This window comes from Protopterus annectens, chromosome 8.part0 (assembly GCF_019279795.1).
Source record: "Protopterus annectens isolate FY-2018-M chromosome 8.part0, PAN1.0, whole genome shotgun sequence".
Taxonomy (NCBI): Eukaryota; Metazoa; Chordata; order Ceratodontiformes; family Protopteridae; genus Protopterus; species Protopterus annectens.
In genome coordinates this window covers 788,058,531-788,202,709 of record NC_056741.1, presented here as the reverse complement: position 1 = coordinate 788,202,709, position 144,179 = coordinate 788,058,531, and positions in this window count along the sequence as shown.

The window sequence follows — 144,179 nt, the reverse complement described above, 5'->3', positions numbered from 1 at the left end:
CTCCCAGTAATGCGAATAGCGCGCTCTGCTAATGCATCCGTCTCAAGTGTCATAACATAGTTAGATAGTGGTTTGAATCCTGCAAATGCCAATTGTGTGTGTTTGGATGAGGGGGGTTATTGCGTGTGTGTGAATATGTATAAGGGATGTCCCCCTTTTGGCAACTGGGAGAACACACTACAGGATGCACACTCCCCTTTCTCAACACAGATGATGTCAGCACCCTATAAGTACAGCAGGAGAAGGGAAACCTCCCAGTAATGTGAATAGTGTGCTCCGCTAATGCGTTTCCCCTGCGTATCGTAATGTAGTTAGGTAGGAGTTTGAAACCTGTAAATGACATGTGTGTGTGTTTGCATGTGAGGAGTTTGTGTGTGTGCATTTCCGTATGAAAAACATGTTAGTTTTGGCAATCAGGTGATCACACTACCTGATGCACATTACCCTTTCAAAGTACTGATGTTGTCAGCACCCTATAAGTATAGCCAGAGACGAAGAACTATCTAGTAAACCGAACAGTGCGCTTTGCTAATGCGTCCCTCTCACGTGTCATGACTTAGGTAGGTAGGGGAATTAATCCTGCAAATGGCAAGTGTGCATGTGTCTGGGGGTAGTAGGGTGTGTGTAAATGCAAGTGTGAGGGAACAGATCCTTTTGGCAAATACTACAATACACCAGATGCTGCATACTCCCCCAGTAAACACAGGTGATGTCACCACAATATCAGCACAGCCAAACAGGGCTAGTTGGCTAGTAATGCCAATAGTGTGCTCTGCTACTGTGTCTATTACCATTGTCAGAGTACAGATAGGCATGTTTTGGTAACCCACAACTGTCACGTGTGGTTGTGTCACACAGTATGACCTTGTGCAGGTGTTTGTACATAACAATGCATGCCATTGCCTAACCCAGCAATGGCATTGCACACATGATGTCTGTGTGTGACACATACACATAAATACCTGTGACCTGCAGTAGTTACCATGTCTGACACATGCTTCGTGTGGATAAATGGTATTAGCAATGTATACCAATATGACTGTCTTACTGTGCAGGGTCTGCACGTGGTATGTCCCTATACAGTGTGGGTGTCTATGGTGAAAGACCTACAGCAGGGGATACACATCTGGTCTGGGCCATATAGTGTACATGTAGTCAATGTACAGGTGCTGCATGTTCCCACCTGTTGTGGTAGTGGTAACATGTCATTCCACTGCAATTCAGTGACCACATGCTGTGAACTCTTCAACTAGAGTGTTGTAGCTACAGTAATGCTCACACACAATGTTCGGCTGGATGCAGTACGGCCTTATAAACACAGTTCATGAGACTGTCATATTGTCGGTGTTGTTATGGAGGATAGGTGGTCTTCCTGTGTATGTGAGGGTTGTGTGTGCCAGGCTATGAACCAGATGGCAGTCCGATACACTGTCAGCTGCACATGAGTAGGCCCTGATGGTTTGTGCTGTGCCAACAACCTGGAGGTGTGTGTATCTGTGTTACCTTGGGATACCACCCCCCTATCCATGTGTGTTACATGTGTAGGGGACGACAGGCATGGTATGGGGCATAACCTGTCAGTGATGGGTAACACCTGTGAGCCATGAATCATGCATCCGGTACTGCACAGACATTGCAGTTCACCGTGCTGAGGGCAGTGTCTGGTGCATGCATCCTCCGGTGTACACTGCTGTTGTTGTGTAGCAGCACTGTTAGTGTCATAACCTGTGTGATACCCACGGAGGTCGCTATGTAAACCATGTCCTGCAGCATAAGGCAGTATGTGTGTACCAAGGAGCCTTGCCATTATACATCGGGCCATGGGTGTCACGTGCAAGATGACCCGTGCACATCAATGTGGCTTCCCTAGCATCTAAGCACACGTTGACAGCCAGTGGATACCCTATGAATGACAGTGGAGACTGAGCATAATGTAGACATACAACAGCCTTCCCACATATAGTGGTAGAATACCTACTGGTGAGGGTATGTTGGCAACCAACATCAGGCTCATACTGGCCTGTGCCACATGCTGAGAGATCCATTCTATGTTCCCTATCATGTAGTCCAGGGAGGTATGTCCCAGGCAGCCACACTGGCATGGTCAATGAGTGAGTCATATCTGTCCATGCCTCTGCCTGACCTGTATGCATGTGTGCTGTGGTGGACCATAGTGCCCCTGAGTCATATCACTGTGACCTTCACCAGATACAGCCTGTTGAGCGGGACCCCAGTGCAGCACACATGACAGGTACCTGACACGTCTGTAGCAGGTGTGTTGTGTAGCCCTACAGGCTGTGGGTGTGTGGCACAGGGGATGTGCGTGCCATGTGTGGCATGTGCTCTGTTCCGGAACATATGCCTGTGTGCCAGCTGCGGAGGTGTGTGATGCCCAGGCAGGCTGCTAGTCTGAGTCCCCATGTATGCCCCAGTGTGTTCAGCATGCTGTCAGTGTGTGTCAATGTCTGACTGGTATTGTCGTCACTGTAATATATTGTATTGATTTATTTATTTATCCTACATTTGTTGACTGGGATAGCCCAACTGGATGCATGTCCATTTCAGGGAGGCCCGTGGAGACAAGCTACGAGGGTAGCAGATACAGCATTACAGAATACTAGCATTACATAGTACAAACAGATTATTTACAGAGATTACATAAGTAAGCAAGTCAAACATGTTCCACAGGTTAATGTTAGACCTGAGCACAAGCCAGGATTAAATTGAAATTACACAGTAAAGTGGTTCACAGAAGTTACACATTCGAGTTAGCCAGGCTTGATACATTGACATAGCCAGTTACGTGACAAATGTTGTTTGAGTCTACTGTTAAATGACCTAAGGTGGACATTAGGGTAATATCAGCTGGAAGTGAGTTCCAGGATCTACTTACAGGGTTTGCAAAGAGAGAATCACCAGCTGTGTTATTAAACTTGCTAGTTTGAAGTAGTACATTGTTAGAGGATCGAAGCAGTCTAGGATTGTTATAGGGGGTGATAATAATTTAAGTGCAGGAGTATTGTCTGGATTATAGAGGATTTTATAGGCCATAATCAGTTGGTTATACTGTATTAGGCTGGGTATTGCAAGCCAACCAAGCTGATTTAGATTGATGCAATGATGTGTCCTAAAAGGCGGGCCAGTGGCAAACCTGGCAATGTGGTTGTAGCAAATCGAGTGCTTGTTAAGGACAGTCTTGTTCATATGTGAGTAGAGGGGATGCATACAGAAGGGCTGAAACAAGGTGTGAGCGAGCTATGGCACCTTTAGCTGGAGGGGCTAGGAAGGCTTTAATTCTGTAAAGTGACCCTAGCTTTCTATTGATGGCTTTGCTAATCTGGTTAACATGTATGTCACATATGAGATTATTGTCTATGATGACACCTAATAGTTTCGGAGATGGGTCAGGGGAGATTATTGTGCCATCAGTTGATGTTATGGTAACGGTGAAAGTGGTAGACCTACGTGTTGGTGGAATAACAGCAGTTTAGTTTGATTGAGATTTAGGATCAGACGATGCTCAGAAAGCCAGTTTGCTATTGTATTAAAGGTGGTCTGGGTAGCTGACCATAACTCTACTGGAGATGTGGCTGAGCAGATCAGAGTAGAGTATACAGCATATTGGATACAGCTGACTTTTGGGATGACAGTATAACGGTCGTTAATGACGATGGAGGACAGCAAGGGCCCTAGGATAGAGCCTTGTGGTACTCTGAGGGTGTTAGGTAGAAGGTTAGAGGGTTTGTTCTGCCAGAGGCCGGCCTGCTGTCGACCATGCAGGTAGGATTGACACCATTGGAAGGCTCCAGTATCTAGACAGTCTGTGCAGGGTGTGGAGTACAAGTTGGTGATCAACCATATCGTATGTCTTTGAGTTATCCAAAAAGAGGGCTGTGGATATATAATTAATGTTGCAAGTATGGCTTATGGTGTTAGTAAAGGCTAGGAGGCCTGACGTAGTGCTGTGATGAGGATGTAAGCCATGCTGAGTGTCTGCCATAATGCGAGTTTGGATTAGGTGGTGCATGACTTGTCTATGACGAAAGTTTCCATAATCTCTGCAAGTGGAGAGAGTATAGCTATTGGCCTATAATTGGAGACTTCAGTAGAGCTGCCTCCTGTGTGAAGTGGGTTTACATATGACATTTTCCAGATGGTGGGAAAGTTAGATTCTAACATGGTTCCTTTGATTACCTTTGAGACGGGGTAAGCAATAGCATCATCTGGTTTTGATAGGTACTCGGCAGGGAGTTGATCAGCAGAGAGTGTAGTGGTTGTCACTGTTACAATCAAGGTACAGAAAAGTGAAGTGGCGACTGGTTGGCAGCTGGACGCAAGTAGTTTTCTAGGGGTGCTGCTTTCAGGACCAGGGGAGCTAGGAGGTAGATGGCTAGCTAGGGCCTGCAATGTCTCAGTAAAGGACTGGTCAAAGCTATCAGGAACATCTTCAGGGGTATTATCAATAGTAGCAGCAGGGATTGGGGTTGACGTTTGTCCTGGACGTAGTATATATGACATGCCACCTGACAGAGTATGGCATTACTGGGTTCAGAGACCAGTCCCCAGATTGGCTGTGTGGTGGCATCCCACACATGTGTTGTACGTTCCTGGCCAAAGGTGATGGCTGACTGCATACATGTGGCAGCTGTGACAATGACACATGACTCACATAAACCACGACTGGACCATAGAGGCGATTCACAGGTTACCTTTGCACATGCCACCCTAGTAGTGTGATTGCCATGGTGAGTACCAACACATAGGGCCAATGGGGAACAACATACTGAAGGTGTGTATGTGTGGGTGGACTGCCACTGTTTCACAGCACTGACATATATGACTGCACACATGGGTAAATGCCAGGTAAGATGTGTGCAATGTGTCACAGGCAATGTACATGCGTACAGGACAGACAGTGACGTTCTGTCATGTGTAAGGTTGACATACATATGGTACGCTATGCAGATGTCACTAGCAGTCTACAGAAGCACTGTAACTCTGCATTGCAGGTGTAAGCAGTGTTCCAGGGGACCCCAAGCGAACATGCATGCAAACAAAGCTACAGTACACAGGGCTGGAAGTACTGCATTATACAACAAAGAAGGGGTAACAATAACAGTAAGTAACAATGCAAATATGTAAGCACTATCAACATGTACCCAGGAATACGCAGCACAGATGCCCATGGTAGAACCGATATTATGTCATACTTATTTGTGATCTGGACTACATTGGTACTGCACACATATCTAGATCTTGTGAACATCCACATGGCATAGTCGTTGTGGGCATCTTGACACCATTACTGTACATGTCCACCATTGCATATCACTACTTGCGTTAGCTTTCCCCCTGTGCTACCCATGTATGCGGATATCTGTTGACAACCTTACCACCGGCATGCAATTATGTGCAGCTGTTATACTTTGGTATGTACTATGGGTGCAGATAACAATTCAGGACATTCATACAGTTACTACAGCAGGCATTCTGGGGTACACACACAGTCATAGCAGCACACTGTACTGTTACCAACATGATACTACTAATGCACATCTATGTAGTCACCCTGTGCATCAGCAACGTGTTTACCTGTTCCCGCAATGATGTTGGAGATTGCAGGAGGTGGCACAGTGTCATCATATGCACAGGGTGTGGATTAGGTATGCCTGAGTCAACCACTGATACCACCAATTGACATGTGTGTGTATGTGTGTTGGTGAGGGGCAGCAGTACAGGGTGGGGCAGTGTTGGTGCAGTGTGTGCGTGTATGTGGTTGCCCTAAGTGTTAACATTTCACATGTGTGTATGCACGCACACAGTTCCACCTCATGGCTGCCATATACAGGGGTTTGTGGACAGCCACAGACTGCACCTGGCAGGCCATACAGATCAGTGTCTGTGTGCACGGACACGGTACCTGTGCCTAGCAGGGGTGCTATGGACTGTATCCAGTACAAAGCTGGACTGAGTACTGTCATCAGAAGTGGGGGGGGTGTTGACTGGACACATGTCCCTGTTGGGACTGTCCAGAGCCACGTGTACGTGGTCTCCTGGGGCGTTCCGATGACAGCACAGACCCAGCATTGCTGGGGCTGCTGCTGGCACTATGAGGGCATGCGCGAGCCTGTTGTCGTCCGCGCCGACTGCCAGCTGCTGCCGCTGCCGGCATACAGCCACGTCGACACCGCAGACGCCCACCATTGCCCTGGCTCATGGACATCTGGTTGTGGAACTGCTGTAATATGTCCCCACAACGTCTGTCTATGACATCGGTGAAGTTACGATAGCATCCGCAATGTCACGCATACTGTCTGTCATGGCTATGCGACATGCTCTGAGCTCCCTCAGATCCTGTGTGGTGTACCTTTCCATACGTGACTGAGCCTGCATGACAGTCCGAAACATAGCTGAGGTTGACAGACCTCTTTGGGCACGTCGGCCAGAGGCAGTACGCCCACGGATGCTCCCACGAGAACCCATGGGCAACTCTCTGTGTGGTACCATCGGAGGACCCTGCCCATGGCTGCTGTGTGGGGATGCATGTGCCACAGGTACCACATTACCCTGGTCTATGCCCACTGTATCCTGTCCATCACCTAGGGACAATGGTGACAAAGGATGTACAGGCAGGATGACTGTGCGCAATGATGGGGTTGACAGCTGTGTACTGTCAATTGGCTGACCAATGGCAGACCCTGACACACCTTCCTGTACCATTACACATATATCATCATTACCAGTAGCCGTGGCACAGGATTCAGGTTCCCTGCTGCAGGTCACCAGAGCAGCCTCAGAACCTGTAGGATGAAGACAGGAAACACAGTTTACAGTCTCCAGACATTGTTACCAGTGATGCACTTATACACACATGCACACATGCACACATGCACACAGGCACACAGGCACACATGCACACATGCACACATGCACACATGCACACATGCACACGTGGACACATGCACACATGGACACATGCACACATGCACACATGGTCACGTGTACACATGCACTCATGCACACATGCACACATGCACACGTGGACACAGGCACACATGCACACATGCACACATGCACACGTGGACACAGGCACACATGCACACATGCACACATGCACACGTGGACACAGGCACACATGCACAGATGCACACGTGGACACAGGCACACCTGCACACATGCACACGTGGACACAGGCACACATGCACAGATGCACACGTGGACACAGGCACACCTGCACACATGCACACATGGGCACAGACACACCTGCACACATGCACACCCTGCAGTATACACACAGAGCACTACTGAGTTACACTACTGTTACTAGCATTATCAGGACTATTATAGGTTATGTTAAACACACTCACCAGCATGGATGGCCTGTCTCGCTGTAACCCTGGAGGGACCTGCAGAAATGATGAGATTAATGTCAGTGGGCACATCTGTGCCATTGATATTGCATATGATACAGTGTACAGAACAGTCAGGTGTACATATGGCATATTACCTGCACGCTCCATGTCATGCTGCTGTGTGGAACCAGCCTCCATCATGATGCAGGTGTACTGCTGTTGGTGTTCCGGGGCTGGAGCCACAACACTTAGGAGTAGCCCCTCCAGTCTGGTGAGGGGGATGTGTGGCCACCCACCTCCTGTGGCGACCTGTTGCCTGTGGATATCTGATGCACGCTGCGGACGCCGGATTAAATCACTGCAGTGATGTCGTACCTGCTCATATGTCCTGTTATGCGTGCCAATATCATTTACCCTACGGACAAGTTCTTGCCACAGTGCGGCCCTCTCCTGCTGATTCTGACTGGTGCGGGAAAACAGGATGTCATACTCCCGCACCAGGCTCTGGTGGATCTCCTCATCTTCCGCCACAGAGTAGGCGAGGTTACGCTGTCACGCCATCTCCCTGGAAGAGAACACAGACAGGATATCAGCAGACCATGTCAGCAATATATGGCACACATACTATACATGATACTCATGTGTAGTGATATACTACTACTCCCATATGTTGCATGTGTGTGTGTCATGGTGGATACACAGGTACATGGCCAGATATCAGTGCTCAGCCAACACCTGTGCAACAATACCTGCCACATTCCACACAACGTAGTAGCATGCCCCATCGGTCAGCACACACTGACAGGTGCAATGCACAACCTCACTCTGGGGGTTTATCCCAAGGTACTGTATGTGGGACACCATTCACTACTGTGATGTGGACAGACGTTACTCGGCCTGGATATACATATCCCACCACCACCACCAGCACAGTAGACTACTTTGATATGTATGTGATTAGACAGTTATTCACTTGCTGGGACTGAGATGGTATCTATGCAGCACACTGGGCCAGTGGAAGCCACAAGCCACACTGCTGACCCCTTTGCAAATGCTTACCACGGACATGCCACGGATTGCATGACACTTGCACACACATGTCTAACCCAGACCCTATGCATAAAGGTTAGGCATCCTGTCCGGTGGACCCCAGACAGAGGCAGATTGTATAACAACAGCAGGAGGCTACTGCAGGACAGAGCACATTCACATTAAGGGTAGGCATCTGTGGTCAGCACTGGTACTACACTACAGTCCATCATAACAACAGCCACGGCCTACTCTGGGAGGGAAATGGACACAAACACTATGGATGACCACAAGGCCTTCTTCAGTTATGTTACACATATGGACCACATGCCTCAGATATGCTCTGTGTTAATCCACACCTACTTAACATTCACCAAACACACGCATATTGGCAACAATCCTGCAGACATGTTCGGTGCACATATCCCCCCTCCTTCTCCCCCACCTTTGAAATATTTATCCCAGCTGGATGTAACCTCCCTATCATCGCACATGTCCAGGTGAGGGCCGCCCTCAGCAGAGGAGAACACACAGCATCACTGTGACCTCGTGGTCCCCCTGGATGTGTGCTACCGGCACTCTGAGAGGACATACTACCGCATGTAACACTGATAGTTTATCTTGGCCGTGCTACAGGATATGTACCTGGACAGTGGCATACAGCAACAGTGGTCCCACAACACTAAGGGGGCACTTCGACTGACCCTGGGAATTACCACATCATATGCATAATGGGCCTGGTCTGCTACACTATGGAATTATGCAGTATGGGATGCATATGCAGTGACATCAGGTACCTGCAGACACTTGTTCCCAGCCAGTGTGCCTTTGGGATGGGCTGATCCTGACTTTTGGGCCTGGCTGACATTTCAAAGCAGTCACTACAGCCATTGCACAGACACATGCTGCCAGGATCCTGGCCTATGACTGCTTGACATGTGATGTATGGTCATCCCCTTTTGGTGGAACTACGTACACACAACATATCACATGGACATACCTATGGATACAGACCTATGACACATTTGGAGGGTTCACAGTATGCACACTATTAACCTGCTACTTTGCATTACCTCTGTTTGTCGCAGCTAGTTGCGTTACCACAGCTTCTGCTTGCTGCTGCTACTGTCAGTGCTGACAGCTTCAGGTTACAGAGAGTCACAGTGTCTGGTTTTTTTTTTTTTTTGCTCTCTCTCTCTCTCTCTCTCTCTCACTTCTCGCTCTCCCTCTGTCTGCTTACAGACAATGCAATGAATGTATTGCATGTGGGGAGTGTTAGCACTGGATGCTTTTGTAGGTATCTGCATAGGTCCATGTGATGCCCTCTGCACCAATTGTAAGCCAGCATTTGCTAATTGCATACAGCCAGTTGTGTACTGATTGCAGTTCTCACTGTGATTTCAGGTCAGTGCTATAAAAGGGTATGTGGGATAGGCGTTGCCCTTTCAGATTGTGAGGGCGGGGACCATGCTGGTATGCTGTGGACAGTGTTCTGTGAGTGTAAAGGTTAGTATCTCTCTCATGCTTCAGGCTGTGTTGTATATTCACAATTCTCCATTCCTCTCTCATGTTCCCTGTAGCAAGTGTGTATGCACATTGACTCCTACAACTATATATAGATATATTTATATATATATATATATGTAGATATGCATAGATATATCTATGTACTTTAACTGACCTTATTATCTACAGGCTGCCAACTAGCATGGCTGTTTATTTTAAATGACATGCTTTGTGTACTACACATCCTATATTCCCTTTACATTCATCCCTACTTTTACATGTTATATTTATTTTAGCACAATGTTTTTGTATAAGAGTCATGGCTTAGTGGTAGGTTGTACAGACTAGTGTTTCCAAGGTCCTGGGTTCGGGACTGACAGTGGGAGTTTATTTTTCTTTTGAACTGAGTACAGGACCTGTCAATCACAGTGACTAAGGCACTTTTAAGCAGTTGTAACCGGGCTAGCGCTGGTTTGCGTGGAGTTCACGCATGCGCACTGGCGGTTAGCTCCACGCATACCCGGTTACAACCGCTTAACAGTGCTTACTCTGGCGCACACCCGCGCTATTTTCTTTGAAAGAAAAGAAAATGGGGAGACAGGAAAGTGGTGAAAAAGGGGTCACAAAGAGGGTAAGACAGTAGGGAAACAAGCTTGGGATGTGCAGGAGGGATGTAGGTAAGGCCCATAGCTGCCCATTTCTTCATCAGCAACAGCTGTGCATATGTATGTAATTTGGTGTGACATTTGAAACCTTCCACCCCTGAAAGAGGTGTCAGGACAACAATAATACTTGTACAGCCAATTGTAATTGATAGGTTCCATGTCCAGCGGACATGTGTGCGAAATGGGCAGCTATGTATGGGGTGTAATTTTTTTGTGGGTACAGAGTGCCCTTTTTTTTCAGGTAAGAGTGGTATGTCAGGTGAAGGAAGTTGGTTCAGCTGGGGAGGTAGGTTGGGTAGGTAAACAGACAAGACAAACAAGATGCATACAGGGGCAGTGTATGACACGTGTGGGGGGGGTTACACAATTGAGGGGGACGGAGGTTTGGATATCCAGAGCCCATGAGCCCACAGATGGCAACAGTGGAACTGATATCCCCACCCATAGGCAGTTGCCACTGTTCCTTCACTGCCCAGGACGGGGCTGTGCTGGGGGCTGTGTAGGCGGGGCAACAGGCATGCCCGTTAGTTGCGCCACCTGTGCCTCGAGCTGGCGTAGGGGCTCAAGGACAGAGTCCCGAATCTCCCTACGCACCACAGTCCGGACACTACGGAGGGTGAGTGGTGGATCTCCTCCGGCCACACTTGCAGAGGGGGGGCGAGCCCCATCCCCTGTAGCACTTCCACCCACAGGTGGCACAGGGCCACCGTAGGAGGGTCCGGACTTGGCACTAGTGCCAGGTGCACTCGCCAGCTGAGGTGGGAGAGGTGGGTCCGCTGGAACCCGCCTTCCCTGTCATCCTATGTTTTGCATTATGTCATGACAGTTTGGGTTAGTGACATATAATACCATTCACAATTAGTTGTAACAGCATGCATTAGTATTCCCATTAACCAAACACCCAGATATTCACACCATTGAACAACGTGCATAACACATGCATAATTTGAACAGAAATACACAGTCCAACAACATGCAAGGTTAATTGATGGCAACGGGCCATCAGGTGTGGATGTATGAACAGGGCAGATGCATCAACGGACATGCAAATATATATGACCCAACAGGACAAACGTCCAGGGGTGTTAATTGTGATTGCACATACCATTTTCACGTGGAATGGGTTATATGTGGTTATAGGGTGGGGTAAAGAAAGTAATATTAACACCTTCGAATAACAATACATATGCTGTACATTTCTAATAGCTACAGTTATATACACACTACTGTTCTAACTACAGTTTCCTATATGATAACTATTTCACCTTGCTGATAGGACTGTTACTGCAACATCAATATACATTTTAGTGTTCTTCATACACATTCATATCTAGCTTTGTTCAGCTACATCATCTTGCTACTTTTGCTTTATATAGCTGTAGACAAGTGTGGATGTTTGGTATATCAGACAATCATCCTATCTGCGTATTTCAGACTGAGAGCAACATATCCAGATTTTGGGATACACATTCCACATGCAGCAACATTTTGAACATATTTCGCTGTTTGGTTTTGAATCTCACATGCATTTCATTCTGTCTTGACTGCAGTATACTTTATTCAGGGGTTATTACTACTGTATTGCTGGATTCATGACACTTTCTCACACTCTCTCACTTGCTTTCATTTTACTATTCAGGATGGTACTTCTAGGCTTTATTGACATGTTTTAACAGTAGTTATTACAATCCTTTCCAGCAGTCTCACTTCTGTCATGTTTCAGTATTTCCACAGGGATATATTTCACACATGTGATTTCATCATCTTCTGCAGCTATACTTTTCAGCCTGCTGCAGGTTGTGTACTATTTTCTTACAGGCAGGGCATTTTTATTTCAGAATATATGTCGGACAGTTTCATGTTTAGGTTACACTTACAGGCTGAAAACTCTTGTAATCAAGCAATACTTGCATACACTTTCACACTGTTACTTGCAGATTTTATTCCTTACTGACTACACTGCACTCTTTTGCTGACTGTCATACTTTTATATTTCTTTACAGTTACTGGTAGTGGATTACTGACCTGCCTGGTGGCGCAACCGCACCAGCCTATTGCCATAGGCTCTGCGGTTCACAGAACAGACACCTGCAGCTGTAATATAAATGAAGTAATATTGGAATACACATCTCCATAATATCAGCTAGTTTAATTTTTTACATACATAATTAAATGTTACTTACTCACTAGTGGGGCGTTGGGCGTTTGCCGGGCCTCCTGGATCCAAAGGTTCAGTTGGTCCTGCTTGCGTCTCTTCAGGTCCGCATGGTGGTGACGGACCTGCTCACCAATCCTTGGAATCCCTGTGGCACTGGTGAGATCATGAGCCAACCGGTCCCACGCCTCAGTCCTGTATGCTCCCCAGAGGACCTGGCCCTGCATGAGTTGGGCCTCATGATTGTGGACTAGGAGCCAGGCCATGTACCTGGACTCCTCAACACCCCACCTCTGTGCTCGGCGACTACCCTCTCCTACTCCTGACATTCTGCCTGCAGGTCTGTTCTACAATCGTTTATGCTGTGTATTCCGCCTATGGGGCTTATATAGTCCGTTTTCCCACATATCTGTGATTGGCCATTTTGGAATTGTATCAACTTCAGTAAACCTGCATTGTCATGCTGTAGTTTGTATTCATTCCTATATATTAGCTATTATTGCATTTCTAGGTACTGCTGTCATGGCTTAGTGGTTCTGTACCTTGACTATGGTGTATAGTATCCTGAGTTCGAACCTGGCCACTGCTTTTATTTTTCATGACTGTCTACACATGCTGAGGGGTGTGTCTGTGTAAAGGCAGTTTTGATACGGCTTGCTCAGCGTTGCCCGTCGGTTAGCTTGTTTGCGGTGCGCAGCTCCGCAAGCGGGTACACTGCTTTAAGCCTCATTTGGCTATCGGCACGCATATTACTCTCAGCTCAGTTAGGGGCACATAGATATAGCGTGTTAAACCACTGCTCAGCTACGGGCACTCATTTTGCACCAGTTAAACCACTGCTCATCTACGGGCAGATGTACTCACCCTGTTAAACTGTAGCTCATCTATGGGCACATCTGGCATGTTTTATTCTTTTGTTACCTCACATTTCTTCAATATGAATGGGCTATTTCATTACATTTTACATAAGTTGTGGTTTTATGTCTACATATTTGTCAGGGACTTGTTTCCTGCTTATTTTGCTAAAAAAAAATTGGTGTTGTGGGGGCTCGAACCATGAATGCCTGCTCTGCAGCCAGCATCTCTACCGCTACGCTATTGCTTCCTGGTTTATTTTGCATATTTAGTTTTTATATGCTTTCCCACTGACTGCTAACTGTAGCTGCGTTACGGGCATGCCATAAGCAGCGCACTCACGGTTAAACATCTTTACAATTTAAAAAAAAAATTATAACTTGTTCATTTATATTTATTTTCTGTTCATAGTCTGTGGGGGCATGTGTTGTGTTCTGTTTATTCACATTTCCGTGGACTCTGTCGTGGGTGTTTCCTTTGGGTACTTTTCCTCTTCTGGGGGCGTGTCTGCTTACAGGGCTCGGCCTACGGACACGCCCCCTACTGTCTTACACGAACCGTGTTGGCCTTCAGTGTGATTCAGCATGCTCTCATTAATATGCAGAGCATGCTGACATCACTCCGTTTAACTGCAGCCTCCGTGTATGAGTTATAACTCTTACACGGAGGCTTCGTGAATCCTGCCCATAAACTATTAATAGATGTCCACTCAACAAGAATAGACAGACAAGACAATACATGTCCACTTAACAAGCTTAGGCAGACAAGGCAATAATTTTAGTAAATGTATACATAATTATACCCACAGTGGTGTTGCTGCAGCAGCATTGTCGCCTCACAGTAAGACGCTGTCCGGTTCGATTCTCAGTTAGAGCGTCTTCTGCGTGGTGACATGCGTGAATGGGCGTACCTTCGTTGAAGGTTTTGCATCAGGGCTGGTAACTCGGCACATAAAAATCAACTACCAATCATTAGCGGACCGGAGTTCCGCTGTGGCGACCATTAACCGGGAAAAGCCGAAAGACACAACAAGTAAATGTATACATAATTGTTAAATACAAATCTTGAGATCTTCTCAAGTTGCAAAAATTCTCACCAGGTTAAAACATTTCAATTTCCATACCTGATCAAAATATATGAAAATATGACTCTATAAGATTGTTCCATATAAAATAATTTATATAAATTTAAGCACAAACCAACAGTTCTGTAACTTTATTATTGTACCCTATATTTGAATTGGACCTAACAACTATCTTCTACGGTAAACTAATGGTAGCCCACTCTCCAGAAGAATTTAGACCACAATAGCCTAGCTTTACTGTACTATGATAAACCTGGTGAAAATAACATATGTTGAAGTAAAAAGAAAAAAGAACCAATAGGGATACACTTTAATCTTACAGAAATGTATTCTTCCTGCTAAGGAAATATGCAGCTTGAACCAAGATTTTAACAGACTCTGTATTTTAGATTAGGCATGTTTATAACTGTTCAGTTTTCTGTATCTGCACAGAGCCCAGTACTGCCATATTTCTTTGGCAGCAGTACTACTGGTAAAGCCCAGGAAATGTTGGACTCCTGGATTACCCACAATTCCAGCATGCTTCACTGTTCCCCTTTAAGAGTTTGCCTAATTTTTTCCAGTAACCATGTAAGGAGCTGGTTTGATGTGGCTCAGGGATCCTGTGTCTACATGGTGCTCTACCAGGAGGGTACAACTTGGCTTACCAGTAAAAATATCCCCGAATTCCTCTAATACTGCTCATATCTACTAAATCAGACTAGGAGTTAATTGTTGGGACAAGGCTACCCCAGCCACATCCAAGTTCTGTCTACCATGATAGGGCTTTGTCAAATTAAAATGGTAAGACTCGTGCTTCTGCCTCCTGACTGATAACTCAGTTGTGTAACTGACACAATTTACCTTTTCTACAGTAGTGGGGGGGTCCTCCTAGGTCAGCTGCAGCTACCTATGTTTAAAAGGAATAAATACAATTACCTGCTGCCATACAGAATATTCCCTATTTCTGGCTGTCCTGACACTTCAGACTATTTGCTGCTATTGTGCCTGCTCTAGATGCTCCTGGGTCATCTCCAAAAGCTCACTGAGTCTGGTCTTGAAGTTTAGGACATACTCCACAGCAGATTTCTTGTGCGAATCACACTCACCCTCTCACTCGTGACAAATTAAATCCAGAGACCTCATAACCCTGTACCCATCCAACAGCTCAACTGGCAAAAATGTGGATTTCTGGGGCACCACCCTGTACAAAAATAGAAGGTGAGGCAGGTATTTGTCTCACTCCCTCTTAAACTATTCTGTAAATGCTTTCTGCATGGTCTTTTGTTTAGAGTTAAACCTATCCACCAGACAATTGTTTGAGGAAAGCAGAGGGTAGTCTTTACACGTTTACTCCATAGTGCTTCCATAAACATGCCATCAAGTCTGACATAAAATTGCAATATATCCTATTATACTTTCATCTATCTTCTTTACATAGTCTCTAATTTATTTCTGTATTCCTAAAGGCTCAGTTTGAAACATGCAAGAAAACATTGTTTAACATGATATAAACCATCAGCATCATTAAAGTTTGAACCTGCATGCATTGCTTTACCCATGAGCAAGGGAGTTAAAAACCTCACCCACTGCCCTTGGTCAACTTGATGCTGATTACACACTCTGTCCTTATAAAGCTATCTAAATTATCCCTCTCTTTATACTGAGGAAACGTTTTGTACTGACCTGGCCTTCTAGGATTTGGCTTCCTCCCCATAATTCATGTGTCCCTGGTGAAGGATGATCATCTTTCACTAATGCTGACTCTGCTTCTCTGTTTCATCTCATTCCAGCTGTTGCATTGTCTGCTGCTGCAACTTCTGTACATTTCATTATTTTAGTACCAGTCTTAGCAATTCCATTTGGATTTTGTGGTCCTCCTGTGAAGAAACAGAATGTCCTTTGTCTGCTTGCACATCAACAACTCCTGATAGGCTGTCTCGGGGCTTCCTTCCAGATGCAAACAAAGCTGACACCATCCTGTCTTTAGACAAGTGAGTATGCTGGATTTCTTTTGCTGTGCTCCCTTCTGTCACCTATACCAGTGCCTTTTCAACATAGTTGTTAACAGAGCTCTTTTTTCCTGTTTCCCCTAAACTTAACTGATTAAAAATAAAATAACTGCTGTGCACAACTAAACTTCTGTATATTTTCACTTGTGGTTATTTTTTATATAAATACACAAACGCACAGACACACACACACAAACGTGATAACAAAGCTTTTTAGATTGAATACATTCAAGTTCAGTATCAGACCACTGCTACCAATATGTGATGACCCGGGGTACAGATGAGGTTTGAATCCCACCAATGTCAACCAAATGTGTGAAGAATGGTGGCATGCCTTGCCACCAAATATGAAGCAAAGGTCTTAGTAGACACTAGGGGATTGCCTATTGAATCACACCAGCAGTACGCAACATTTTTAACTGAAACAAAGAAAGTACACACAAGTCTAGCTCAGTACTCAGTTCACAAAATGCAACCCCATTCCCAAGAGTATAAAGGCAATATGCATTGCTGTCTTGGGTATGAACTTTCAACATCTACACACAGATTAGGCTGCATATAAGCTACTTTCAGAGTTCAGTCTTTGACTTGGCACTCCAGGCCCCCTTGTCATCACTCTGTCTGTGAACCACAGTGTCTTTCACTTTCTCTTATCCATATTTACTCCCTTTCACACAAATCTTCACACACACACACACACACACACACACACACACACACACACACACACACACGCACGCACGCACACGCACGCACACGCACACGCACACACACACACACACACTTTCCAAGGAAGGCTGGCAGTATTCTCCAATTCCTCACAGCTGCTTTCTTCCTGGCACAGTAGTATTGTCATTTCTCTGGATTTGGCCAGAGGCCTCCAGTTACTTGCTGCTCTTAATTAAGCTAAATATGAAATCATATACCTTAATATTTCCCTGATAGTAGGCCCAAACAATCTTGCTAAATAGAGATAAGAGCCATTACAGTCAAACTACAGTGGTAAATGATAAACCTTTCATAGGATCGTAGGATCATAGGAATTTACTAGGCTATTGGCCCTGAGGCCCTTATAAGCCTAGCCAAGAGTTTAGACAAGTTAGCACCCAAAGTCCCTGTCCAGCAGGGACACAGGTGGAATCCCAGGAGTATATTTTCTGTTTCCCATCCAGTTATCCAGGTTACACTTAAAAAGGGATAAGGAGGTACTCTGCTTGACATGGAGAGGGAGTCTATTCCACAGATTGGGGAGTCTCTGGGACACAAATCTGTTCCGCCAACAAGTCCTATTGATGTCACAGACAAGGTTGAGTTTGCGCATGTGGGTTACTTGAGTGGAGCTTGACTTGTGGATATCCAGCAGTCCCATCAAGGAGGGGTCTGAGATTGCTTTGTATGTCAGACAGTGGTCACCTCTGAGGAGTCTGTATGAAACTGAGTAGAGGGACAGGGTTTTTAGCCTATCTGTGTATGGTAGATGTTTGCGGCCCTGGAGTCTCCTGGTGAGGAACCTCTGTGGTCTCTCCAGCTGCAACATGTCCTTTGCAAGGTACATGCCAAAGGGAGCATTGTACTCAATAATTGGCCATATAAAGGAAGAATACAGGGATGTTATGACCTCCTTGTCCCTGGATGAGATACCCTTACTTATGAGGTGGGCCATGTAGAAAGCTTTCCTTACAATGGAAGAAACATGGTGGTCAAAAGACAGGTTGCTATCAATATGGGTGCCCAAATCCCTCATGATGATTGCATGCTTTGGACATTGTTATTAATGTGATAACATGTGGGGATGTCACTCTCCCCAAAGGGGATGATGATGCATTTTATGGCATTCAGCTTGAGGCCATGTTTCTGGCACCAGTCATTTGTTTGGGTGAGACCTTCTTGGAGGACGTCCACATCACTTGGGGAATTGATGACAGCACCCAACTTGCAGTAATCTCCAAACTTGGTCAGCCATAGCCCATTGGTTTTGGCCTGCACCTCAGAGAAGTATATCCCGAATAACAGAGGCCCCCAGACCGATCCCTGGGTTACACCACTCGTTACCGGTCTACTACTTGAGGTGGCTTCCCCTATTTTGATTAGGTGGGTTCTGTCAGTGAGCCAGTTTGCTACCCATCTGGTAACATATGGATTGATGCCTAGTTGAGAGAGTTTATCTATTATGCACGAGTGGGGAATAGTGTCGAAGGCTTTGGCCAGGTCAAGGTAGGAGGTGTGCACCTTCTTCCCCTCATCTATGGCTTTGATGACTGTCTCAAAGAAGTCTACCAAATTTAACAGATTTGACCTCCCTTTGACAAAGCCAAACTGTATGGGGTTGAGTGTTTGGAGATTGCCAATGTCCCTTTTAATGAGGTCCATGATAATCTGTTCCATGGCCTTGCAAATCAGGCTAGTTAGGCTGATGGGTCTCTAATTTCTCAGATCAGTAGATACTCCACCTTTGTGTAAAGGGATGACAGTGTCTGCCCTCCACTTGGTTGGGACAAAGCCAGTACTCAGGCTTTGGTTAAATAGAGTGCCTAATGGTGCTGCAAGTTCATCTCTGAGTTCATGTAGGATGCAGCCTGGGATGTTATCAGGTCCCATGGAAGTGGTATTTTTTGCCTTTGAGAGGGCAGTGATGACCTGTTCCCTAGATATAAGGGGAGGGGGCAAGTACTGGGGATGTCCTAATTTACTAATGGGGGGACAGAGGAGTAAAGTTTTTGCTGAATCTATCAGCCATTCCTGATTACATGCATCTATATAAGTGCTTGTATAGTACTTTGGTGTAGATTTGGACATTGGTGCCAGTTCCTACAGAGAAGGAGGGGGCTGTGAAGCTGTTTATACCACCCTTCAGGAGGTTGTAATCAGATTTGGAGAAGTTTTTTTGTTTGACCCTAGTTGGGGGGGGGGGGTCAGGGGAGATGCTGGCTTCAAAAGTGACCGCTTTATGGTCGGATCTTACCAGGGAGGATGATACTGTAGGGGTGCTGCAGTGGTTACTCATGTTGGTTAATACCAAGTCCAAGATATTATCACTTCTTGTGGGGGTACTGACTAGCTGTTCCAAGGCATTTGCAATGATAAAATTGAGGAATTTCTGGGCATTTCTATTCTGGCATAAGTCGTTTTTCCAGTCTATGATTGGGTAGTTAAAGTCGCCCAGGATCAGGGTAAAGGGCTGAATCTTGATAGATTTGAAGAGGTGCAGATAGGTGGAGTGGGCATCTTGAGTCAAATATGGGGGCCTGTAGCTAGCTATTATTTGAACAGGGGTCTTCTCAATGGTTAACTACACCTGTCATGTCTCCTGTGCATCATACTGTTTGACCAGCCTGGAGGTGTGTGTGTCTTTAATATTTATTGAAACTCCACCTCCTTTGGCTTTACTGCCCACAGTTTGGGGTCTGAATGTATGATAGGATGAGTAACCTGGTAAGGCTGGGGTGCTCTTCACAGCTTTGAACCTGGTTACTGTGACTACACAAATGTCAGCATCTTCCAGGGTTAAGAATGCTTGCGATGAGTGCAGTTGCATGTTTAAATGCCTAGCATTTAGCAGCATGACCTTTAATTTGCATTTTGTTGAAATTTTTATGTTGGTTGTATCGACCTCATGACTTTTCCTAAAAGAGGCACTATGGGGGAGGCAAGGGCCTGTGCCAGAAGCCTGAAGCCCAAGTGAGACAGATGCAGGCCATCTCTAGCAAAGCATCGTAGTCTGTCGATCATATCTTCCCTGGCTGTCAGTACTGGATCCCACTGGAATGACGCCAGAAACTAAGCCAATTGTTAAAGTCAATCATTTTCTATTTGTATTGAGTCATCATTCTGGGTGATGGTAGAATGCTGCTCAAGGCTAGGGACATACCAGCCTGGGACACATATTCAACTCAATCATGTCTCTCTTCATAACTTTCTCATGTAAGGCAGCAATCACCTCTTTGTCTATACACCTATGCACCTTAACCTCAGAAAGCATATCTTTCAAAGAGGTAAAATAATATTTTCTGTCCATAACTACAATTAATCCACCTTTGTCAGCTGGGTGGATCACCACAGATTCATCAGTCTCTAAATCTTTCAGAGCTGGTTTCTCATCACATGATAAATTATCAAATCTATTTCTCACTTGTTTCTTATTATTATGAAAAAAATTCATACACATGTTGTTCACATAATTTATAAAATACTTCTAGAACTGGATGGCATTGAGGGTTAAATGTGCTCGGCTTACTAAATTTAAAATTATTGTTACATACTGTTGTGTCTTTAAACAACTTAAGTTGCACGTTGCGCATAAACATTTTAAGGTCCACCAACACATCAGTTAAAGCAGCAGATTGAACAGGTATAAACGAGAGACCTCTGCTCAAAACAGAATGCTCAGTCATAGATAAATACCTGGTAGATATATTCCATACTAATTGTAAACCACAGAAAAACAACTAGCGATCCAAACCTCAGCCAAAGAAGTCACTATTATTTACCAAGAACTACAAAGTTCTATGCCAAAAGATGAAAAATTCTTTATTGTAGGTAAACGCTTTCGTGGTGCTACTCACACCACTTCATCAGACCTTTTACAACCATGCAACACATTACCCTTTATTTTATACTAAAATTTGAATCAGCCCATTAACTTAATTAATTCAATTAACCTATTAATGACCCATAAGAAACTTCTATAAAGGCTGTTCATAAATTCATTGTACTATAAAAGCATATGGAAAAGGAATACATATATAACAAATAAACATAGATATATATATATATATATATATATATATATATATATATATATATATATATATATATATATATATATATATATATATATATATATATATAAACAACATATATGAAAAACAGATATAAAAAACACTTATAAAAAACACTTTTAGAAACCAATACATTCTTATAAAAAATACTAATATAAAATAAACGCATTTGTTCCTCTCTTTCTATACCTGGCCAAAGGGGTACTTAGTTTTTATTTAATATATAAAAAATACTAAATGACTTTTGTATAATCAAATCAAAGGCTTATTCCGCAAAACAGGTTTAAGGGGGATCCTATCATTTAGCCCCTTACCCCTCCTATCTGCTCTCAGTCTAATGATCCAACGTGTCTCTGAAGTCTCAGTTCTATTTATAATGCCCCCCCCTGTTATTTTCTCTAATTAATTCTATCACTTGGAAGCTAGATGTATGCTCTGGCCCCTTGCATTTGTCACATTCTGGTTCTTATTGTGTAGTAAATGTTCACATACTCTGAACCTCAATTCCCTGTTGGTTTACTAAGCAGAAATGTTATCACTAATAAAGGTACATTACCATGCACTAGGTGTAATCAGTGCAGATAAATAGAAGTTAGTAATAATTTTAAGCAACCTGATACAGGTAGAGAATACGTGGTTAATGTTCAGGCTACCTGTAATAGTAAGAACCTAGTGTATATAGCAGTGTGCAATATTTGTTCGAGTTTCTATGTAGGAAAAACCAACAGGGAATTGAGGTTCAGAATAATGAACATTTACTACACATTAACAACCAGAATGTGACAAATGCATTGGCTAAGCATGTGGAAAGCAAGGGGCCAGACCATACATTAAACTTCCAAATGATAGAATTAATAAGAGAAAATGATAAAGCGGGGGGGACATTATAAATAGAACTGAGACTTCAGAGACACGTTGGATCATTAGACTGAGAGCAGATAGGGATAAGGGGCTAAATGATAGGATCCCCCTTAAACCTGTTTTGTGGAATAGGCCTTTGATTTGATTATACAAAAGTCATTCAGTATTTTTTATATATTAAATAAAAACTAAGTATCCCTTTGGCCAGGTATAGAAAGAGAGGAACGTATGCATTTATTTTTTATTAGTATTTTTATAAGAATGTATTGGTTTCTAAAAGTGTTTTTTATAATATATATATATATATATATATATATATATATATATATATATATATATATATATATATATATATATATATATATATATATATATATATATGTGTTATATATATATATATATGTTATATATATATATATATATATATATATATATATATATTTATTTGTTATATATGTATTCCTTTTCTATATGCTTTTATAGGAGAATGAATTTATGAACAGCCTTTTTAGAAGTTTCTTATGGGTCATTAATAGGTTAATTGAATTAATTAGGTTAAAGGGCTGATTCAAATTTTAGTATAAAATAAAGGGTAATGTGATGCATGGTTGTAAAAGGTCTGATGAAGTGGTGTGAGTAACACCTCAAAAGTGCTTACCTACAATAAAGAATTTTTCTTCTTTTCATCTTTTAGCATAGAACTTTGTACTTCTTGGTAAATAATAGTGACTTCTTTGGCTGAGGTTTGGATCGCTAGTTGTTTTTCTGTGGTTTACAAATAATTTTGGATGTCACTGTCGATTCATTTACGCTAACTGTGACCTAGAGGAACTGTTCATATTCCATACTAAGTCTTGTCTGTAGTTCTCCACATCCTCTCTATCGTATTCACTCCCTGATTGTCCATTTTTCTTCTGTGCTTGCCCCTAAATTCTCCATTGTCTAATGATTGTTTCCTCTTCCTTATGGGCAATAGTAGAGAAAAAAATGGTTCTTCACAAGGATTGAAGTCTTCAGCCTAACAACAGGACCAGAATCATTTTTTTTGTTCGCCGTTGACATACTCATGCTCGTGCCATCACCAGCCAATGGTGTCATATAAACAGATACTTCCTCATTGTTAGGTGATTGGACAGTCTCAACCACCTGAGTGGTTGTTATAGTAACCGGACTATTATTGCTATTACCGGCCATACTTGCCCGTACTTTTTGTGATGGTTTTGATGCAGATTTATTTACATCAGTATGTGTATGAACCCGATGCCATGTAAAAACATGTCCTGCCTCATAATCACGAGTATCCCTTTGTATCTTATTTCTCTTTTGCTGTACAAGCCTGGTTTCATAGAACTGGATCTGTTCCATAAGAGATCTCACTCGAGCGTCATTCTCAGCATCACCAAGCAGGCTACAAATAATATCATAGCGCCCTTGTATCCTGTTGGATAACTGCTCTTCAACAGGATGAAAATAGTCTATTAATAGACACATATAGGCACGACTAGTGTCTAAATTTAGTTTTTGCCATTTAGCCAACAACTTGGGGTGAGAGTCTCCATAGGTAGGCATAGTGAAGACCTTCAACCCCCGGGAACAATATTCAGGGCATTGCATGCCGGGAAATGTAAACAGTGCAACTTCTGTCAGTACATTTTTGAAGATTTAGAGTTTGAGCATCCAGATACAGGAAGGAAGTTTTCCTTTACTGTTGTTGCGGACTGTAACAGCAAAAATTTGGTGTATTTATTCCGATGCATTCTCTGTAAAACATTCTATGTGGGTAAAACCAATGGGCAGCTAAGAGAGTGCATCAGGGATCATATGTACTGTTTAAAAAGAGGACAGAATTATAGTGCTGCTGCTAAACATATTTTAACATGTGGAATGGAATGCCAGTTCAGATTTAATGTGCTGGAACTGGTTAAGGAAGATGTTAGGATGGGGAACATTAGCTCTAGAACAGAAGAGAAAGAACTTGATTGGATTATAAAAGTAGGTGCGCACATAGGGCAAGCTTTGAATGACCATCTATCTATGACTTCTAAGCTTAGAAATAGGAGGTTATTAAAATGATCCCCCTTTTTTGCTTTTGTCTTTTTGTTGTTCTTATGACTATTATGAAATTCATTTGTTTTAGGTATATATCATATTTCTTATGATTTTGTTTAGATGTATTATTTTATTTTATTTTATCTTGTGGAGTGACTATCTTTAGATACTCATGGCTTTGTTATAGGATCTGGATGGTTGGGAGGTGCTTTGAATGTATGGTTAGCTGTGATTTGTCAATTTGAAAACTCATTATTTGTATGTATGTAAAAGGAGATGTTGAATGTGCTTGTTTATGGTCTGATGAAGCAAACGAATGTTTGTGAAAGTGCTTACCTGTTGTTACCTTGTTTGTAATAAAGCGAGTTTGTATTGAAGAAGCACAAGTAGATTTATGCCTGGAAATATCCAGTATTTTGGTTTGGAACTGTGAATATTCTGCCATAGCTGCTCCGATATTTGGTTTTATTCATTAGATTAATTGGTTAGCTTTAGCTAATGTAATCTTTCCCTACAACAATATACAACTTCTTTTCAGGTAACCACTTTGTGAGTTTCACTGAGTGGTCCAAAATAAATCTTACAAATTTGTGTTATACTATCAATGGCACTCTCACTGACAAAAACTCATCATTTAAAAAAAAGTGGTCAAAACTTTTGACAGTCTAAGGAAACTTGTATTTGCTTGGAAGTAGCCATCTTCCCCTCCACCCAAATACACACACTTGATATATAGCAACTCTGAGGTTGTGCACCCTTTGGAATAAAGAAATTACTTCTGAGGCCATATACCTTGGACTTCATGTATTTAATTTGTAGGGGATTCATACAGTAATGTTTTATTATTGTGGTGAGCACCCTCCAGCCCATTCTTTCCAAGGTGGAGGCAGGGAGCAAGCTGGTCTGCAGATTGTGTGGAATATCTTATCCTCATACACTTATCAGCCTGCACGTTTCACTATAGCTGCCTCATGAGGAGCGCATGAGCAACTATCTGATCAAGTGCCACACCACTTGTATTGGAAGCACACAAGGATCTTCATGCTGCCAGAGATGCACCTACATTCAAGCAGCGGTTGCCAGTGCAGTGAACCAAGTTGCTTTAATCAACCAAGATGGCCAAGCTGGTGTCATCCACTCACTGCCACCCGCACCCCACCCAATCCCTTTTGTGAAGAGATATATGATGTGCCTATTCTACAGGAGTGTAATGGTATCTTAACTTCATGGTATACCTCTCAACCTCTTAAAGCAAGAAATCTGGACAAAGCCTTCATGCTGTAGAGCTTGAATATTATCTGATGCTGACATTTCAAGAATAGCTGCTTGCTTGGATGGGTCTGGTCTCAAGCCACTGTTGGTAAATAAATAACCTACATATGTGACTTCTGGTAGTCTGAATTTACACTTTAGAGGATTGAGCTTTAAGTTTACTTCACGTGCTCTGTCTAGAACTCTCTTTAGGTTTCTGTCATGCTCTGCCTCCCCATTACCTCCAACCAATAAATCATCTACTATTATGGCACAAGGGTAACCTGAAAAAATTTGCTCCATTGCATGTTGGAAGACTTCACATGCAGAATTTATTCCAAATGGCATCCTTAGGAATCTGTACCTGCCAAACGGGGTACTAAAAGTAGTCAGCAATGAAGATTTGCAATCAAGCATCGGTTGCCAAAATGAACTTTCTGCATCCAAGACATAAATAACAGTGGCATTTGGTATCAGAGCTGCAACCTCTTTGACTGTACGCATTGGGTGATGCGGTCTCTTCAATGCTTTGTTCAAATCTCTGGGGTCAATACATATTCTGATTTCATCTGAGCCTTTTTTGTGAGCTGCTACCATGGACAACACACATTCAGTTGGTTCTGTGACTGGACAAATTACACCTTGCTGTACCATCTTATCCAACTGGGCTTTGACTTTGTCCTGCATAGCTATCGGAACTTTTCTTGCTGGTCTGACTATGGGAGAGACCTCTGGGTCATGGAATACACAACTGGAAGTCTGCCCAACTTGTCATCGAAAATATCAGCATACTCTGAGAAAATGGCTTCAGAAAAATTGTAACTAGGATATGCACTTATATGATGAACTTCTTTGGTAAAAGAAAGCAGATTCATTCTCAGACTGTCTCTGAGACCCAGTAATGACTGCACAGGTCTTCGAACTACATAGAACAACAAGCTGTAACTCTTCCTGGCCAAATAACATAAAAGCATCACTGAGCCTTCGGTTTGAATTTCTTCACCTCCATAAGCAAGTTTTGCACTACTGCCCACATTGAGTTGCTCATTAGTTCTCACTTTAGCAAACGTGTCTGCTGATATAGCATTACACTTTGAACCAGTGTCTACCTTAAGTTCGGTGGATTTACCATTTATCTGGACAGTACAAAATGCTTTGCTCTTTGCCAACAAATTCACTGCATCAACTCTTTCACCAATTACTGATAAACCATCCACATAGAAAGTAGACTGCTGCAATTCTACTTGATCAGTTTGCTTTTCTGAGAGACCTTTCTTTATAACCATGTGAGGTTTACTTAATTTACAAAACTTTTGAAAATGGTTCCATTTTTTACACTTGTGACACTGCTGACCTAATGCTAAGCATTTCTCTCTTTTAGACTGATGATTGGCACCACACTTCCGACAGTTAACAATAAAGTTGGACTTGGGTTTTGCTGATTCACTTTTGCATTGCATTGAGCATGCTGCTTTCTTAGAATGTGCTGGAAAACTCCATAGTTTCCTTGATGAGCCAACAGGAGCTGTGGCTGTCATGTGCTTAGGCCTACTTCTGTTTGCCATGTGTTGCATGCTGTCTACATTTGCTCTGGAGCCTGCTGAAACCATGCTCTTAACATTTGCAAGCATACTGGTGTGTTTTTCTGTAACTTCATGAATCTGACAAATCTCTGTGGCTTTACTCAACATTAAATCAATGTCATGAAGCAAAATCTTTCTCTCAGCAGCACTATTAATACCACACATGAGCCTGTCTTTTATTAACTCATCTTTTAAGTCACCAAATCGACAATTAGCTTTGTTTCTCAGGTCAGTAATATAAGCTGCAAATGTTTCCCCTGCTTTCTGATTTCTTGTGTAAAACAAAAGCCTCTCTAATGTAATATTTGTCTGGGGTTACACACTTCCCTGAATTTATACTTCAAGCACTTGGGGTCTTCCCTTGATTCAGCCTTTACAACAATATAACGATTTTCACTTTCTCCCTCATATACTGCTGGTGCATACCCAAATGAACGCTCTCTTTCAATAGCCTCTGACCCAGCTAGGTTTAACAAAATGAATGCCCGGTTGTGTTCATCTTTATCTGAATAAGCTGCTTGTATAAAAATATCATACTCTTGTTCAAATATTCGCCAGTTCTCTGCGATATTCTGATCAAATACAAGTGGTAAGGGCTTTCAAAATCTGTTTGCCATATTAACACATACCAGTGAAGGGTTTTGCAAATATGCATGAACACACACACACACACACACACACACACACACACACACACACACACACACACACACATGCCAGAAATTTATGCCAGTATTCATTACTTTGCCCAACAGCACAACAAGCCACTGAATAACTGAACTTTGTGAAATAGGTCTCTCGGGCGCTATAATAGTCTTGAAATTGCTGTACTGCAAGAAGTCACCTCCTATCAGTATAAGAAACATTTCAAATGACTGCACAATGCGAATGAACTAGGCAGAAGAAGCTCAGAGTAAGAAACATTTTAAAGTAATTGCATTCTGAGAATAAACAGTACACAACACACTGAAATCTCCCCAAAATGGCTGTACCTTGTAGATAATACTTTACAGGGCAAGAAACACTCTGTAATGGTGACACTTGGTGAACAGACACACCCAGCACAAGAAACTTTTCAAAATGGCTATACTTTGACTGTACTTCATGAAATATTTGCACTTTGCACACGTATAAACTCTTCAAAATACATACACAGTAATAAGCACACACTTTAAGCCTTTTATACACTTTGAGATACTTCTAATAACTCTAGTTAAGCCCTTGATACAATATGAAGTTGTAGTTATGCCAAAACACAGCACTTTGCCAAAATACATGCAGTCATCTTGCTTTAATTACACTTAATGTGGCCTTTTTTGCCCTTATTATATCTGTTTTGCTCATTTAATTTCTTTTCATGCCCATTGTACTTTTCTTGTACTCGTTTTACTCTAAACATGCCCATTTTGCCTCAGACATACTCGTTGTACTTTAAACATGTTTGTATTACTTTTCTGATAATCATTTTATCAAATATCTTAATCTTAAACATTTCACTTAATTAATAAACCTTTTGTGCCTCCCGCTTGTTTAATAATGTAGTTTGTGCCCTTGTAATGCTCCATTTTATTATTCCTAAAAAATAAGCTGTCCGTGCAAGTTTTCATTACCTTGGGTTCTTTTCTGGCTCTTTTTTGTGCTCGTTTCTCTTAGTTTACCTTCTCTGCTATCTCTGCACCTCATGGCTCTGAATATCAGTCTCTGGAATCCCAGTCCTGACACCATGTCACACTCCATGCCCATAGGCAATGACTTGAGTCTTTGTGAGTTCTGTTCAAGCAGCTTTATTATGTACAAACACATTATGATAGAAACATTAACTTTAACTTAGGTAACTTATATACAAACTAGCTATTGCATTCATTCATGCCCACTCTCTGGCTGCACTCTCAAAATGGCATTGGGTATAGCAGGTGCCCACTATTTATATGTGCACGTTCAGTCCTTGATATGATTCTTAAAGATACAGCACATACACTCTGCTCTACAAATACTTTATTTCCCTACCTTTAATATATCACTGTCTTCCACTAAGCACTAAAATATGCCTGCTTCCCATCTTCCTTAGACTTTTGCAGTGGTGGAACTACCAGACTATGCCGCAATATTTAAATATATATATATATATATATATATATATATATATATATATATATATATATATATATATATATATATATATATAATGGAACACCCAAGCGATAACCCCAAAAAGAAATGAAGAGCAAATCCCAGCGGAGCACCAAACCAATCAAATCCAGTTGAGGCCACTATTCCACTGTAATGTAGACTGTGAAAGTACGCTCTGTAGGCAGACGATATACAAAGCTGATTACGCCAAAGAACCAAAATGAAATCAGTGTTCCAAAGTAAAGTACGTCGGCACTGTAGTTTATCTCAAGCCAAAAGCGCACTGAACGCCAAGTTGTAAAAACCAAGGATACACTGGTAATCAAGTTGTAAAGGCCAAAGATGCACTAATCACCAAGTTATAAAATCAAAGAACAAACACTTTTATTTGTAAGCGCTTTCGCGGTGCGATCCACCGCTTCATCAGACAAACATTAAATAAATACTACTCACTTAAATATTAATTAAAAAACAGATAAACCTATCATAAAAGACTAAAATCACATCACATTTAAAACAAGCAAATAGATCAAACTTCCTGTAACGCATCGGATGTTGCGTCACCTTCTAGACAATGAATGCGGAACTCTCGATTGCTATGGCAACCAAATAAAAACATTGTATACCCATTGTGGATGGTGACATTTGCGATCGCAGAGCATTGGTCTTGATTGCATCAAAATCTATGAATGAATGTGTATAAACGCAATGTACTGACAGATTCTAATACTAGGCAATCAACTATATGGCATGTAATCACTGTCTAAGGATGTCCACACTCATAATAACTGTTTGTACGCAAATGACCATTTATGTGCATCTGAAAGCAAGATGTGAAGCAAATATGTCTAAACAGCTGAAAAAATGCAGTACGGCTCTGTAAATCAAGTGGTGTTATGTACAAGGATGGTAACTGCATGGAATCAGAAATGCTGGACATATGGGTGATGTGTGTAAGTAGGGGAGGGGTACTACTGAATGAGGAGAAAATATGTGAGCTGAACACGGGTAGCAATGAAGACTACCGCAAACTTCTACTCTTTAGATGAGGTTTTAACGAAACAGTATCATTAAGGCCCAACCACCTGTGGGCCCCCAATCTCAGTATCCAGCGGAGTTCGACCTCCTCTGTCCTATTACTGATGTCACCTATACGTATAGATGGTATTTCTACATGAAGGACTTGAAAGAGGAATCGGTGATCTGACCCACAATTAAGCATATGTCGAGCCAAGGCACTGCTGGAATCCTGCCTGTGGAGGCAATAATAATGATCTCTGATTCGCTCCCTCAGTGAGCGGTTGGATTTACCAACATAGAAGCAGAAGCAGGTATTGCAATGGGCCACATAAACTATATTGCGGCTCATGCAAGTAGCATCTGTGCGTATCTCCCAAAGTCTCCCACTTACAGGATGTTTGAAATAATGTGACTCATCAACATATGAGCATTGTGGACAATTACCACATTTTGAAGTTCTTTCAAAACCTGTTATAGGTATTCTGGAAGAATTGCCGTGACACAAAATTTGTTTCAGGTTTGACATGTTACTGTACGAATAACATGGAGATGGCCCAACTATTGCCTTGACACTATCGTCACAGCACAGGATGTTCCAACTGTTGGAAATAACCTGCTTAAATTTGCTGACATTGTTACTGTATGGTATAACAATGCGCTCAAGTTCCACTTTCCTTGAAGTTTTAACATCACTACCCAGGCTTTCAGAAAAATAGGGTCTTGCCCTTTCCATTCTGAGTTGATCCATGTCTGAATATACGCCCTGTATTTCCATGGTGGAGTACCCACGCCCTTCCAATCCTGTTTGCAGAGTTCTCAATTCATTCCTAAATTGTACATCCGTACTTGATAGTCTAGACAGACGCATAGCCTGTCCCTTGATCACATTTTTGAAAATTTGAGGGTTGTGCATACTTTGTCTGTGTAAAAACGAGGCTTTGTAACACGCCTTTCTATGGACACATGTATCAAGGTTCCCTCGTGCCTTGGTTATTTGCACATCCAAGAAATCTATCTTATCCTTAGAATAGTTGATAGTGAATCTTATAAAATCTGTGGCTCTGTTAAGTCGAGAGTGAAATTCCATCAAGTTCTGTATTGAGCCTTTCCATAAAAAGAAAAGATCATCTACAAATCTTTGGTAAAAAATGATATTCTGATTGTTGGTGATATGCCTAGTTTCATACTCTGCCATGACCAAGTTGGCGTAGCTGTTGGCACAACTAGTACCCATCGCTACGCCACTGGTTTGTTGGTAGCAGGTGTTATGAAAGAGAAAAACATTGTTTTCTAGCACCATTTCTATGAGAAGACAAAGAAAATCCACCTTGTTACTTGTAAAGCTTGTTGTACTCAGCAAAAATGATCTCACATATTCTAACCCCTGCTCATTGGGGATGCAAGTAAACAATGAGGTGACATCCATTGTTACTAATAACACCTGATCTAGGTTGACTAATTCTTGTGTTTTAGAATAGAGATTTCTTAAAAAATGTTCTGTATCACGTAGCACCGGTGCATAGCTTGTTAAACATTTCTTAAGTTGGCTGTCTAAGTATATGGATATCGGCTCCGTTAGCCAGCCAGCTCCAGATACAATAGGTCTAAGCTCTGGTGTACGGGGGTTCTTGTGGATCTTGGGCAAACCACTTATAGTGGGAATCAATGGAAATTCAACTTTAAAGTAGGATAAAAGATCATCACTCAATAGCCCCAATCTATTACATTCGTCTAGTGCATTGAACAGTCTATTCTGAATTTCACAGATGCTATCCAATGAAATCTCTGTGTATGATCCACCCACTAGGAGTTCCATCATCTTGCTGGAATAGTAATCACTGTCGAGTACAACCACAGGGCCGCCTTTGTCCGCCGCCCTCAGAGTAATGTCCTTGTTTTGCTTCAATTTATTGAGAGCTAATTTTTCATGTGATGTTAAATTATTCACCTTAATACTGTTGTGTTCCAATTCATCATACAGTTGTGTTTCCACCACTTTCACAAAGGTGTCTAAATTGGGTTGGAGATGAGGTGTAAATACACTTTTCTTCTTGAAGCTTCTATGCACTTCAATATCATCACTAATTTGATCAGATCCATACATGATTCTTAATGAAATTCTTCTAGCAAATAATCTGACAGACAGAAGTGCTTGGCTGAGATCCATCGAAGTAGTGGGTATGAAGGAAAGTCCTTTGTTCAACACACAAATTTCATGTTCAGACAAATCATATCTAGATATGATACGAGCTAGTAATGAATATATTAAACTTTTAATTGATTTTTTCAAACCTGTTGAGAAGGCTGCGAAAGATAATATATTTGAAATACAAAATAAGTTAATGGAACAGTGTGGGGTTGAAGAAATGGAGGGTTATTTGCAAGAAACCATGGAGAAATTAAGCAGATATGAAAAGAATATTCTCAGTAATAAAAGAAAGAAGTTGGCCAGAGATTCTTTTGACTTTGCCCATAACAACGTCTTCGTTTGGCCTAAAACCTTTGTCAATGGCCAACGAGTAGTATCTGAGACAGTGAGGAATGCAGAGGCTACCAAGGGTGCTGTTAGTTCCCTACATAATAATAGAATGCCTAGCATACAAGACAATGAGAGGGCACACACTACAAACGTAGGGGCTATGTCACAACCTACGAAGAGAGCAATGAATATACATGCGAAACATAGAACGACAGAATGTCAAGACACTATACTTTCAACGGACCATGGTCCTGATTTGGAGAATGTTCGACCGAATACAGACAATAACATTACTGAGGTATTAGCTTCTAATATCATTACCTCACCAGAGGGCAATGGATCAGTATATGCTACCCCCAGTGATGATACAACAATTCTAGCTGTGGGTTCCACAGAAAGAACAAAGTCGACAGAGACCACTAACCACACCCTGGCAGGGGTGGTCAGGAGGAAAGTTCAGTTGGAAGGACAGAACTGCACGGATTTTCCGCTACCCATCAGAGCGAATTGGAAACGCTCGTTAGACTTCGACAGCGGACATGGAGCGAAGAGGAAGGAACCTCCGCAACAACAACGGACTCTACAGAAGTACTGGAACCCTGCAACGTAAGACCTACCGGTGATACACCTAATTACGTTGCTATAGTACCATCCTTGGTACACAACATATCTAGATATGATTTGTCTGAACATGAAATTTGTGTGTTGAACAAAGGACTTTCCTTCATACCCACTACTTCGATGGATCTCAGCCAAGCACTTCTGTCTGTCAGATTATTTGCTAGAAGAATTTCATTAAGAATCATGTATGGATCTGATCAAATTAGTGATGATATTGAAGTGCATAGAAGCTTCAAGAAGAAAAGTGTATTTACACCTCATCTCCAACCCAATTTAGACACCTTTGTGAAAGTGGTGGAAACACAACTGTATGATGAATTGGAACACAACAGTATTAAGGTGAATAATTTAACATCACATGAAAAATTAGCTCTCAATAAATTGAAGCAAAACAAGGACATTACTCTGAGGGCGGCGGACAAAGGCGGCCCTGTGGTTGTACTTGACAGTGACTACTATTCTAGCAAAATGATGGAACTCCTAATGGGTGGATCATATACAGAGATTTCATTGGATAGTATCTGTGTAATTCAGAATAGACTGTTCAATGCACTAGACGAATGTAATAGATTGGAGCTATTGAGCGATTATCTTCTATCTTACTTTAAAGTTGAATTTCCATTGATTCCCACTATAAGTGGTTTGCCCAAGATCCACAAGAATCCCCGTACACCAGAGCTTAGACCCATTGTATCTGGAGCTGGCTGGCTAACGGAGCCGATATCCATATACTTAGACAGCCAACTTAAGAAATGTTTAACCAGCTATGCACCGGTGCTACGTGATACAGAACATTTTTTAAGAAATCTCTATTCTAAAACACAAGAATTAGTCAACCTAGATCAGGTGTTATTAGTAACAATGGATGTCACCTCATTGTTTACTTGCATCCCCAATGAGCAGGGGTTAGAATATGTGAGATCATTTTTGCTGAGTACAACAAGCTTTACAAGTAACAAGGTGGATTTTCTTTGTCTACTCATAGAAATGGTGCTAGAAAACAATGTTTTTCTCTTTCATAACACCTGCTACCAACAAACCAGTGGCGCGATGGGCACCAGCTGTGCCAACAGCTACGCCAACTTGGTCATGGCAGAGTATGAAACCAGGCATATTACCAACAATCAGGATATTATCTTTTACCAAAGATTTGTAGATGATCTTTTCTTTTTGTGGAAAGGCTCAACACAGAACTTGATGGAATTTCACTCTCGACTTAACAGAGCCACAGATTTTATAAGACTCACTATCAATTATTCTATGGACAAGATAGATTTCTTGGATGTGCAAATAACCAAGGCACGAGGGAACCTTGATACATGTGTCCATAGAAAGGCATGCTACAAAGCCTCGTTTTTACACAGACAAAGTATGCACAACCCTCAAATTTTCAAAAATGTGATCAAGGGACAGGCTATGCGTCTGTCTAGACTATCAAGTACGGACGTACAATTTAGGAATGAATTGAGAACCCTGCAAACAGGATTGGAAGTGCGTGGGTACTCCACCATGAAATACAGGGCGTATATTCGGAAATGGATCAACTCAGAATGGAAAGGGCAAGACCCTATTTTTCTGAAAGCCTGGATAGTGATGTCAAAACTTCAAGGAAAGTGGAATTTGAGCGCATTGTTATACCATACAGTAACAATGTCAGCAAATTCAAGCAGGTTATTTCCAACAGTTGGAACATCCTGTGCTGTGACGATAGTGTCAAGGCAATAGTTGGGCCATCTCCATGTTATTCGTACAGTAACATGTCAAACTTGAAACAAATTTTGTGTCACGGCAATTCTTCCAGAATACCTTTAACAGGTTTTGAAAGAACTTCAAAATGTGGTAATTGTCCACAATGCTCATATGTTGATGAGTCACATTATTTCAAACATCCTGTAAGTGGGAGACTTTGGGAGATACGCACAGATGCTACTTGCATGAGCCGCAATATAGTTTATGTGGCCCATTGCAATACCTGCTTCTGCTTCTATGTTGGTAAATCCAACCGCTCACTGAGGGAGCGAATCAGAGATCATTATTATTGCCTCCACAGGCAGGATTCCAGCAGTGCCTTGGCTCGACATATGCTTAATTGTGGGTCAGATCACCGATTCCTCTTTCAAGTCCTTCATGTAGAAATACCATCTATACGTATAGGTGACATCAGTAATAGGACAGAGGAGGTCGAACTCCGCTGGATACTGAGATTGGGGGCCCACAGGAGGTTGGGCCTTAATGATACTGTTTCGTTAAAACCCCATCTAAAGAGTAGAAGTTTGCGGTAGTCTTCATTGCTACCCGTGTTCAGCTCACATATTTTCTCCTCATTCAGTAGTACCCCTCCCCTACTTACACACATCACTCATTTGTCCAGCATTTCTCATTCCATGCAGTTACCATCCTTGTACATAACACCACTTGATTTACATAGCCGTACTGCATCTTTTTAGCTGTTTAGACATATTTGCTTCACATTTTGCTTTCAGATGCACATAAATGGTTATTTTCGTACTCACAGTTATTATGAGTGTGGACATTCTCAGACAGTGATTATATGCCATGTAGTTGACTGCCCAGTATTAGAATCTGCCAGCACATTGCGCTTATACACATTTATTCACAGATTTTGATGTAACTAAGACCAATGCTTTACGATAGCAAATGTCATCATCTACAATGGATATACAATGTTTTTATTTGATTGCCATAGCAATCGAGAGTTCCGCATTCATTGCTTAGAAGGTGACGTAACATCCGATGCGTTACAGGAAGTTTGATCTATTCGCTTGTTTTAAATGTGATGTGATTTTAGTCTCTTATGATAGGTTTTTAGTTAATATTTAAGTGAGCAGTATTTATTTAATGTTTGTCTGATGAAGCGGTGGATCGCACCGCGAAAGCGCTTACAAATAAAAGTGTTTGTTCTTGGATTTTATAACTTGGTGATTAGTGCATCTTTGGCCTTTACAACTTGATGACTAGTGTATCCTTGGTTTTTACAACTTGGCGTTCAGTGCGCTTTTGGCTTGAGACAAACTACAGTGCCGACGTACTTTACTTTGGAACACTGATTTCATTTTTGGCGTAATCAGCTTTGTATATCGTCTGCCTACAGAGCGTACTTTCTCAGTCTACATTACAGTTGAATAGTGGCCTCAACTGGATTTGATTGGTTTGGTGCTCCGCTGGGATTTGCTCTTCATATATATATATATACAGACACACACAAACACACACACACACACACACACACACACACACACACACACACACACGTGTGTGTGTATATATATATATACACACACACACACACACACACACACATATATTTTTTGGGGGGAATCATTGCCTGGTATTATTTTGTGTCTTTGTCCTACATTACATAGTAAGAGGTGTAGCACCAGCTGGTGATCAAAAGGTGCCAGCATTTATGTGTGCAAGATCATGGAACAGCAGGAATAGGGAATATTCCCTTTCCTTCTTGTTTGTCAGAGCTCCAAGCTGGTGTGTGGACGCAGCCTTCTACATAGAAGCTTGCAGGTGGGCTTGCCCCTGCATGCAAAAAATGATGTTAGTCATAGTTTTGTGTGTGTTACATTATGTGATATGGGGTGATAGTATGAAGTGTGTGTGTGTGTGTGTGTGTGTGTGTGTGTGTGAGTGAGAGAGGCTGAGTTTCATTTGGGTGTGCTATATGTTTGAGCATGCATTACAGTATGCAGTAGTATATACCTGCATGTTATATATTTGATATTTTTCATGTTATGACTTTTCTTGTTACATACAGTTTTTAAAAAATGTCATCTGTCATCTCACAAAAAAAAAAAAAAAACACTTACATTGTCTTTTTTGAGAAGAGCTGCAGATGGGAAAAAGAAGAGTGACAGCTGATGCTGAAAGAAACGGGAGCAGACCAAGGGGCACTTGCAGAAGCACAGGGCCAAAATGTGGACTAGCTTCCTCTGATGAGAGATACATGGCGTTAGCATAAGACAACTTAAAACGTAATTATTAGTTGATTTCATCTTTAATAGTGGCATAATGGCTGTTGATCCTTCATCTAGAACAATTTGCCAGACTTTTCTCAAGGAAATCACCAGCCTCCAGGTAAAAAAATTAACTTATAGGCTACTTAAAAACTAAAGCAAATTGCAGATTGCTTTGGTTACTCACCTATTACTTGTGCTGTCATTGTACTTTTTTACTGGCCCACTTAGCCTCACAATTCTTTAACTTGTTTACATAGTTCTTTATCCTACATTACCATTTAGATGTTGCTACTTTGCTACATCCTGACATGCTCTCTAACAGGGAATAGGAGAGAGAGAAAGAGCACAAAGGGGATGAAAAATCTAGATTCTTGACTGCAGTCAAGAATCATTATTTTATTCTTAGTTGTTAGTTGTTATACTAAACCAAATTCTTAGTTGTTATATCAAACAAAAAGTGTCACCAGTTCCAGATCAAAAACTTTTGATTAAAAAAATAGCTGCAGTTGTTGAATGCTGCATCATCAGTGCCATGAACTACAAAACACATCACTCTGCTGTGAATGAGCATGTACAGAAATGTGTGCATGCTTACAAAGTACAGAGGATGGCTCAGATTGATAGATAGTACATTTTACAGTGTAAATTATGGCAAGTAGTGACCAGGCACAGGGTGCAGCTGAGTCTAAGACAGCTCGGACATGCAGTGGTTAAAATACTGTAGTATTTAGTACATGCTAACTACTACGTAATGTAGAACCCAGTACAAATAAACCTCATAGATCATGCAACTGAAGGAAGCCAGAAGGACAGTTCAATTCAGAAACATATAAACTGCGACTGTGTATGCATGTCATACCTCTCAACGGAACAGATTTTTGCAGAAGGTCCAGATTTTTGTCTCATATTATTTGCCCATTTTTCATAAAATTGTGTTTTTCTGACAAGCTAGTGACAAATTATTAATGAGTGAAGTTAGAAAATAATAACAGACATTTGAGTTTCAGACTTCATAACCTTCAGGAAAATTCATGCTAATGCAAAAACAGTTATTCTATCAACTGCCTAAGTTTTTAAGAGCACTATTTAAAAATTTTCCATATTTCTGGGCATTTGTTCCCCTTTTATTTATGTCTTTGTCCAGATTTCTTGCTCTAAGAGGTTTAGAGGTATGATGGATGCCCATGTAAAATCCCGAAAATTCATAGTGTGAGTCTTCATAGATCAATAGCCTAGTAAGTGTCTATGAATCTATGAACCTGCAAAATATTTGTTTGTGTGTGCTATGCTCCAACACAGCATAGTGCAAATAAATGGACATCATATGAACATCATGGCAGGACCTGCCATACAAGTCACACCAGCAGGAGAAGGCAGCGTAGAGAGTCAGGAGAGGAACATGTAGCAGCAGTGCCACAGCCAAGGCAGAGACAAGCACAATACATAGCAGCACTGGCAAAAAAAGCTGTGTTCTGTTCACACCTATATGCCACGACATAGACAACCAGAATAAAATCATACATGCAGTATCACACTCAGGCTATTCAAGGCAATGCATGGGCTGGCCATGCTGTGTATCTAACATCACCGTCTCCACATAGTTTATGGGTGGGCAGGACACAGTCATTATCACTTGCATATGTCCATTGCTGGTGTTCACTGTGTTGGCTTGCAGTGGTAGCACTTGATCCTGTCTGTGGCAGAGAAGGTCTAAAGCTACAGGACCACCCATGTGCAATATGATGAGACATCCCATGCATTTAGCCTGAGGAGGAGTACCACTCATGACCAGGGCAATTACCAGCTGTCAGTGTAGTCTGCCTTGGGACAGCCTGTACATGATCATTATCTGTAACCTCCCAATGTCATGAACTGCATGGCATGCAGAGACAGACTGGATGGCAGTAGCAATGTGTCTGATGGATGCATATAAGATTTGCAGGCAAAATTTGCTACCTGTGACCTCAACTGCAGTATCTGCTCTCTGTCCATAAACTCCAGGTCACTGTTCAGTTGTCAAATGTCCTCCAACAAGCTGCAAAACACACTTACCATCTCCAGAATTATATCAATAGCAGCCATATGTGCCTGAATCAGTGATCTGCACATCTGCTTGTTATCTCCAAGGGTCTTGGAGTCATAATAGTGCCACACACCCCTTCCCCCACTTCTCTCACTTATGATAATAAGTGAGAAACCTTTGTGGATGCTCCAGTTGTTGCACATGCCTTGTTAGCTACATACTGAAGGGGGCATTGTACTCATTTTGCACCTTGGAGACAGTGCACATCATAGCATCATAGGAGAATACTAGTGTAACTACCCTAAAGGGCTTCTTTAAGCCTAGTCATGATACCCAATAATATTAGATATCTACTGGTCCCATAGGTTTTGTGGGGTTATATATGACTTAGGCAAGAGTGATCAAGTATTTAAAGCTCCCGCTCTAATAATGACATAGGTACAAGACCAGAGGTAAATTTACAGCTCCCCATCCACTAATTCATGTTTCAGTTGCTAAGTACAGGGAAGAACTCTTCTTCACATGGATTGGAAGTCTGTTCCAGAAAAGGGACAGCCTCTGAGACATGTACCTGTTCCTCCAGCATGTCTTATTTACATTACAGATGAGCTTTAGATCCCTGGTGAGGTGTTTCTATTGCTATTTGTTTTGTGGGTGTGCAACAATCCCATTACTGCTGGATCAGAGGATGCGTTGTAGGCCAGGCATAGGGCATCTCTCAACAGCTGGTTGGAGATTTAGTATAATGACAATGCTTTGAGGCAGTATGCATAAGGCTTGTTTTCTACACAGTGTCTCCTTTTTGTGAGGAACCTTTATGGACGCTCCAGTTGTTGCACATGCCTTGTTAGCTACATACTGAAGGGGCATTGTACTCACTGATTTGTCTTATAAGGCCAGAGTACAACAGTACAATAACATCTTTGGTCCTAGAAGCCATACCCTTGCTCAGTTATGTGACGTAGAATGATTTCCTCACTGCAGTAGCCCATGATGGTCAAAGGCCAAGTCTCTGTTTACATGAGTTTTCAAATCCCGGACTAATGGATATACTCTTTCTTAGTAGTATATTATCAGTGTAGTTATTTGTAGGGGTGGCCATCTTTCTGAAAGGTACTGTTTCATGGCATTGAGTTTCAGACTGTGACTGGCATCAGTTATTAGCCCATCAGGTTGACTAGACTTGAACTGCCCTTGATGAACCAGAACTGAGTTGGATCCAATATTTGAAGGCTTCCTATGTCTTCATTTAGCATATCCATGATTATTCTTTCCATTGCTTTACATAATAGACTAGTTAGGCTTAAAGGTCGATATCTCTTTATGTCTATGGATGGCCCACCCTTGTACAGCAGGATAACCATAACACTCCTCCATTCATTTGGAACAGAGTCGGTTTGCCGGCTGTGGTTAAATAGCAATTCTACAGGTCCTGAAAACTCATGTTTTATACTATTGTTGATGATATCAGATTCCAACAGGAGTCACCACATGGAGAAGTTGAATAAATATAAAATCTTTTATTGAGCCATAAAAACACACAAGCGCTTTCACGTAGTTGGACTACGCTTCTTCAGGTGTAAATAACAATAAAAACTTGCCTTCTTATATACAGAACTTTTTGGCGCGCAAGCCAAAACACAAAATGATCATTAGTTACTAATATAATTAACCACAGCTGTTCTTTGAAGTAGCAGTGGAAGTTTAAAGCAAATCAACAGATCTGCTAGTAACGGCCAGAAAAAGCACAAATCCACATAAACAAATAGATAACTTAGATCTAATAACACTCCATGTATTTATAACATTATACCAAGTTAAATCTAAAAAAACGCTAAAAGCGCATAAAGATACTAAAAATGTAGACCCCGATATATAAATAATAAACTGACATAGAGTTGTAAAAAACCTTACTACAAGGTTAATCAAATCTCAGCTGATGTAATAGTTGAAACTCTAATAAAACAACCAACTAAGCATCCACTTCAGTGTTAGTAATAAAACAAATAAAGCATATCAAAATCGGCTCGACACTGAACCCAAACATACATTTAATATATATAGAACAATGTCCGAATCTCATCTTCAACTAGTCAATGATTTATGATGTGAAGCTTACCACTTTAAAACGTGAATAGTTTAGATCTATGTAATTAAGACATTCATCATCAGCTAATGAACTGTAGAAAGTATTGAGAAGACAGATCAAGAATGCGTCTTCCAAACTTAAGAAGGTACAGCCATAGTATCCAAGTCTATTTTTTTATACTATTGTTCCCTAGTGATAGTTGGGGGAGTTAATGTTTGTGGGCATTTCCTGAGGCATGTCTGGGGGGTGGGGGGGATTAGAGCTAAATGTGTTGACCAGTAGATTTGCTATATCTTCCAGCTCAGTATAGGTGACAACATTTACAATTAATTTAGTGCATTTTTGTGTATTACCTTTGAGGTTGTGAATATAGCTTTAGAAAGCTTTATGATTGCCCTTAAGAGGTTGTGAACATATCTTAAGAAAGCTTTATGATTGCCCTTAACATGTGATGCTATTTTTACCTCATATATGGTAGACTTGATTAGCCCCCCGAGTTGCTTGTTAAGATTGATGAGGGAGTTAATACTTTGCTGGGTATTGCGCCTCTTAATTTTTGCCATCATTTTCTTCCATTTGTTATACAGACTATTGATGCTGGGATTCCACCAGTCTGTCTTGTTCATAGATTCATAGGTTAGTACTAAGCTAACTGCTCTTGTGAGCCATTTTAAGCCTAGCCAATTATCCCTTGTGTGACTCAAACCCTGCACCTTGTGTTTGTAAGGCAAACACCTTAACCATTAGGCCACCCTCCCAACCCTGTTTTTTGCATTCATCCTGCACCTGTTCTGGGTAGATACAAGTTTCTCTCTGAAGCTGTTAATATGATATATAGTGTTCCATGAATGATTCCATGTAGGCAACAGTAATCTCAGTGTTTAGTGGGGCTCGAAATTTTGCCAGGGTGTCACTTAATAGTAGGATGTTTGCCTTAGAATAATTTCTGAATATTCCAGGATAAGCATGAGTCCCAGGCTTTATTTTCATTTCAAAAGAAACAGATTTATGGCCAACCTAAACAGTGAGGACCTTACAGTAAAGTGGGAAGAGCATTCTCCAATGTTTATGAGGACCAGGTCAAGGTTGTTTATGCCCCTAGTGGGTGTACAGGCTAACAAATCCAGGGTGTTAGTGTTCACAAGTCCAGAAATTTTTGGACCTGTATATTACAGGTCATGTAAAATTCCCAGTTTATAGTGGGGTAGTTAAAGTTGCCTATGAATTTCGCATTGGGTTAAATGGAGAGTCTCTTGAGTACATTTAAGTATGTGTTATGGAATTATGGGTCATGAAGGGGTACCTGTAGCTTGCAAGGACATGTGAAGAAGTTCAAGTGCAGGCATACTGAGTGACAACCCTTGTGGTGTGTTTGTTTTTGTTGGAAAAAACAGATACCTCCACCTTCTCTCCCTTCCTGTACATTAAATGGTCTAAAAGTGTGGAAGACATTACAGCCCTGCACCGCCAAGGGGCTCTCTACAGCTTTGAAGTAAGTCTCAGTAACTGTACAAACATCTATATTCTTCAGGGTGAACTTGCAGGTGGAAGAGTTTCTTGTTTAGAATCCTGGCATTGAGCAGTAACACCTTTAGATTTTCTTGGTCTGATTTTGCTTTGTTAGAAGATTTATCAGGTTGGCAATGCCTAAAAAATGCACTAAGGGGAAGGACAACATTTAGTCAGTATTCAAAAGCCTAGAGGGGACAGTTGCACACATACTACACCCACCACATATCAAATGCTGTGTGGACCATGGATATAGATACAGCCTGTGCTGGACTCTCGAGTATATGATGTATATCATATGCTAGTGAGGCCATGTGCTCATCCTGTACTGCAGAGGCCTCTGTAACAGTAAATTAGGGTGACACCTCCCCCTGTAATGTTGTAGACAGTGCCACAGTATCATCGGACTGTGCTACTTGCATGTTGCCATCAGTCAGCAGGTTGTGTCCTGCTAACATCAGCCCAACATTATCCTATTGTGCTGTACCCTCTGCTAGTGGAACCTGAGCACACATGATTTCTTTGTCAGCCCACACACACACACACACACACACACACACACACACACACACACACACACACACACACACACACACACACTAAAGCCCTCATAACTTGCTGTGGCATGCATAATATTATACATGAAAATACTGTTATAGCATAATTTGACAGAGTGCAGTGGTTAGCGTTGCCGCCTTACAGCAAGAGGTTCTCCGGTTCAATCCTCGACTGGGGTGCCTTCTGTGTGGAGTCTGCATGTCCTTCCTGTGGTCGTCCCACGTAGCTCGAACAGAGTGCAAACACTGATGTCTTCTGATAAAATGTTTTATTAATCCAACTGTATGTAAATAAAAATCTGTATTATGAAAACTTGCCAAATATATACATGAATACAATACATAAATAATTACTATCACCTAAAATAGGATATCCTAAATATATAAATCTATAAATGTAATAAATAAATAATTAATTAATAATAAAAAACATACATCTCTGTATCAATCATAGCCAATGAATAACACAAGCTAGATTGAATACTTGATTAAAAGACATGTTGTCTAGTAAATAGAGATAATTGTAAATGTACATGTACTTTAAAAACTCCTATCAAACAATTTATTACAAAAATCCTGTTAATCTTACTTCATTATTAAAAACGGTTTTAAGCTAATGTATTCATTAATACCTGGATATGTTGATTTTTATTTACAGTTTTAGAAGAATATATATTATATATTTATTCATCAAAGTATATATTTGGAGATATTTATTTGTATATTACATACATATTAATTTGGTAATCCATTCAGTAATTTATAAGGTTTTTTGGCACCAAATCATGGTATAAATTGAGCTTGTTTATATGTTTTCATTGGTTCTGAGGAAGTCTGTAATCATCAGATGAAAGCACTTAACCAGGGTATCTGTTTTGTCGTTGTTGTCAACAGTTGGATTAATAAAACATTTTATCAGAAGACATCAGTGTTTGCACTCTGTTCGAGCTACGTGGAATAGTGCCTGCTTGTTGGATTTTGTGGTTTGTTCTCATTTTACCTTCCTGTGGTCGTGTGGGTTTCCTCCGGGTGCTCCGGTTTCCTCCTACATCCCAAAGACATGCTGTAGGTGGATTGGACACACTAAAATTGGCCATAGGCATGAGTGCGTGCAAGTGTGTGCCTTCTGTGGAAGGTTGGGCGCCTGGCTGGCAACTTGACACTGTAAAACTCCACTGCCAGTCATGAGTGGACAGTGATCCATTGTGTCAACCCTTAACCGGGAAAGCTGAAAGAAGAAGAAGACTTTGTCATACAGGTTATTGTGTTTGCAGACCAAAGGTGCTTGGAAGAAGAGATAAGTAGATGGACTGTTTTCAGTCCCTCACTTTGATCATGTCATTGTGTGTACTATATTGTACTTATAATGAACATTACTAACCTAGTATTTCTCCTACTGACACACTGTTGTTTGATGCCAGCTCAGCTCACATCCAAGACACCCCATGGTATGAGGGACTGCTATCCAGCAAAGGACACCAAAATCAACTCAACCTCAGTGAGCTGCTTCTCTGTGCTGGTGGTTCATCCCCTGCAGTGGACTTATCTGTTGTAATATCCCATGCCTTTTCCTTTGTATGGAGTATCATATCTGTATCCATTCCTAACACATATTGTACAGACCTATTACGGCCATCTACAGCATTCACAATCTGCACCAGTTCCTGCCAGATCTGGTCCTGATTATATTTGCCTGCAACACTGCTGCCCAGAAGGTGGGTACCATGTGCATAAGGGAGGGCTTTGCATAATAGTTAAGGTCTTTGCCTCACAGATACAAGGTAGAGGGTTTGATTCTAACATCTGGTTATTAGCTCGGCTTGTAATAGTCTGCAGACTGATAGCTTAGTATTTACCTATTAAATAGAACCTGCTGAAGAGACAGGTACATATCCCAGAGACTACCCCTTCTCTGGAACAGGTTCCCATCCATGTGAAGCAGAGTTCTTCCCTAACCCAATTCAAGTCTAACTTGGACAATTGGATGGGGAACAGGAAATTCATGCCTGGTTTGGCATCTATGTCTCTAATGGATAAGAGGTAGCCTCTGTATGGTTCATCTCCCAAGCCTCTGCTTTCAAATGTTTCATTTCCCAAGCACCAAAGTACATTTACCAAGGGTACCAGAACTTGTCAGAGATTTGAGATGCATGACTAGGCCTAAAAAAGTCCCTATGGTCATTACACTAGTACACATCTATGAACCTGTGTAGAGCCTACAGTAATACTTCATTCTATTGGTTAGTTAAATTTTCAAGTCATAGCCTTCCTCAGGTGGCCATGCCAGTACCCATGTACCTGAAGGCAAAACATGTCAGTGAGTCAGTGGGTGTTTATGTTAAACTGAGGGGTGCACTTGAGTATGACCACAGCCTCCACCCCTTAATTCATATAGTTAAAGCTGCAATTAGTGCTATGCACAGCCTCACCTCCCCTTCCCTTTAGGTACTGTACCCTTGCCTCTGCATCTGACTGGGAACCTCACAGCCCTTGCAGCATGTACTCTTCACAGTGTCCTATGTTTGCAGCTGGAACCACCCTCTCCAAAGGCAGATGTGCTTTGCCATGCCAGTGGCAGGGACGCCCAGTTACACATACACCATGACATCTGACACATTCTCTCCGATGTCCATCACAGAGTTTGTAGTTATTGTTGGGGTATGCTATCAGATAGGACTCCTTCCTTAACCCTCAAATTCCTCCATATCATAGTTGCACAGCTGTAAGTAGTGTTGATCAAAAATGGTACTAATGCATTATAGTGTGCTAATAGGGTGCAGTTAAATTGCAATTATATTAATAAAGTTAGGTATTGTCACTGTATGTGAATCACTCTCTGGACACAATGCACTACCAATTTATGTCAGCACAAGTGTTACACGTCAAGCTGAGCATGAAGCATGTGACCTATATGTTCATTCATACAGAATATATTTACAAATAGCACCTCAATGCAGTGTTAAGTTGTGCTGTATGGTTCAAAGAATTTACAGATAGTTACTAGATATGGTCTAGAAGACCACTGAGGAGCCTAGCCTAATTTTCTAACTGTCTGATTAAGTGACTTTTTCCATACCTCTGAACATCTCAGTGTGAGAAATCTGAACAAAGCCTAAAATAATGGGGAGACAGAAGCCCAAAAATAGGGGCAGATTTTAAATATTGTTCTTATAAACTTAGAAAGCTGATAGAATGACAAGCTTTGTATTAGAATGTATTTTCTGAAGCATTTGAAGTCTGAAACTCAAATGTATGGCATTATTTAATGACAATATATTCGATTGCCAGAAAAACAAATTTTATGAGGAATAGACCAAAAATATGTGGAAATAAATCTGGGCATTGTGCAAAAATCTGGATAGCTGAGAGGTATAACTTGTTCAGAGTCACACAGAAGGCAAATGGAGGCTGAATTAATGAAAACCTGCATGCATTACAAGAGCCAGCTTGTTAACAGCCTTAATCCTCTGTGGTGACTGCCAGATTAAAGGCTTTTCTACTGAAACCCAAGACTGAACCAGGGACTTTTGATCTTTAGTCTAGTACTTTTCCAACTGAACTATTTCAGCTCATTCAATGGGATTCACAAGCATGCCTCTTTGTACATGGGTCTATCATATGCTCCTTGTGTAGTCCTACTGAGAGGCCTCAGCAACAGGGAAAAGCAGAGCTCATGTGTGGTCTGCCAGGAAGTTCAGGATTTTTCTGTTCTTCCAGTACAGAAACTTCAACAGCACCTGCTGGGTCAGTATGATGGCCCTTCAAATTAGGTAGACACATGATGCAAACTGAAAAAAGTGCTGAGTGATTCCTTTGGCATCACCCATACTAGACATCTGTGCTGTGATTGATATGATAACCTGTGGTTGTGCCAACTTGACCTGCTCCACCAATGGGGGAGGCAGAGGTTCAGAAGAGTGAGCCAGAGATGTAGCATAAATATTTATATTTTGGGTACTGTCCAATGCCTTGGACTATGTAAAACAATGTGTGGGTATGCTTAACGATATGTCCCTTAGTTTGCAGCTGCAGAGCAACAGTAGTTGAACAATGATGGATAATGCAAAAGGCAGGAGCTCCTGTCCTGGAAGCAGGGTGTGTAGAAAGTCTGTGCTAGTCAACTACACAAATGCATTTTTGTTTGCAGCATGAGTCCACAATAATTTCTTCCAAGTGTGGTGTCCTTCTCCAGGTTCAGTTATAACAAAAATATCCCAAACAACAAAGTAAAACAATAAGTGAGAAGGTCACTGAAAAAACAATCAGTAAAAACAAAACAAAAATTCCAGCAAAGCTAGAACTTCCACTGAGTGACCTCCCAAATGTCTTGTATCAGAGGTACATGGGATATACGTAAATGATCCTTATGAATATCAGGTGTTTCAGCTAATTGGCAATTCTGAATGCCCATGACTTGTTTCATTGCTTTAATGGACAATTTCAGGCAAACAAAGCCAAACCCCACTATCTGTGGATATGCATATTTCAGCCTTGTTGTGACCTCATCAGCACAGCACAAGCAGAGTGTTTGACTATGCATTAGAAACACATGGCTGTTATACCCAACTGATGTCCATTATCATTAGGGTCACTGCAAAAATATCCCAAACAACAAACTAAAACAATAAGCAAGAAGGTCACTGAAAAACCAATCAGTAAAAACAAAGTGAAAACTCCAGCAAAGCTAGAACTTCCACTGAGTGTCCTCCCGAACCTCGTGTATCAGAGACACATGGGATATATGCAAATGATCCTTATGAACATCAGGTGTTTCAGCTAACTGGCGATTCTGAATGCCCATGACTTGTTTCATCATTTTAATGGGCAATTTCAGCCCAACAAAGCCAAACCCCACTAGCTGTGCATATTTAAGCCTTGTTATGACATCAGCAGCACAGCAAAAGCAGAGTGCTTGACTAAGTATTAGAACCACAGGGCTGTTATACCCAACTGATGTCCATTATCATTAGGGTCACTGCAAAAATATCCCAAACAACAAACTAAAACAATAAATGAAAAGGTCACTGAAAAACCAATCAATAAAAATAAAACGAAAACTCCAGCAAAGTTAGAACTTCCACTGAGTGACCTCCCAAACCTCTTGTATCATAGGCACATGGGATATATGCAAATGATCCTTATGAACATCAGGTGTTTCAGCTAATTGGCCATTCTGAATGCCCATGACTTGTTTTGTCGTTTTAATGGACAATTTCAGGCCAACAAAGCCAAACCCCACTAGCTATGGATATGCATAATTTGGCCTTGTTATGACCTCATCAGCACAGCACAAGCAGAATGTTTGACTGAGCATTAAAAACACAAGGCCGAAATATTCATATCCACAGCTAGTGGGATTTGACTTTGTTGGCCTGAAATTGTCCATTAAAATGACGAAACAAGTCATGGGCATTCAGAATCACCTATTAGCTGAAACACCTAATGTTCATAAGGATCATTTGCATATATCCCATGTGCCTGTGATACAAGAGGTTTGGGAGGTCACTAAGTGAAAATTCTAGCTTTGCTGGAGTTTTCATTTTGTTTTTACAGTTTCAATTATAGAAGAGGAAGAGAAGAAGAGTCCATGGTTATCTTGATCTCTGCCACCCTTCACCTCTAGCACTTGGTTTCCAGTGGCAATCAGGTGTGCCACTCAATGAAAGTGGCCTGAAGGGGTCACTGGTGCCCTCCATTTCCTGCATCTTAGCAGAGAGGTGAAGATTTATCTCCTGAAAGTGGATTGAAGGAGTCTTCAGTAATCATCCAACATCAGTTGTGGGGACTGATTACTGCTGAGGTATATTTGCAACTGGATACCTGCCTTGGCAAAATGGAATGTCTTATGGCATAAATGATAGAGGCTTGCAACTGGCAGGTCTTGCCTTTCTGGCCTCCAGAGCAGAAACTGACCCATAACATTAGCCACCCAGGTAATTGATGCCAAGGTCTGTTTACCTCTGCGCTGGTCCTGCATCCAGCTGTGCCAGAACCACAACCTATCCCCTTCATGGTGTATTCCCTCCATTAGATGTCATTCCCTGTTTCTTGTTCTTTGTCCAACCTTCCCTATCACCAATTGTCCTGCCTTTATATGTATGTATGTATGTGTGTCTATTCACTGTCCTCCTCATCTTTTGTGTGTTTACCGTCCCTGTCTCTCTCTATGTCTGTATTTTATGTTTGTCTGCCCTACCACCTGCCCTTCTCCTTCTCTTTATCATCAACGGACATTCCTCAGTAGTTTCTCCACCTTCCCTTCCTTTGTTAACCTTACAAAATGAGTTCTTTCCTCTCCAGCAATATAACATTCCTTCCACTCTTCCTTCCTTTTTTTCTTCCTGACTTCCTACAGTCATTCATACTTTATGGTCAACCTTCTGTGTTTACCCTTGGTTGCTATTCTTCCCTTTTCTACATTCATATCAAGCCAATTTCCTCCATGTTTATGTGCAGAACAGCATTCCCACTATGCTGTGCACACTGATATCCATCATTCTGTTGGCTAGTTTGCTCTGCTGAATTGTGAACATAACTGTGTATTGACTTGGCTAAGCTAGTCTGACTTAGCTGTGTTGTCTGTCATTCCAGCCATGTGCACTGTTGTAATGCTGATCATGCTGCATGGTAGCAGAGTGCTTTTCATCATGTTACCACAGTGTATCTTTTCTAATGCCATCTTTTGATTGGTATGCAGGTGCTGTATCCTGCCTAGTATATTTTTTATAAGTTATCCAGTGCTTCACCCAACAGTGACTATTAATCTGTGAAGATCTTAAGAAACATAACCTTGCATTCCCATAGTAGTTTTAGCGCTTGTATTTTGTATTCAGATAACGCAGAGTTGGGCCACACAAGGACATGCTCGGACATTTATATATTTCCCCTATTCATGAGGAATACAGGGTTTTAAACTATGTTAAGATGTTGTTACCCATCCATTCATCCAAACTACGTTTGAATAGAATAAGAGAAGTACTTTGCTCTATGTGGAGTGACAAACAGTTCCACAGAACTGGTATCTCTATAATACATACCTATCCCTCCAATATCTCCTTTTTATTTTGCAAAAGAGATATAAATATCTTAAGCAGCTGTTTATGCTACTACTGGACTTACAAATCTGTAATAGGTCTGCCAGAATAAGGTCCACTGAAGTTCTATATGGGATGCACAGGTCACCTATCAGTAGCCTGTATGATATTCAGAAGAGGGACAAGGCTTTGAGATGGACCACATAGTTTTTTTTATTTAGGCCCATGATTTTTTAGTGAAAAAGGGTTGTAGTCATTCCAGTTGTGACAAGTGTTGGACAGGTGCATGCTAAAAGGGGCATTATAATCAAATACTGGCCTAATGAGTGCCGAGTACAGTGGAATGTTTACATCCCTGGCTCTGGGTGCAGTATATTTAGATATAGGTTGATCGATTAAAAAAGACTTCCTTGCAGTGGTGGATATGTGGTAATCAAATGACAATTCATTGATAACATTTATTTTATTTTATTTATTTTACATTTGTTAACCGGGCTGGTCTAACTGGATATATTTCCATTTTCAGTAGAGGCCCGGGGAGAAAAGCTCCACAGGAAGACATGGACGGAATACAACAAAAACCAAACAAATATATAATAACAAAGTTAACAAACAGATTTTAAAAAAAAAAAAGAGGTAGGTGTTTTACTCAAGACCAGAATAACTAATTCTATTTAAAGATATAAACCATAAGTTACCATAATTTCATCATTGGAATCAATTAGAGAGTCAACTAGAGAAAGCAAGAGATAAAGGAAAAGAGAACATTTTGCAAGACAAAAGTACAGAATAGAAAAGATATGTATTGCTAGATAGAGAGAGACAAATAGCCGTGAGGAGGAGAAGGAGCCAAGTAAATTTTTAATCAGGTTTAGAGCAGGAACATATCCAGTGGTTATTAAGATGAACTTTTAGTTTTGTTTAAACAGTGCAGTAGAAGCAATTGAAGTAAGTTCGGGAGGAAGTTTATTCCAGTGTTTCCCAATGGCATTGGAGAAAAGGGAATCACCAGCAAGGTTATTAGATTTGGTTAAGGTAACTAGCAGTTTGCTAGAAGAGCGGAGAGAGTTCAGGTTTGAGTAGGGGCTTAAGAGGTTAGAAAGAGCAGGTGTATTCAGAGGTTGGTAAAAGGTTCTTTGGACAAACATAAGTTGGGATAGAAGCAACGTGTTTGTCAGTTCGAGCCAGTTAAGTTGTTGCAGAATCTGACAATGGTGGGTTCTAAATTGTTTTCCAGTAACAAATCTAGCTATGTTGTTGTAGGAGGTAGATAGTTTAGAGAGATTGTTTTTCTTAAGATTGGTGTAGATAGGTGAGGCATAGAGAAGTGTGGATATAAGATGCAGTGGGCAAGATTCACTTTTGCTGGGAAGGTTAAAAAAGTTTTGATTCTATATAGAGAGCCAAGTTTCCTGTTTACAGATTTAATGGTATTGTTGATATGAAGGTCGAAGGAGAGATTGTTATCAATTGTGACACCTAGCAATTTGGTAGAAGAATCAGGTGATATGATGGTTCCATTATTAGACACAATGGAGAAGTCAAGTGTAGGGGATCTGGTAGTAGGTTTAAAGAGAAGTAGTTTGGTCTTTTTGCTTTAGGAGTAGACATCGCTTTTAGAAACCAGGTTTCAACTTTAGAAAATACAGCTTGAGTGTTAGTTTGAAGTTCAGAAATGGATTTAGCAGAGCAAATAAGTGTGGAGTCATCAGCATATTGAATGCAGATAGCCTGAGGAATGGCTACTTGCAAGTCATTTATAAAGAGGGAGAAAAGAAGTGGTCCAAGAATAGAGCCTTGGGGGACACCAAGGGAGATTGGTAGAAGAGATGAGAGTTTGTTATCCCAGAGGACAGCTTGTTTCCTGTTAGTGAGATATGAGCTGAACCAGTGGATAGTCTCAGGTGCTAAGGAAAGAGATTCGAGAATTTTTAGAAGGAGAGAGTGGTTGACCATGTCAAAGGCTTTGGACAGGTCTATGAAGAGAGCAGAAGACAGGACATTATTGTTGCGATTATTGTTAATAATATCTGTGAAGGAGAGCAGAGCAGTAGTTGTGCTATGATAAGGCCTAAAGCCATGTTGACAGTTTGTTAGTATTTTATTTTGTAGAAGGTGATTCATTACCTGATGGTGGACACATTTTTCCATTATTTTAGCTAGAGGTGACAATAGAGCTATGGGTCTATAGTTAGAATGTTCAAAGGAGTTTCCTCCTTTATGTAATGGTATGATGTAAGAGATTTTCCATACATCCGGGATGGATTCTTCATTTATGGTCCTATTAATGAGAATTGATATGGGATAAGCTATTGCAGAGGCTGCTTTTTGAAGGAATTCAGAAGGAAGCTGGTCAGCAGAGGGGGTGCAAGGTTTAAGCTTGAGAATGCATCTCTGTATAAAGGTAGTGGAGATGGGTTGAAGCCTAAAGGTTGGTAGTTTGGAGGAAGTATGGTCATGAATGATGGTATTGTCACTGGATAGATGGGAGGCCAAGGAATTTATAGTATTGATGAAGAATGAGTTGAAAGTGTTGGCAGTATCAAGGGGAGGAATTGTATCAGACCCAGAAGGGGGGGGGGTGGTAGTCTGTCCAGGGTGAAGAAGTTTATTAAGGGTTGACCAGAATTTTTGAGGATTATTGTGATTCACTTGCTGAAGATTGCTATAATAGTTCTTTTGTCAGAGAGGATTGATTTTTGGTAATATTTCTCAGGTGTCTGAAGGTCTGTTGGTCTATGGGAGATTTGCTAGTTCGCCATTTAAACCAAGATTTGTTTCTAAGTGACATTTTTGTCTAGTCTCTTTTGTTAGCCAGGGGCTGGCCTAGCCTTAATTCTAATAGAACGTTTTGGTGCATGATAATCAAGAATAGTTAGGAATGTGTTGTTAAAGAAATTAACAGCTTCTTGAAGAGGAAGTGTTTTTAGTGGGTTCCAGTTACAAGCCTTTAGTTCCGTTTTAAAAGGGTTGGGTTAAAGCATTTGAGGTTACGTAGGGTCCTATATAAAGGAGAGTAATTAGAGGTATTTTTGTCTAATAATATAGGTTAGGTTGTGGTCACTAATGTCATCAGGTAGCGTTCCAGACTGATATTTAATTTGAGGTTTGTTTACCAAAATCCAATCAAGAATATTTTCTTTGTTATTAGTTTTGTTAATCCTAGTAGTGGTATTAATAGTTTGAGTGAAGCCGTGGAGATTAATATGGGATGCTGGGTTGTTAGTGGATATTGAGGACCAGTCTAAGTTGAGGTCTCCTAGTATTATGGTTTCTTGTGGGTAGGTGGATGAGGCCCAACTGAGGATATCTTCTATGGTAGAAGAGTTATTTCCAGGGGGTAGATATATACAGATGATATAGATGGATTTTTTGAGGTTAAGTTGCAGCTTTGAGATAAGAAGTTCGGTTTTAGTAAATCCAAGGTTCTCATAGGGTACTAATGTTATTTTTAGTTCTGTTTTGAACAATAGTGCTACTCCTCCACCTTTTTTACCATTGCGGTCGAGTCTCAAGATATTAAAGCCTGGTGGTAAGATTTCAGTGTCTTTAGTAAAGGGTTTTAACCAGGTTTCTGTTAAACAAAGAATGTCAAAGGAGTGGTGGTCAAGAAGAGAGTGGAGTAGGGTTATTTTGTTATTGATGCTTTGGATATTAAGGTGTCCTATGAGTAAAGTATGTGTTGTGGAGGTTGGTGATTCATGAGAAGTGTGTAGAGAAACAGGTGTAGCTTTAGCTGAAAAATTAGATGGACCAGGGTTGGGGTGGATGTCACCATCTATCAAGGTAGATTGGTTGTATAGCAAGTAGGATTTGTTAGGGAAGTATAGAAAGTACTTAGGTTTTCTAATCAAGAGGTTCTGACTTTTATGTGAGTCAATCTGTGGTATTTAGCTAAGAGGTAGCTAGAGGTAGATGTGATGTTTAATTGAGAAAAGTTTAGGCTTTTGAAATTTGAGGTTGAATGTTTAGGAGAGTAGTTGAGGTGGAGGTTGAGTGGAGTTTCATAGGAGGTTAAGGAATAGGGCAGAGTGAGAGAAAGGGAAGTGATGAGTAGAAGAATTAGTATTTTTAGAGTGTTGTTTTTTACAGAGATCATAGAAGTGTGTTGGAGGATGTCCGTTGACATGTTGAGATTATTAAGACAGGAATAGACTAGTGAACTTTGGAAGACTATAGTGTAGGGATGTATAGCTAGTTGGTAGAGACAGGATAGAAATATTCCTATAAGTATAGTCAGGTGATAGGTGAGGTGATAGAGGAGGGTAAAGTTGAGAGGAAGTTGTGGATGTTGTAAGAGGTAGTGATAGGTGAAGTTATAGAGGGGGAGTGGTGTAAGGGGTATAAAGCTGAGGACACGTGGGGTGGGTGGGATAAGGGGGTAGGGAGGGGAGCGAAGCGGGGCAGAAACAGTTAAGGGAGGAGAGCAGAAAACAATCAGCTAAGCAGGAGAGTAACACCACGAGTTACCTATACTACTAAGTTTAAGAAGCAAGAAAGGGAAAGGTTTTTAAGGAGCATGAGAGGGATTCAGGCAGAAAACAAGTGAATAAAACAGGTGCAGGTAAAAGTGGGAAAGAGGTATAGTTTAGATGACACAAAGACCAGAAAGGGAGCAGTGATAATACACGGAGACAGCAGGTTTAAAGTATAGGGAAGTAAATAGTACAGTTTGCAGAGGGGCACAGGGAGGAAGAAGCAGAAAATAGGCAGGTATACAAGAAGTAAGACCCAGTTGTCAGTGAACTGAAGGTAGGAGAAACAGAGAAAAGGAGAGCAGCAGCCAGAAAGAGGTAATTTAGAGATAGAGTGGAAACAGAAGAGGCAAAACAAGCAGGATACAACAGTTGAGGGAAGACTAGCAGGGGCAGGAGTAGTTAACAACAAATGCTAGGGGATATGGTGACTGAATAGTGTGCAGGTGAGTAAGGGGAGGGGGTAGCTTTAGCTTGAACTGCGTGTGTGCCGCCCACAAGAGGACATAGACACCAAGTAAAATATACAAACATGGACATACAGCCAATGCAGGTGAGAAAAGGAGATTTACTACTTTTACTCAAGTGGAGTTAGGGGTGCTTCCTGGGTGCCAGTACAGATAGCCAGCTTCGTAGCTTCAGGTAAACTGGGAGAGATAGGCCAGCTGGAAAGGGACAGCCCGATGAGGAGCACTAGGCTTTAAAGCTGGAAAACAAAAAGAATAACAGGTGAGAGAGCAGCTGTGGTCAGAAGGATAGGATGTAAGGAGAGGTACAGGTAACAGGTAAAAACAATATTTGCAATTCCAGTATCAGTTATTCAGGCAATATTCAAAGGTAGCAGCAGTAGGTATCAAACATTTATACATAGAACTATGTATGAGATACATTCAGGTCGTTCCCGTAATAGTATACAATAGTAGGGTATTAAAACAGTTGTTAGAGGAAGGATTAATATACTTTGCAAGTAAAAGGTATTTACTACACACTGGTCTAAGTCCCAAACAGTGGAGGAGGAGATACCCAAATGGAAAACCTCTCAACGTGGTAAACTTCTACTCTTAAAAGTAAAAGGGCTTTTAGTAAAGCAAGAAGCTTTAAACTGACAACCGTTTCCAATGTCTAAGTTTGAACAGGCTACGCTAAAGCAGCATAGCAAAGCATTTCAATGAAGGCCTTTAGGCAGCTTCTAACTGTAGTTAAAATAAGGAAAAAAGTACCACTCTGCATTAAAAATAATACTCTAGGGTTCAATCACTTAGCGACCCAATAAAGTGGCTAAAAACTTTGGCAAACTACAGTAAAACATTTCTGGTGGACATTCAGTATAAATATCTAAACGACTAGGTTTAGCGACCCAATAATGTGGTTAAAAACATTGGCAGACTACAATAAACCATTTCTGGTGTACATTCAGCTGTAAATATCTAAGCGACTAGGTTTAGCAGCCTAGACGGGCAACAGTACATAGAAATCCAGACAGACTACAATAAAACAAATTCAGGTGGACATTTCGCTTTAAATATCTAAGCGACTAGGTTTAGCAGCCTAAACTGGCAACAGTACACAGAAATCTTCAGCCCACACAACACAAATGGTAAGACCACCTTAGCGATTACATCCAGCAGCAAAAACTAGTGGTAAGTATCACAAAACAGCAAATGCAGAGGAGTTACTGGACAAACAGACTTGACCATTGACCAGCAGCGTTACCAAGATACAGGTAATAAAAACATCAGCAGCTGCAAGTTATAGGCATTAGAATACAATTTTAACCAAAGAAATAAAAAAGCACAATTGCTGATTAAAAACACGTAGTACTTACAGGCAGCACGCCACGGACAAGCTGGGGACACCTACTCTGAGCTAGAGGAGATTCAAAGATGGCGCCTCAGAGAGGAAACCACTACAAGTAGAGTTTGAGAAGGGAGGGGGGAGGGGGAGATAGGAGGGAAAGCCAATAAGCGTGGAGGGCTTGGAGTGGGGGCGGGAGGCAAGAGCCAGCAGGAAACAGTTAAGGGAGGAGAGCAGAAAACAATCAGCTAAGCAGGAGAGTAACACCACGAGTTACCTATACTACTAAGTTTAAGAAGCAAGAAAGGGAAAGGTTTTTAAGGAGCATGAGAGGGATTCAGGCAGAAAACAAGTGAATAAAACAGGTGCAGGTAAAAGTGGGAAAGAGGTATAGTTTAGATGACACAAAGACCAGAAAGGGAGCAGTGATAATACACGGAGACAGCAGGTTTAAAGTATAGGGAAGTAAATAGTACAGTTTGCAGAGGGGCACAGGGAGGAAGAAGCAGAAAATAGGCAGGTATACAAGAAGTAAGACCCAGTTGTCAGTGAACTGAAGGTAGGAGAAACAGAGAAAAGGAGAGCAGCAGCCAGAAAGAGGTAATTTAGAGATAGAGTGGAAACAGAAGAGGCAAAACAAGCAGGATACAACAGTTGAGGGAAGACTAGCAGGGGCAGGAGTAGTTAACAACAAATGCTAGGGGATATGGTGACTGAATAGTGTGCAGGTGAGTAAGGGAGGGTAGCTTTAGCTTGAACTGCGTGTGTGCAGCCCACAAGAGGACATAGACACCAAGTAAAATATACAAACATGGACATACAGCCAATGCAGGTGAGAAAAGGAGATTTACTACTTTTACTCAAGTGGAGTTAGGGGTGCTTCCTGGGTGCCAGTACAGATAGCCAGCCGTAGCTTCAGGTAAACTGGGAGAGATAGGCCAGCTGGAAAGGGACAGCCCGATGAGGAGCACTAGGCTTTAAAGCTGGAAAACAAAAAGAATAACAGGTGAGAGAGCAGCTGTGGTCAGAAGGATAGGATGTAAGGAGAGGTACAGGTAACAGGTAAAAACAATATTTGCAATTCCAGTATCAGTTATTCAGGCAATATTCAAAGGTAGCAGCAGTAGGTATCAAACATTTATACATAGAACTATGTATGAGATACATTCAGGTCGTTCCCGTAATAGTATACAATAGTAGGGTATTAAAACAGTTGTTAGAGGAAGGATTAATATACTTTGCAAGTAAAAGGTATTTACTACACACTGGTCTAAGTCCCAAACAGTGGAGGAGGAGATACCCAAATGGAAAACCTCTCAACGTGGTAAACTTCTACTCTTAAAAGTAAAAGGGCTTTTAGTAAAGCAAGAAGCTTTAAACTGACAACCGTTTCCAATGTCTAAGTTTGAACAGGCTACGCTAAAGCAGCATAGCAAAGCATTTCAATGAAGGCCTTTAGGCAGCTTCTAACTGTAGTTAAAATAAGGAAAAAAGTACCACTCTGCATTAAAAATAATACTCTAGGGGTTCAATCACTTAGCGACCCAATAAAGTGGCTAAAAACTTTGGCAAACTACAGTAAAACATTTCTGGTGGACATTCAGTATAAATATCTAAACGACTAGGTTTAGCGACCCAATAATGTGGTTAAAACATTGGCAGACTACAATAAACCATTTCTGGTGTACATTCAGCTGTAAATATCTAGCGACTAGGTTTAGCAGCCTAGACGGGCAACAGTACATAGAAATCCAGACAGACTACAATAAAACAAATTCAGGTGGACATTTCGCTTTAAATATCTAAGCGACTAGGTTTAGCAGCCTAAACTGGCAACAGTACACAGAAATCTTCAGCCCACACAACACAAATGGTAAGACCACCTTAGCGATTACATCCAGCAGCAAAACTAGTGGTAAGTATCACAAAACAGCAAATGCAGAGGAGTTACTGGACAAACAGACTTGCGACCATTGACCAGCAGCGTTACCAAGATACAGGTAATAAAAACATCAGCAGCTGCAAGTTATAGGCATTAGAATACAATTTTAACCAAAGAAATAAAAAAGCACAATTGCTGATTAAAACACGTAGTACTTACAGGCAGCACGCCACGCGGACAAGCTAGGGACACCTACTCTGAGCTAGAGGAGATTCAAAGATGGCCTCAGAGAGGAAACCACTACAAGTAGAGTTTGAGAAGGGAGGGAGGGGAGATAGGAGGGAAAGCCAATAAGCGTGGAGGGCTTGGAGTGGGGGCGGGAGGCAAGAGCCAGCAGGAAACAGTTAAGGGAGGAGAGCAGAAAACAATCAGCTAAGCAGGAGAGTAACACCACGAGTTACCTATACTACTAAGTTTAAGAAGCAAGAAAGGGAAAGGTTTTTAAGGAGCATGAGAGGGATTCAGGCAGAAAACAAGTGAATAAAACAGGTGCAGGTAAAAGTGGGAAAGAGGTATAGTTTAGATGACACAAAGACCAGAAAGGGAGCAGTGATAATACACGGAGACAGCAGGTTTAAAGTATAGGGAAGTAAATAGTACAGTTTGCAGAGGGGCACAGGGAGGAAGAAGCAGAAAATAGGCAGGTATACAAGAAGTAAGACCCAGTTGTCAGTGAACTGAAGGTAGGAGAAACAGAGAAAAGGAGAGCAGCAGCCAGAAAGAGGTAATTTAGAGATAGAGTGGAAACAGAAGAGGCAAAACAAGCAGGATACAACAGTTGAGGGAAGACTAGCAGGGGCAGGAGTAGTTAACAACAAATGCTAGGGGATATGGTGACTGAATAGTGTGCAGGTGAGTAAGGGAGGGGTAGCTTTAGCTTGAACTGCGTGTGTGCCGCCCACAAGAGGACATAGACACCAAGTAAAATATACAAACATGGACATACAGCCAATGCAGGTGAGAAAAGGAGATTTACTACTTTTACTCAAGTGGAGTTAGGGGTGCTTCCTGGGTGCCAGTACAGATAGCCAGCCAGTAGCTTCAGGTAAACTGGGAGAGATAGGCCAGCTGGAAAGGGACAGCCCGATGAGGAGCACTAGGCTTTAAAGCTGGAAAACAAAAAGAATAACAGGTGAGAGAGCAGCTGTGGTCAGAAGGATAGGATGTAAGGAGAGGTACAGGTAACAGGTAAAAACAATATTTGCAATTCCAGTATCAGTTATTCAGGCAATATTCAAAGGTAGCAGCAGTAGGTATCAAACATTTATACATAGAACTATGTATGAGATACATTCAGGTCGTTCCCGTAATAGTATACAATAGTAGGGTATTAAAACAGTTGTTAGAGGAAGGATTAATATACTTTGCAAGTAAAAGGTATTTACTACACACTGGTCTAAGTCCCAAACAGTGGAGGAGGAGATACCCAAATGGAAAACCTCTCAGTGGTAAACTTCTACTCTTAAAAGTAAAAGGGCTTTTAGTAAAGCAAGAAGCTTTAAACTGACAACCGTTTCCAATGTCTAAGTTTGAACAGGCTACGCTAAAGCAGCATAGCAAAGCATTTCAATGAAGGCCTTTAGGCAGCTTCTAACTGTAGTTAAAATAAGGAAAAAAAGTACCACTCTGCATTAAAAATAATACTCTAGGGTTCAATCACTTAGCGACCCAATAAAGTGGCTAAAACTTTGGCAAACTACAGTAAAACATTTCTGGTGGACATTCAGTATAAATATCTAAACGACTAGGTTTAGCGACCCAATAATGTGGTTAAAAACATTGGCAGACTACAATAAACCATTTCTGGTGTACATTCAGCTGTAAATATCTAAGCGACTAGGTTTAGCAGCCTAGACGGGCAACAGTACATAGAAATCCAGACAGACTACAATAAAACAAATTCAGGTGGACATTTCGCTTTAAATATCTAAGCGACTAGGTTTAGCAGCCTAAACTGGCAACAGTACACAGAAATCTTCAGCCCACACAACACAAATGGTAAGACCACCTTAGCGATTACATCCAGCAGCAAAAACTAGTGGTAAGTATCACAAAACAGCAAATGCAGAGGAGTTACTGGACAAACAGACTTGCGACCATTGACCAGCAGCGTTACCAAGATACAGGTAATAAAAACATCAGCAGCTGCAAGTTATAGGCATTAGAATACAATTTTAACCAAAGAAATAAAAAAGCACAATTGCTGATTAAAAACACGTAGTACTTACAGGCAGCACGCCACGGACAAGCTGGGGACACCTACTCTGAGCTAGAGGAGATTCAAAGATGGCCTCAGAGAGGAAACCACTACAAGTAGAGTTTGAGAAGGGAGGGAGGGAGATAGGAGGGAGAGGCAATAAGCGTGGAGGGCTTGGAGTGGGCGGGCGGGGCAAGAGCCAGCAGGAAACAGTTAAGGGAGGAGAGCAGAAAACAATCAGCTAAGCAGGAGAGTAACACCACGAGTTACCTATACTACTAAGTTTAAGAAGCAAGAAAGGGAAAGGTTTTAAGGAGCATGAGAGGGATTCAGGCAGAAAACAAGTGAATAAAACAGGTGCAGGTAAAAGTGGGAAAGAGGTATAGTTTAGATGACACAAAGACCAGAAAGGGAGCAGTGATAATACACGGAGACAGCAGGTTTAAAGTATAGGGAAGTAAATAGTACAGTTTGCAGAGGGGCACAGGGAGGAAGAAGCAGAAAATAGGCAGGTATACAAGAAGTAAGACCCAGTTGTCAGTGAACTGAAGGTAGGAGAAACAGAGAAAAGGAGAGCAGCAGCCAGAAAGAGGTAATTTAGAGATAGAGTGGAAACAGAAGAGGCAAAACAAGCAGGATACAACAGTTGAGGGAAGACTAGCAGGGGCAGGAGTAGTTAACAACAAATGCTAGGGGATATGGTGACTGAATAGTGTGCAGGTGAGTAAGGGGAGGGGGTAGCTTTAGCTTGAACTGCGTGTGTGCCGCCCACAAGAGGACATAGACACCAAGTAAAATATACAAACATGGACATACAGCCAATGCAGGTGAGAAAAGGAGATTTACTACTTTTACTCAAGTGGAGTTAGGGTGCTTCCTGGGTGCCAGTACAGATAGCCAGCTTCGTAGCTTCAGGTAAACTGGGAGAGATAGGCCAGCTGGAAAGGGACAGCCCGATGAGGAGCACTAGGCTTTAAAGCTGGAAAACAAAAAGAATAACAGGTGAGAGAGCAGCTGTGGTCAGAAGGATAGGATGTAAGGAGAGGTACAGGTAACAGGTAAAAACAATATTTGCAATTCCAGTATCAGTTATTCAGGCAATATTCAAAGGTAGCAGCAGTAGGTATCAAACATTTATACATAGAACTATGTATGAGATACATTCAGGTCGTTCCCGTAATAGTATACAATAGTAGGGTATTAAAACAGTTGTTAGAGGAAGGATTAATATACTTTGCAAGTAAAAGGTATTTACTACACACTGGTCTAAGTCCCAAACAGTGGAGGAGGAGATACCCAAATGGAAAACCTCTCAACGTGGTAAACTTCTACTCTTAAAAGTAAAAGGGCTTTTAGTAAAGCAAGAAGCTTTAAACTGACAACCGTTTCCAATGTCTAAGTTTGAACAGGCTACGCTTAAAGCAGCATAGCAAAGCATTTCAATGAAGGCCTTTAGGCAGCTTCTAACTGTAGTTAAAATAAGGAAAAAAGTACCACTCTGCATTAAAAATAATACTCTAGGGGTTCAATCACTTAGCGACCCAATAAAGTGGCTAAAAACTTTGGCAAACTACAGTAAAACATTTCTGGTGGACATTCAGTATAAATATCTAAACGACTAGGTTTAGCGACCCAATAATGTGGTTAAAAACATTGGCAGACTACAATAAACCATTTCTGGTGTACATTCAGCTGTAAATATCTAAGCGACTAGGTTTAGCAGCCTAGACGGGCAACAGTACATAGAAATCCAGACAGACTACAATAAAACAAATTCAGGTGGACATTTCGCTTTAAATATCTAAGCGACTAGGTTTAGCAGCCTAAACTGGCAACAGTACACAGAAATCTTCAGCCCACACAACACAAATGGTAAGACCACCTTAGCGATTACATCCAGCAGCAAAAACTAGTGGTAAGTATCACAAAACAGCAAATGCAGAGGAGTTACTGGACAAACAGACTTGCGACCATTGACCAGCAGCGTTACCAAGATACAGGTAATAAAACATCAGCAGCTGCAAGTTATAGGCATTAGAATACAATTTTAACCAAAGAAATAAAAAAGCACAATTGCTGATTAAAAACACGTAGTACTTACAGGCAGCACGCCACGGACAAGCTGGGGACACCTACTCTGAGCTAGAGGAGATTCCAAGATGGCGCCTCACCGAGGAAACCACTACAAGTAGAGTTTGAGAAGGGAGGGAGGGGAAGATAGGAGGGAAAGCCAATAAGCGTGGAGGGCTTGGAGTGGGGGGAGGCAAGAGCCAGCAGGAAACAGTTAAGGGAGGAGAGCAGAAAACAATCAGCTAAGCAGGAGAGTAACACCACGAGTTACCTATACTACTAAGTTTAAGAAGCAAGAAAGGGAAAGGCTTTTAAGGAGCATGAGAGGGATTCAGGCAGAAAACAAGTGAATAAAACAGGTGCAGGTAAAAGTGGGAAAGAGGTATAGTTTAGATGACACAAAGACCAGAAAGGGAGCAGTGATAATACACGGAGACAGCAGGTTTAAAGTATAGGGAAGTAAATAGTACAGTTTGCAGAGGGGCACAGGGAGGAAGAAGCAGAAAATAGGCAGGTATACAAGAAGTAAGACCCAGTTGTCAGTGAACTGAAGGTAGGAGAAACAGAGAAAAGGAGAGCAGCAGCCAGAAAGAGGTAATTTAGAGATAGAGTGGAAACAGAAGAGGCAAAACAAGCAGGATACAACAGTTGAGGGAAGACTAGCAGGGGCAGGAGTAGTTAACAACAAATGCTAGGGGATATGGTGACTGAATAGTGTGCAGGTGAGTAAGGGAGGGTAGCTTTAGCTTGAACTGCGTGTGTGCCCACAAGAGGACATAGACACCAAGTAAAATATACAAACATGGACATACAGCCAATGCAGGTGAGAAAAGGAGATTTACTACTTTTACTCAAGTGGAGTTAGGGGTGCTTCCTGGGTGCCAGTACAGATAGCCAGCTTCGTAGCTTCAGGTAAACTGGGAGAGATAGGCCAGCTGGAAAGGGACAGCCCGATGAGGAGCACTAGGCTTTAAAGCTGGAAAACAAAAAGAATAACAGGTGAGAGAGCAGCTGTGGTCAGAAGGATAGGATGTAAGGAGAGGTACAGGTAACAGGTAAAGAAACAATATTTGCAATTCCAGTATCAGTTATTCAGGCAATATTCAAAGGTAGCAGCAGTAGGTATCAAACATTTATACATAGAACTATGTATGAGATACATTCAGGTCGTTCCCGTAATAGTATACAATAGTAGGGTATTAAAACAGTTGTTAGAGGAAGGATTAATATACTTTGCAAGTAAAAGGTATTTACTACACACTGGTCTAAGTCCCAAACAGTGGAGGAGGAGATACCCAAATGGAAAACCTCTCAACGTGGTAAACTTCTACTCTTAAAAGTAAAAGGGCTTTTAGTAAAGCAAGAAGCTTTAAACTGACAACCGTTTCCAATGTCTAAGTTTGAACAGGCTACGCTAAAGCAGCATAGCAAAGCATTTCAATGAAGGCCTTTAGGCAGCTTCTAACTGTAGTTAAAATAAGGAAAAAGTACCACTCTGCATTAAAAATAATACTCTAGGGGTTCAATCACTTAGCGACCCAATAAAGTGGCTAAAAACTTTGGCAAACTACAGTAAAACATTTCTGGTGGACATTCAGTATAAATATCTAAACGACTAGGTTTAGCGACCCAATAATGTGGTTAAAAACATTGGCAGACTACAATAAACCATTTCTGGTGTACATTCAGCTGTAAATATCTAAGCGACTAGGTTTAGCAGCCTAGACGGGCAACAGTACATAGAAATCCAGACAGACTACAATAAAACAAATTCAGGTGGACATTTCGCTTTAAATATCTAAGCGACTAGGTTTAGCAGCCTAAACTGGCAACAGTACACAGAAATCTTCAGCCCACACAACACAAATGGTAAGACCACCTTAGCGATTACATCCAGCAGCAAAAACTAGTGGTAAGTATCACAAAACAGCAAATGCAGAGGAGTTACTGGACAAACAGACTTGCGACCATTGACCAGCAGCGTTACCAAGATACAGGTAATAAAACATCAGCAGCTGCAAGTTATAGGCATTAGAATACAATTTTAACCAAAGAAATAAAAAAGCACAATTGCTGATTAAAAACACGTAGTACTTACAGGCAGCACGCCACGCGGACAAGCTGGGGACACCTACTCTGAGCTAGAGGAGATTCAAAGATGGCGCCTCAGAGAGGAAACCACTACAAGTAGAGTTTGAGAAGGGAGGGAGGGAGATAGGAGGGAAAGCCAATAAGCGTGGAGGGCTTGGAGTGGGGGGAGGCAAGAGCCAGCAGGAAACAGTTAAGGGAGGAGAGCAGAAAACAATCAGCTAAGCAGGAGAGTAACACCACGAGTTACCTATACTACTAAGTTTAAGAAGCAAGAAAGGGAAAGGTTTTTAAGGAGCATGAGAGGGATTCAGGCAGAAAACAAGTGAATAAAACAGGTGCAGGTAAAAGTGGGAAAGAGGTATAGTTTAGATGACACAAAGACCAGAAAGGGAGCAGTGATAATACACGGAGACAGCAGGTTTAAAGTATAGGGAAGTAAATAGTACAGTTTGCAGAGGGGCACAGGGAGGAAGAAGCAGAAAATAGGCAGGTATACAAGAAGTAAGACCCAGTTGTCAGTGAACTGAAGGTAGGAGAAACAGAGAAAAGGAGAGCAGCAGCCAGAAAGAGGTAATTTAGAGATAGAGTGGAAACAGAAGAGGCAAAACAAGCAGGATACAACAGTTGAGGGAAGACTAGCAGGGGCAGGAGTAGTTAACAACAAATGCTAGGGGATATGGTGACTGAATAGTGTGCAGGTGAGTAAGGGGAGGCTGTAGCTTTAGCTTGAACTGCGTGTGTGCCGCCCACAAGAGGACATAGACACCAAGTAAAATATACAAACATGGACATACAGCCAATGCAGGTGAGAAAAGGAGATTTACTACTTTTACTCAAGTGGAGTTAGGGGTGCTTCCTGGGTGCCAGTACAGATAGCCAGCTCAGTAGCTTCAGGTAAACTGGGAGAGATAGGCCAGCTGGAAAGGGACAGCCCGATGAGGAGCACTAGGCTTTAAAGCTGGAAAACAAAAAGAATAACAGGTGAGAGAGCAGCTGTGGTCAGAAGGATAGGATGTAAGGAGAGGTACAGGTAACAGGTAAAAACAATATTTGCAATTCCAGTATCAGTTATTCAGGCAATATTCAAAGGTAGCAGCAGTAGGTATCAAACATTTATACATAGAACTATGTATGAGATACATTCAGGTCGTTCCCGTAATAGTATACAATAGTAGGGTATTAAAACAGTTGTTAGAGGAAGGATTAATATACTTTGCAAGTAAAAGGTATTTACTACACACTGGTCTAAGTCCCAAACAGTGGAGGAGGAGATACCCAAATGGAAAACCTCTCAACGTGGTAAACTTCTACTCTTAAAAGTAAAAGGGCTTTTAGTAAAGCAAGAAGCTTTAAACTGACAACCGTTTCCAATGTCTAAGTTTGAACAGGCTACGCTAAAGCAGCATAGCAAAGCATTTCAATGAAGGCCTTTAGGCAGCTTCTAACTGTAGTTAAAATAAGGAAAAAAGTACCACTCTGCATTAAAAATAATACTCTAGGGGTTCAATCACTTAGCGACCCAATAAAGTGGCTAAAAACTTTGGCAAACTACAGTAAAACATTTCTGGTGGACATTCAGTATAAATATCTAATCGTCTAGGTTTAGCGACCCAATAATGTGGTTAAAAACATTGGCAGACTACAATAAACCATTTCTGGTGTACATTCAGCTGTAAATATCTAAGCGACTAGGTTTAGCAGCCTAGACGGGCAACAGTACATAGAAATCCAGACAGACTACAATAAAACAAATTCAGGTGGACATTTCGCTTTAAATATCTAAGCGACTAGGTTTAGCAGCCTAAACTGGCAACAGTACACAGAAATCTTCAGCCCACACAACACAAATGGTAAGACCACCTTAGCGATTACATCCAGCAGCAAAAACTAGTGGTAAGTATCACAAAACAGCAAATGCAGAGGAGTTACTGGACAAACAGACTTGCGACCATTGACCAGCAGCGTTACCAAGATACAGGTAATAAAAACATCAGCAGCTGCAAGTTATAGGCATTAGAATACAATTTTAACCAAAGAAATAAAAAAGCACAATTGCTGATTAAAAACACGTAGTACTTACAGGCAGCACGCCACGCGGACAAGCTGGGGACACCTACTCTGAGCTAGAGGAGATTCAAAGATGGCGCCTCAGAGAGGAAACCACTACAAGTAGAGTTTGAGAAGGGAGGGGAGGGGGAGATAGGAGGAAAGCCAATAAGCGCGTGGAGGGCATGGAGTGGCGCGGGGGGGCAAGAGCCAGCAGGAAACAGTTAAGGGAGGAGAGCAGAAAACAATCAGCTAAGCAGGAGAGTAACACCACGAGTTACCTATACTACTAAGTTTAAGAAGCAAGAAAGGGAAAGGTTTTTAAGGAGCATGAGAGGGATTCAGGCAGAAAACAAGTGAATAAAACAGGTGCAGGTAAAAGTGGGAAAGAGGTATAGTTTAGATGACACAAAGACCAGAAAGGGAGCAGTGATAATACACGGAGACAGCAGGTTTAAAGTATAGGGAAGTAAATAGTACAGTTTGCAGAGGGGCACAGGGAGGAAGAAGCAGAAAATAGGCAGGTATACAAGAAGTAAGACCCAGTTGTCAGTGAACTGAAGGTAGGAGAAACAGAGAAAAGGAGAGCAGCAGCCAGAAAGAGGTAATTTAGAGATAGAGTGGAAACAGAAGAGGCAAAACAAGCAGGATACAACAGTTGAGGGAAGACTAGCAGGGGCAGGAGTAGTTAACAACAAATGCTAGGGGATATGGTGACTGAATAGTGTGCAGGTGAGTAAGGGGAGGGTAGCTTTAGCTTGAACTGCGTGTGTGCCGCCCACAAGAGGACATAGACACCAAGTAAAATATACAAACATGGACATACAGCCAATGCAGGTGAGAAAAGGAGATTTACTACTTTTACTCAAGTGGAGTTAGGGGTGCTTCCTGGGTGCCAGTACAGATAGCCAGCTTCGTAGCTTCAGGTAAACTGGGAGAGATAGGCCAGCTGGAAAGGGACAGCCCGATGAGGAGCACTAGGCTTTAAAGCTGGAAAACAAAAAGAATAACAGGTGAGAGAGCAGCTGTGGTCAGAAGGATAGGATGTAAGGAGAGGTACAGGTAACAGGTAAAAACAATATTTGCAATTCCAGTATCAGTTATTCAGGCAATATTCAAAGGTAGCAGCAGTAGGTATCAAACATTTATACATAGAACTATGTATGAGATACATTCAGGTCGTTCCCGTAATAGTATACAATAGTAGGGTATTAAAACAGTTGTTAGAGGAAGGATTAATATACTTTGCAAGTAAAAGGTATTTACTACACACTGGTCTAAGTCCCAAACAGTGGAGGAGGAGATACCCAAATGGAAAACCTCTCAACGTGGTAAACTTCTACTCTTAAAAGTAAAAGGGCTTTTAGTAAAGCAAGAAGCTTTAAACTGACAACCGTTTCCAATGTCTAAGTTTGAACAGGCTACGCTAAAGCAGCATAGCAAAGCATTTCAATGAAGGCCTTTAGGCAGCTTCTAACTGTAGTTAAAATAAGGAAAAAAAGTACCACTCTGCATTAAAAATAATACTCTAGGGGTTCAATCACTTAGCGACCCAATAAAGTGGCTAAAAACTTTGGCAAACTACAGTAAAACATTTCTGGTGGACATTCAGTATAAATATCTAAACGACTAGGTTTAGCGACCCAATAATGTGGTTAAAAACATTGGCAGACTACAATAAACCATTTCTGGTGTACATTCAGCTGTAAATATCTAAGCGACTAGGTTTAGCAGCCTAGACGGGCAACAGTACATAGAAATCCAGACAGACTACAATAAAACAAATTCAGGTGGACATTTCGCTTTAAATATCTAAGCGACTAGGTTTAGCAGCCTAAACTGGCAACAGTACACAGAAATCTTCAGCCCACACAACACAAATGGTAAGACCACCTTAGCGATTACATCCAGCAGCAAAACTAGTGGTAAGTATCACAAAACAGCAAATGCAGAGGAGTTACTGGACAAACAGACTTGCGACCATTGACCAGCAGCGTTACCAAGATACAGGTAATAAAACATCAGCAGCTGCAAGTTATAGGCATTAGAATACAATTTTAACCAAAGAAATAAAAAAGCACAATTGCTGATTAAAAACACGTAGTACTTACAGGCAGCACGCCACGCGGACAAGCTGGGGACACCTACTCTGAGCTAGAGGAGATTCAAAGATGGCGCCTCAGAGAGGAAACCACTACAAGTAGAGTTTGAGAAGGGAGGGGAGGGAGATAGGAGGGAAAGCCAATAAGCGTGGAGGGCTTGGAGTGGGGGCGGGAGGCAAGAGCCAGCAGGAAACAGTTAAGGGAGGAGAGCAGAAAACAATCAGCTAAGCAGGAGAGTAACACCACGAGTTACCTATACTACTAAGTTTAAGAAGCAAGAAAGGGAAAGGTTTTTAAGGAGCATGAGAGGGATTCAGGCAGAAAACAAGTGAATAAAACAGGTGCAGGTAAAAGTGGGAAAGAGGTATAGTTTAGATGACACAAAGACCAGAAAGGGAGCAGTGATAATACACGGAGACAGCAGGTTTAAAGTATAGGGAAGTAAATAGTACAGTTTGCAGAGGGGCACAGGGAGGAAGAAGCAGAAAATAGGCAGGTATACAAGAAGTAAGACCCAGTTGTCAGTGAACTGAAGGTAGGAGAAACAGAGAAAAGGAGAGCAGCAGCCAGAAAGAGGTAATTTAGAGATAGAGTGGAAACAGAAGAGGCAAAACAAGCAGGATACAACAGTTGAGGGAAGACTAGCAGGGGCAGGAGTAGTTAACAACAAATGCTAGGGGATATGGTGACTGAATAGTGTGCAGGTGAGTAAGGGGAGGGGGTAGCTTTAGCTTGAACTGCGTGTGTGCCGCCCACAAGAGGACATAGACACCAAGTAAAATATACAAACATGGACATACAGCCAATGCAGGTGAGAAAAGGAGATTTACTACTTTTACTCAAGTGGAGTTAGGGGTGCTTCCTGGGTGCCAGTACAGATAGCCAGCTTCGTAGCTTCAGGTAAACTGGGAGAGATAGGCCAGCTGGAAAGGGACAGCCCGATGAGGAGCACTAGGCTTTAAAGCTGGAAAACAGAGGAATAACAGGTGAGAGAGCAGCTGTGGTCAGAAGGATAGGATGTAAGGAGAGGTACAGGTAACAGGTAAAAACAATATTTGCAATTCCAGTATCAGTTATTCAGGCAATATTCAAAGGTAGCAGCAGTAGGTATCAAACATTTATACATAGAACTATGTATGAGATACATTCAGGTCGTTCCCGTAATAGTATACAATAGTAGGGTATTAAAACAGTTGTTAGAGGAAGGATTAATATACTTTGCAAGTAAAAGGTATTTACTACACACTGGTCTAAGTCCCAAACAGTGGAGGAGGAGATACCCAAATGGAAAACCTCTCAACGTGGTAAACTTCTACTCTTAAAAGTAAAAGGGCTTTTAGTAAAGCAAGAAGCTTTAAACTGACAACCGTTTCCAATGTCTAAGTTTGAACAGGCTACGCTAAAGCAGCATAGCAAAGCATTTCAATGAAGGCCTTTAGGCAGCTTCTAACTGTAGTTAAAATAAGGAAAAAAGTACCACTCTGCATTAAAAATAATACTCTAGGGGTTCAATCACTTAGCGACCCAATAAAGTGGCTAAAAACTTTGGCAAACTACAGTAAAACATTTCTGGTGGACATTCAGTATAAATATCTAAACGACTAGGTTTAGCGACCCAATAATGTGGTTAAAAACATTGGCAGACTACAATAAACCATTTCTGGTGTACATTCAGCTGTAAATATCTAAGCGACTAGGTTTAGCAGCCTAGACGGGCAACAGTACATAGAAATCCAGACAGACTACAATAAAACAAATTCAGGTGGACATTTCGCTTTAAATATCTAAGCGACTAGGTTTAGCAGCCTAAACTGGCAACAGTACACAGAAATCTTCAGCCCACACAACACAAATGGTAAGACCACCTTAGCGATTACATCCAGCAGCAAAAACTAGTGGTAAGTATCACAAAACAGCAAATGCAGAGGAGTTACTGGACAAACAGACTTGCGACCATTGACCAGCAGCGTTACCAAGATACAGGTAATAAAAACATCAGCAGCTGCAAGTTATAGGCATTAGAATACAATTTTAACCAAAGAAATAAAAAAGCACAATTGCTGATTAAAAACACGTAGTACTTACAGGCAGCACGCCACGCGGACAAGCTGGGGACACCTACTCTGAGCTAGAGGAGATTCAAAGATGGCCTCAGAGAGGAAACCACTACAAGTAGAGTTTGAGAAGGGAGGGGGGAGGGGGAGATAGGAGGGAAAGCCAATAAGCGTGGAGGGCTTGGAGTGGGGGCGGGAGGCAAGAGCCAGCAGGAAACAGTTAAGGGAGGAGAGCAGAAAACAATCAGCTAAGCAGGAGAGTAACACCACGAGTTACCTATACTACTAAGTTTAAGAAGCAAGAAAGGGAAAGGTTTTTAAGGAGCATGAGAGGGATTCAGGCAGAAAACAAGTGAATAAAACAGGTGCAGGTAAAAGTGGGAAAGAGGTATAGTTTAGATGACACAAAGACCAGAAAGGGAGCAGTGATAATACACGGAGACAGCAGGTTTAAAGTATAGGGAAGTAAATAGTACAGTTTGCAGAGGGGCACAGGGAGGAAGAAGCAGAAAATAGGCAGGTATACAAGAAGTAAGACCCAGTTGTCAGTGAACTGAAGGTAGGAGAAACAGAGAAAAGGAGAGCAGCAGCCAGAAAGAGGTAATTTAGAGATAGAGTGGAAACAGAAGAGGCAAAACAAGCAGGATACAACAGTTGAGGGAAGACTAGCAGGGGCAGGAGTAGTTAACAACAAATGCTAGGGGATATGGTGACTGAATAGTGTGCAGGTGAGTAAGGGGAGGGGGTAGCTTTAGCTTGAACTGCGTGTGTGCCGCCCACAAGAGGACATAGACACCAAGTAAAATATACAAACATGGACATACAGCCAATGCAGGTGAGAAAAGGAGATTTACTACTTTTACTCAAGTGGAGTTAGGGGTGCTTCCTGGGTGCCAGTACAGATAGCCAGCCGTAGCTTCAGGTAAACTGGGAGAGATAGGCCAGCTGGAAAGGGACAGCCCGATGAGGAGCACTAGGCTTTAAAGCTGGAAAACAAAAAGAATAACAGGTGAGAGAGCAGCTGTGGTCAGAAGGATAGGATGTAAGGAGAGGTACAGGTAACAGGTAAAAAAACAATATTTGCAATTCCAGTATCAGTTATTCAGGCAATATTCAAAGGTAGCAGCAGTAGGTATCAAACATTTATACATAGAACTATGTATGAGATACATTCAGGTCGTTCCCGTAATAGTATACAATAGTAGGGTATTAAAACAGTTGTTAGAGGAAGGATTAATATACTTTGCAAGTAAAAGGTATTTACTACACACTGGTCTAAGTCCCAAACAGTGGAGGAGGAGATACCCAAATGGAAAACCTCTCAACGTGGTAAACTTCTACTCTTAAAAGTAAAAGGGCTTTTAGTAAAGCAAGAAGCTTTAAACTGACAACCGTTTCCAATGTCTAAGTTTGAACAGGCTACGCTAAAGCAGCATAGCAAAGCATTTCAATGAAGGCCTTTAGGCAGCTTCTAACTGTAGTTAAAATAAGGAAAAAAGTACCACTCTGCATTAAAAATAATACTCTAGGGGTTCAATCACTTAGCGACCCAATAAAGTGGCTAAAAACTTTGGCAAACTACAGTAAAACATTTCTGGTGGACATTCAGTATAAATATCTAAACGACTAGGTTTAGCGACCCAATAATGTGGTTAAAAACATTGGCAGACTACAATAAACCATTTCTGGTGTACATTCAGCTGTAAATATCTAAGCGACTAGGTTTAGCAGCCTAGACGGGCAACAGTACATAGAAATCCAGACAGACTACAATAAAACAAATTCAGGTGGACATTTCGCTTTAAATATCTAAGCGACTAGGTTTAGCAGCCTAAACTGGCAACAGTACACAGAAATCTTCAGCCCACACAACACAAATGGTAAGACCACCTTAGCGATTACATCCAGCAGCAAAACTAGTGGTAAGTATCACAAAACAGCAAATGCAGAGGAGTTACTGGACAAACAGACTTGCGACCATTGACCAGCAGCGTTACCAAGATACAGGTAATAAAAACATCAGCAGCTGCAAGTTATAGGCATTAGAATACAATTTTAACCAAAGAAATAAAAAAGCACAATTGCTGATTAAAAACACGTAGTACTTACAGGCAGCACGCCACGCGGACAAGCTGGGGACACCTACTCTGAGCTAGAGGAGATTCAAAGATGGCGCCTCAGAGAGGAAACCACTACAAGTAGAGTTTGAGAAGGGAGGGGGGGGAGATAGGAGGGAAAGCCAATAAGCGTGGAGGGCTTGGAGTGGGGGCGGGAGGCAAGAGCCAGCAGGAAACAGTTAAGGGAGGAGAGCAGAAAACAATCAGCTAAGCAGGAGAGTAACACCACGAGTTACCTATACTACTAAGTTTAAGAAGCAAGAAAGGGAAAGGTTTTTAAGGAGCATGAGAGGGATTCAGGCAGAAAACAAGTGAATAAAACAGGTGCAGGTAAAAGTGGGAAAGAGGTATAGTTTAGATGACACAAAGACCAGAAAGGGAGCAGTGATAATACACGGAGACAGCAGGTTTAAAGTATAGGGAAGTAAATAGTACAGTTTGCAGAGGGGCACAGGGAGGAAGAAGCAGAAAATAGGCAGGTATACAAGAAGTAAGACCCAGTTGTCAGTGAACTGAAGGTAGGAGAAACAGAGAAAAGGAGAGCAGCAGCCAGAAAGAGGTAATTTAGAGATAGAGTGGAAACAGAAGAGGCAAAACAAGCAGGATACAACAGTTGAGGGAAGACTAGCAGGGGCAGGAGTAGTTAACAACAAATGCTAGGGGATATGGTGACTGAATAGTGTGCAGGTGAGTAAGGTGTGAGGGTAGCTTTAGCTTGAACTGCGTGTGTGCCCACAAGAGGACATAGACACCAAGTAAAATATACAAACATGGACATACAGCCAATGCAGGTGAGAAAAGGAGATTTACTACTTTTACTCAAGTGGAGTTAGGGGTGCTTCCTGGGTGCCAGTACAGATAGCCAGCTTCGTAGCTTCAGGTAAACTGGGAGAGATAGGCCAGCTGGAAAGGGACAGCCGATGAGGAGCACTAGGCTTTAAAGCTGGAAAACAAAAGAATAACAGGTGAGAGAGCAGCTGTGGTCAGAAGGATAGGATGTAAGGAGAGGTACAGGTAACAGGTAAAAACAATATTTGCAATTCCAGTATCAGTTATTCAGGCAATATTCAAAGGTAGCAGCAGTAGGTATCAAACATTTATACATAGAACTATGTATGAGATACATTCAGGTCGTTCCCGTAATAGTATACAATAGTAGGGTATTAAAACAGTTGTTAGAGGAAGGATTAATATACTTTGCAAGTAAAAGGTATTTACTACACACTGGTCTAAGTCCCAAACAGTGGAGGAGGAGATACCCAAATGGAAAACCTCTCAACGTGGTAAACTTCTACTCTTAAAAGTAAAAGGGCTTTTAGTAAAGCAAGAAGCTTTAAACTGACAACCGTTTCCAATGTCTAAGTTTGAACAGGCTACGCTAAAGCAGCATAGCAAAGCATTTCAATGAAGGCCTTTAGGCAGCTTCTAACTGTAGTTAAAATAAGGAAAAAAAGTACCACTCTGCATTAAAAATAATACTCTAGGGGTTCAATCACTTAGCGACCCAATAAAGTGGCTAAAAACTTTGGCAAACTACAGTAAAACATTTCTGGTGGACATTCAGTATAAATATCTAAACGACTAGGTTTAGCGACCCAATAATGTGGTTAAAAACATTGGCAGACTACAATAAACCATTTCTGGTGTACATTCAGCTGTAAATATCTAAGCGACTAGGTTTAGCAGCCTAGACGGGCAACAGTACATAGAAATCCAGACAGACTACAATAAAACAAATTCAGGTGGACATTTCGCTTTAAATATCTAAGCGACTAGGTTTAGCAGCCTAAACTGGCAACAGTACACAGAAATCTTCAGCCCACACAACACAAATGGTAAGACCACCTTAGCGATTACATCCAGCAGCAAAAACTAGTGGTAAGTATCACAAAACAGCAAATGCAGAGGAGTTACTGGACAAACAGACTTGCGACCATTGACCAGCAGCGTTACCAAGATACAGGTAATAAAAACATCAGCAGCTGCAAGTTATAGGCATTAGAATACAATTTTAACCAAAGAAATAAAAAAGCACAATTGCTGATTAAAAACACGTAGTACTTACAGGCAGCACGCCACGCGGACAAGCTGGGGACACCTACTCTGAGCTAGAGGAGATTCAAAGATGGCGCCTCAGAGAGGAAACCACTACAAGTAGAGTTTGAGAAGGGAGGGCGGGAGATAGGAGGGAAAGCCAATAAGCGTGGAGGGCTTGGAGTGGGGGCGGGAGGCAAGAGCCAGCAGGAAACAGTTAAGGGAGGAGAGCAGAAAACAATCAGCTAAGCAGGAGAGTAACACCACGAGTTACCTATACTACTAAGTTTAAGAAGCAAGAAAGGGAAAGGTTTTTAAGGAGCATGAGAGGGATTCAGGCAGAAAACAAGTGAATAAAACAGGTGCAGGTAAAAGTGGGAAAGAGGTATAGTTTAGATGACACAAAGACCAGAAAGGGAGCAGTGATAATACACGGAGACAGCAGGTTTAAAGTATAGGGAAGTAAATAGTACAGTTTGCAGAGGGGCACAGGGAGGAAGAAGCAGAAAATAGGCAGGTATACAAGAAGTAAGACCCAGTTGTCAGTGAACTGAAGGTAGGAGAAACAGAGAAAAGGAGAGCAGCAGCCAGAAAGAGGTAATTTAGAGATAGAGTGGAAACAGAAGAGGCAAAACAAGCAGGATACAACAGTTGAGGGAAGACTAGCAGGGGCAGGAGTAGTTAACAACAAATGCTAGGGGATATGGTGACTGAATAGTGTGCAGGTGAGTAAGGGGAGGGGGTAGCTTTAGCTTGAACTGCGTGTGTGCCGCCCACAAGAGGACATAGACACCAAGTAAAATATACAAACATGGACATACAGCCAATGCAGGTGAGAAAAGGAGATTTACTACTTTTACTCAAGTGGAGTTAGGGGTGCTTCCTGGGTGCCAGTACAGATAGCCAGCTTCGTAGCTTCAGGTAAACTGGGAGAGATAGGCCAGCTGGAAAGGGACAGCCCGATGAGGAGCACTAGGCTTTAAAGCTGGAAAACAAAAAGAATAACAGGTGAGAGAGCAGCTGTGGTCAGAAGGATAGGATGTAAGGAGAGGTACAGGTAACAGGTAAAAACAATATTTGCAATTCCAGTATCAGTTATTCAGGCAATATTCAAAGGTAGCAGCAGTAGGTATCAAACATTTATACATAGAACTATGTATGAGATACATTCAGGTCGTTCCCGTAATAGTATACAATAGTAGGGTATTAAAACAGTTGTTAGAGGAAGGATTAATATACTTTGCAAGTAAAAGGTATTTACTACACACTGGTCTAAGTCCCAAACAGTGGAGGAGGAGATACCCAAATGGAAAACCTCTCAACGTGGTAAACTTCTACTCTTAAAAGTAAAAGGGCTTTTAGTAAAGCAAGAAGCTTTAAACTGACAACCGTTTCCAATGTCTAAGTTTGAACAGGCTACGCTAAAGCAGCATAGCAAAGCATTTCAATGAAGGCCTTTAGGCAGCTTCTAACTGTAGTTAAAATAAGGAAAAAAGTACCACTCTGCATTAAAAATAATACTCTAGGGGTTCAATCACTTAGCGACCCAATAAAGTGGCTAAAAACTTTGGCAAACTACAGTAAAACATTTCTGGTGGACATTCAGTATAAATATCTAAACGACTAGGTTTAGCGACCCAATAATGTGGTTAAAAACATTGGCAGACTACAATAAACCATTTCTGGTGTACATTCAGCTGTAAATATCTAAGCGACTAGGTTTAGCAGCCTAGACGGGCAACAGTACATAGAAATCCAGACAGACTACAATAAAACAAATTCAGGTGGACATTTCGCTTTAAATATCTAAGCGACTAGGTTTAGCAGCCTAAACTGGCAACAGTACACAGAAATCTTCAGCCCACACAACACAAATGGTAAGACCACCTTAGCGATTACATCCAGCAGCAAAAACTAGTGGTAAGTATCACAAAACAGCAAATGCAGAGGAGTTACTGGACAAACAGACTTGCGACCATTGACCAGCAGCGTTACCAAGATACAGGTAATAAAAACATCAGCAGCTGCAAGTTATAGGCATTAGAATACAATTTTAACCAAAGAAATAAAAAAGCACAATTGCTGATTAAAAACACGTAGTACTTACAGGCAGCACGCCACGGACAAGCTGGGGACACCTACTCTGAGCTATAGGAGATTCAAAGATAGCGCCTCAGAGAGGAAACTACTACAAGTAGAGTTTGAGAAGGGAGGGAGGGGAGATAGGAGGGAAAGCCAATAAGCGTGGAGGGCTTGGAGTGGGGCGGGAGGCAAGAGCCAGCAGGAAACAGTTAAGGGAGGAGAGCAGAAAACAATCAGCTAAGCAGGAGAGTAACACCACGAGTTACCTATACTACTAAGTTTAAGAAGCAAGAAAGGGAAAGGTTTTTAAGGAGCATGAGAGGGATTCAGGCAGAAAACAAGTGAATAAAACAGGTGCAGGTAAAAGTGGGAAAGAGGTATAGTTTAGATGACACAAAGACCAGAAAGGGAGCAGTGATAATACACGGAGACAGCAGGTTTAAAGTATAGGGAAGTAAATAGTACAGTTTGCAGAGGGGCACAGGGAGGAAGAAGCAGAAAATAGGCAGGTATACAAGAAGTAAGACCCAGTTGTCAGTGAACTGAAGGTAGGAGAAACAGAGAAAAGGAGAGCAGCAGCCAGAAAGAGGTAATTTAGAGATAGAGTGGAAACAGAAGAGGCAAAACAAGCAGGATACAACAGTTGAGGGAAGACTAGCAGGGGCAGGAGTAGTTAACAACAAATGCTAGGGGATATGGTGACTGAATAGTGTGCAGGTGAGTAAGGGGAGGGGGTAGCTTTAGCTTGAACTGCGTGTGTGCCGCCCACAAGAGGACATAGACACCAAGTAAAATATACAAACATGGACATACAGCCAATGCAGGTGAGAAAAGGAGATTTACTACTTTTACTCAAGTGGAGTTAGGGTGCTTCCTGGGTGCCAGTACAGATAGCCAGCTTCGTAGCTTCAGGTAAACTGGGAGAGATAGGCCAGCTGGAAAGGGACAGCCCGATGAGGAGCACTAGGCTTTAAAGCTGGAAAACAAAAAGAATAACAGGTGAGAGAGCAGCTGTGGTCAGAAGGATAGGATGTAAGGAGAGGTACAGGTAACAGGTAAAAACAATATTTGCAATTCCAGTATCAGTTATTCAGGCAATATTCAAAGGTAGCAGCAGTAGGTATCAAACATTTATACATAGAACTATGTATGAGATACATTCAGGTCGTTCCCGTAATAGTATACAATAGTAGGGTATTAAAACAGTTGTTAGAGGAAGGATTAATATACTTTGCAAGTAAAAGGTATTTACTACACACTGGTCTAAGTCCCAAACAGTGGAGGAGGAGATACCCAAATGGAAAACCTCTCAACGTGGTAAACTTCTACTCTTAAAAGTAAAAGGGCTTTTAGTAAAGCAAGAAGCTTTAAACTGACAACCGTTTCCAATGTCTAAGTTTGAACAGGCTACGCTAAAGCAGCATAGCAAAGCATTTCAATGAAGGCCTTTAGGCAGCTTCTAACTGTAGTTAAAATAAGGAAAAAAGTACCACTCTGCATTAAAAATAATACTCTAGGGTTCAATCACTTAGCGACCCAATAAAGTGGCTAAAAACTTTGGCAAACTACAGTAAAACATTTCTGGTGGACATTCAGTATAAATATCTAAACGACTAGGTTTAGCGACCCAATAATGTGGTTAAAAACATTGGCAGACTACAATAAACCATTTCTGGTGTACATTCAGCTGTAAATATCTAAGCGACTAGGTTTAGCAGCCTAGACGGGCAACAGTACATAGAAATCCAGACAGACTACAATAAAACAAATTCAGGTGGACATTTCGCTTTAAATATCTAAGCGACTAGGTTTAGCAGCCTAAACTGGCAACAGTACACAGAAATCTTCAGCCCACACAACACAAATGGTAAGACCACCTTAGCGATTACATCCAGCAGCAAAAACTAGTGGTAAGTATCACAAAACAGCAAATGCAGAGGAGTTACTGGACAAACAGACTTGCGACCATTGACCAGCAGCGTTACCAAGATACAGGTAATAAAAACATCAGCAGCTGCAAGTTATAGGCATTAGAATACAATTTTAACCAAAGAAATAAAAAAGCACAATTGCTGATTAAAAACACGTAGTACTTACAGGCAGCACGCCACGCGGACAAGCTGGGGACACCTACTCTGAGCTAGAGGAGATTCAAAGATGGCGCCTCAGAGAGGAAACCACTACAAGTAGAGTTTGAGAAGGGAGGGAGGGGAGATAGGAGGGAAAGCCAATAAGCGTGGAGGGCTTGGAGTGGGGGCGGGAGGCAAGAGCCAGCAGGAAACAGTTAAGGGAGGAGAGCAGAAAACAATCAGCTAAGCAGGAGAGTAACACCACGAGTTACCTATACTACTAAGTTTAAGAAGCAAGAAAGGGAAAGGTTTTTAAGGAGCATGAGAGGGATTCAGGCAGAAAACAAGTGAATAAAACAGGTGCAGGTAAAAGTGGGAAAGAGGTATAGTTTAGATGACACAAAGACCAGAAAGGGAGCAGTGATAATACACGGAGACAGCAGGTTTAAAGTATAGGGAAGTAAATAGTACAGTTTGCAGAGGGGCACAGGGAGGAAGAAGCAGAAAATAGGCAGGTATACAAGAAGTAAGACCCAGTTGTCAGTGAACTGAAGGTAGGAGAAACAGAGAAAAGGAGAGCAGCAGCCAGAAAGAGGTAATTTAGAGATAGAGTGGAAACAGAAGAGGCAAAACAAGCAGGATACAACAGTTGAGGGAAGACTAGCAGGGGCAGGAGTAGTTAACAACAAATGCTAGGGATATGGTGACTGAATAGTGTGCAGGTGAGTAAGGGAGGGGTAGCTTTAGCTTGAACTGCGTGTGTGCCGCCCACAAGAGGACATAGACACCAAGTAAAATATACAAACATGGACATACAGCCAATGCAGGTGAGAAAAGGAGATTTACTACTTTTACTCAAGTGGAGTTAGGGTGCTTCCTGGGTGCCAGTACAGATAGCCAGCCGTAGCTTCAGGTAAACTGGGAGAGATAGGCCAGCTGGAAAGGGACAGCCCGATGAGGAGCACTAGGCTTTAAAGCTGGAAAACAAAAAGAATAACAGGTGAGAGAGCAGCTGTGGTCAGAAGGATAGGATGTAAGGAGAGGTACAGGTAACAGGTAAAAACAATATTTGCAATTCCAGTATCAGTTATTCAGGCAATATTCAAAGGTAGCAGCAGTAGGTATCAAACATTTATACATAGAACTATGTATGAGATACATTCAGGTCGTTCCCGTAATAGTATACAATAGTAGGGTATTAAAACAGTTGTTAGAGGAAGGATTAATATACTTTGCAAGTAAAAGGTATTTACTACACACTGGTCTAAGTCCCAAACAGTGGAGGAGGAGATACCCAAATGGAAAACCTCTCAACGTGGTAAACTTCTACTCTTAAAAGTAAAAGGGCTTTTAGTAAAGCAAGAAGCTTTAAACTGACAACCGTTTCCAATGTCTAAGTTTGAACAGGCTACGCTAAAGCAGCATAGCAAAGCATTTCAATGAAGGCCTTTAGGCAGCTTCTAACTGTAGTTAAAATAAGGAAAAAGTACCACTCTGCATTAAAAATAATACTCTAGGGGTTCAATCACTTAGCGACCCAATAAAGTGGCTAAAAACTTTGGCAAACTACAGTAAAACATTTCTGGTGGACATTCAGTATAAATATCTAAACGACTAGGTTTAGCGACCCAATAATGTGGTTAAAAACATTGGCAGACTACAATAAACCATTTCTGGTGTACATTCAGCTGTAAATATCTAAGCGACTAGGTTTAGCAGCCTAGACGGGCAACAGTACATAGAAATCCAGACAGACTACAATAAAACAAATTCAGGTGGACATTTCGCTTTAAATATCTAAGCGACTAGGTTTAGCAGCCTAAACTGGCAACAGTACACAGAAATCTTCAGCCCACACAACACAAATGGTAAGACCACCTTAGCGATTACATCCAGCAGCAAAAACTAGTGGTAAGTATCACAAAACAGCAAATGCAGAGGAGTTACTGGACAAACAGACTTGCGACCATTGACCAGCAGCGTTACCAAGATACAGGTAATAAAAACATCAGCAGCTGCAAGTTATAGGCATTAGAATACAATTTTAACCAAAGAAATAAAAAAGCACAATTGCTGATTAAAACACGTAGTACTTACAGGCAGCACGCCACGCGGACAAGCTGGGGACACCTACTCTGAGCTAGAGGAGATTCAAAGATGGCGCCTCAGAGAGGAAACCACTACAAGTAGAGTTTGAGAAGGGAGGGCGGAGGGGGAGATAGGAGGGAAAGCCAATAAGCGTGGAGGGCTTGGAGTGGGGCGGGGAGGCAAGAGCCAGCAGGAAACAGTTAAGGGAGGAGAGCAGAAAACAATCAGCTAAGCAGGAGAGTAACACCACGAGTTACCTATACTACTAAGTTTAAGAAGCAAGAAAGGGAAAGGTTTTTAAGGAGCATGAGAGGGATTCAGGCAGAAAACAAGTGAATAAAACAGGTGCAGGTAAAAGTGGGAAAGAGGTATAGTTTAGATGACACAAAGACCAGAAAGGGAGCAGTGATAATACACGGAGACAGCAGGTTTAAAGTATAGGGAAGTAAATAGTACAGTTTGCAGAGGGGCACAGGGAGGAAGAAGCAGAAAATAGGCAGGTATACAAGAAGTAAGACCCAGTTGTCAGTGAACTGAAGGTAGGAGAAACAGAGAAAAGGAGAGCAGCAGCCAGAAAGAGGTAATTTAGAGATAGAGTGGAAACAGAAGAGGCAAAACAAGCAGGATACAACAGTTGAGGGAAGACTAGCAGGGGCAGGAGTAGTTAACAACAAATGCTAGGGGATATGGTGACTGAATAGTGTGCAGGTGAGTAAGGGAGGGGTAGCTTTAGCTTGAACTGCGTGTGTGCCCACAAGAGGACATAGACACCAAGTAAAATATACAAACATGGACATACAGCCAATGCAGGTGAGAAAAGGAGATTTACTACTTTTACTCAAGTGGAGTTAGGGGTGCTTCCTGGGTGCCAGTACAGATAGCCAGCTTCGTAGCTTCAGGTAAACTGGGAGAGATAGGCCAGCTGGAAAGGGACAGCCCGATGAGGAGCACTAGGCTTTAAAGCTGGAAAACAAAAAGAATAACAGGTGAGAGAGCAGCTGTGGTCAGAAGGATAGGATGTAAGGAGAGGTACAGGTAACAGGTAAAAAAACAATATTTGCAATTCCAGTATCAGTTATTCAGGCAATATTCAAAGGTAGCAGCAGTAGGTATCAAACATTTATACATAGAACTATGTATGAGATACATTCAGGTCGTTCCCGTAATAGTATACAATAGTAGGGTATTAAAACAGTTGTTAGAGGAAGGATTAATATACTTTGCAAGTAAAAGGTATTTACTACACACTGGTCTAAGTCCCAAACAGTGGAGGAGGAGATACCCAAATGGAAAACCTCTCAACGTGGTAAACTTCTACTCTTAAAAGTAAAAGGGCTTTTAGTAAAGCAAGAAGCTTTAAACTGACAACCGTTTCCAATGTCTAAGTTTGAACAGGCTACGCTAAAGCAGCATAGCAAAGCATTTCAATGAAGGCCTTTAGGCAGCTTCTAACTGTAGTTAAAATAAGGAAAAAAGTACCACTCTGCATTAAAAATAATACTCTAGGGGTTCAATCACTTAGCGACCCAATAAAGTGGCTAAAAACTTTGGCAAACTACAGTAAAACATTTCTGGTGGACATTCAGTATAAATATCTAAACGACTAGGTTTAGCGACCCAATAATGTGGTTAAAAACATTGGCAGACTACAATAAACCATTTCTGGTGTACATTCAGCTGTAAATATCTAAGCGACTAGGTTTAGCAGCCTAGACGGGCAACAGTACATAGAAATCCAGACAGACTACAATAAAACAAATTCAGGTGGACATTTCGCTTTAAATATCTAAGCGACTAGGTTTAGCAGCCTAAACTGGCAACAGTACACAGAAATCTTCAGCCCACACAACACAAATGGTAAGACCACCTTAGCGATTACATCCAGCAGCAAAACTAGTGGTAAGTATCACAAAACAGCAAATGCAGAGGAGTTACTGGACAAACAGACTTGCGACCATTGACCAGCAGCGTTACCAAGATACAGGTAATAAAAACATCAGCAGCTGCAAGTTATAGGCATTAGAATACAATTTTAACCAAAGAAATAAAAAAGCACAATTGCTGATTAAAAACACGTAGTACTTACAGGCAGCACGCCACGCGGACAAGCTGGGGACACCTACTCTGAGCTAGAGGAGATTCAAAGATGGCGCCTCAGAGAGGAAACCACTACAAGTAGAGTTTGAGAAGGGAGGGGGGAGGGGGAGATAGGAGGGAAAGCCAATAAGCGTGGAGGGCTTGGAGTGGGGGCGGGAGGCAAGAGCCAGCAGGAAACAGTTAAGGGAGGAGAGCAGAAAACAATCAGCTAAGCAGGAGAGTAACACCACGAGTTACCTATACTACTAAGTTTAAGAAGCAAGAAAGGGAAAGGTTTTTAAGGAGCATGAGAGGGATTCAGGCAGAAAACAAGTGAATAAAACAGGTGCAGGTAAAAGTGGGAAAGAGGTATAGTTTAGATGACACAAAGACCAGAAAGGGAGCAGTGATAATACACGGAGACAGCAGGTTTAAAGTATAGGGAAGTAAATAGTACAGTTTGCAGAGGGGCACAGGGAGGAAGAAGCAGAAAATAGGCAGGTATACAAGAAGTAAGACCCAGTTGTCAGTGAACTGAAGGTAGGAGAAACAGAGAAAAGGAGAGCAGCAGCCAGAAAGAGGTAATTTAGAGATAGAGTGGAAACAGAAGAGGCAAAACAAGCAGGATACAACAGTTGAGGGAAGACTAGCAGGGGCAGGAGTAGTTAACAACAAATGCTAGGGGATATGGTGACTGAATAGTGTGCAGGTGAGTAAGGGGAGGGGGTAGCTTTAGCTTGAACTGCGTGTGTGCCGCCCACAAGAGGACATAGACACCAAGTAAAATATACAAACATGGACATACAGCCAATGCAGGTGAGAAAAGGAGATTTACTACTTTTACTCAAGTGGAGTTAGGGGTGCTTCCTGGGTGCCAGTACAGATAGCCAGCTTCGTAGCTTCAGGTAAACTGGGAGAGATAGGCCAGCTGGAAAGGGACAGCCGATGAGGAGCACTAGGCTTTAAAGAGCCAATGCAGGTGAGAAAAGGAGATTTACTACTTTTACTCAAGTGGAGTTAGGGGTGCTTCCTGGGTGCCAGTACAGATAGCCAGCTTCGTAGCTTCAGGTAAACTGGGAGAGATAGGCCAGCTGGAAAGGGACAGCCCGATGAGGAGCACTAGGCTTTAAAGAGCCAATGCAGGTGAGAAAAGGAGATTTACTACTTTTACTCAAGTGGAGTTAGGGGTGCTTCCTGGGTGCCAGTACAGATAGCCAGCTTCGTAGCTTCAGGTAAACTGGGAGAGATAGGCCAGCTGGAAAGGGACAGCCCGATGTTTCCCAGATCCCTAACAATGGATATCAATTTTCAAGGATGTGCTTTCAACATGATAGTTGCAAGAGGAGTTATGCTTGCCAAAGGATATCATTATACACTTCTTGGCATTTAGTTTTAAACCATGGTTTTGGCACCAGCTATATGTTTGTACCAAGCCCTTTTGGAGGATCTTGGTGTCCACTGGGGAATTTATAATGATACCAAGTTTGCAGTCTCCTGCAAACTTGGTCAGCCACAAACCCTTAACATTAGTTTTGACCGCCAAGAAGTAAATGCAAAAGAGGAGTGGTTCAAGGACTGTACCCTAGGGTGCACCACTAGCAACAGGTCTTTTGGAGGAGGTAGAGCCATCCCACCCTAACTTTCTGGGTTCAGTTTGTGAATCAGTTTGCTATCCAAAGAGTTACATAGGGATTGACATTTAGCTGGGAGAGTTTATCTGTGATACCTAAGTGTGTGATGGTGCAATACTGCTGCTTGCTGCCCACCTACCAGCTTGAAAAACTTGCAAATTAAGACTGTTCTTGTTGTGCAAGAAATAATTATTGTTCCTAAAGATGCTCACAAATTATCTTATCCCTGTAATCAGGGAAATAACAGAGGTCAAAACCATAATTATCTTCTCGCCTCATGACATAAGGCTCATAAGGCTCTTGAAAGGTTGTAGGAGGAATGTTGATGTAAAATCGAAAAATCTGCTGAAGAACATGGTCTCAAAGATATACATCATTTTGAGTACCTCAAATGACTTTTCTATCATACTTCATGCTGCCTTCCATAGCAGATCCATAGTATAGGATTCGACTCCTAAAAGCTTTGAAGAATACACAGTGAAATAGAGAAAACATCACAAGGAGGAAGACAGCAAACTCACGCTAACTTAGTTATTCTTCATCCTGTTCTTAGCAACTAATTTCTTACTTCTGACCTTCAGATTCTTGTACACAGAGCTCCTTAACTGTGTATATTGTATCCTTCTCTGGAACTGGTCTCACATAATGATATAAAATGCATCCCACTTGCTATACCTTACAGCCAGCCTAATAGTTTACCATAAAACTTATAAAACAGTAACACATATTGTTTAAAAAATTAAAAGCTCCTATTTGATGGAAACTATAAACATGGAATGGACAATGGCTAAGCAAAGAATCAGGAATCAGAGACCAGGAAGTGCTTATGCACACACTTGATTATCTAGCTTTTTGGACCACTGGCCATTAGTGTGTTCTGTGTTCTAAACTGGAATCTTGAAATAGCAATCTAAGCTCTGACAGCTGGCTTTTAGTAATGATACAGTAAGTTAAAATGTTAATTTAGCTTGATAAATAACATGAAGTGCTACCTGAACCTGCCTTGGCTTGTGTCGTCCTGTTTTTGCTAACAAAAAATGTAGCTCTGCTCTGTAACACCCTGGTGCATGTGTATTCATTTACTATATACTGCTGGAATGAGGAGACACTGCTCTGCTGTGATTTATCTCAGATACAAATCTGTATGTGTGACAGTATGAAATTTGGTGGTGAGAGAACTGTCATTCACAAGAAAAGTTTGTTTTAGTGTTTTAAAGGGTCGAAAGTATATTATCCAGAATCAAAAATAATATATAAAAAAAAACTTCAAGCAGGTGAGAACAACAAAGGTGACTTTAGAGAACATTTTCATAAAATGCAATCACAAAGAATGAATGCCCAGGAGAACAAGGCATATATGAATGAAACTGAAAAGCAGAGTGATATAAAGCTGAAACACATATAAACAAGGAAAATGTCCACAGGTATTTGACATAGACCTTGACATATGCCACTATAAACCCAGAATGGAAGGAGTAGATAGGTTCAGTAATAATGTTAATAATTAATAATAACAATAATTAATAATAATAATAATGTTAATGTTAATGAAGTTCAACAGTTGACAGATCTCGTCTATATTACTTCGAACATTTAGATTGCAGAAAGCCTAAACGTTGACACCTAAATGTCAAACTCTGAAAATCGCGAACAGCCAATTACGTGAATTTTTTTCCCCGTGAAAAAATTTGCTTGGCCAAAAAAAATACTTTAAAATCCTAACCAAGTGGGTGGCTTCATCCCCCCCCCCCACACACACTCCCCCTAACTAAATATACCAACTCCGAGATTGCTCTCTACGTCAGGGAAAAGGGCAAATCCCCGATGATGGCCAAGTGACTTTTTTCCCTGGGGAAAATTTTGCATAATTGGCCATTCACGATTTTCAGCGTTCAACATTTAGGTGTTCGACAATCTAAATGTTTGGCGACATGATATCAACCTGACAGATCAAAGGCTTTATTTTTGCACATAGCAATAAAATGTATTTATGAGATATAGATTGGCTGTTCAGTGGTTTAGCATCTCTGTGACCCCAGAGCTGCTATATATTACTACTGATAATTCAGCATAGGTAGTGCCAGTTGCTAATTGTTAACAGTGTTTTATAGCCTGACACTGTCCACCTATCTTGTAATTGATAAAGTGAGACAGATATAGCATAATAAAGAATTGTTGCAATAAATTAAATTAAAAAACTACATTATTACTGTCAAAACTCAATCATTAATAAGCACAATAGAATAAACTCATATATGTTACTGTCTGATAACTGTGAATATGTTATTGTAGATGATGTGACAACAGGAAAACTGAAATTGTTAGTGGAAAAACAGCAAGTCTTAGCAAAACATTGTACTACTATGTATGCAGTTTCTGACTGTGTGCACATGTTTGGATTATGTATGTCTGAACAGTAGGGGTACCCTTTCTGATTTCTGCTTGACACCACCTCATATTTTTACAACTGAATCTGGTTAGGCCTAGATGTTTGTTAGTGTACTCTTTGTTCAAACTGTACCCACCAAACTCAATGGCAACAGGTATTAATTTGCTGGCTGAGTCACATAGACCTCATTCATGAAAACCTTATGCACCATGTACATATACACATTGTTGTTAACTTAAATCCATTGTAGACATGGGTGATTTCATCAGCTTTCTTTTCAGTGTGTTACTTCTTTTTTTTATTACATTTTAATTGAAGTAATTTACAGAATGTAATAATTATCTAATATACAATAACTAAAACAAACAAGAACTATATACAAAGTCCACAACAGGATATAACTATTAATCAACCATTAATATTTCTCTAATAAATATTTAAGTTTTTGCCAAGAAGGTTCTCCGGTTTGATCCTTGGCTGGGGTGCCTTCTGTGTGGAGTCTGCATGTCCTCCCTGTGGTTACGTGGATTTCCTCTGGGTGCTCCAGTTTCCTCCCACATCCCAAAAACATGCTGTAGGTGGAGTGGACACTCTAAATTGGCCCTAGGTGTGAGTGTGCATGTGTGTGTGCCTTGATGATTCTTATTTATTTTCTCCTCGTGTAATTTATGGAAAATCCTAGAACTATTATCAAGCAACAATTGGTACCTCTGCCTCTCATATGTGCTGTAAGGTAGAACAGTCTCCCGTTTGCTTTCTTTTATTCAGAGGATTTATATGAGTTTCAAGTCTATTTTGTCTATGACCATGTATGTACACCTTGCTAATACCCACCCTCAGGCTTCATTTCATTTCTCTAGAAAAGAGAGGCCAGTTAGTTCCAGGGTAAATTTGGGAGTACCCATCCATTTATCCGGGTTTAGTTTGAAGGAAGATAATAAATCACATTGTTTAACCTGCAAAAGAAGTTTATTCCAACTGGGTGATGAATCCTTCTCTCCATCACATTCTGTGTATCTGCTAATGAAAGTTCAGATCTCTGATTCTTGTGTTAGTTAAGCTGCTTGACTTATTGAAACATAAGAGGTCAAGGACCACCAGATCTCTAATGGTGCAAAAAGCCAAGCACAGATCATCACTGAGGAGCCTAGAAGACAGAATATAGGGACAGAGCTTCCACTTTATTCTGGAAACAATGGCTTTTAAGACCAGAGATGTTTTTTGTTAGGAGCTTCTGGCGCTTTTCGAGTTTGCTGATATGTCAAGTGAGGTACATACTAAATAGTGTGATGTCACCTAGGGTTATGGAGTTATTCCTTACAGGAATTTCTTCTAAAAGTTCCAGAAATCTAACATGATCATCTCTAAATGTGTGTGTGTGGGGGAGTCTTTAACATTGTGTGGTTTAGTAGGGGTCTTTAACATGCTATAAGCTGGTAGCATGTCTTGCCCACGGAAGGATAAAGTTCTAGAAGCTTGGTTTTTGGTCTGTCACTATCAAACTGGATGAACTGTGGACTTTGATAAATATAGAAAAATCACCATAGTTTCCACCAGGTCTGAAGGCATGGTAGTTCAATACCCAGGTATGGAGGGAGTACTTTCTATACTTTTAAAATATATCTCTATAACTACACATACATGGACACTTTTCAGATACAGATGCACCTTAAAACTGGTAAATTTGTTAATGAGACTGGCATTGAGAAGATCTATCTTAATGTGGTCCAATTTGGGGTTAGATAAATTTGCTAAGCTGAGATGTCCATTAGAAGGAATCTGCCTAAAAAAGGTACTATGGAAGCAATTAGGCTTTTACCATTTTGAAGAAACCCTTGAGTGAGAGATACAGGCTATCCCTTACAAAACAAGTAGAACTATCTATCATCCCATCCGAGGCTGATACATACTGGATCCCCAGTGGAATGACAACAGCTATTAAGCCAATTGTTAAAGACAATTACCTTCTCTTTATACCTAAGCACCATATTTATAAAAGAAAGATTCCAGTCAGGACCAGAGATTACCTGTATTCATCGCACGGCTAGGGAATTCCAACATGTCTCTCTATATGTCCCTCAGGGTTTGGCACCCCAGATCATTCACTCCTACATTGACCATCACCATGTTGTAGCCATACTTGTCTCAGGAAAGGGTTCTGAGGGCCCTTGTAATGTCTCTAGTCCAGTCACTTGAAAGGCAGCTGATAGTAAACCTATCCTTGTCCAGCCTGGTGACTAGGGAATCTGTATGCCTAACTAATTAGTCACTAATCACACATACATTTTTTTTATCAGAAGCTAGTTTAATATTATTTGATTGAGAGCAACTTTGCTATTGGTGACTTGTTATAGGTGTGCATGGAGTAAATGTGCTGAAAAACTTCTGCTTAGGTCTGTTCTTACAATTTCTAAGAGGTATGGGCAAGGATTTTTTAAGGTACCGACAAATGACATCTAAGTGTATTTTTTCTTCATGAGAGAATATCTCCAAATTAAATAGGTATATACACCTTTCACAGACAGAGGTTTCTATGTTCAATATCAGTGTGCATAAGACAGTTATTACACTGTCCTAGAATCCATGTACTAGGATGCTGTTGACAGAAGGGCAGCAAGTCTGCGTGTCCTCTTTATTATTCAGGGCTTTAAATTTTAGCTGATAGGTACAGAAGGAAGCTAAGGGAGGGGTGGAGGAGTACTGTTGGAATTTTATCAGTGGTACTAACAGAGTATAATGCTATCCCAATCACAATCAAACAGCTGACAACCAGGGAAATGAATGATAGTTTTGAAGTCCTGATTTACGGCAAAAATGAAAATACACTTGCTACTCACTATTTGGCAACAACTTTAGTGGCACCCTGCACAGTGCAGCTCAGTGCATAACTATGCTATAAACACCAATTAAAAAAATAGTGAACCAACCACAAATAACTCGGGGGGAGCCAATAGTGCTCAGTCACTTAAAAATGGTAGCAATTAACCTTGTCTTATAAGAATAACTTTTAAGATTTCCAAAATGATCCCAACACCTGGCTAAACAAGCTGTTCTTATTAAAATGAAAAATAATGCAGTTACAGTTTAAGTGTCCCAAAAACAGTTCCAGAAACTAAGCTTGTTAAAGGAAATTAAGTGCAGTTTAGGTGGAAGATGTCTCAAGCTAGTTCACAGAGGAACAGCTTCAGAGAAGTCCAGCCAAACAGGACAGCAATGGCACACATAATCACATTATAAACAGCAATCAAATAAAACAAAAGAAACAAGAAACCCAACCATGAACAACTTTGGGTGAGCAAATACTTAAAAATTAACAGCAATTAACCTTCTCTCACAGGAATAAATACTACCTTTTCCAAGACGGCCCTCAGCATCTGGCTCTTAACCCTAAAGAGCACCTCCACCAACGGCACAATGAAAAAACTCCCCTCCTGTAAACAAAATTTGTAAAATACTCACTATTTATGTAGTACGCTCATCTTTTGAAAAGACTCCATCAGAATGAATAACTATTGTTTAACCATATATATATATATATATATATATATATATATATATATAACCACTACCAGGAAGAAACCATTACATCACTTCCTGGGCCTCATAACATACTTAAAGAATTTAAAAAGACAGTACAATATTTCCACAAGATGACCCATAAAACTATCTTTGCCTATCCAAAGAGAACAAAGTATAAATGAACAAAGTACTGGAGAAACAAAAGCATGTGTTTAAAACCTTGTCTTGAAATAAAGTACTATAAAACCCACTACACAAAACATTATAACTATGAAAGTGTTCAAAAATATGAAAACATTTTTACTGGATATTTTAACATAAAATGAATACAGCACACTTGAATCACTCCTCCTAACATGAATGGACTTATAACCTTGTTTTTGTCATTTTAAGAACTGGAACCAAGAATATCTGATCATTGAGATGTGGGGAGTATAAACATTTAATCATAACTGCCACATTAATTCATAATATTCAAGTAAGGTCTCCCACAACCCTCCTCTTGGGTTAATATCAAGCCTTTTCCAGGACCCAAAATAAAAATCAATTTTGGGGAAAAGTGACAGCATGCCTATAAAGGGCTTAAGTTTCTACCTTTTTCTTTTTTTTCTTTTTATTTATTTATTTAATTTTGGAGGGATATTTTTAAACACCTTTATTGAATTATCACTTGTGACATAGGCAAATTTATATTTATATAAAAGTAATCACACTATATTAACTAGTTCACGTTTACAAACATTATATTTCACATATATGGCTATATATCATATAACCTAAGCAACATTACATAAATATTCAATTCCTGCCCTTTTTTTAAACAAGAATTATCTTTATTAAACCATCACTTACAACACAGGCAATCATACATTTATATAAATGAAAACAATCCACACAGACACAATCCTAGTTGCAAGCATTTAACATCATGAACCATACTGACACACTCTCAGCTGCAAATATTATACATCACTTATAATCTACTCAATTATTTTCAGTCAAACATTACATGTTCATATACTCTATTCTTCATGGCACGTTCAGTCTTCCCCACATAATAGGAGAAACATGACTAGCAGAAAGCTAAGTATATAACTTTCTTAGTAGTACAGTTAAAGTATCTACTTGTTCTGAAGGTTTCACCAATATTAGAAAGGAGCAATGTGCCACTATTCGCGATATATACACATTGATGGCACATACCATATGTGAATATCCCATTCAGACTATGGTTGTCAGTAGATATTTTCCCCTTTGTCATTTTTCCAGGACATTCTTAACATTGTAACCTCTAGGTTACATATACATGTATAAAGGGGGTTATCCAACAAGAAAAAGTAACCGGAACCATGAACAGATGAAATAAATGCAGTTTAATAAAGATTTAAAAACAGTACTAATAAAACACAAGTGCAGAGACACTTTCACCCTATGGCTTCATCAGGCAAATAGAAAAGGTAGTTCTTACAACACAATTATATTAGTAATGAACCAATCACATGATAGAGTAATAGTTAATGGACTTGATTATGTAATTTTTTCTAGGTACAACATTATCAGAAAATCTCTTTGATATAAAGTTACCCCACTTTCACAGTGCTGAAAGATAAACTCCATTGCAAATAGATGAAAAAGTGATTGCTAAATTTCAATATTTCAAGAAGAGAGATTTGTTTTTTCTGCTACTCCCCTACACTAGTCACTTTAATGGCAATAGCACTATATTTCAGTTTGCTGCAGTCATTCACACACCCCCAACCATGATCACTATAATGGCAACATTATTCATCTTGCAACTATCACTTACTGCCACACCTTAATTACTTTAATGGCAATAACAATATATATTTTGATTTATTACTGCCATTCACACATCTTCCACACTGATGCCATAATGGCAACAGTAATGTATTTAAGTTTGCTGCTGCCATTCACATACCTTCCATGTTGATATTGTAATGACAACAGTGTTGTATTTGATGCTGTTACTGACATCCATTGACATGACTGTAATAAATGACATTTATGTATTATAGTTTTCCACTGCCATGTATGACCACATCCAGTACCCCAATCACTATAATAGTGATAGTAGCATTTTTCAGTTTGCTTTAATTCACATATCTCTCAGCCCCATGTTATAATGGCAACAGTACTGCTAATGTCATTCACCCTTCATCACAAACAATGCTTGCTACAATGGCAACAGTAATGTAGTTTAGTTTGCTGCTGTCATTTGCACCCCAATCACAATAATAGCAACAGTAATGTATTGCAGTTGCTATTCTTATACATAGGCACACTTACCCCATCCCTATCACTGTAATTATAAGAAAACATAAGTTTCATTGATTCTCCAGTTGCCTGTTTTATCCTATTATGAGTGCTGATGTGGATAACAGTATGTTATGACCAGTTCTTACACATTGGCAGCAAATGGCCAGTTGATTACTTGTCCTAGTTACATATATAGTTAGTGTGGGATGCAGGGGGTATTGTTCCATGCATCTAAACAGAGATGGTTGCTTGGTACATAGTTTATATGCAGCATTTGAGTACAGAATCACCAATATTTCTGGATCTAGTAGTCTGGGTAAAATGAAGCTACCCAAACCTAAGGGAGTGAGCTGATATGTACCATTAAATGTATTGTATAGCAAGGTTGTGTCTTGGGGACATATATAATTTCTTGCTCTATTTTCATAGAATGTCAGTAATGCAATGGTTCAGTTCTAGCTGTTTTTCTTTTAATGGAACAAAGTGGTGTGATAGTAAGTATGACAGCCACAAACAGCTTCACTGTTACAGACTTGTTCAAGCTTTTTAAACTTTGTAGTTTACAGGTTGGTAAAGGATTTGACTCTATACAATACTTACAATGTTTAATTGTTATACGTTTTTACTGATATGCTGTTTAAATTACAAACTATGGACTACAATGATCCCTAATGGTATTACACATTCAACCAGTTCAGCAGTGCTATCACTTTTTATCTTTATACGAATGGCAGAGGCTGAGTTAATAGCTGAGCTATTGTTAGAAAATACCACAGCTTTAGCTTTACTTGTGTTTAGTAGGAGTCTGACTGTCCTAACCATTTTTATCATAGTAAAACATGGCGTGCCTTATTAATTTGGCAATGCACTGCAGAACTGACTTATCCACATACTGTGTTCGACAGACTGATCCTTGAGTAGTCATACATGCTGGTTTCAAAGATATTGAAGAGAAGAGGTTAAACTACAGCCCACAAGGGATGTCTACTTTTATAGTTTTATGGCAAGACAATATTCTGTTTCATGGAATAATCTGTATACGGACTGAGAGATAACTCATAAAACAGCTGGCTGTGTTGGATTCAAGATCACAGTTTTTAAGGCAAGAAAGCAGGATGGGATAAGAAATATTACTATGGCCTAGGAGAGAGCCAAGCATGAAAAACAAGTGGGTCTCTCCTCCATTATTTTTTTGCCATTATTTAAATGTTCTCTCCCGTATTCATTGAAAGTAAGGAGAGCAGACTTTGTTCCATGTCATGTTTGAAAGCCATGCTGGGTGGTGGAGAGAAGGTTGTTATGTATTGCATGGGTCAAAATCTGTTTAGGAATAAATCTCTTAGCAACTTTTGCAAGAATTAAGCGAGGTGATATCATTCTAGAGTTATATAGGTCAGTGGATGATTTGCATTTGTTGAGGCAGGTAAAACTAAAATCACTCAAACCTTGCAGATTTAATATTTAGCTTCTGAAAATAGATCTGGAATAGGCAATTATATCAGATGATAGTATAAAGTTAACTTTTGAATTATCTGTAACTAGTGACTAATGCTTCAGGCTTGAAATTACTTTTTGTGTTTTTAACATAGATGCAATCTGAAATCTGGAAGCCATTCAATGTAGGTGTATTTGTGTGATGTGAAGTGACAGCAGAAAATTGTACAACTTTACAAAAAGTACAGCAATTCTTATCAATAAATGTTCACGTTGTACAGTCAAAAAGAAAAGTATGTTCCATAACAAAAGGATTCCCACCTCAAAAGGTTAGACTAGGTGGAATAATTATGAAAAAACACTAATCCTGTCCATTGTAATCATCTCATATGAGAAGCACAGATGAGCTAAACCCACTGCTTCGTATTTAAGGTGTAAGGAATTACCACAAACAACAGCAAGTAATATGTGTCTCAGTAAAAGATTAATGTGGCCACATTCCTTGGAAAACAGTGTGGCCACCAACTGAATTTTATTTTGTGGCTACAACAGACAAGGTGTTGCATATGGTAATTCAGAGAACACTGAATAGCAGAGGAAGAATAACTGAAAGAAAATGTACTTTTTTTAAATATAACATCCATTACATAGTGGAACTGAAAGAAATATTCTCTTGGTCTAATAGCATTTAGACTGGCGACAGCATGCCCCACCCATCACCCAACCTTGTCAGTACAAAGTGAAAAAAATGCTATTGTACTTGTTTTTCAAGAGGTTCCTGAAATGAGCAAAGCACTCTTGCTTTCTATGTGCACCTCAGTCTTTTCTTTGAGTAATGTTATCATCAGTTTGTCTCTCACTGGGGTTAAAGCAGTTTTGAACAGCCATACAATTCCTTCTCTCATATGCAGAAGACAAATATTTACTGTCTATATTTGCTAATCAAAGCAATAAGCAACTATCCTGTCTCTGCACATTTTGTTAAAATGCTGAATTGCATATGCAGTATAGTTTTTTAATTATTTTTAGCCAGTCTCTGCTATGAATAAGTTAATATACCTTAATTTCCTTTAACATATAATATAACTTGTTCTAGTTTCTCTATAATCAAGGAGAAAATGTGTGCGGAATCTCTGCTACTTCATGTTGCCCTTCTGTTACCCCCCTCCCCGCCCCCCGCCACTACGGCTAGGTCTTAACTCACAGTTCCTTCTTTGCTGCCATTTTTAGTTTTGTTTACCTCAGCTACCTCAACGGAGATGTACATGCCATGCCACAATGACAGTGACCCCAAATACTTGCATAGATACACCTTCATTTCTGAAATGCATGGCTGCTATTTTTTTTTTTTCTGTTTGTTTGTTTGTTTGTTTTACAAGTCTTAAGACATTATTTTAAACTATGCAAAAATATAGAAACAGGATATGGTGGCAGTGAGGATTCTCTTATGTATCTGATAGTCTGTCAATGCTGCTGTAACAAACAGCTTACGTCTAACCCTGGTTAGAACAAGTATCATATACCTAGCCAAAACATTTCTGACCTTTACCATTATTTTGACTCAACTGTTTTTTCAGTATGACTGGCCCAGTATTCTATCACCCTTGCTGTAAAAAAGTAATTCTTCACATTTCTTCTGTCTACTCTGGTTACTGATTTTCAAAGCCCTTGGTAGCACGTCTTCAACCCTTTCCTTTTTTGTGAAAACCATAATAAATAGTCTTTTCATGAGTATTCTCTGTCACTCAATGAGTCTTGTGTCTGAGGGCTGCTTCTATCATATATTTGTTCTTATGTTGTGGCTACATAAACTTGTTAGTATGTACTAAATAAAAATCTTTGCCCAGCACTCAAATTTAGACTAAGTGAGACTGTGTGCTTTATGCTATTCCTTTACTGTAGGGTAGAACCACTAATGCACACTTGAGTCATGGATAATGGGTGTTTATACTGCTTTCTTTTAATGGAATGTATATAACTAGGTATTCTTTACAGAAAAGATTATGGAGCACAATAGTAGGCCTGCAAATTTAAAGGGACAACTGCAGCACATATATTTTTAATCAGATACATAGCTCTCAAATGTCAGACATTATAAAGTATGACTTGTACTCCAGGGAGATGGCAATATTTCATACTGTCTTGAAAATTTTAGAATGGCAACTTCCTATTAATTTATGATACTCTGTAGTTTATACATAGCAATATAATTCCTGCACTTATTTTCACTGTGTTGTGTACATTCGTTGTCATCTGTGGCCATCTGACACACATGTTGTCTACTTGTCACTCAATCAGGCATGCAATTTGGTGAAGAAAATATGAGGTATGTTTCAAGGTACCGGGTATGATAAACTCCATCCACCAAACACTGACTTCAATATCCTGACATACTCATTGAAGGTGCTCTGGGAAAATAAGGTATTAGTCTAATCTGACATCTACAAGAGACAGCTGTAGTACACTTTCCTCTTGTTAGTCTCTAATAAGATTGCTTAAAACTGCCCGTTTTGGTGTCTAATATTCATAAATAATAAGCTGTATTATTCACCCCACTACTAAACAACTGCTGGCTGCCTTTTCCTGTAAATGCATCTGATCTCCTACTCTTTGCTGTGTTTCTGGACATATGTATCTTTGACATTAATTGGAGTAATCTAAGTAATTTACTATTTGCTTTCAGTTTGTACAAATGTTAGGGACTTTAGCTCATTCTGTTTGTGAATAAAACACAACTCTTATATGCAAGGTATGCACTGAATGTGTTCAGAGAATAATTAACAGTGTGCCTGAAGTGTACAGGTGGTTACTGGAGTTTATGTCTCTTCTACAAAAAAATGCATTCATTGGAAACTATTTGTATGAAAAAAATGAATGATAAAAAAATCTGCAAAACCGATGTTACCAAGCAGTGGACAATACATGGTTTCTTGTGACTAGGACAGAGGGTCATTGCTGATATAGAATATTCCACACACAAAAATCCTAACATCAGTGGAATGTGACTTAAGAACACATTAGGCAACTGTAAAGTATCAGATCAGATGCTACTGTTATCCAAAGGAGTAATGTATATTTTTTCTTTATAAGTGGAAAGAGGAACAAATAATTACTGTTGTTATATGAAATTCCACTCAGAAAAAGAATCATAACAGCTGTTGGCACTGTGTGAGAACACTGTGGTGAACTAATAAATGAAAAGCTGTTGTTACTGAATTAGGATATATAGAAATGTACACACACATACACATCTAGGGACAGACAGACAGGCAGGCAGACAGTTCTTTGGGGGTAACACAAAGGGTTCCTATTGATAATGAAAATAACAATAAATCTTAACAGTGTTAGGCACTACCTGCAACTACATGGCAGACTGTAGCACATCAACCATTGTTGTTACTAAGAGGGATAATATACAATGTTCTCTTTGCATGGGAAAAGGATTTGTGTTGTTACAGAAAAGCTCTAAACAGAAAAATCCTAACAATGCAGTATCCCCATCACTGTAATAGTGTAAAGTATTTTTAACTGCCTATGCAAAATTTGTTTGCACATTTACTAACACAGTGAGATACCCATGTCCTCATTATTGTATCAGATACCGCATTACTAGGATTTGTTGTGGGGTTTTTTTCCTTTATCCTTCCCCGCCTGCACCAACTGACCATCACGCCTCCACAGTTAGACTCAAACTCTGTCTTTCAGATTCATCCAGACGGTGTAATTCAGACAGCTATGGGGGTTGTTTGTATCCTTGCCAGTATTCCATCAGTGAGGATATTTTTACAATTAACCTACCCCATCTCCTAGGAGGGGGAATGCACAATGTTGCCCACATCATCACAGAAGCCACTCCTCTTTCCCCTACACAAGTGCAGATTCTTGTGGACGTGGCTCTGTAAAAGCAACAAGCCATCATAGGCTGTGTGCACCTCAGGCTTGCCAGCAGATTGTATGTCCACTTCCTTTCGCCAAAGTATCGTTACAACCCACAATAAGTTACACCCTCTACCCCAAGATGAACACAACCATCTATTCTCCCAACTCTATCAAGCAGCCAAGCCACTAAATGAATTCCAAGTATTCATGCAAGAGGGAACATAGGCTCTAGCATGCATATCCAGCATTAATAAACCTAAGTTTAAAATAGGTAAAGCCTGCACGTGTAGCTGTATATCTGTGGCAGCTGACCTTATATGAAGGGATAACTCCCCATTTTAGAAAGCGTACATAGTTTTGAGTGATTGCTGTGAGTTGGGAAGGTTGGGGATTGAAAGTGTATTTATTTTTTGTTTCCTGAGAGATTTTATTAAAGTAAAATGTGAAATGTGGGTTCTAACAGAGATGAGAAATCAGCAGTTGCATACAAGATCGGCCTGCCAAGCATTAATGTGCATGCAAGCTTCAAGTTAGAAATATACATGTTCAAAATAACTGTCATGTAGAATATTTGAAAGTACTTGCTTTTTATCAGAATGTCTGCCTTTTCAATTTCAACATGGAATGCAAGTGACATTGCAGGTATAGACAAAAAGCAAAGGATACTGAATTAGTTAAGAAGTGTCGGGAGCAAATAGTAAAGTTACAGAAACTCACTTGGCTGCAAATGAGCATGTGACTTTGGCAAAAAAAGGATTTCAGGATGCATATTCAGCAGAGTGTTAGGACTAAGGAAAAGAGGAGTAATAATACTACTGTGAAAGAGGCTCCAATACTGGTATAAAAGGAAAAAATATATAAAAATGATAGATTTGTGGTAATAATGGGTTATTGGCAGGGGTGGAGTATTACATTGACATATTTTCCTACTGTTATGGAGCTTAAAAGAATTTTGGAAGAAATAATTAGCTTTCAGCAGGGAATATCATTTATGGTGGGAAATGGAACCTGATTTATGATACTGAAGATGTATCAAGAGGACCTAGGAGGGAAAATATAACAACAGGGTAGATTTCTGAGGAAATATATGAGAATATTTGAAATGGAAAATGCAAATTCAGTAGCAAGAACTCAGACAGAATGTATATATTATTTCCTAAGGTTTAATAACTAGGATACAGTGTACAGAAATTATATTTTTCAGGAGCATGGAAATTTAACTGAACAGACTGAAGCACATCAAATAACTACTTCAAATCATGCAGCAATAAAAATTAAAATAAAGATGCAGAGTAATGAATTAAAATGAGTCATTTTCCTTAAAAAGAGAAGAATATACTAGGTGGGTAGTGGGAGCAATTCCAGAGTTATTAGGGAAGACAGAGATGTATTCAGAAGGTATAACTAAGGAAAAGGAAGAAAATTACAATGTAGTTTAAACATATGGTAGAAGTAAGAGAGAAAGACATATAGAAAAGAAGAAATAGAAATTATTCATATGTATTGATGAAGATTAAAGTGTTGCAGTAGAAGGATAGTCTCAGGCACCAAGAAGAGGAGCAACTGCAAAGTGCTAAAGGGACAATAAGGAAGTAGTTGGATAATATGAATGAGTTTAGAAATTTGTTGTGAAGTGAATCTTTTTGTTACCACCTCCAGAGTGCAAAAACTCAGGATGACAAATTAGGCAGCAGAAAGTAGAAATAGTTGTTGAAAGTAAAAAAAAAGAGTGGTTGCCAAATCTAGGGAGTTCACAATGAGAAAAATAACCAGAGATCATCTATAGGTATTAAAATCTGTAAAAAGCAGAGGAATGGGCTTACCTCTCAACTGTCAAGATTTTTGCAGAATGTCTAGATTTTTGATACATTTTTTTGGTCTGTTCCACATAAAGTTTGTGGTTTTCTGACAAATCACTGAGGACTGAAATGATTAAGTAATTATAGACATTTGAGTTTCAGACTTAATATCCGTCAGAAAATGTGTGCTAACATGTATGCTGTTATTTTATCAACCTTCTAAGTTTATAAGAGCAATATTTCAAATCTGTCTTTATTTTTGAGCCTTTGTCACCCATTGTTTTAGGCTTTGTCCGGATTTCTTGCACTAAGAGGTATGGGAACATGTAAACCAAGAAAAGGCACAAATGAAAATATGGAAGACTGAACTATGTCAAGTTTAGAGGACGATAACGCTCAAGAGTTAATAGTTAAGACAGAAGGGGATGAAATAAAAATGATGATATAAAATCAATCAACAGAAAAGTCTCCAGGAACATATGGTATTTTTATGGAAGTATAGTTAGGAGGGAAGAAAGTGATAAAAATCTGGAAGGTTTTCTTTAACAATATTTTAAAGGGATAGGGGTAGTACCAGCATCTTAGAAGAAAGCTGCGGTGGATGTATACCTAGTTTCCTATAATCCAATTTCAATTTTAAACCATAATTATAAAGTGTGTATGCCTATACTAGCTGAGAGAATGCCAAAGGTGTTGCCCAAAATTATAGATATGGATTAATGTGGGCTTGTGGAAGGGAGGAAAGCATTTAACAATATTAACTCATTACATCTGGGTGATGCCTCCAGGTACATCTGCAGTTAACTTCTACTGACGCCTCTAGGCATGAAATATTGCTTGCTCTATTTGATCAATAATTCCAAAACCATGCTGTGTACAAGGTTTTAAAATGATTTCATCTTAAAGCTTTCACAATGGCAGACTCAACTGCATTAGTTTTTCACCTCTGTCTAGTGCAGGTAAACAGATAGAAGTTAACTTGTGACTATTTCTGCCATTTCACACTGAGCTAATTGGAGGAAGTGGAGGAAGGGCTCTGAGCTAACGAATCTGAGATATATAACATTAAGTATCCTGTTTTTTGCTTATTTCTGAGTTATTTATAGCACTTTTATTTTACTCACTGTGTGTGAGGTATTAAGTAGAATTTTCTACAATTGTTAAGCATCTGGTTGGGTTTGTTTGTTCTGATTTCCTGCTAGGAGTGTATCATATAACTTGCTTGCATTTAAAAGCATTCTCTAGAGTCTCCTTGATCCTTTATCTGTTTAAACATTTCTGCAGTTTTTTCTACCTAAGTAGTGTTGGTAGTGTAGCAGCGTCCATACTCAGGCTTGTGTTTTGGGCCTAGTTGTTTGTTAGTAGAGGCTGTGTGTCTGAGCACATGTCCCAGGTCATCATAGCTTAGCCAAGGCCAGTATAGCATTTCAGTGAGAGTGAATTGTGTGTGGTCATTGGCTGACTGGGGTTGCCTGGACTACACCTTGGAATAAGCATCTCATTGGTTCTCTCAAGCTTTTTTTAAAGTTGTTTCAAGTTTCAACTTTGTTACTTAAGAAGTTAATTTGTGACTATTTCTGCCATTTCACACTGAGCTAATCGGAGGAAGTCTTAGGAAGGGCTCTGAGCTAACGAATCTGAGATATATAACATTAAGTATCCTGTTTTTGCTTATTTCTGAGTTATTTATAGCACTTTAATTTTATTCACTGTGTGTGACATATTAAGTAGAATTTTCTACAACTGTTAAGCATCTGGTTGGGTTTGTTTGTTCTGATTTTTGTTTTCCACCCTCCCTCCGTCTTGGTATCCTGTTTTTATACTTGGTGGCTTTGCCGTTGCCCACCCCTACTGTAAATTTGATCTGGGACACTCCTCCCAGTCTAGTGTCATTACCTCATTCTACCTATTCCAGGGAGAACATTTGAGAAGGCCAACCCAGTTAGCTTCTGCTCCTCCTTTCCCCTTTCCACTTTACAAAAAAAAAAAAAAATTCTAAGCTTGTTTCTTGCCTTTCCTATAAGTTTTCTAGTCCAGATACAGATTTGCTGTATCCAGGACTGTTTGTAAGCTTCTGAGCCCCCAAGCCTTTCTGTGTTGGAAGGAAGCCTTCTAGCTTAATTTTGTTTCTTAGAACTAGCCAGTTTTCTAGTTTCAGCAATCAAATATATTTCTTTGAGCTCAGCACTTGTTCAGAACTCATTGTAAGCACTAAATATAGTACAAATTACTACAGCACTCAACTTTCCTCACTTGTCTAGAGGAAAACACTTTTTAGTACTTAATAAATAAGCACCTATCCAGGCATGTCTAAGGGTCAGCTCCCGGTGTTTTCTCCTGTCTACCTAATGAATCTGGGCATCTTGGGGCAATGCAGCAATTGCCTCATGTACACAGACAACCCTCTCCTCCTACCACCCAACACTACAACCTGTGAGAGATGCACTTATATAACCAAACTGGAAGCAAAGCTCTCTTCACCCAAGACTGGACTAGACAGTCAAGAGGAGAAGGTAAACACTTGCACCACACCACACTCATCACATAGTCACTCAAAACCTACACCACCAAAACACACACATAGAAACACAAAACACACACCTACATTCATGGAGGCTCTCAAAAAAAAATCTAACCAAGCAACAGGGACCTCCAAAGCAGAAACACAAGCAACCTCCACCCCCCAACACAACCCAAATGACACATAGCCCACAAACTCAGTGTGCCACTCAACCACAGCCCATAAGGCATAACAACGTACCTAACACTCTAGTCATAGGTGACTCTATAGTCAGGCACACTGATGTTCCACTCACCAGGCTAAGCAAGGAGAAGGTCACTGTCAGCTGCCTGTCAGGTGCCAGGATCCGCCACATAACGCATGCACTCAGGTCACTCCACAGCAAGTACAAATATGACTCTGTCATTGTCCATGTTGGTGTGAATGACCTGAGACATACCTCCCTGGACTACATGAAAAGAGACATGGAGGAGCTTTCTGGACCTGGTCATTACCAACATGGGCAACCAGTGTTCCACACCAGAAGTCAATTCCTCGTTGGTTAGTTCTGACCACAAGCAAATCACCCTAGACATCCACATCCCAGCCCCACCCCACCCCCATTATGGAAACCACCGTAAAAAATTTCTCCAAAGCCAACTTCACGCTTCTTAAGACAGAAGTGGCAAACTTCACGACACCCATGCTGACGGGCAATAGAGATACGACTGCTGAATCCTATACAATTGCACTTTATAAGCACTTACACAAGTGCATGGATCATGCAATCCCTAAAAGAACCAAGATGCTATCCTTCAAAAAAAGGAAGCCAATCTGGTGGTACCCTGCTATAAACAAACTCTACAACAGAAGAAAGAAACTGTTGCAAAAAAGAGTAAAATCCCATGATTGTAGGAACTCTGTGGTCAGCCTCAGTAAGAAGCTGAGATCCCTCATAAAATCCTCCAAAGCTAGTTATGAAAACAAAATTGCCACTGATTCTAAAGACAACCACAAAGCATTCTATAGCTATGTCAAGAATCTCAATGGCAACACTCAGATCTGCTCTGAGTTACAGCACAATGGCACTAAATATACAGAACCAAATGATATTGCCAACATCCTGGCAGATAGGTTCAGTGCTAACTTTACCCCTCTCTCATCCCCTAAAGGGCCCATCTCTATACCGGAAGAATGCAAATTACTTGTAATCACGGCTGCACAGGTAAAAAATACACTCTCCAAAGTCAGGAACACAGCATCCGTGGGACCTGACAACATCCCAGGCTGCATTCTACATGAACTACAGAACGAACTGGTGCCCCACCTAAGTACCATGTTCAATCATAGCCTCACCTCAGGCTTTGTGCCCTCTGAATGGCGCACAGCAACAGTTATCTCACTCCACAAAGGGGGAGCCACCATGGGCCCTGGGAACTATCGCTCCATTAGCCTGACGAGCCTGGTCTGCAAGGCTATGGAGCGTATCTTCATGGAACTTATAAACAATGACATTGGTAATCTCCAAACTCTGGACCCTAGCCAGTTCGGGTTTGTAAAAGGCAGATCATGTCTCCTAAACCTGATAGACTTCTTTGAAGCGGTCACCAAAGCTCTAGATGAGGGTAAGATGGTACACACAGCCTATCTAGATCTCGCCAAGGCTTTCAACACCATCCCCCACTCTGGAATTATAGACTAACTCACTAAACTAGGTATAAATCCCTATGTCACAAGATGGGTTGCCAACTGGCTCACTGACCGAACACACACTGTGAAAGTATCAGACTCTAAATCCAACTTCAGACCAGTGACAAGTGGACTACCACAGGGTTCAGTCCTAAGTCCTCTCCTGTTTGGTATCTACTTCTCTGAAGTACAGACTAACACAGAAGGTCTTTGGCTAACAAAGTTCACAGATGACTGCAAACTAGGAGCCATAATCAAATCTCCTAACGATGTAGACATCCTACAAAAGGGCCTCACTGAGACAGATGCCTGGTGTCAAAGCCATGGCCTCAAGCTCAATGCCAAAAAGTGCATTGTCATCCCTTTTGGTAAAAACTCTGTACCCATGAACTACCACATAGGCGGTAGTCTACTTAACACCGAAAGTGTGATAAGAGACCTTGGGACACAGGTGGACAGTAGACTCTCCTTTGATAATTACATTGCCACAGTAGTCAGGAAATCCTTCTACATGGCACACCTCATCACAAAAGGTTTCTCATCCAGGAAAAAAGAGGTCATTGTTCTCCTCTACTCATCACTCATTAGACATCTACAACAACTGGAAAGGCCACAGAAATACCTCACTAAGAGGATTACCGGCCTCAAACAGATGCCCTACGCAGACCATCTCAAAAAACTCTAGCTTTACTCTGTTGCATATCGCCTACTCAGAGGCGAGCTCTGCCTAACATACAAAGCTATATCAAAACCAGAGCTGTTGGACATGCTCCACGTAAAGAAATCCCAATTCCTCCGAGCTACATGCTCTAGGGACCTAAACCTTGTCACCACAATAAACAGAACATGCTGGAGGGATAGATTCCTGTCTCAGAGACTTCCCATACTTTGGAACAAACTACCTATCTATATTAAACAAAGCTCCTCATTAGCACTCTTCAAGAAAAATCTTGATGATTGGATGGGAGATAGGAAATTCACCCCGGGGATCACTTCTGTGGCTCTGCTTGACAGGGGCACAGGAAAATAATTGGGTGGCAAAAGCCAGGGTACTGTTTGGCTAGGCTTATATAGGCCCTAGGGCCAATAGCCTAGTACCTACCTATGAACCTATGAACTGTTGTTTTTATGATATTAATTTATATAGATATAAGTTTCATTTTTCTAAATATCTCAGCAACCAAGTAATACAGACAGAACTCCTTACCCTCATATGAAAGCTCTCAGCTAGATGAATAAAATGCTGCTGACAGTATGTGCGTAACTTGAGTGGTTGCTGAGACATTGTAAGTTGTTTTCAACGTATTACAAATGTAATTGTTACTGTGCTTACTGTGACTTATAAAATTCTGTTTATGACTTAGAACATAAAGAATACTACCACTATAAAAATAATTTGTGCTGAAGAGTTTGCCATTTATACTTCTTCCATATCCTTGTGGTTCCAGAGATATGAACATTTGTTTGAAATGTGAGGACATAATTTGATTCTGTCAAAAGGCTCCACCCACTGGAAGTTACAGTGCAGATGTCCTGAGCTCCAGTGGAATGAATGAGTTAATAGAACAATGGTGATCCAGAGATAAGCAAAGTGTAAGACGATGTCACTGTTGTTGATGGATCTTGATACAGAGAATACATTTGATAGAGTCAGCTTGGATTTTATGAGTTGGGCTATGGTAGCATATGTGTTTACCAACAGAATAATAGGGTTAATAAGAAGGATATATATGAAAGGTCAAAGGTAAGAATTAAGGTGTAAGGGTTTCTCCCCGACAAGATGTGTTTGAACAGAGTAACCAGGGTGGGAAGTACTCCTCTCCCTTTATTTTTTGCTTTATATATAGAACCATTAGTAAAGAAAATAAGGAACTCACATGTTCAAGGATATAGCCAGTATAGTAATCATGACAAGTTATCATTATTCACAGGTGTTTTTAATTTTGTACTTGATAAATCCAGAAAAAAAGACAGTTTGAGATTGTGGAACATTCTGGGACAGTTTTATGCATTTTTGGTATATAAAATAAATGAAGATAAAACAAAAGTTACATTGGTAAATTCTGTACCCTCAAATGTATTGGTTCAACAATATAGATATTTATGGGAACATAATAAGATATAGTATTTAGGTATATGGATTGAGCAGTATCCATTATGTCAGCTAAGGGTATGTGGAAAGGGACTTTACAAAAGTTAATACAAAAACTGAGAAGCTGGAACATCTTGATTATGAATATGGATAGCAAGATACATGCAATGAAGATAGTTTTAGTCCCTTTAGCTTTACATACAGGTCAGGCATAGTTTTAGCAACTAGAGGAGATGTTGTGGATGATAATTAAAATATTGTTGAAGAAATTTATTTGGGAGGGGAAGAGAGCAAGAGTTAAGTGGGATAAGTTTATTCTCTCCATAAAACAAGGTTGTTTAGGATTACCTGATTTGCAGCTTTACATAGCTCAACAAGAAGGTTATAAATCAAAGTGGAAAGGAATGATGATAATAAAAGAGGATGATGTTCAAAAAATAAAGACAGGAAAGGATTTTCAATGCAGGCCCTTGAGGAGAATAACAACAACCATGCAGAATATTATATTTATATGGTGGAAGAGAGTATTCTGAAAACTATGCCATCACAGGACTGGAGAAATTAGATTTTATCAGTAGAGATTACTTCAAGTAGGGATATAGAAAATAGGCAAAAAGAAGTTGGAATTTACTGGAAAAAGTTAGCAAATGAACCAAAGTATTGGGAGCAAACAAATAAGAAGGGACAGGAAAAAGACTGGGATGAGGCCAAGCAGAAGAACTGCAGGTTAAAGACTGTCTTCCCTAACAGGGATTAATTACAGAGTATGGACAAAAAGAAAGGGATAGGGGAATGCTAACTAAAAGATCAGCTCTGGTTGAGTTTGTAATCGAGTCTAGAACAGAAACTGTTGCTAAAGAAGAGATAATTAGTAGAGCTTATAAATATTGCATGACAACTACAAGAATTAATCAGAAGAGGTTAGAAAAGATTGGTAATACAGACTGGAAAAAGCAATTTACAAAGGAACTGTGAGAGGGCATCTGTATGGCTCCCAAATATACAACAAAGTACAGAAGGTTTAACATTTCACATGGATATGTTAGGATAGGTATTTTTATACTTTACTAGGATAGATAGCAAATGTTAGAGATGTGAAGGGAAAGAGAGAGGTAATTGGAAAACACGTTTTTTGGGGAATGTAATGAGTTGGCAGATTTTAAAAATTTGCTACAAAATACTTTTTCAGAAATGTTGGGGAAGCAAATGACTGTAACTAATGAAATGATTCTTTTTAGGTGTGATATAGGATCTGAATTCCCTGAACATAATAAGGATTTACTAAGTTTAATGCTATTGACTGCCAAAAAAGCAATTGCTATCAATAGCTAAACCAAATGCAACTGAAACACTCAATATTGTAAAGGAGATCTAAACAAAACTGGAGCTAAAAAAGGGAAGGAGCTAGTTAGATCAACAAAATAAATACTTCAATGGCAGTCAGAAAACAAGATATTATAGCAATAACCCACGCCTGGGTGTGGGTAATGCTGGATTTACCCACGGTTGGCATGGTTTGGTCCCGAGGGCGGCCGAGGGACCAAACAAAGACAACCGTGGGTAAATCCAGCATTACCCACACCCAGAAGTGAGTTATTATATTAATGACATTATTTAAGAAAAGAAATAATTACTTTTCTTAAATAATGGCATTGTATAATGCCTCTTTGCTGCCCTTCCGCAGCTGTCTGGTGTTCCGCGGCAGTTCTGATGTACTGTGCATGCCTACGCAGTACATCAGAGCTGTGGGCAAAAGCAACGGAGAACGCAAGATCTCCGTTGCTTTTCTCGCTATGTTATATGGGTGTAACATGGCGAGACAGCTTTAAAATAAGCAACAGAGATCTCCGTTGCTTATTTTAAAGCTGTCTCGCTATGTTAAACTCATTTAACATAGCGAGACAGGGTTAGAAAAAAAGCAACTGAGATCGCAAGATCTCCATTGCTTTTTACACACTGTGTCGCTATGTTAAAGGAGTTTAACATAGCGAGACAGCTTTAAAAAAAGCAACGGAGATCTCCATTGCTTTTTTTAAATCTGTGTCGCTATGTTAAACTCTTTTAACATAGCGAGACAGTGTTTTATACTAACGGAAAAAGTCCGGGCGACCGGACCTTTTTCCGTTAGTATATTGAGGGATTTACAACGGGCACGCTGGTTGGGCTGGCCAATCAGCGTGCACGATTTAGAGTAGGCATTGTATAATTAATAATTAAGAACTTTTGTCCACAACATACACTGGATTTCTTCAGAATAAAACAAAACACAAAACCAGAGTGTTTAAATACTATTACAACTTTAATTAACCAATAGCACACCATCATCTTAATCATTAATTAAACATGTAAGGTGCCCACAGTAAAATATTAAATATTACTATAAATATTAAATGTATTTTTTATAACAACAATAATATATAAATTATACTTTAAACATATATACTCTATATTAATAGTTTCATTTAAACCAGGAAATTTATCAGCTTGCAACTTAATTTGCCACATCATTTCAACTACTTCTAGCATATTCTTATAATCAACTCCCCTTAAAAATCGAGAGCTAAATTGTTAATTATGAAATATTTATTTATTGTAGGTTATGCTTAAAATATAATGTATACATTTATTGTTTTAATAAAGAATTAAATTTAATGTTCATAGTAATATTTAGTATTTTACTGTGAGCACCTTAAATATGTAATTAATGATTGAGAGGATAGTGTGCTATTGGTTAATTAATGGTACAATAGTATTTAAAAACTGCCCCCAGGATTTAACAAAATCTGTGTAGGCACAGTAGTCTACACAGTATGTATCCATGTACACGGCCACAGTTCCCCCTTGGCAGCGTGCCATACATTTTAATGATGGTGTGCTGCCGAGGGAGAGATGAGGAACATGGATATTGAATCAATGTACGGAGAGGTGTAGTGGCTACCCGTGGCTGCAGATGAGTGTGAGGTACCCTGTAATGCTCCCAGCCACCACTGTAATGTTCTGAATTGTGTCAACTGTGTAATAAGTCATTTTATGATGTATGTTATTTTTAATAATTTTTAATTTTTTTTTACTGCATATTTGTGTGACACAGAGCACAGCAATGCCAAGCTGTGCTCACATATAGACAGCTGACACCTGGCAGACATCTAAAATTAGAAACCGGATGTAATTAATTATCATAATTAATTTTTTTTCCCATTTACGTTTGTGTGGCATGAAGCACAGCAGAGCCGAGCAGAGCTCATACATACATGGCAGATACCTGCCAGACATCTAAAAATAGAAACCAGATGTCATTCTTTATTCATAGGTGCATTTCAGCATGTTTGCACAGTGTGGGGCAGTGCTCAGCAATGCTAACAGGTAGTCTAGTAGTCTACATGTGAAGGTATAGTAGTTTTTATAACATCCAACTAGTTACATGGGTAGAGTTACTGTCTTATGTGTAGTAGGTCCTGGGCTCGAGTCCATAACAGGCAGAATATGTCTGTAAATGAATGTACTATTTTTCTTTAATTTCATTAAACTATTGTGAATTTTGGCTCTACTCCACTCTGCTAAGCACTGTTCATTCATACTAAGCAGTGCATAAACATGGTAATGGCTACCAATGTTTGCGTGGTGTTAAGCCTTACTAAAACCATGGTTCTGCGAGTTGTCACACTGCTTGGCTTTGCTTAGCTGGTTTGCATGCTGCTAAATGATGCTGCACTTTTTTGAATGCTGCTGAATGGCATGTAAGGGTCGGAAAACAGCCTATATTAAGCCCAATAGGTGGAATTTCTGCAACAGTCATTCAAGTTCAATCAATTGTTGATATGACTGGCATTGTTGGTGAAGGTGTGAGCTTTTGGGTGTAGCAGTGAGGCATTCAGGAGTCCAGGGTCATGGTTGGGCTCCTTATTAAAAACCATGAACCTTGGCTGATGCAGGGTTGATTCCAGGGATCAGAGTGTAAGGCGGAGGCCTGGGACTGTTTGGCCAGGGAACATCCCCAGCACAGATGGGCAGCGTCATCACCACTTTGACTACCTGAAAAGGAGGAACAGGGAAATCCTGGACACCTGGGTCCAGGAAGCTTAAGCTGGGAATGCTCCACAAGTATGTAAAGCATGCCTTCCTCTGGCTAACCAAAATGCGAGCTGAATGTCTGCAAAACTGGTATGCATAATGGTTTGCTTCTCCCCCAACAGCTGCAGCTGAGAGGGCTCGCAATGTCAAGTCCCATGCCGAGTGCCTGGCCAGGTTGTGCTGTGAGTGTGGTAAATATGAATTTAGCATGCCAACTGTAGTGCAATAAGCAAGAAAGAGTAAAGCATTTGTATTTATTGCAAAAATTATACACAAGAAAAACTGTACTGCAATAAATGGGCGTGTAGAGCTGTAGTGCAATAAATGAACAATAAGAACAGTATTTCAATAAAGCATCACCAATACCAATAACAGTAAGCAAAATGTTGTTCAGCAGGATTGTGTTGTCAAAACCATTGCAGTAGAGCTGTATGCATTGATTGTCTATGGTAAGGTTGCCTCAGTCAAGTATAATAGTTGTAGTCAGCAAATCTAATGGTCTGTAAACTATATTGTTCAACTCATAAGGCTGTCTCCAGGCCAATATTGGTCACTTAATGCTCTCTCTTCCTCAGACATCAGGTAATAACGGTATATGGGTGAGGTAGCCCAGTCCATGGGCAGATATTGTGTGTGGACTTCACAGATATTTCAAACCAATAACAATAAAATGTGTTCACTAGCATTGTTGATTCTAAGCTATGGCTTTTTTCATATATGCAGTGTGGTTGTATTCCATGCATGTGTGTTCTACTGTCACTGCAGTCTGGTATAACAATGTAGTAGTAGTAGAATGCCAGAGGAATGCCTTGTACCTTGTATTGCTGAATTCATAATATAGTTCCAGGTGATCTCCAGGCAAGTATCAGTCACTTAATAGTCAGCAGTGACTCAGTAGCTCCGTCTGCTAAATGCTTTATATGTAGTACATTTTGTCACACACAGTCCTGGGTTTGAATCCAGTGGTATATAGCACTAAATTTTCAGTATCAGTCATGTAATACTCACATTTTCTCTCACACCAGGAACACAACAAATATATGGGTGAGGTGGCCCATATTATAAGCAGATACTGTGTTTAGATTTCACAGAATGTTAACAGCAATACCAAGAATGTATTCATCAGCATTGTTGAGTCATAAATAAAGCTGTGTAATCCCAGTATGGCTATATCCGTTGCATGTCTGTACTAAGTTGCTGCAATCAATTATTACATTATTTGCAGATGTACCCTGCAGTCACATCTATTGGGTTCTACTCCCATGCCTGCCAACTAAGGCATGATGACTGTCTAGTTTACTTACTGTACACAAACATGCCTCTCAAGTGTCACAATTTCTCATAATGTAATTAAAACTGCCTAATCCATCTGTCACATGATTAGCAGATAAATTAGTACCTGGAATGCAATGCATTATCAAATCCGTTTACAGAACACCTGGGTAGTTGTATAAGTCCATATTATGTGAAACTGTTCTGCGTAGTGGTGTACCTGCAGTTGTTACTGCTTGGCCCATACTGACCCATGCTAACAGCTTCAGAGATATGTATGTGATGGATCTACTTCAGTAGATCGAGTTATAAGAACGCCAAAGACAGCATAACCAAGACTAAAACGCCGAAACCACACAAAACCGAAAATGCAAAATGTGGAATAGTATATATTCGAAAGCTACCAACTAGTGTATGTTATCTGTGAGTAGTAATATGGTATGAAACTGTATATTAGTTCACTAGATTCTACAGTAAATCAGAAAGATAAATCATTGCACGTAATATGAGCTGTGCAATGTTATAAAAGGGTATATCACTTTAACCTGTTGTACGAAGTACCGGAAAGTTACTGGAAAGTAAAGATGGCTGATGTGACGTACGGCATTCCAGGAAGTATTGGAACTGTGTATGAAACGATGCGGTCACAGAAAGGAAAGCATATGCTTGTTGTGGACAGCTATCTCTATCATTTGGAAAAGTCCTGTAAGTCTAAGAAATACTGGGCTTGTAAGTACAAATGTAGAGACAAATGTAGAGGAAGGGCTGTAACCATTCATGTTAATGTTGGTGAGGAATTATGCAAGTCGGTCACCCATAACCATGCTGGGGACCCTTGTGAGATAGAAAACTATTCAGTGTGTAGTAACTTAAAGCAAAGGGCTGAGCTATCAAGAGATACACCGTGTTTAATTGTGGACAATTTGCTTGCTTCCACATCGTTAGACTTAGCTGCAAGTATGCCTAGTATGAAATGTTTGTTGCAACAGATTACGAGAGTGCGTAAGAAACACTTTTCAGCAATGATAGATGATTGTTTAACATTGGAAACCTTAGATGTTACACTATTTCCGTTGAAGGATGGAATGTTTTTGCAAAGGAAATCTGTTGATGTTGCCAGTAATACTGTTGTGATAGTGTTTACCACTATTAATAATCTGTATATGTCCAGAACAACAATTTGGCTAATGGATGGAACATATTTTAGTAAAGGGACTGTATGTAGACAGCTATACAGCATGCACGGATTAGTTAAGTACAGAGCTTACAGTAAGTCAGTACCCTTGATGTTTTCACTGATGTGATGTCTAAGAAGTCCTTAAAATCGTGCAACATGATGTGGAACTGTCTGTTTGAACTGATGGCAGCAGAAGGATTTGAAATCAATGTCAGCTATGTGTTGAGTGATTTTGAAATAGCAGCTTTAAAAAGTGTGAGACTGAATATTAATAGAGCTGTTTTTTCCATTATGGAAGGAATATCTGGCATAAACTGCAGTCTCTTGGGTTAGCTGGGTTGTACAACAGTTCATATAGATTTCAATTGTTCGTGAAGTGTTTGGCAGCGCTAGTGTTTCTGCAGAGGATGAGGTGTTGCCTGCCTTTCAGTTACTACGTGCTAATTTTCCTCCTGAGGGCTCTGATTTGCTAAAGTATTTCTCAGACTGGTATTTGTTGGGGAAGCAGAGAAAATTCACTACTAGACATAATGTAGTGTCTAGATTTCCACCTTTGTTTCCTGTACAATTTTGGAATGTGTGGGAGTTGAATACTTTATTTCTGCCACGTACCCAAAAGTCTGTAGAGGCATGGCATAGGTGGCTGAGATGTTTGTTGGGGAATCATGCAACGGATTTGCATGTTATGATGTTCACTTTAGACAGGGAACAGAACAGAACAGAGTGGATGAGTTGAGAATCCGGATGTGTGCAGGCTGCCACCATCGCCTAAGAAACGCCGGTTACTGCAGAGGCAACAACAGTTTGAGTTTTTGTTGGAACACAAAGCAGATTACTCTGTGTTGGAGTTTCTTAAAGCCATAGCAGCACTACTGAAGATACAGCACTGCTCTGATGGGAAGAATCGTAATTGGTTTGAGTGCTTTTATTGTGGAGATGTCATGTCTTTGAGCACTGTTCTGTTGGAACTGTACTGTGGAAAATGGCAATATGGTGTATTGCAAGTAATTGTTTTGCAACACGGACATGCGTATCTGTCGATACACATGTGGGTGTTTTGTGAGCGTTTTCAATAAGTTATGGCATTGGATGGGAGTGGTACATCACGTCACATCACCTGGTTATTTTCGGTGTTTTGTGCTTTGGTTTTTTGCTGTTTCAGTTAAGTAAATTCAGTATTATTAGTTTCGCACATGTTCATTTTTGGTTTTGTGTGGTTTCGGCATTTTAGTCTCGGTTATGTTGTCTTCGGCGTTCTTATAACTCGATCTATTGAAGTAGATCCGTATGTGCTACATCAGTTATAGGAGAATTGTAGTCACTGTACTCAAATCTGACACTACACACTTGTAGAGTATATATTTCAATGTCTTCAGGTATATGATCTGCAATGTCAGTAATGGAATATTTCTCTCTCTCTCCCCACCTCTTATCTTCATTTATTTATTACTGTTATGTATTATTATAATTTAATATTAACATATTTTGTTAAGCTAACTATATTTTGGAAAAATGTGTTTCATTATTGATATGTTTTATTATGATGTAATATTAACATATTTGTTAAACTAACTGCTTTGCTGGCCCTATGGTTTACTTTTTACTGACATGTTGTTACCATGCTGTTATGTTACTTAATGTTGTGCTGCACATAATATACATTAATATGCATTTGGATGAATAAATATGATGTTCAGTTCTGTTAATACTAACATTGATTTGGTTATGACTAACCTTAACTTATTATTATACCTCATTTACTACAGCACATCAAGGTTGGCTGTTTTCGGCTGATCCCCTTACCTTACCTCAACCGGCCATGGCACTTGGTCCCAGCATGTCTGGGACCCAGACCAGTGGTGCCCCCTGTGCTGCCCCTGCATTACCTGCTTCATCGGGTAGTACCACCTCAGGGGACAGGGCCCGGCTCCTCTTTGGGATATGTGGCAGAGGGGGGTGTTGTCACCCATGTGGAGCTGCTGGTCTTGGTGCGCAGGATAGTCCACTGTGCTATGACCGCCACCTGTGCCGGATGAGGGCATGCTGGCCACCCTGGTGGGGCAGCCTTGCCCTGATGCTCAGCCTCCAGCACAGCTATCCTCGGGGCAGTGATGAAGCAGAGTTGACAGTCCCATGTGTGGGGACGTGAGTCACACTGCTGTCATCTGGAGGCACGTGGGACTCAGATTCCACAACACCCTCCCTATCCATGGTGTTTACCCCCCTCATGTGTCACACACCACCCTTCTGCTGTCTTGCCTGTCTTGTCTGTTTGTAAATGCTTCCTCACCTACCCAACTTACCTCCCCTACATGTACCCATGTCCCTTCCCAACATTCCACTCTCACCTTAAAAAAAAAGGGCACCTGTCCCAAAAACATATTGTCCAATACATAACTCTCCATTCTGCACATGTGCACTGGACACACGTAATTCAGTCCAATTGGCTTGACAACGCAGTTATGTTGTCCTCACCCCCTCTCTCTCTGGGGTTTGAGAATTCAAATTCATCGACAAATTCTGTTAAAGTGCACAGTTGTTGCTGCGAATGGATAGCTATGGTTCTTTCCTACACCCTTCCTGCACATCTCTCCCTGCCTTTCACTATGTTTTTCTCTCTGCTTGCCCCCATTTCACCACTTTCCTATCTCCCCTTTTTTCTTTTCTTTATATTTTTTTAACACGGAGTGCACAGCTTCTCTAAGCTCAGCTAAATAGAGCTATAATAACTATATGTGACTCTAACATTGTAAGACACATGTACAAAATAAACACCTTCGAACCCGAGCCCATCACACCTGCAGCACACTGCATTAACCTGTCACACCACGTAACTCTTAACTAAATCATCTGGTTTAAACAAAACATAGTAATTTCCAATTACAGTAATCAGGCCTGTTTCAGTGGAGCTGAGCACCATACCGCACCCCGCAAACTTGAATAAAAAATAATGGAATAAATGGGAGTGTACCTTGGACTCTGGTGCAATAGTACACCACTAGACAGCCAAAGACATGATAACGGATGTAACTAAGGCTTGCGATAGCAGGTAAATGTGCCCTTTTATCAGCAACATGTAGAAAGTCACCTGCTAAGGCATTCATGGCAAAATACATATTCAACTGGGACTCTTGCAGAAATGCATCCAAATGAAGCCATGCATGTACTGATGGATGTAGTAAATGTATGTCACAGCCTGTATGTGTGCACATATATCTTGCAAATACACCCACTGTAGCAGTGACTCAGTAGCTCAGTTTGTCAGATGCCTTGCATACAGTACATTTTGCCACACACAGTCCTGGGTTCAAATCCAGTGTTGTGTTGCATTTCAATTACATTATTGTGAAGACAGCAATTAATGAATGACTCATGCACTCATTATCCACACAAAGCATTGCACAGTAAATAACTGCTTTTCACTGCTGGAAGTCACAGGCCTGCAGCTAGAGACACACATCACATATCCATATAGCATTACTATATGTCACCTAGTACTCTCACAGTTGCATAACATATGTACCTTAAACACATGCTGTAATTGGAGTGCAAAGGATACTCTCACTCTGGATCTGCCTCTATAACAAGGCTGACACAGCTGACACAGATACACCTACAGCTTGTTCTCCTCCAGAGTCTTCACACTCACTGCCTATGTCTATTACCTGCAGCAGCAGCTGCAGTCTGTGGTGCATACAGCTCTATGTAAAGGTTTCTGCTACAGATCTACCGGCTGCAATGATGTAGTCTCCTTACTAGTAATGTCCATCTCAACAGCTAAGAAAGGCCCCTGTTCTACATGAAGGCCTTATATATTGCACAGTGGTTGCATGTCATTGGCTAATGATAGTGGAACTCAGCTGTTTTGGCTGCAATTAGCATATCAGAGTCACAGATTGGCTATGAAGCAATTACCTGCTAATGATAAGCATGTCAAAATGAAATCAGCTGGCTCTGGAACATTCTGTATGAGACTTTCCTCACACAGAGCACACCTTTGCGAAACAGTACTAGTCGCATATTTCAACAGAGGAGTACTGCACTCCACCAGGTATGTAACTGCTTTTGTGTATAATAGGATGCAGATTAGAGGATAGAGGTATGGGGAATAGGGAGTACAGAAGTAAGCCTGATTTCGACCTGTGGTAATGACATGTCTTACACATACAGGGGATGTACAATATGTCAGGGTTGCCTTGTCTTTTGTCTTTGTGACACACTGGTGTTGTTGGACTGTCCCAATATAGTGGTCATAATAGCACACTGCTATTTGTCTGGCACTGGTCTTATGGCATATTATTGGGTGGCTGGCCTTAGACAGCACACCACAGTGGACCAAAGTGTTGGGTGTATGACTATACAGCAAAATCTCTCATGGCACACAGGTAACTACCTCAGTAATGATACTATCTCGGTTGTATACACACACGTAGTATGTTGTCACACTGTGGGGTATGGCATGTGTGAGCAAGCAGTGGATAGTGCCAGTCATTTTGTTCTTGCTGTATCTGTACATAGTGGACATCCATGTATTAGATCCTGCAATGTGTTTCCCTTTTGGTGTGTTTCAGGACTAATGTATCGCAGAAGGCATGCCTCCTTCTCAGATGTGGAGAATGAAACAATACTTCAAGGACTACGGCAGCATCATCACATCCTCCTATCCATGGGGAGGCATAACAGGGAACAGCGGACTGCATTGTGGGCAGATGTCTGGGATGTAAATGAGACTGGCCACCAGGACAGGACATAAGAGCAGGTTCTACACTGCGCTACAGACATGGTGAATGCTGTACGATGAAGGCCAGCTGATGTAGCCAGGGATCGTGCTGTCACTGGTGGAGGGCCTGCAATGGAACAGCCACTCACGGCCACTGAGGAATTCCTGGCGAACCTAGGGACACACAACAGCTCCCAAGCATCCATCACACCATACATCTTGGAGGTGGGTGCCACAGTGTCCATAGCATAGGAGCGTGCAGGTAAGCTTACTGTGATCACCATTGTAATACTGTAGCAGTCATTCAGGCTGTACTTACCTTTACGTGGGTGTCAGGTCTATGTGCTGTGGGGGGGGGGGTTAGCTCAGTTGTACACTCATACTCAGAATGTCAGCAATACATCAAGTAAAATAAAAATAAAAATATAAAGCCGACCAACACAACTGTCAAATAAAAGATTTAATGTACAAAGTTAGTGCTTTCACAGCAAAACTGCTGCTTCATCAGACTTACAATCCTGTGTTGGTTGTATTTGTTGGATTATATTTTTATTTTTATTTTACAGTTTCTTGTGTATTTTGTCGACCTTAACTGAGCAATGGCATTTTTTTATATTTTTATGATACATCAAGTAACGCAGTAGCTACTGTACATGTGAGATATATGCAGTTATTACCTTGTTGTGCTGCAACATGTGGTGATACTGAAATTACTTCACTCTTACCTTTTTACAGGTACATCAGGAGTTGTCCAAGGCCAGGGTCCTGCATCTGGTAAGCTTGATACTGTTTTGTTATGGAACATTCATATGCTATTAAGGGTAAGGGCCAAGATAATTCCCTATGTACAGGTAATGTTGTGTATAACCAGAGTAGAATGTTTGTATGTTTCATTCTGGAACAATGGAAGTGATGTTTTTACGTATTTCAGCTGAATTGAATGAGGCCGGCTACAGTATAAATTGTAGTTGGCGCCTTTTTACTGTGTTTTTAGCCTCTGAAGAAGCTACATTGTTTTAGTAGCGAAAACGCTATTTAATTTTTGTCTACAATAAAATCGCGTTAAGGCTTTGTGACTGTCCTGACTGCTGAGCATTCTTTCCGTTTTTCCAAAGTGTGTCTTTACGTTTTGCAAGTTTGTGATGGCTTCTGAGTGCTTAGTCAGTCCACCCAGTCCTAATCTATTCGGGACTAGCCCTCCCGAAAACACAGATATCGCTTCCTTACTGGTGAGCATTTCGCAGAGACTTGATGTCTTCAATTCCAGGCTCACAAACATTGAAAAAGGCAGCGGATTGATTGTACCTGCATTTCCTGACAGCCGTGGAGTATCTAGATCTGACTCCACGGAAAACCGTGGAGCAGTTGCTGCCATGGAAAAGTGTTCTGAAAGTAACTTTGCGAGTAAGCTAGCAGCACAGAACCTACGGATTACAACGAAACCTGCGAACACCATGACGCAAACACAGGATCGCTTTTGTGGAAATTCTCTTGAGGATTCTATACCGCCGGGACAAAAGCAAAGGTCCCAACGGGTTTCCACTAATGATACCACTGGTTTTCCCTTAGAAGAATCGTCTGCCATTAATCGAGTAGAGCAAGGAGGGGCACTTATTGGCGTTACATCAGCCGTGGACTGGTTAAAGAATACAGGTGACTTTTTTTCTTTTCTGCAACCATTAAATGATGAACTGTCGGTCCAGCTAACAGGGCACTCTAAGGGAGATGATTTTGACATTACAGCGAAACTTAAAATTTTGGATACTAAAACTTTAAAAATTCGTAAGCTTCAACTGGAAGTGGCTTACTTTAAACAATGTATATCTGAGAATATGATACCCAAGGGTTTAAGGAACAATTTTACACCCTCAGGTTTAATTATGGACAACGCTTTTCTCTCTGATTTAAAGGCGATGTTCCAGAAACAAGGGCTTGACCTTTTGGAACTTATTGTCAAATATTATTCTGCACATATTGATACTTTGAGTGCAGAAATTAATCAAATTGATGATGACATTAGAATGTATGTAAATTTCAAAAAGTTCAAGTTTGATTATGAACGCATTTTTGCCAGTATTGATAACTATATGGGAAAGCTAAAAAATCAAAAAACAAGGAAGTTGTTTAGGGACAGACAGGTTTATTCATCTAATATAGCCTACCCTAAATTAAGGAATTTAGAAATCCATGAGGACATTCCTACACCTGAGGATGATGAAGCCCAAGGGTTTACTAATGAGCATTCAAATAAGACAAATTCCACAGACACCACAGGTAGCTGGAATGTTGTAAGGAGGAGTAATAGGAACAAAAATAAAGTAGGGGCACCTGATACTCAGTCCACGAATGGTACTAATTTATCGAATAATGCTAAAAATGACAACCAGCATTTTTTAGGGAAAGGGCCCAACCAAGACAACAGGAAGAAGAACAAGAAATGGAAGAACTAATGACCGACATGGTACCCTTTGTGGTCCCCAATTCCCCAGCTATTGTTAAGAATAGAAAAGGGGATTTCACCATTTACAATTTTTCATCACTCACTCTAGAACCAGAGTTAGTTGAGCTACTTTCTTTAGGTAACAATTTTGTTCCTTCTAAATACTTTGATGTCGTCAAAGTTCTTATTGATCTTAAGTGCTTTGTCAGGAAGCTTAATTTAAAACTATTATTTAACAACTCCAGTAATGAAGATAGACAAGGTTTAAAGGTTCCAAGCACTTTTAATCCCCCTTTACACGTGGGCTTGCGTATTTTTGAAAATGCCTGCGAATTGGACATCAGACATTTAGACAAAATTAAAGGGGCTAGGAAAAGTACATTTAACATCTCAAAGGAACAGTTACAGGCCTTAAACCAACTTAAAGAATTTTCTGTCAGGGTCATGAAACCCGATAAAGGTGGGGGCCTGGTTGTTTTTGAAAATAGCCTGTACAATGAAAAAATGTCATTGGTTTTGGATACACCTGCCTATTCTAATTCATCCATCAATGAAATGAATATTAATAACCACAGGATTAAGGGGTATTATAGGGACCTCTTTATTGAAGGAAGAATAGACCTTGATACCTATGAATACATCAACATCTCTCAACCTAGGACGCTTGTGATGTTCGGTATTCCCAAGATTCATAAGAATCTTGGGGATCCACCTATGAGGGCCTTGATCGATGGGAGATCCTCCATCACTTACCCATCAGCCAAATACATAGATTCTCTGTTAAGTAAATACTTGGAATGTATTCCAAGTATTTGCAAGGACTCTTGGAGCTTTCTTACTAGTATTAATAATATTGGTTTTGACAACGCTTACAACTTTTTGACAGTCGACGTAGTCGACTTATACACCTCAATCCCACACTTGGAGGCCATTGAGTGGTTGGAGTTGTTGTTATTGGAATTAAAAGCCCCAAGAGATGAGATAAATAATGTTACAGAACTTTTAGACATAGTTCTGTCTTCTAACTTCTTTGTTTTTGGGAATGATTATTACATCCAAAAGCAAGGTGTAGCAATGGGCTCTCCATGCGGAGCCATCGTAGCCAACCTGTTTATGGCACGCTGGGAGAGAGAGTTTGTCTTGAATCATCCAACATGGAAAGATAGAATTTGTCATTATACAAGATTTCTTGATGACATTTTTATTCTATTTAAGGGCAACGAAGAAGAGGCACAGTTGCTGATTAATTATTTTAACAACACCACTACATTCCTTAGGTTTACTTCTAAATTTGACACTAGTGAGATAGAATACCTGGATGTCAAACTTAAAAAGGATACAGGTAACCTTAGGTTTATTTCATCCATTTATCGTAAAGACACTTATATCAACTCATTCCTACACTACACAAGTGCCCACCCATATAAGTTAAAAAAAGCCATTATTAAAGGACAACTGGTTAGGGCAGGGCGTATGTGTAGTGATTTCAAAGAATTTGAAAAAGAATGTACTGTCCTTACTGAATTCTTCTTAAATAGGGGCTACCCATTCTCAGTCATTGAAGAACTAACCTTAGAAGTGATTAACAAAAGACGGAATGGGACTATTTGTCCTCTAATAATTGACAGAAAAACTATAAATGTGGGGGACCAACACCAGTCCACTGATGAGATAGGCATAAGATTTAGTCCTGTTCGTGTGGTTGAGCAACCTAGAATGGACTACACTTTGTCTTTCTCAACTGTTTTCAACTTGAACTCAAAAGAAATTACAGAGATCATTGACAAGAATTGGTATTTTATCACCACTAATTCATTTTTGGTTGAGAAACTTGGCATAAAACCAAAGGTCACGTTTAGGAGAGGTAATAATTTAAAGGAATTATTACAATCAACTTCATCTGGTCAGGCCCTCTACAGAACAAAGGGGTGTTTTACTTGTGGATCATGTAACTGGTGCCATACTCTGCGGACTGGTAATTCATTTAGTATAAGTAGTAAAAAATTCTCGATCAACTACAGAATAACTTGTGACACCAAATCTATTATATATGTCGCTCTCTGTGTATGTTGTCCGGCATTTTATGTCGGAAAAACTGACAGGAAATTCAGAGAGCGCATATATCAGCACACATATGCCATTAGGAACAATAAAATTGAAAATGCACTTGCAAAGCATGTGACATCAAACCCTGGGCACAATTTTGTTTTCATGGGTATTGATTGTAAACAAAAGTCAGTCAGGGGAGGACCTATTTCTCTTTTATTAGAGATTTTGGAATTACAATGGCAACTCAAATTAGATGCCTTTAATTTGCCAGGCTTAAATGAGAGCTGCAACATAGCCCCTGTGTTAAAATATAGGTCCTTTTTACGTTGACTATTTATATGTGGTGGCCTTAACTGATGCAACTTAGACTGTTTATTTAAAGTGAAGCAGTTTTACAATGTATATAAAAACATATATAATTTTATTTACATACATTAATTGTATCGCTCATTGTATTTATTGTCAACTAGTTTTAGGGTTAGTAGGCATACTACATACATAAGCATATATACTGTCATTGAATGTGTTTTTAAAGAAATAATGGTCGGATTTTAAGGAAGTGATGTTTTTACGTATTTCAGCTGAATTGAATGAGGCCAGCTACAGTATAAATTGCAGTTGGCGCCTTTTTACTGTGTTTTTAGCCTCTGAAGAAGCTACATTGTTTTAGTAGCGAAAACGCTATTTAATTTTTGTCTACAATAAAATCGCGTTAAGGCTTTGTGACTGTCCTGACTGCTGAGCATTCTTTCCGTTTTTCCAAAGTGTGTCTTTACGTTTTTGCAAATTCTGGAACAATTACCTAGGTTTCCTACAGTGGGTAATCATAGGACTGTAGCTGAATGAGCAGAAGCACTTTTGCAGTTATAGTTCAGGGCAAATAAGCCTCCTGGTGTACATGAGGCAATTAATCTGACATGCCGTTTACATACCAAAAGGTTGATTGCACATACTTTAGGCATTGAAACTTGTATTTGTATATATTTGTTAAGATAGGTGAACTGGGTTTTATGTGCTGTTTTATCATCCCTAAGAGGTACATTATACTAGCCAAGTGTCACGTGATTTACCTGACTTGCCTTTTATAAAGGCCTTGAGTCGAATGTGAGTGCATGAAAGTGGAGATGAAAGGATGTGAGAGTGGTAATGCAGTTGTGGATCCTCATTATTATGACTCTTTGTGGATTTTTCCATACATAATAGTGCAGGTAGTAAGGTACTGCTTTTGTCTTGGTTTCCACAGGTGACCAGCGGAAGTTGGGGTCTCTCCCCAATACCAGCTGGTGTCAGTGTCTCTTCAGACATTGATGATGATGGTGGCCACAGTGAGGCACAGATGGCTTTGTTGGGGGCTGAATCTATCACAGAGGATAACATCCCTCTTCTGACCCCATTGTCACTGCACACATTCAGTATGCCCACACATACCATGTCCCCACAGGCCTCATATATGGGGCAGTCAGAGACACTGAACAGGTCAGTGTGGCAACTATGGCTTCAGTGAGTGTAGACACTAGCCATAGCCAGAGAGGTGATGAGGTCCCACACAGGCAGAGTTTCAGGGGTGTTCATAGGAGGACTGCTGTCCGTCCGCCACCTGTTGCAGGTGTCATATCACAGGCTACTCGGTGCATGTTTCGACCCATCACGGCGGCACATGCATGTTCTGAATGGAGCACCAGATGGCTTAGGGTTATGGATGCAGCACAGTCTGACATCTGTGACTGCCTCCACTGCATTGGGGACACCCTGGATACAGTTCACTGATGCAGTGGACAGATGGTGGGCTGAGACAGTGTCTGTCTTGGACTGCACTTTGTGCTGGAACATGTGGTTGGAGTTGGGCATTGGACCCATGGATGTAGGTCAGCAACACCATATGCTGAGAGTCCAAGCAGCCATGCACAGTTATGCTCCTGTAGTGGCAGTACATCCAGCACTACAGAGAGGAGTGTGCTGTCCACACCATGATGTGGCAGGCCATGGGCACATGGTCATGGGTGGTCCCATGGGGGACATGGTCCCAGCAGACAGCAGTCACAGTCATGTACTAGCACCATGTCTGACCTTGGGTATGGGGGTGCCAGTGCAACTCCTGGCAGAGCCAATTCCTGTGTTCAAGGCCAGAGACAGTGAATTGTCAACTCTACCATGTACGGTCCACAGCTGTCCAACATACAAATATGTAGGGCTAGCACTGAGCTTGACTGTGTACATACACACACTCACACACCACTGTCACATGCAGATCACCTACAGACACACATGGCACCTCTCCATGCTCCATCTAATCCACTCCCCTTCCTGACTCACACACATGCTGTCAACCGTTTGGGCCAGCCTAGGCCTCCAGCACCCCTATACATCATGCTGTGCAAGTGATGATACCTGTGCCACATCCCTGTCATCCTTCCCATCGATGCAGGGGAATGAAGCTATGTGTCTGATGCACATGGTGACTATATTACTTGACATATACCTGTGTTATGCAGTATTGTTTTGCATGCCATTTGTAGTGGTCATCAACATATACTGTATGCTGGCATGTGTCATGAGTATACAACATACTTTTGTGGACCTTATGTTGTATGATGTTGTACTGCCAGTACTGTTACACAATGATAGGTATGTCACAGACCTGTGTATGTTTCTGCTGCAGGAGTCTGAGGGGATAACCCATGGACACGGCAGTAGTGAAGCAGGGCAACATGGCATGGCAGCACAGCAGAAATATGACTTCATCAAGGTACAGCAGTATATGTGCATGGCTCCATAGGTGCACATCTATATGACATTCTACCAAGGACAATGGCAGTGGTCAGCATACTCATGCATTCATAATTTGTGATAAGGTCTGCTACAGGGCAAGGTGTGACCTTGCTGGAGTGCATATGCTGCTTATCTGTAGGGAGCATAGTAGATAGATGACTCACTGTAAGGACATTAACCTACTATGTGAAGTTAGTACTACATGTTTGTGGGAGAAATTTGTCTAGGAGACATAAACAAACCCTTGAAACAGGCCCTGCCGATTGATACACAGAGCACCTCAGTGCACCTCAGCACATCTGTTTGATTGGCTAGGTGGCCGTCATCTCAACACACATCTGCCTGAGTCCCTCTTGGACTAGGGCAATTTGTGCTGGTCCTGTACTGAAGGGTATACAGATGTCTGTGATTGTGAGAGCTGTATGGCCATTAAGCTAGTTATATTCACATGTCCTGTGGCCCCATAACATGATGTATACTGCTGTAACATCTTCACACACAAACATGGCCAAATTCTGGCTAGCACCACTTCCACTCACTGCATACATGACATGCCAAGGCACACACATACTGCAAGTTGGCTGTATACAGATTAGAACACTTACCTATGTACTGGTACACACTACAGATCACAGTACCTGATGCACACAGCACAACTCATGTGTGCTAGTACTATCAGTTTAGAACATATAATGCTTGTTGATATCAGCAAGCCTTGTGGTCAGTCATTTGGGAGGTCGCATCAATCACTACAAATAAAATGATGCAAAACCTACCTATGTCTACTTTACAAAGGTTATCATATGTATCCCATATGGATACACACACACACATCATGTTGGGCAGAGTGAGATTAGAACCCCTACCAATTTAGGCTTATACACTATAGATCACACTACTTATCGCACGCACCATGGCTTAAGTCTTGTTACTACACTGTCAGCTGGTAGTCTTAAGGTGGCTGATATCATCAGGCCTTGTAGAATAGGGCAGTGTAGAAGCCAGCAGCAGGTCACGGGCCAAAAAGTGCATAACCATTGCAGGTGGATAGCACATGAGGGCATGGCAGTTTTTTTGCAGGGGTATATACACACACACACACACACACACATGCACCAAATCACATGGTGTGAGATTAGAACCCCATACCTATCTAGGCATTATACACTATAGATCACAGTACTTATTGCATATACCATGGCTAAAGTCTTGCTACTACACTGTCAGCTGGTAGTCTTAAGGTGGCTGACATCATTGGGTCTTGTAGAATATGGCAGTGTAGAAGCCAGCAGCAAGTTATGGGCCCAAAAAGTGCATAACCTTGCAGGTGGATAGCCCATGAGGGCATGTCCTTTGCTTTGCAGGGTTTTATATATATATATATATATATATATATATATATATATATACACACACAAAGTGGGCTGCAGTGAGATTAGAACCCCTACTTATCTAGGCTTTAACACTATAGATCACAGTACGTATTACATACAACACAGGTTCAGTCTGTTGTATATGTGATTGCAGGCACAGTACTTGTGCATTACACAAACTAGGCTTGTGTTGAACAGCATCTGTGGCCTGCATAGTGATATAGGTTTGTACTGTTGTCTGCATCTAATAGCCTAGCAGGGAGATAACTGATGTTACCCTAGCTATATGTGTACAGTTACCAGTATGGCTATATGTGGCTGATAGGTGACACTTTGGGCATGGACAGTGTGCCCTGTCCATACATGTGTTGACACCATTATACATTACACCACCTGCTCACCTGTGTCTGTCTCCTTGGTGACATCCAGTAGGCACATGGGTCTATAAGTAAGTGGATTATGTACTGTTGTGCCCTTACTTTGGATACTTTGAGCAACATTATGGCTGTGTGATAGTGCAGTTTACTCACCATTATTAGGGTATGTCGAACAATGCAGACATCCACACACATATTTCTGTATATAACAGGGATGTATATATAAATGTAGCTCTGTGTGTATGACATCTGTATGTGTCCTGTAGATATATGAGGGAAGTCTATGTATCATGTTAATATATATAGCTATATATAGCTATTTGACACTACATACTGATAGATATACTATGCATATGATAGATACCGACAGATGGATATGTATATGTATATGTCTGTATGTATAGACATTTATACATATAGTTCATTTCAATGAAGGGCCCACAGAATTGCTCTCATTTTTACTAAGTGTATGGGCATGCCCAGTGGGACTGTCATTACTTATAATGTGACTCCAGCCCACACCTACCTGTATTCCAGGCCAGGATTTTATATGTTACAGACATTACCATCTGCCCCTGTTTATGCAGTACTGCACTTCACTCAAAATGTCCACAGCATTCCCCAGCAGTCTGCTGTACTAAATATGTGACTGGGGTTGGTAATGTTACACCACCAACAGACTGACAGTCTGCATACCTCTCAACTGTCCTGATTTTCAAAGAATGCCCAGAGTTTTGCCTCATATGTTTAGTTTGTTCCTCACACATTTATGGATTTCTGGTGCTTTATTGAATGTTGACATCAATACATTCTACTAACTACAGACAAACAATTGTGTGTCAGACTTTATATCCATCGGAATATATGTACTACTGCAACACCTTTACTTCTAGAAAGTTTGTATGACCAATATTTAAACTCTGTCCCTATGTTTGGGCCTTTGTCCCCCCATTCTTTCTGGCTTTGTCCAAATATCTTGCACTAAGACATTGGAAGGTATGACATTCTGTGAAAACACCAACATACTACTACCTCACATGTAAAAGATGTGAGTAATTCCAGATTAGACCCATCAATACCATCACCCATGCTAGCTTCGCTAGTCCACTGAGACACACAGGTCGCTAGAAAGAGAGGGGTCATCCATCACACATTCAACAGCATACATATGTACAGTGTTATCTTGCGTGAAGAGAGACATACAATGTATGAGTGGTATCTGTGTTACAGCCCTGAGATTGCCTGGTCTACTGCTATACCATAGCTGATATTCTGTTAAAGTTGTTATATGGCTACACCGATGTGTTGGGGGTGAAGGACAACAGCAAATGATCAGCTTGGGTAGACAGTAGTCCACATATCATGTGTGTCCACTGTTTAACAACTCCCTTGCCTGATGTCTTGAATATTCCAACCATGAGGCCTAGTGAAAATTAAGGAATACACACTATTGGACAGGATATCAGTTGTGTTATGTGGATGTTAACTCTGACCAAATAGCCCGCTATATATATTTTCTTGCATAACAGCAGCAGTTCCATACATACCTCTCAACCTGGAAACATCAAAAATCCTGACAAGGCCCATGAAAAATAGGTACAAATCTGTATGCTGATTAACATAAAATTTGCATACATAATTACATAACCCCACCCACTATAATGGAATTGTGGGATACCGACTCAAACAGACGACCAAAATATGGCAGCAGAGTCCACCTGCAGCCATTCCAATGTCCCATTACCTGGCTATTTCGCCCTATTTACCATAAACACAAGTGTGCATACTGCTTTACTTCTAGATTACAATGCACAGTCCTGTAACAAGTGCATAGCTGTATCTAAATTACAAAACCTCAAAAACATGTCCAGCACCTCAAACTACCTTCAATATCATGGGTTTATTACACCACATCCAAAACAAGATACAACAGACCCAAGTTTCACTAAACAGCTTCCTCATTGTTGTTATATAAATCCTTACAGAGCAATCAGTCTGCAAATCTGAAAATTACCATGGCAAAATATTTTTTGTATCAATTCTTTGGTAAAAGATTTTTTATTTTTGCTAGCCAGTGTCAGACATTTATATGTTCAATACAGATCTTCAGTAAGAATCAGAAATGAATTAAATACCTTCTCTGACCTGTTTCTTACTTCCTGAGAGTTAACTATTAACTATGTAGAATACCCCGAATTACCTTTTCCCTTCTAGTCAGTCTGTACATAGCTTCACTGTAGTAATGATACTGCCTAAGCTCCATATCTCTCTCACAAGTACCTGCTTCCTATAATATTTCACTTGGCCCTCCCCTTCCCCCATTATGTCATCTCATCTCTGCTGTAAAATGCTCCCTTATCTCCCTGCATTCACTGCCTCTTATGCCCTTTTCACTCTCTAATCCTTCTGTGTGAACTCTTCTTCCATTCAGCGTAATCTTCTCTCTCCCACTAGCTACATTGTTATCCTTCTCAGCACATGTCTACACAAAGCTTTTACGTCTGAAACTTCAGCTTCCTCAGCTTCTGGACTTTGCACTCCTAGGACATCTTTATATACGTACTCATTATATTCCATTTCATTGAGCTGTTAGTACTACTCTGATGCCCAATAATTGCAATCTCTTTGCACAATTATCATTATTAGGAAATTAGTATTCACCCACTACCTATTCCCTTAGGCTGCACAAGGAAATGGACCTTGACCTCAGTGTGTTTCTTCTATTCACAGTGTTTGAATAATTAAATGCATTCACAGCTTATTTACAAGATGAGATCTGTATTTAATGTTTTGATAATGCATGTATTGCTCTCAGGTGCACAGCAGATATTCACTTCTACTGTTCCTAAATAGTGCTTCTTTTTCTTTGCTTCTGTTATGCAAACAGACACACACACACACACACACACACACACACACACACACACACACACACACACACACACACACACACACACACACACACACACCCACACTCTGCCTCTGCTTGGAAATGGAAGTCTTCCGTAGGCAGTTTCTCAACAACAGTCGTGGACTCAGCAGCTCTTCCATTCCTCCGTAGGCATGGCAGTCAGACTTGGCAGCTCGCACACACACTCCTTTCCTTCTCATCGACAGCAGCATAGATCAGCCTCTGCTCCATTCCAGTCTTGCAGCACTCGCATCGCGGAAAGCATATATCCACCACCACGGAGCATATATGCACTTGTTCCAAGCTAAACATTTGGAACATTGAGCAGCTGGAAATGGACACTAGCTCAATTCCGACAGGCTGGCAACCATCTTACAGAGCTGACATCATCACATACGTGATGACATCAGCTCAAAAAGATGGGATTTAATTTTTAAAAACTAAAAGTGCCAGGAAATCAGGAATTAAGGGGTGTCACTCTGGAATCGTGGAACCCCATTATTTGGACCCCCAAACTCGTTTTTTACTGAGTAATTCAGTATGGTTGGAAGGTATGGCTCCATACATATGATACCTTATTATAGTAATCCTTACTATTAATGTGCAGGTTAGAGACTTACCTTGAGAACGCAGCAGTTGGCAGAACTGTAGTTCAGGGCTGACTCTGTGTGACGCAAGTGGTACACAGCCAATACATGGATAGGTACAGCACATGTGGGTTGCCTGACATCATCTATTTTATTATATGTATGTAAGTGGGAGTAAGGTGTCAGTCCCTGAGGCCCTAGGTTGTCAGTGTATGTGCTATGCATTGTCTCTTAGCTAATGTCAGGGCGTACTTGGCGTGCCTTCGTCTGCCTCTAGGGACATCATCAGGGGGCTCCTCCGAATCCTCCTGTGAGTGTGGCTGTGGTGATCTAAGCAATGGTGGGGGGATGTGTATCCCTTCCCTATGTTGATCCTGCCACAGCTGCTTCTGCAGGATCATATTGTGTAGCATGGCACATACTGTGAACATATGTGCACATGTGGCTGGAGAGTACTGCAGAGCTCCACAAGATGTATCGAGGCACCGGAATCGTGACTTCAGCAACCCAAAGACATGCTCTATGATGTTCCTAGTTTGTGCATGTGCCTCATTATGGCATCATCCGTGGGTGTGTCTGCATTTCTGATGGGTGTCATCATCCACGTTCCAGTGCGCAGCCAGCATCCCCCACAAAATGGCCGTGTGGGATGTCTCTCCTAGCAAACATCTGGTACAGCTGTGTTGAATGTCAGATATGGGAGTCGTGATAGCTGCCAAGGCTGCCAGTACACACATTCGTGAGAATGCCCTGGGCATTGCACACAACCTGGCAGTTGATGGAATGGTACCCCTTGCTGTTGACTTAGTTTCTACCCTCCTCACCAGGTGGTGCCTTGATGTGCACATGAGTGCAATCTATGGCATCCAGTACCTCAGGGTAGTGTGCTACATGGTATAAGTGTTGCATATTGCTGGCCCTCATGTCAAGGCTGAGGGGGAAAATATATTTGCTCACTGGTATGTGGTAGCATGGCATCCAGGAACTGGCGGAGTACCCTGAATGCTGACACCTGTGAGACCCTCCATCATGTCCCCAGTTGGTCTTTTGAAGGTACCCATGGCTATTATCCTAAGGGCTACACATACCTTTGTTTCAACTGAGATGGGTTCCCCTCTGTTGGCTCTGGGCCTGAGTTGAGGGCGGCAGAGCTCAGTGAGTTCTTGTAGTATGCCCCTGCCCACCCTGTAGCACTCTATAATCTCCAGCTCATGTAGCTCATTGAAGGTTACCCTGGGCCTGAACACTCTTCTCCTTCTCAGCCTAGGCCTATTGTCAGCAGCAGCAGCATTGACTTCAGCATCTAACACATACAATGTAGCAGACCTGCAGCAGCCCCTAGCATTCTTTCAGTTAAAATTCCCAAGTCTGTGCTCCAATGGTACACAGTATGGGGGCAAAATCAGATTGTAGGGTGTATGCATACTTTATAATGCTCTGCTGTAGGTGCTGCCTGTGTGATTGGCTACCTGTGATGCAGTGCTCCTGCCTAATATATCACTGACATCATTTAATGGTCCTAGTTGAAGTTAGACAAGGATCAACACTAATTAATACATCACTGGCTTCTTAGATAGTCTGAGCACTGCAGTGCACCATGCAAACACACACCCAGTAGGTAAACAATGCTTAGCAATCAGTGCACACTTCCCAAAACTTCCACACTCAGCACAGTGGCGTGCCACGTCAACATACCGAAATATGCGTTCCATAGGTAAACAAAGCTTAGACGTCAAGGCACACACACCCTCAGGCTTCCATGCTCAGCATTGCTGTTTGCCACACAAACAGGCACAACTAAGCTCCAATCAGCTCAGAAGTTATTGGATACACCCCCTCTTGATATCAGCCACCAACACAGTTCTCGCAGTACACAGAAAGGATATGTGGACACGGTTACGCCATTATGCTATTCAGTAACTCCACCTCATTTACATGAGGATCCTTGCTCACAACCTGGATACTACACACTTCCAAGTCCTTCCACATTAGCAACAGCACCAGTGCACCATTGTAGATACTGCATGCAGGGTCCTGTATTATATTTCTGTCTTATGATATTAATATTTGATTTTTCCACATTTTTTTAATAAGGCATGTTTGCGCACTGTGGCATGCCGAGCAAACATGCTAAGGTTATTAAAATAAAAAAATTATTTTAATATATATATATATATATATATATATATATATATATATATATATATACTGTAACTTTTGGAACACACAGAGGATAGTTTTGCTCATATCTGTGTTCTATGCCATTTTGGTCTATCTACCTATATTTTACAGCCCCTTTTGTCTGTCTATGGTCCTATACATGGAATTTTCCATGTACACTACAGACACTGACATGGGGTCTGCAGAGCTGCCTATCTGCTTGCTGGATCACTCTACCTGCCTCATTTGCATCTGATTCACCTGTTTATGAGGTGATTTGCATGCCACTGAAGTGTCCGTGTTGGCGCACTCGTGCGTACCGCTCAGCAGTGCTTACTGAATCTAAAAATGTTTGCACCCATGTTAGCAGTGCAGCACAATGCCTACACGGAAAGAAAATATGTAGACTTTATTAAATTCCCCCTTGTGTTTTTATATTTTGTTTTATTCTGATGAAGTGCAGTGAATGTTGTGAACAAAAGTGCTTAACTATTAACTATCTTGCTTTCTGGCTGCCATCAAATTGTTTCTTTGGTTGGTTTTGTTTTTTTAATACTTGACCTGCTGGCTGGTTTCTTTGTTGTTCAATTTATTTATTTGCCATTTGTTAACCGGGTTAGTCTGGCTGGGCAGGTGCCCTTTTTCATAATTCAGGGTCCTGTATTACATTTCTGTCTCATGATATTAATATTTGATTTTTCTACATTTTTTTTTTTTTTTTTTTAATAAGGCATGTTTGCACATAGATGTAAATAGAATCTGTGGGAACCCTACAGGAAGAATAATGCTCAGGAAGAAGTGAGTGAGAAGTGTAGTGAAACTAAAGGGAAGGCAAGAATTGAGCAATGTATGTAATGCTGGCGTAAATGAAAATTGTTAAAAAGAAAATATATGCGTATACTCCATGAAAATATATTGAAAATGTTGGTGTGGTTGTTTTCTATTAGTGTTCCTATACCCATGACAATTTTAAACAATGTCATGTTTAATAAAGAGGTTTTAAAAAAGAACCAGTCGGCAGAAAATTAATATGGTATCTGTCTCAGCAAAGAGAATGCAGATTTTATATTTTATTTTTCTACTTGAGTTATATTATTGTTATTATTATTATTATTTTAAGAAATGCCCCCTGAAAAGAGCTAAAATGGCTTAGAAGATTTTTTTACAATGGGTGCTCTAAAGGAGACATTTGCAGATGGTGACATATGACAGCACAGCTAGTGAGTCACATCTTGTATCATCTGGTACTGATGATGCAGTTGTGATGCACACAGTACAGAGCACATGCAAGGGAGAGCCATGAGAACTTCAGATTTCACTGCTCTGTCTCACCTACCATAAGTTTTGCAGCCTCAGAAATTATTCCACCCCTGAACTTACCGCAAACAGAGCTGTAATGAAGTCTGTGAGATCAGTTTATAGATCAGCTTAGATTAGCATTAGCCGACTGCAAAGAAAACTGTCTTAGTCACTTGTGTATATTCCAGCAAACAGGATACATGTTCTAACCTCTCTGAATGTAGAAGCCATGGGTATAGAAGAAGACAGTGATTTCAAAGCAGAAACAATTCAGCAGCATTTCTAGTTTCTTTTATATAATAATGTCTCAATAAATGCCACTATGTAGCCACAAAAAGCATCAGATGGCATGAAACAGAAAAACAGTCCAAAACTGTCTGAGATTAACACTGAACTGTCAGATTCACATCACCAAATGAATGTTTTTTCTTTGTGTGTGTGTGTGGGAGGGGTGGAGACATCAGGTCAGTAACGTATAATGTGTGCAGAAACTAACAGGAATACTGTAAAGGTACTGAGCACTAAATAAATTGTCTGATGGATTTTGGAAAGTTTCTGTTCTCCGGAATTATATGTACTCTTAGTTACATTCCTCTTAATTAACTATGATAGGCAGAAAAAAAATAATAAAAATGTCTGGACTAACTTTCCATAAATCTATTGTTACCAACATCCATCTTTCACAATCTCATGAGCAGAGACTGCTTACTAAAATTCTTCCATTGCAACAAGTAAGATTTCCAGATAGCCATAATCCAGACTATAAATAAATAAATATACATGCCCTAAAAAATCCAAAGTGCATTCATCTGGAAGACACATTTCTGCAGAGGAGTCAAGTACAAAGGTAGATTTGGGATTAAATAGTAGTAGCCTTGAATAGGGTCTTGATTTGGTATAAAAAAACTAAATGTTATGGAGAAAGCTCAGACCAGTGTTGGGGGATATGTGTGGAATTTTATTGTCTTAGTAGTAAAGTCTAGTGCTATGGACATCACGCGGTCTTTCTGTCTGTCTCTCTCTGCTTGGAATCAGCAGTCAGAACAAAAAAAAATCACAACATCAGCAGCTCATAGCAGGAGAGACCGCATTTGTTGGATTCTCTTGCGAGAAAGGAAAATGTCATGTTTCCTGACGGGTTCTACTTTGGCCCTGAATTTATCCCCCACCTACAAGACTTACAAATAGAGTTCTGTTCAGTGTAAACATGATATGGACAGGTTTGACACCACACTGACAAGATTCAGGTTTAGGTGTTAGAGGCAACATCTTTGCTGAGAACTGCTATAAATATCAACCATAATGTGATGCTCAAGGTACCGCCAAAGAAAACAGCAGAGTATACCACTGCTGCCATACACAGAGGCCAAATGATATGAAGTGGTATAGAGCATAATGATAACGAAATCATATTAGACATTGTTGTCTAATACATTTATAAAATGGTACAGCAGTTGTGAACAACCAAACCCTCAAAAATATTTACAGTGCCTGACAGACGTCAAAAGGGCTGAAAAAAAGTTTTTTCACTATACTGGATATAACCATGTTTGACTCCTTTCTGAACTAAAAAAGAAAGATAGCATATACAGCCAATATCAATATAGATTGAAGCTGGTTGATCAGCTTGAAGGTAAGTGCCATAGTGAATGTGTCAGTGCAGATACTGATTTTTGTCTTTTAGGAAAAATTTCCCAGCAAAATTACCACTAATACATATGAGAATGAAATGAAGAAACACATGTTGGCCTTCGTCTACCAGAGTCTAATCTGGGTGTTAGCAGCAGTTCAGAGATGAAGAGGGCATACGTAAAGGCACATATAAAATTTGGTATTGGATTCCTGTGTAGTACTTTATGTTAAACAAATTTTAGATACTACCACACCAAAACAGTATGGAAGACATGAGATGCTAGAATCCTCTCTCCACTGAATAACTGAACAAATACAGTGGAATCCATATATACATATATATTTTAAAACAAAAACCACCTACTGGAGAACTGCAATCCAATCTTTAATAACACAGGTTGACCTAGGTTTCGTCCCAACCTTTAGGACTTCTTCAGAACAATGGCAAATCACACAACATTCCCTTATATACACCCACCCATTATTTAATTATTCCATTAGGACTAAAATGAATGAATAAAACAAACATTAATAAAATACAATATAAATACAATTACATATATCTATTGGAATAATTAAAACAATTACAAACATTTCATTATATCAAAACTTAATTAATTGTACACTATTTTCTACCTAAAATGTACTTTAATTTTAATATGGGAGCAATGCTAACACTATCATTTATACCAGGAAAATTCAAGGCATCTAACCTTAATTGCCATTTTAATTCGCAGATGTCTAAATACAGATCTAATGTCCTTCCCTGCATGTTTTGATTGATCTGCTGAATGACACAAAATCTAAAACCATGTCCATGGTATTGCCCAATATGTGGATAAAAACGACTATAGTGATGCCATGTTGGGTATGTTAGAGGATACGTATGAAGAAAGCAGTATCAATGAAATTCACATTGCATATTTGAAATTGGATTTGTTAATAGATGACTTATTATTTCGGGGGCAAATAAATTAAATTGAACATAGTTATTTAAGAAATGATAACCCTATGGTTAGTAACATCTTTGGTATACCAAAATTGCATAATGGGTTAGATAATATTAAGTTTAGGCCCATAGTGGATGGCAAGCGGAGCAAAACATGTTTTATAAGCAAATATCTTGATTGCCATTTGCAAAAAGGGCTGGCAGCGTTTGCATACATCACCAAAGATTCATGGAATTTTTTGGACAAACTGAATAATATAATTGTTACAGAGGATACTATTTTGCTTACGGTGGATGTATGCAATTTATTTTCTGTTATCCCTCATGAGGTAGGACTAACTTGGTTGGAGTGTGAGCTGAGAAAAACGGGCCTCTATGACCAGGATCAGATTAATGTGTTTGTAACTTTAATGGAATCAGTATTATGTAATAATTTTTTGTATTTCGAAGGACATTTTTATAAGCAGGTCACAGGAGTGGCTATGGGGGCTACATGTGCCCCCATTTATACCAATTATGTTATGTCCTTCTGGAAGCAAGAGTATGTGTTTCCTAATAAATTTAAAAGCTATATAAAACAATATACGTGCTTCCTGGACAATATTTTTATTGGATGGGAGGGCAATGTGGAGCAGCTTGAGGCATTCCTGGATTTCATTAATAATTCTGTAGAATTTTTCAAATTTACTTATGAATATAGTACTGAAATGTTATCATACTTGGATGTAAATTTGGGGGTGGACAAAAAGCGGAAGTGTTTGAAATCCGGGATTTATAGAAAGGCCACTTTTTCAAACTCATACTTAGACTTTAGTAGTTGGCACCCTCACCATCAAAAAAGATAGATTGTTAAGGGTCAAATGGTGAGGGCGACAAGAATGGTAAATGACTATCAGGAGTTTATTAACGAACTGGAATTCATGATAGGGATGTTTACAAGAAGGGGGTACCCTGAGGCTTTATGTACAGCTATTAAAGATGAAATTATTTATAAGCGAGAAGTGAGTGTATATAAAGCCATTTTGACTGGGGTATCAGTGGGAGTAGCTGAAGGGATTTCAGAAGCTGAATTATGTTCCAATCGTCAAGATGGAAGGAATGAGGGGCTATATTTTGTCATCATATTTAACCAGGATGCTGAATGGTTTATACATGCAATTTGGAAAAATTGGGGTTTGTTAAGATTGGATAAAAATGTAGATGAAAGGATGGGGGCGGCTCCCAAAGTTGTTTTTAGGAGAGATAGATCATTTAAGGACATTCTTGAGAAGGCGTCCTATAATAATACTGCTAACACCAGCCGACAATTGGGTGATTTCAAATGTGGAAGGTGTAGCACCTGTAAGCACATAATGGAAACTGGACATCGTATCAGGTTCAAGACTGATACATATTTATTCAGGGACATTTTAATTGTTATAGTCAGAATGTGGTGTATTTAGCTAAGTGTAACGAATGCCCTGCATTTTATATAGGGAAAACCTGTAGATGCCTCAGGGAGAGAGTGAATGAACATTTGCTGGATATTAGGCATGTTAGAACTACCAGTGCCCTAGCTAGACATATTGGGCAATACCCTGGACATGGTTTTAGATTTTGTGTCATTCAGCAGATCAATCAAGACATCCAGGGAAGGACATTAGATGTGTATTTAGACATCTGCGAATTAAAATGGCAATTAAGGTTAGATGCCTTGAATTTTCCTGGCATGAATGATAGTGTTAGCATTGCTCCCATATTAAAATTTAAAGCACATTTTAGATAGAAAATAGTGTACAATTAATTAAGTTTTGATATAATGAAATGTTTTTAATTGTTTTAATTGTTCCAATAGATATATGTAATTGTATTTATATTGTATTTTATTAATGTTTGTTTTATTCATTCATTTTAGTCCTAATGGAATAATTGAATAATGGGTGAGTGTATATAAGGGAATGTTGTGTGATTTGCCATTGTTCTGAAGAGGTCCTAAAGGTTGGGATGAAACCTAGGTCAACTTGAGTTATTAAAGATTGGATTGAAGTTCTCCAGTCGGTGTTTTTTGTTTTATGGCATTGTAAGTGTTGGTATTAGTTGACATATATATGTTAGTTTTACAATCAAATGTTTGAAAATCACCTTACCGTCATTCATAAGGTTAAGGGTAAAGGTGTAAAAGTTTAAAATTGCGAGTGGAAATCCCGTAACCTCTGAAATGTCGACATGTAGCTTGCATTTGCAGTTTTGAGTGTTGCTGTTTCAGCTGGATCGCACTACAGTGGGGATCAGGAAAAGTACCCTTTTCCTCAGTGTAATGCAATCTTGGCATTAGAATATATAATTAGCAGGGGGTGTGCTAGTAAATCTCCAGATGTCCATTAATGTCAATAATGTCAAATTTGATATACTGACATTACCACATTTAGATTTGTGAGCGAACAGTGTGCACATTTTCGGCATTTCGGTTCGAGTAAGTCATTACTCACAAAACCGATTTGCACATCTTTGATAGTAAACCTATATTTTATTGCAATTTATTTTCAGAATAATAATGCATATTTGACTGTTTTATTCCAGATAACTTTCTATAAATATTTTTATTTTTTTAACATTTGTTGACTGGGAAAGTCCGACTAGGACAGAGCCTATTTTCAGTGAAGGCCAAGGGAGAAATGCTCCAGACGCATGTCTTTGGAATTTGAATAAATATTGAACAAGTTAATTTCATGCCCCTCCAAACTGTTCTGTAGATGTTTCAGAAGTGGTTTAGATCTCTAAACTGAGTATTTCTGATGCTATTTGACATGCTGATGTGCAATAAATTCATCAGTAATGGGTCAGAGGATGCCTTGGATGCCAGACACAGGTCACCTCTTAACAGTCTGTAGGATAGCTAGTATAGTGACAGAGCTTTGAATCAGTCCATGTAGGACATGTTGTTTAGACCATGTATTCTTTTAGTAAGATATCTCCCTGGACATTCCAGTTGTTGCATGTGCCTGGACAGGTACATGCCAAAGGGGGCATTATATTCAATGATTGTCTTAATGAGAACTGAGTAACGGGCTACAATGGTATCACTAAATCTAGACACAACCCTTTATTTATAAGCTTTGAAATACAGAAGGACTTTCTTACAACAATGGGCACATGGTTAAAAGTTGCCAAGTTCCCAAATCTCTGGGTCAACTCTTAGGGATGTATTGCCAATGTGGGAGTTCCATGGGGTAGATGACTTCTCAAAGGATACAATAATGCATTTTTGGCATTTAGTTTCAGCCCACGATTTTGGCACCAATTATTTATTTAGGACAAACCTTTCTTCAGGATGGCAAAGTCATTTGGGGATTCAATGACTGCTCCTAAATTGCAGCCATCTGCAGACTTAGCCAGATTCAGTGTTCCGAAGAGGGGTCTCTTGGGACTTTGTCAAGGCCAAAGATGTATGGAAGATGTCCCTGAAAACTGGACAAGGAACAGGACATATTGCTCTATAAAAAGAAACTGGCAGAATTATTCCTATTGACTTTACTGAAAAGTGTATGTTGAAAAGAAAACAAGACTCATTCATAAGTACTTGTTTGTTAACTGGCCAGTTTTGAAGAAGACAACATGTATTCTGGAAAACTGAAATTGCTGAGCGGAACTTTGGGAATGAACCTATGAGTGCATCAATGACCATGTTTCTGTTATGTTAATCCCAATTTTGTGTTTTCTTTATAAATACATTCTATTTCAAAACTGAGAAATTGCCTCCAAAGACTGCTCTTATTAATTCAAGCATGTACTGGCATTTGCAACATTGGTGAATCTTTTTTATAAACTGTAAATTTTCAAGTTACCTGAAAGTCCTCTGTAAATATTAATAGTCCAATCCTGTCTCCAGTTCATTCACTGAGATGTGAAATCATATCTTGGCAGTAATTTTTATTGTTCCAGAATGAAATGGCAGCAAAATGATATTACACAAGAAATTAATCTAAAGTGGTATACTATAAAGACTAACTTATATACATGAAACAAAGCCCAGGCCAGCTTAGGTGGCACCTTTTGGAATATTCTTTCCAATCATAATTCATATTCTTAAACTGATAGTAACATCATGCAATCATTGCCCAGCAATGGCTAAAACTGTTGCATTTTAGAATGTTTACAAACTCTGAGCAAATTCCTCATAATCTCCTGTTTCTTTTGCATAAACAATGATGCATTCATTATAGAACATATAATAAAATCAAGAACAAATACAATGGCAGACTGACTATGTTTTTAACTGCTTTTTCTAGTTTCTGTAGTATGTCTGCAGAGGAAGTTAAGGTCCCCAACAGCACATCCTGAAGTCAAAATAGACATATTATTGAAGTTCAAGAAAAAAGAGAAGTAAATGAACTTGCATTCGGTGATATATATTTTCATAGCTGCCTAACATAACTAGTTTAATCCAGGACTACATAAAAACTATGCCAAGTGAGAAAGTAAATTTGAAATCTTGTTGAATGCCAGAAGTCCAGAACCAGTCATTTAAGAAAATGGTACAAAAATGCTTAGACTTAGGGTCACAGAAGAATCCCAAAGTAAGTAGAATAGCCCCACTGTACTGGTACCCAAACACAGTGGGAATGTAAAATTTTGCAACAACTTCAAAAAATTAAATGGCATATCTAAATTGTATTCATATTCCATGTCCTGAGGGATTGATCTGTTTGAAAAAAAAATGGGCAAGGCTATGTTTCTGTCCACTTTAAACCTAACCAAAGGTTATTTGTAAATTCTACTTGCTCCAGAAGTCAGGGAAAATGGCATTTTCCACACCAAATGGACTCCTCTATTACCTGCTTGTACTCCTGCCTTTTGGTCTCCATAGAACACCTGCAACATTCCAGATGGACAAAATTCTTAGACCCTATACCAGATGTGCAGTAGCTACCTGGATGATGTAGCAATATTTTCTGAAAAATGGAAAATCTATCTGCCTTAAGGCAAGCTTTCTAAATTCAGTATTTCCAGCTAGGTTGACTCCTTCCTAGCCAAGTGCAAATTAGACATAGCAGAGTCCTGCTATTTGGGCTATATAAGTGCTGAAGAAAAAGTAAAAACCACAGGCTGAGAAAATTGAAGGAGTTCACTATTGGCCCATGCCAATCACTAAGACACAGATTTTGGCTTTCTTTAACAATACTTTATTGAACAATCACACCTTCAAAAACAAAGAAAGTAAAGCAATTCACTTACAATAACTACTTTCTATTTAAGAAATACAAAGAATATAATATTAATACAACACATTTTATCAGCTTTCAGTTGTATTATTCCACTACTAAATTATGGACAGCACTACATATTAAAATCTTTTAATTGTGAAATACTTTGTTAAAAAAAACATAAAATAACTCTGTTTTTGAATGATGTGGAGAAAAAACAGATGCAGTTCATTGCATTTTTGCACAGCCATATTAAAAGGGGCTATCATTTATTGGAATATCATTGCTGGTTTTCTGCTGTGGTCAGCAGGGCCTCTTCTTCTGCAAAGTGTTTCAGTAAGTCAGCTAGAGCTTTAAAGAAGTCCTTCTTCCAATTTCAGGAAATAACCTGCTTAAAATGCATTATTATGTCATTTGGGAAATCATCTATCCCAGGAAACTACCACATTGACAATATGCTTCTAAGTGTTGACCCAATTGTTTGGGATTTGGGAACTTATGTGGACATTGACCTAACTTTTGACCAGCAAGTGTCCATTGTTGTAAGAAAGTCCTTCGATGTTGCACAGATTATAAACATAGGGATTGTGTCTAGATCTAGAGATGTCATTGTCTCCCTCTACTCAGCCATCATTAGGCCAGTCATTGAGTACAAGGCCCTCTTTAGTATGTATCTGTCCAGACACATGAAATAGCTGGAATGCCCACAGAGATACCTTACTAAAAGGATAGAAGGCCTGAAGAACATGTCCTAAATGGACCCACTCAAAGCCCTGTCACAGTACACACTAGCCAACAGACTACTAAGAGGCTACCTTTTTCTGCCATACAAGGTATCTAATGACCTAGTACTGGTACATTTACTGCACATCAGCATGTCATATGGCATCAGAAATGCTCAGTCTAAGGATCTAAACCTCTTCTGCAACATCAACAGAATGGTTTGGAGGGACAGGTATATTTCATAGAGCATACCATTGCTCTGGGACGGACTCCCCATCCACATAAAACAAAGTTCATCCCTATCCATATTCACATGCAACTTGGATCTATGGATGGGAATCAGAAAACTTACCCCAGGACTGTCCCCTGTACTACTAATTGACAAAGGCAGCTCTTAAATGCTTTATCACATGCATGGGTTCCATCAGATTATCTGTGGTATGATCCCAATTATTCTCATTAGGGGTAATATGTAAGTACTGACCATGGGATGGGTACGGTCAATCTCCCACCACTTGGGATAGGTTAATTTGAGCACAAAAAGGGAAGCTGGCTAGGCTTAAAATGGCCTGCAAGGGCAAATAGTCTAGGACTTACTTATGGACATATGAACCCTAACTAACATCTTTATCAGAAAATCGAATGCCCTTTCTTGTTTCTTTCATTTCACTCATTCTTTGCACTCGACAAAATAAGGACAGTGAGGACCTAACTCTGCCTTGCCACAACTCATCTAAGCAACCATGAATCTCATGTTTGAATTGCCGTAGTTGTGAGCACTCCTAAAAGATGTGTCCCCATGACCCCAAGACCCTTTCAGAACATTTCCAGCTTTTTCACTGGAATCAAATATATAACATGTAGGAAACGTAGTGTGCAAAAATATTTGCGGAGGTATTTCCACCCAAAGTTCCTGGGTTTTCTAATCTTGTTGCCTGCTTGGGAAGTTAACATATCAGTTTGTAAATATTTCAGGGAGATTAACTTACCTAAAAGTTCTGCCCACCATCTTTAAAATTCCTGGGGTCTTAATCTCATATAGCAGCTTATAAATTCTATTAACCATACCCTTTGTACTCATACTTGTGGCCCTAATATCTTGCATCAATTGAGCCCACTGAGCAGAGTCTTTTTCATCTCCTTCCGCCATAGCTATACTGTTATACACTCTCTTGAAATTACTATAAATCAGATCATCTTCTGATCCTGCAGTACATTTCACCTGAAATCTTGTTCAAGCCAAAAATGCTGAGATTCAGTTATGTGGTCCCACCATTCAGTCTCCTTATGCCTAGTCAATCGATCTTCTTCTTCTTTTGGCTTTTTCCCGGTTAGGGGTCACCACAGTGGATCACCTGTCCGCTCATGATTGGCAGTGGAGTTTTACGGTGTCAAGTTGCCAGCCTGGTGCCCAACCTTCCACAGAAGGCACAC